We start from the raw sequence: 132,042 nt of genomic DNA on the forward strand, positions 1-132,042 counted from the left end.
TTTTTCTAGTTTCCTAAAGTGAAGGCTTATATTGATTTTAGGTCTTTTTTCTTTTCTATTATATGCATTCAATGCTATCAATTTTCCTTTAGGCACCACCTTTTTTTTTTCCTGAATTCTACAAATTTTGATAAGTTGTATTTTCATTTTTATTTTGTTCAAAATATTTAAAAATTTCTCTTGAGATTTCTTCTTTGGCCCATGTGTTATTTGGAAGTGAATTGTTTAATCTCCACATGTTTTGGGATTTTCCAGTTGTTGTTTTTTTCGTTGTTGTTATGGACTTCTATTTTAATCTCTCTGTGGCCTGAGAGCAATGTATGATTTCCATTTTTCCAAATGTATTAAGATGTGTCTTACAGCCCAGAAGGTGGATTATCTTGGTGAATGTTCCATATGAACTTGAGAAGAATGTGTATTCTGCTGTTACTGGGTGAAGTAGTCTATAGGTGTCAGCTGATTCGTGGTGGTGTGAATTTAGTAGTGTCCTGATTTTCTGCCTGTTGGATCTGTCCATTTCTGATAGGGGGATGTTCAAGTCTCCAATGATGATAGCAGATTTATCTATTTCTCATCATAGTTCTACCAGTCTTTGCCTTATGTATTTGAAGCTCTGTTGTTAGACACATATACGTTAAAGATTGTTATGTTTTCTTGGAGAATTGACCCCTTTGTCATTATATAATAATTTTGCTCTGTCTGAAATTAATATGGCAACCTCTGCTTTCTTTTAATTAATGTTAGCATGTTTTTTCTTTATCCATTTAATTTTAATCTTTATGTGTCTTTATACTTAAAGTAGGTTTTTTATAGATGACATAGTTGGGTTTTTTGTTTTGCTTTGTTTTTTTGAATAATAGTTCAATTTATTGTCATGGTTAGTCTGTGAATAAGACATGTATTTAGAGCAGATAGTTTTCAATCTGCCCTAACATGTGCCCACATATCTTTACCTGGAAAATGCAGCATTTCAAGCTTCAGTCAGAGTAGATTATTCCTTTTTCACTTTCACAACTTTTTTTTGCCGTTGCCGGAAGTCTTCTTGTCATTTGTTTCGAATTCTGTAGTCAGTGCATCTCTCACTGCTTTTGCACAGATCTGGGAGTTTCAAATGTAGCCGAGTTCAGTCTGTCACCAGTACACCATCATGATGTCTCAAGAGTGAGTGCCTCTGGCCAACTTGTAAGGACATATCTATGGGGAGCATCGTGGGCAGCCCAGCTACAGGAAGATCAGGCCTGAGCAGCAGAAAGGACAAGGCTCTGGACCTGCCAATCCTGCCACTTCTTGCCCTGGTCTACCTCTCTAATGGCCCCTGCTGTCCACCAAAAGCCAATAGGATCTTGTTTTTTGATCCATTCTGACAGTCTCTTGTGTTTTAATTGGTTCATTTAGACCATTAACATTCAAAATGTTTCTTGATATTGTTAGAATAACATTACCATATCTGTTACTCTTTTCTATTTGTTGCCCTTCTTCTTTGTTTCTGTTACTGCCTTCCACTCTTTTTCTGCCCTTTGTGGTTTAATTGAGGATTTCATTTTCTCTCCTTAGTACATAATCATACTTTTTTTTTAAAACTTTTTTTTAGTGGTTGCTCTAGATTTTGCAATATACATTTACAACCAATCCAAGCACATTTTCAAATAACACTATACTGTTTCATGGGTAGTGTGGGATCCTATGTGAGAAAATAATCCTAATTCTTCTTTCCTATCCCTTGTATCATTGTCATTCATTTCACTTATATATAAGCATTCAGAAGCACATATATACATAAGAAATATACATAAGCACACATAATTGAATACATCGTTATTGTTATTATTATTCTGAACAATGTGTTATCTCTTAGATCGATTAAGAGTAATAAAAATAAGCTTTTATTTTTATCTTCACTTATTCCTTGTCTCATGCTCTTTCTTTCCTTATGTATATCTGAGTTTCTGACATATATAATTTTCTTTCTCCCTAAAGAACTTCTTTGACTATCTCTAACAAGGCAGAGCTACTGACAAAACATTCCCTCAACTTCTGTTTGTCCAAGAAAGTCTTTGTTTCTCCTTCACTTTTGAAGGATAATTTCTCAGGATTTGGAATTCTAGGTTGGTGGGGTTTTTTCTTTCTCTCAACTCTTCAAATATCTCACTCTATTCTCTTCTTGCTTCCAGTCACTTTTTTTTTTTTTTTTTTTTAGGTTAAAGAAATATGCAACATCAACGACATATATAGCAACCTCATTTACTGGTCAGTGACATTAGTGACTTTTTGCTGAATAAGACCGTAGTTGTTAAATCCTGGAATACTACTTCCTCAAATTCTGTGTTCTATTCACAACATCGAAGCTACAGTCATGATATACTTTTAAGTTTAATCTGAATTATCACCTTTTCTTTATCATTTTCTTACATCCAGAAAACCAACATAACATTAAACCAGAGCTCTGATTCTGTCATTTGCCAGTAGGCTCCCACCCTGGCTGATTTCAAGCTACAAACATGCTGTCATTGAAAGTAATACAGAGCCCATATGATACCTGGTATTTTATTTCCACCATAGAGATACAATAGGTGTAAATGTCCTCAAGACCATAGATAATAAGAAAATGTTGTGAACTAATTAGGAAGTAATTCGTTTTGAGTTTTCCCCTTAGTTATTATTCCCTCATCTACAATTAAATAATATAGTAAATTCATATAAATCAAATTCTTAATAACGGTAATATTTATCAATCACCCAGCTTGTAAGATTCCTGAAAATTTAACAATCAGCTCTCAGTAGTTGGTACATGCTGGCTCCCACACCCCACCAGGTAGTATTTGGGAAGGATGCTTGGGTGTTAGATGAGGGAAGGAGAAAAGCAGTGAAGATAAAGGGTAAGTTCCCATATATCGCCAGGTCTTGTAACCTTAATTTCCTCAGGAAGGCCCATTGGAGAGTGCCTCAGATCTGTTAAAAAATGTTTTGTTTTTTTTAGATTTTTTTTTCATTTATTCATTTGAGAGAGGGAGAGACAGAGAGAGCACAAGCTGGGGGAGCAGCAGAGGGAGAAGCAGACGCCCTGTTGAGCCAGGAGCCAGATGTGGGGCTCAATTCTAGATGTGGAGATCATGACCTGAGCCAAAGACAGATGTTCAACCATCTGAGCCAACCAGGTATCCCTAAAATGGACTTTAAAAACAAGAAGCTGACCTCTCAAAATCTCTTCCTGAACACTGGTAAAAGTATCTTTCCAGTATTTTCCTTTTTACAGTTTAACTCGTGGAAAAGTATGTCTTTCTTCTGCCTACTTTAGTCCCTTCCCCTCTACAAAAAGTTAGACACAAGCTCTGAAATAAAGGTACCCCCTCAAACACAACCGAGAGCTCACTAAATTCTACCACACTGCACCATCTGGGAAGTTGGATTTCTGCCAGCTGATCTGCCCTTGCCTTCCCCATGTCTCTGGGGCTTTGACATCAGGACCGACTGCGTGTGGAGGGGTTCAATGAAGTTATGGAACAAATCAGACGTGAGACACAAGAACTCTTCAAAGTTTAGTCATCCAAGTTCAGCCTTGAACTAACTGACCCAGATCTGACAAGCCTTCTTTCCACTCTAAGAAGGGTTACCAGACAGAACTACCAGGGAAGGCTGGGGTTGGGAGGAGGGGGGTCAATTTCTGCTCAGGGCTGGGTTTGCTGAACTACTTTCCCGTCTTAGGCAGTCTGAGCATTTGACACGGACTTCTTGGGAACAGCAAAGTGATTTGAAGCCTAAAAGGAGATGAGCAATCTCCGACACTCAGGCAGAAAAAGTCCCAGTGATACAGGAAGCCATCTGGTTCCTGATGCATAACTAGGCGGCAGAGGCACCTCTGCCTGACACGGACCTCATTCCGTCGCGGCGTCTGCAAGCAGTTGTAGGGCTCCTCACGGGCTCCCTTCCCTCTCTTCGCCAGCTGATGGATCCCAAGAGGCTTCTCTCCTTGAACTTCCTGCTGTTTCTCTCCCTGGCTTTTGAGCTGAGCTGTGGAACAGGTGAGTGTTCATCTGTTTGAGGACGTGAGTCCCACCATTACCTGCCAGGAGTCAGCCAGACCATGGTTGGAGAAAAGTCACAGGGGCTGGGGGCTGTGGTTTGGCTGCCTCTCTCTCTCAGGGACTGGCTCTGAGTTCCTTCTGACTCTTTCAAAGAGGAAGGAATATTGTGGGTTCCTGGATGCCAAGGCTCAGCCCCACCAATCCTAGTTTCCAAGGAAACCAGGAGCCCTCAGCCAAAGGCACAGGTAACATTGCAGACCAGGGTCTCAGGATGGGACACTCTGGTCAAGGTTCTGGTTGAGTGGTTGTTTTTGCATCTGGCAAATACCCAGGCTAAGGGGCTGAGGTGGACCGATGGAGCTTGGGAGACTATGACTCCTACTTCCCTGCCCTTGAAGGGGATCCTCACACATGTGAGCAGCCCAGCCAGAACCACGGTCCAACAACAAGGAAGGGCTGTAGTGTAGAAGTGAAGTGAAAACCTCAGGCATCAGTTGAGATCAGACAGTGGCTCCAGTGTGGTCATGCTGGTGGCTACTTTCCTGGAAGAGAACCTCCCAAGGCAGTGAGATGGGGGAGAGGCCAGGATTTCTGGAAATGCAAATTGGGAACTCTCAAGGGTCTGGGGAGCTTTGGCAGTAGGGCCAGACACACAACACAGGGTTTGGGGCTGAGCTCTGCTCTTGTCTTTCTGGTTTGTGTCCCTCCTGGAGGTGAGCTGGGGTGCTCTGTAGTAGTATCAGGGCTATGAGAAAAGGTATTTGAGAAAGAAAAGCCATATAAGAAGTGGACTTTGGGCTCACTGGGAATGTTTCAGAGCCTGGAGGCTGGTTAGACTAGGGGAGGCAGCCCGCAGTGGAAGCGGTATTAAGGAAGGGGGGAAATCCTGAGGCTCTGGGTGTTTTGCACTTGGGGTTTTCAAGACCGCAAATCCATTAAGGACTTTTACAGGAAAAGTCCAGAGATACTCTATGGATGTCGGAGAGGCTGTGCATCGGATCTATCTTTTACTAGACTCCTAGATAAAGAGGACCTTTCTCGACCCCTATTTCCCTCAGAATCAGGCAGACCTAGAGCTCTTGCTTTCTGAGGTCTAGGGAAGGGGTGATTGAGCTCAAGGTTCAGAAAGCCAGACGGAACCACTTTAAGCCACCACAGAGAAAGCCAAACCATCCCAGATGCACTTCATATGTGGCTACCACTTGGGGATATTTCTTAGTGACTATCAGGAGTGATGGGGTTGAACAGTGGGTTGGACTTTTTAAATCTCTGTGTTTACTTGCCAGCTAGCCAGCCTGGCCCACGGTGCTCCCATGGCACCAGGTGCTGGCAGCTGCTCCGCTGGAGGCTTGGCGGTCCCTGGTCAGCAAGAAGCAGCCCAGCTCCGTGGGGTGTGTCTACCCAACCTGCAGGGCCTGTCTTCCTTGCATTCCGTTTTCTCTGAAACACGCACAAAATTTTTAGTGTTTTTATTTTTTAAATACACACTCTTTTGTGAAACCCCGATTAAACACAGATGGAAATGCTTTGCAAGTGGGACAGGTCAACCATGACAGTTACTCAACCAAGAAGTGCAATTCTTGTAAAATCAGGAGCCACTCTCTTTCTCATCTCTACTCAGCTTGCCTCTCAATTCCCTGTCAGAATTGTAGAATCAAAAGTCCACATGTCCCTTCCCCCAATAAAGCGAATTTTCCATTCCCTCAATGGCATTTAAAAAAAATAGACTTTATTTTTGGAGAAATTTTGGGTTCACAGCAAAAATGAGCAGAAGGTACCAAGATTTCCCCCACTCCCCCACATACATACTTCCCCATTATGAGCATCCCTCACCAGAGCGACGCGTCTCTTACAACTGATGAATTGCTCCAAGGGGATGTTGTATTCCTCCAGGTGGGTCCACCTCATTCACACACATGAAGGATAAGTGTGTGGGCTTCAGACTTGGCCCATCTTTGCTCACTGGGCCATTCTCTCCCAAGGTGCCGATCGAAGCTTCTCAAAAGATTTAATACTGGGATACTTTTTTCTCGAAAGATTTAATACTGGGCTATAAAGCCATCACCTTTGCATCTCCAGCACCAGACTGGAAACCATAATGTCAGGGCTGATTGGTTTTATCCATGGGTTGGTTGACTTTGGACAATCCCATTGAGTAACTATCTATTAAGGACCCCTGATGCGGCAGGCATTGTACGAGGGCTGGGGGAAACACAAGGAGCATCCACAGCCTCTGCCCAGGACCTGCCCCAGTATCTGGTATATCAGAGCCCTTCCACAAATAGATTGTTGAATGAATAATATTAATATGCAAAGCCTTGTTTGCTATATTCCAGGCACTGTTCTAAGTGCTATGTGTGTTCACTCAATTCTCACACCACCCCTAGGGGATATGTTATTATTGTTACCATTACAATTTTATAGAAGAAGGAATGAGAGCCACAGAGAAGTTTAGCAGTTTCTCTGTAGTCACACAGCCTGACTTCAGAGACCTCAGTAAATGAGCCTGGATAAACTTGTGTTTGGTGGGGGGTGGGAGGGATGTTAAAATTTGTCTCCAGGTCCCATGGTAAAAATTAGAATATGCTATCTGTAATTGGAGCATGTAAGTTGATTTTAATTGAATTGAAATGAAGTGTAGGAATCTTCAAAAGGTGAGAGAAGCTGATAAAACTATAGAAGGAAATACAGGGCACATGGAAGTATTTGATCTGGATAGGAACTCCTTTCATCACCTAAGTTTTCATTTAGTTTTTTTTGTTACCTAGTTAGTTTATTGCAAGAGTATCACACATACGTCTACTTAAAACTTCAGCAGTACAGAAGGGGATGCGATGGAGACAGGACAGCAGCTATCACCAGTTCCTTGTGTGTCTTCCCAAATATAGACACTGGATTTTTTGTAAGACTTGATGAGAAAGAGTATTCCTGATGAAGATATCAGTGTAGAGGTGAGGTGTTGCGAGGGTTCAGGGGGATGGCAAGTGGTCTGCTGAGCTTGAAGCCTGGGCTCCATAGCCAAGCGTTTTCCATCTGCTCCCCTGGCAAGCAGGGAGAAGGGTCACCATCACTTCCCAGACACACTGTACTTCTCAGGGACGTTAGAACGACGAAACAGAGTACATTCTGATTTTGGAGAGAAGGGTTCTGAGGTTCTGTGTTGCCATTTGCTCACTCATTCAGTTTTTCATTCTCTTGAGCAGCATGGTTTTACTGAGTTTCTACTGTGTTCCAGGTGGGTGTAAGGACTCTAAGTGGACAAGCAGACACAGTCGCTACTCAGAGAAGCTTATTCTTGAGTAAGGGTGACAGGCAAAGAATCAGAGTTAAAAGGGCAAGGAGTGATATGAAGGGGACATAGTAAGGCACTGGAGGCACAAAGCAGGGAGGCCTAGAGGAGGCTAGGGTTCAGAGGCAGAGACGGGACGGAAGGAGTTAGTCAGGGAAATAGAGGGCAGTAACCGGCAGTCAGCCCGGGGCATGCAGATGCAAGTCCTCTGACTCAGAAAGACTCAGTAGCATGAAGGAAGGGGGGTGGGGAAAGAATGGCTCTTGGGAGTGCAGGTAACAGAACAAACGTCTCTTCTGGGGCCTCGCTCTGCTGTAAGAAGTGTGAGGCCTGGTAAGACCTGCCCGCGTCCTCTCCCTGAAAGCTACGGCAAGATGGCGTGAGCCCCTGTGAGCGGGGCATGACCTGGCAGTGTAAGTGGGTGGTTCTCATTAGGTAGAATCCCATCTAGAGAAGGGTTGGCCACATGGGGCTCATTTCAGGAAAATATCCATGGGCCCATGTGAATCACTCTACTTTCTAAGTAGAATTAGCCTTGAAGAAAACGAGTTGGTGGTAATGGCTATGAACGTTTCCTCCAGACTCTTGAGCAAACAGGGTTGACTGAATCACGGCCCCGCTGGAAAAGTCGCATCAGGCCGTAGGATGTTTCAGGAGTGGGGACTCCACTTGAAGGGCTCTCTGAACCACTTTAAAGTTCCCACTTGTTTTCCACTTGTGCTTAGCTGGTACTGGTTTCTAGACCCAGCCACTCACACGCACTCAGTTGTGAGATCACCATTCTTCATGTGGGTTGCAGGGTGTGAGGGTTTCTTGCTGACCGAGTTTCGATCCCACTCCCCGTGCGTGAGTGTGCAGATACCACTCAGCCTGCCCTCTCATCTGTTCCTTCTTTTCTTTGTTCTCTTTCCCTTCCTATTTTATTTCATTGGTTTCTTTGGTGGTGGTGGTGGTGGTATGGGGACCCCTCCCGATGCCATATTATATCCTCCCTTCCCCTCACTTCTCTTCATCGTTATGAGTCTCCACCAATCTCACCCTAATTTCACCCAAGTGGACTGCCCATTATTTTCTCCCCATTTCTGGATCTCTAGCCTGATACTAGCTGGGCCCTTTATGGGCCTGTGTTGGGATTTCAGAGCATTTTGATATCAAGAACATCTGGACCAGTTTGTCCAGTTCTCCAAGAACCCACGTGAGCCACAAGTCAATGGTGTCCTTTCTAGGCAGTTGCACTACTCAAGCAGGTGATTTTGTTTTACTTCTCTGGCTTCCTTATCAACTAAAGCAATCTATGTTCTCTGAGTCATGGGCTCCATTTATGAGATTTAGCTTATGGGTAAGTTCAGTTACATATTGGGCAAAGCTAAATAAGAGAGATTTGAGTCAGGTAATATAGCTTTCTGCACTCATATTTTGAACAGATATTTATTAAAAGCCTACCATACACCAACTATTGTTGTAGGTCCTAGACACAAAATTACGAACAGAATGAAATTCTTCCTTTTGAAAAGTTTGCATCCTAGCCAGGGACACAAAAATAGAATAGAGTAATACACGATGTATCTTCAGACAGGGGTAAGTGTGGAATCAGAAGGGGCGCTTATTTTGTATAGGATGGTGAGAACAAGTTTCTCAGAGGAGATAACTTCTTGAGCAGAAATCTAAAATAAAGTGAGGGAGTGAGCTACCCAGATATATATAAAGAAAAAGATCTCCAGAGAATAGCAGAAGCAGAAGCTCTGATGTGGGAATGTTCTTGATGAGGTGTCTGAGCCAGTATGACCATAGTGCAGTGAGTGGAGAGAGAGGGCAGTAGAAGGGTCAGGGACGGGGTTACTCAGAGTCTTTGAAGCCATAACAAGGCCTCTGGCTATTTCTTCTATGGTTGCTAGAAATCCCTGGAAGTTTCAAAGCAGGAGAGAGACAAAATCTGGCATAGGTTTGAAAGATGAGTCGGTCTACTGTACAAATGCCAGAAGATTAGTTGGAAGCCAATGGCCGTGCCAGGCTGTGACGACAGTGGCAGAAATGAAGGAGGCTGGAGGTGTTAGGACTGCAGACATATCCTGAAGGTAGAGCCAACAGGAGTTGTTGATAGACTCGATATGGCATATGAGAGAAGGAAAGGAGTCAGGGATGATTCCAAACGTTTTGGTCTCAGAATCCGGGGGAGTTGTAATGTTGTTGGTGGGAGGGGCTATGGAGCCCAGAGTTCCTTTGCTAAGTTTGCAATGCCCTTTTGACCTCCAAATATGGATCCATGTGGGCAGTTTGGGTGCGAGGTCCATTTCTGCAGGCATTCCAGAAGCATGTTAACCCACACACCTGGATGAGCACGGCTGGGAGAGCAGGGCTCTGAGTACTGAGTCCCAGGATGCGCCCGTATTTAGAGATCTTTAAGAGCAGCAGGTTCCAGTCGGGGAGACTGAGAAGGAGTAGCCAGTGAAATAGGAGGGAAACCAGGAGAGTGGTATTCCAGGGGTTGAGCGAAGGCAGTGCTTCAAAGAGGCAGTGACGAACCATGTCAGGGGCTCCTGAGAAAGCAAGACGAGGATGGAGGATAGACTCGGTGCTACGGCGCACACAGTGACCTTGATGAGGATAATTCCAGTGAGCGGTAGGGAAGAGCGCCTGCTAACGTGGGTGCAGGAAAAATGAGTCAGGAAACAGAAACAGAAAATATAAACACACATTAAAGGACTTTGCAATAAGGGAGAAGAGAGAAATGAGGCAGCCGCGAGGGATGAAACTGGGGTCAGGGGAGGGGTTTGTACGAGGAGGGACGTTACAGGTTGGTATGTTGTGTGTTGATGGAAATAACCCACAACATTCTACACCAGTAATAAAGCTGATGGTGCAAAGCGTGGGGGCTATTGCAAGAGCAAAGGCCTGAGGTGGGTGAGTGCTCCATGACGGAAGAGGCTAACCTTAATGGGGGCATAGACCATCCAGCTGGGGCGGTAGGAAGTTCTCTTCTCGTTTCTTCTACATTTTCAGTTCAGTGAGAAGCAGAGTCATCAGCGGAGGCCATGGGTTTGAGGAGAGAGGAGGTGTTACATAGTCAGCAGTAGGATCCCTTACCCTGATCTGAGAGGGTGGGGTTTTGTGTGTGTGTGTGGTTTTGTGTTGTTGTGGTGGTGGTGGTTGTGGTTGTTGTTGTTGGCTCAGCTCTTTTGAAAAAGAGAAATAAAATAATTTCTCACCCTTGATATTAGGAACGATCTTATGGTCTTTTTGAGAGCAAGCGTTCCACAGTTTGAACACTGGGCTCACCACGCTCCTAGGTCCACGCCCCTCAGACTTTTTTTCTTTTTCTGAAATGATGCTCTGTAGCCTTGGTCTCCTAGGCTCGCGAGCTCAGAATCTGTTCCAGTTGCTCTCTGACCTTCATACTAGGTACCCAGCGGTGGTAAGAAGTCTGGTCAAGGAATGAGCAGACCTGGCTTCTAGTCCAGTTACTGGTTATGTGATTTCAGGGATGTCATTTAACTTCTCTATGTCTTAACTTCTCCATGCCTTTACTATAAATCTGAGTTGATAGAATTCTCTCCCAGATCAAAGAACCCCAGTGTCCTAATTAGTCTGTACCTCTCCTTTCTAAGCAATTTTAAGATGTCCATGGGGATTTTTCAAACATTAAGAATATAGTAGGATTGTTATGACCATTCCTATAGGCTACTAGGGACCTGGCAACCCCACGGAAAGCTTGAGAGGAAGAGCGAGCACCTTTAATCTGTCACTCCTGATGCACAGAGAGGATGAGATTCTCAAAGAGCTCTGCAATCACAGACTTTCTTCTTCCTCGCACAGGTGAGAGCTTGCTGAACTGCCCAGAGATACCTGGGCAGTTGGGAAGCAGTGTGCTGCTGCCCTTGGCATCCGGAGGCATAAATAAGAGCATGAACAAAAGCGTCCATGTCCTTGTCACCAGAGCAGAATCACCAGGAAACAGTGTCAAGAAGAAAATAGCTTCCCTGGATCTGCCCGAAGGGGGGTCTCCGCGCTATCTGGAAAATGGCTATACCTTTCATCTGGAAAACCTGAGTCTGGGGATCCTGGAAAGCAGGAAGGAAAATGAGGGCTGGTACTTCATGACCCTGGAGGAGAACTTTTCAGTTCGACACTTTTGTCTGCAGCTGAAGCTCTATGGTAATACTGGGGCTTCCACAGTCTGCACGGGGAGGGGGGGCACTTCCTTACCTAAGATTTGGGCATCTCTCAGAAGCAAGGGTATCCAAGGTTGGGCGCGACTTGAAAGATCACCTAGTCCGGGGTCTTTAAACTGTGCTTTAGGAAGGGGTTTCAGACATTCAAGTCTTTTTCATCCAAATCGCTCACTGATGGTAGTTGATTAGCACTAGTTAGCCCTACCCCATTTCTCAAAGACAAGGAACCCAGATGCCTATGGACTATGGGGCCTGTGGCCCCAAGAGTCTCAATTTGCAAATAAGACTTGGTTTGAAAATAAGTTTTTTTCCCCCCAATTTTTAAAATGTTTGAATACCACAGATTGAACCCAATCTCTTTTCTGTTGATAAGGACACTGAAATCCAGGGAGAAGTGGTTGGCTTGTGTTTTCACGAGTCCTCGTGGGTGGTTCCCCACATGGGGGCCCAGGAAGAGGAGAGCTGAATCAACCCATGCACTGCCCGCACACCCCATACGACCGTATCTACCTGGTGAAAAAGCACCTTTTTCTCATTGAAACAGAGGCTCTGGTTATAAGGTCACTTACTGCAGAGCTTAAACCAGAATCTAGGTCCATCTGAACCCAAGGCCAGTGCTTTTATGAGCCTCTTTAGCTGCCAGCCCTTCTGGAATGCACCCAGATTTTGTATCTCTTAGACCCAGAGACTCTTTGAATTTCCAGGAATCCTGACAACAGCCATGTGGGTTGTCCTGATTTCTCACAGAGAGACTTCCTTATATTTGAGCTGGTACAGAGAGCCCCACCTACCCAGCATTTCTTTGAAATACTCAGGTGCCTACAGGAAAGATGGCAATACCCCCCTCACTCTTCCCCTAGTCCCAGCATCCCCTTCCTCCACATAGTTTATGCAGACTCCCCTCAGCCCTCTGCCAGGTACAGAGAGTTCTGACTACTCCAATAGTGGCCCTAGGGTTGACACATCATGCATTTTCTAGAACAGTTCACTGCCTTTGTCACATCTTGTCACATAAACTCTTACCTTGGAAGACACAGTCTCTGCAACCATGATATTCTTCTCAAGTCCAAGAAAGAGGAGAGCCAGACAGCCTTAGGTTCTGATCTCAGCTTAAGTGATATTATATGAGACACTCCACCTCTCTGGGACTCCGTTTCCTCACCTGTAGAATGGGAGTACTTATAACTAAGGTTATAATTGTTGAGAAAGTTGTTGAGAAGATTAAAGACTATGATAAATGTAAAATTCCAGAATCATGCCCATCGTACAGTCGTTGTTGAATAAGTACCACTTGCTTACTTGCCTTGGCTATTTCATAGCTTAGAGTGAGATCTTCCTAGTCTCCTCTGCATACCCACACAGACACACACAGACACACATATACATCTATACACACACAGACACATAGACACACACTCAGACACATACCCACCTACCCACACACTCCAGGTAAAACCCCACCACTATGTCATTCTTTCAGGTCTAGAGGTAATACTTTAGCCAATGATAATTAAACCATGCAGATTAGTTTGCAGAAAATGCCACAGGTAAAAAACAGAAGATTGGGAGCATCACCAAGAACAAGTGGATTCCTTAACAATAGTGGTGGGAGGGAACCAGAAGATAAGTGATTTTTCCCTATTTTGTCCTGAGGTCATACTGGGAAAGAGTATAGTAGAGAGAGAGGGATTGGGGGGAGCCAGCAGATCGCCACAGCAAGTAAATCACACCGCACACCCACAGGGAGGGGAAAATAGCATTAGGCTGTATTTTCTTCTAACAAGAAGGTCAAGTTAGAATCCCAGGGGGTTCACTTTGGTGATGGCTTCCTTCCTCCCCCTCTTGACAGAGCAGGTCTCCACTCCGGAAATTAAGGTGTTGAACTTGACCCGGGGGAATGGGAACTGCAGCTTGACACTGGCCTGCGGCGTGGAGAAGGGGGACTATGTGGTTTACAACTGGAGCGAGGAAGTGGCTACTGACCCTCTGACCCCAGCCAACAACAGTACTCACCTCCTGCATCTCAACCTTGGCGCTCAGCATGTCAACAACGTCTACGTCTGCACTGTGAGCAACCCCATCAGCAGCCGCTCACGGACCTTCACCCCGAAGTCCCAGTGCAGACTGGAATCTTTCGGTGAGTGCCCTGGTGGGGGTGGGCGCGGCACATTGAGGATATGGGCTCAGTCCTCACCTGGATTAAATGATCTGCTCCCATAGCCATGGCCTCCACCTCGGTAAAACACTTTCCGTTTTCTCTATAGTTGATAAAAGCCTCCTCATGTGCATTCAGTGAATGTCCTCTGCTCATAACCACCAGGTTGGCATTGTGCTTGGTTCACCCTTGAGGACAACGATAAGAAATAATGGAGCCATACCCAGAGTGCAGGCCTCCCAGTTGTGATTCTTCCTCTCCCCTCCTGTCTTGACTCCAAGCCCCCAGGATAGCTGGGTGAGAGTGTAGGTGGCAGGTCCCGACTCCCTTGTCCATACTCCACTAATGGTGGGACAGGTCGGCAACATCAATAAGTACTGTTGACCACCCAGGCACAGAAATGGAGCAGGATGTGATACATGATCTCTGCATTCTAGCAACACGTTCTGAAGATAAAACTTGAAACATTTGCTCAATAATGAAAAGCAGGATATAATGAAGGGCCACATTTTATGGAATGGACTGTGACTCTCATAGCAAGACAGAAGGCCAGGGGAGTCAGCTCTTGGACGGAGACCTGGACTGTGAGGTTTGGGGATAATAACAAATCATATAGTACTCTGTTATTGGCCGAGCACTTTCTATGCTATGATCTCTTTTGATCCTCACAACAGCCATACAAGATACATGTTATCATCATCTTCACTGTACAGATGAGGAACTTGAAGGTCGTGGCATTTAAGTCCTGGCTCAAGTTTCTTCAAATTATAAGCAGTAGAATCAGCACCTGAACCTAGACCTTCTGACTGCTCATTCTCTGGGAAGAACATCATTATTCTGCTATCAGAAGGAACAGAAGGCTGATTAAGTAACCATCTGAGGTTGGGAGCAGGATAGACAGACCGCTGACTCTTTTCAATAACAGATCCTGTGTCCGTTCCTCAGGTGGGTTCAGGGACATAAGGACCTGGGTTCTAGGCTTCAAAGCATTACTTATGCCCTGACATTCTCCTTCCTGCATCCACTACAGGGAACAGGAATCCTTCCAAGGAGACTTCAGCCCAGTGTAGACCTGGTGTCCAATGGAGGAGGCTTTGTAGAGTTTCAGAAGGTGGCCTCCAGGAACTCTGACGCAATGCTGCTCTGTTTACTTACAAGGATAAGGTCACTTAACCTGTCTAAGACTTAGATTCTTTATCTAAAATAGTAATAACTGACAGATCTTAATGATTTACTAAGTGCCACTTAGGTAGCAACTCGTTTAATCCTTAGCAACCAAATAGTATGAGTATTACCAATTTATAGCTGAGGAGAGAAAGATATCAAAAAGGCACACATAGAGCAGGTAACAGAGCTGAGCTGGCTGACCCTGGAATCCTCATAGGGGCTAGTGGAAGAGATAATGCACAAAAATCATAGGGTTTTTTTTTCTTGGGGGCACAGTCTTCTGTGATTATAGCAACCGTCTTAGAGCAAAGAAAGGTCATCCAGTGTTTTACCCTGGCCTACCTCAAAAAAAGAACTCCCTTCATGCTTCTCAGTGTGGTTTAAGAAGAATTTAATTAGTGCATTCCAAAGTCTTGATAGGTCGTGAAGCTTCACCAGAGGCACTTGGCTCAGGACAGTCTAAAGAAATGTGGAGATGCTCTTACTTACCGAAGCTACATGAAGGACCAAGTACACACAGCATGACCAGATGTATTGAGTATGGAGCAGGCTCCTACAAGGCGTGAAGGGACATGAAGAATAGAAGCATGGTCCCATGATAAACCCCGTCAGGATCTCCTGCCAGTCGTTAGGAGAAAGCATCTGACATGAGGCAGCCTTTTCACTGTCTTGGGCCCCTGTTCCGTCGTCTGTAAAATGAAGAGGGTGACCTAGGGACGTACTGTCCAGAGTCCATATTCTATGATTCAGTTTGTACTACATGCATAAGAAGTGCTAACCAAAGGTTACAATGAGTATTAGCCTGCTGGGGCTGCTGGGTCAAAGCATCATAAATGGGGAGTCTGAAACACCCAAAACTTATGGTCTCACAGTCTGGAGGCCAGAAGTCCAAAATCAAGGTGTTGGCAGGGCTGGTTTTTTCTGAGGCTGTGAGGGAGGGGTCTGTGGAGGCCCCTCTCTGGGGCTGGCAGGTGGCTGTCTCCGGTCTCTTCACTCTGCCTTCCCTTGAAGCATATCTCTGTTCAAATTCCCCCTTCTTATAAGAACATGGATCATATTGAATTAGGGCCCCCCTCTAACTAGGGCAACTATAACAGAGTATGGCAGACTAGATGCTTGAATAACAGAAATTTATTTTCTCACAATTCTGGAGGCTGGAAGTCCAAGATCAAGTGTTGGCAGGGCTGGTTGGTTTTTGTTTTTTGTTTTTCCCCTTCCCCTGAGGCTTCTCTCTTTGGCTTGCAGAAGGCTGCCTTCTTGCTGTGTCTCTACATGGTCTGTCCTCTGTGCATACACATCCTGGTGCCTCCTTGTGTGTCCAGATTTCCTCTTCTTATAGGGACACTGTAAGATTGAATTAGGACCTACTCTAATGGCTTCATTTTAACTTAATCACATATTTTAAGATCCTATCTTCACATTCTGAGGTACTAAGGGTTAGGGCTTCAACATACGAATTTGGGAGGGATACAGTACAGCTCATAGCACCACCCTGCTGACATCATTTTAACTTGATTGCCTCTTTAGAGACCCTGCTTCCAAATAAGGTCACGTTCTGAGGACTTCAACGTATGAATTTTAGGAGGAACATAATTCAATCCATAACACAAATAGAGCTCCCTCCTCCCTGCCTGCAAGGACGAGAGACCACGGCACATCAGAAATCTCATAGCTGGTCTGTGGCATGTCATTCCCAGTACACCAGGTTGCCTAAAGACAGAAAGCAGAGTTTTATTAGTTTATTGATTTGTGTTTGAAGATGAATACTACTAACTCTTAAAATACTGTGCTTAGTTTGATAAAACTCTTACTGAGCTTCTCCCGCATTCCAACATTGTGGTAGGGGCTGAGTCCACCAAGACCAAAAAAGACAGGATCCTTGCCCTGAAGGAAAAAGATAGTTTCTGTAAATAACTGATCTGAAATTGTGTGGTGTGATGGGCAAAATGGAAGTAAAAAGAGGGAACAATGACGGACGCTATCTGGAGGAATCAGAGAGAACAGCACAGAGGATGTGACATAAACTGGACTTTGGAGAATAAACAGAAATTACCCAAGCAGGTAAAAGAAAGACATTCCAGGCAGAGGGGAAAGCAGAGGCAGCTGGGCCTTGTCCTGTATTATCCTATAGGCAGGAAGTAATAAAGCCTCTTAGGTAGAGGAGTAACATGATCAGCTTTGCTTTCAGAGAGAAAATTCAAGGGTGCAGACAATAGGTAGAGGCAGGGCAGAGGCAGAAGAAAGAGAAACTAGTTGTGGGGAAGAGCCCCCATTGCAGGGATCCATCAAGAGACGACAAGGCCTGGACCAAAGCGGTGACCATGAGTTTAGTGAAGACTTCATACAAGGGACTTTCCTGCCTTGGGATGAAGTGGTGGGGTCTGAGGGTTTATTAAGGGTCTCCTCGCCACGCCATTTTTCTAATGACACTTGCCCAGGCTCTCAGTCATAGATTGGTCCTTCTTCCAGCTGGCACGTCATTATTCTACAGTAAGAAAATTCTTCATGTCTCTTGCTATGAAGCATCTTTGTTGCAACGTCCAAGTCTTGGTTTCTACAGAGCGCCCTGGGGAGTCATGAGAAGCATGTTCATGTGGGTCAGTCGTGTATGACCTGCTGCCGTCCTTTTGACCATCTTCTGAAATAGTTGTATCTACGCCAGAATGAATAATACGAAACCTTAGGTAATTCAGCTGAAAGGGAATGCCCCTGGAAGCTCATCTTGAAAAGAGGGCCCTTTTCAGTAGATTAGCAGAAAGTTGGCTCAGCAAGTCTGGGTTAGCTCAGAGGAAGAGACAACTGACACCTACTAGTGAGTCCCAGGGGTTCCCCCTTTCTAACAAGGCCTTTCTAATAATGGGAGCACCCATTGATACAGAGTCACCTAGATGTTCCACGCACAGAGGCAAGGCCCTCTTCATGGTACTCCCAGTCCAGGAAGCAACACAAGAGTGGTAGGAGAATGGAGCCTGGTACCTCTTAGGAGCCTTGTCACAGGGCCACAGCTGCTGCGAGAGGAACTGAGATGACTAGTCCTTAGCTGGACAGCCATGTGGCTGGACAAGGTTTGCGCTGCCGCGGAAGCATCGGGGCAAACTATGCCACCGCCGGTAGCCTCTGCCCTACAGCATTGGGTGGGACAGGCAGGTGGAAGGGGCTTTCTGGGAACTGTGACCTCTGTGAAAGTGTGTGCTTGGATGGTCCCAGATCTTAAATTAGTGCATGGTTTGTGTGAGCATCCTTTCCCCGCCCCCAACTCTGAGTGGAAGCCATCATCAACAAGAAGGTGTTCTTTTTTGAAGATGGCTGGCTTCTTCAGGTAGTGCCTTGCAGACCGCCTTGCTGACAAAACCACATGAAAGGCAGGAAAGAGATCGGCATTCTCAGACCGTTATGGTCGCATCTCGGATCTCCTGGGAGCAAACTTTATTTGTTTCTCAGTCTTTTCTGTTTACTTCTTTATCTCCTTAAAGAATAAGTTTTGGGGACTTGAGGAGGAAGAGAAGTTTTTGTGTTTCTGTGGCAGTAGACTCTTAGAGAGAAAACAGGCCCTCCAGTATTTTTCTTGGAGGCATGGCTACTTGTCAAGTTGTCACGGTTTAAACCACAGCCAAGAGGACTTAGGACCAAAGAGTGGGGACTCCTCGTAAATGGCACTGGAGTTCGCAGTCCACCTCCTTGGTGCTTCTGGGAGGCTCCAGTGGGGGGAAAGGCCCCAATTTCATGCATAGGAATATTCAGATTGGGTTTCTTTGTGTGTGAACAATGGGGCCCATGGGCCCCAGGAGGACATTTCTCCGATTGCTGAGCAGCACCATTCTGAGAGTCCTCAGTGAGGAAGAAGAGGGAGAGCTGGAGTCTTCTGTCACAGGAAACGGTGGTTTGAAAATGGGAACACAGGTGGTGCTGAGGGCACAGGCACTCCCCTCTCTTCCTGGTTCCATTTCATTGTTATGAAGCATAGGCTAAGGAGGTCATCACTCATTCCCTTCCATTCCTGCTTTGAGCCTTTCAGAAGTGGCCCTGCATTCCTTCTGAGACCTCCTGATGCTCAGCGCTGTGATCCTTCTTAACCGAAGGACAGAGGATACAGGGTAGTCTTCCCCCCGGCTTTGTTCTGAGGCGTCTAATTTAATTTACCTTCCTTCATCATGTGTTTATTAAGTGCCGCCTAACCCTACCTCATATCAGGTGGGGGGGTGGCAGAGAAAATAAACCATAAGGAACAGGGTCTACCTTCAAGCATTTACAATCTAGGTGTGACTTCTATACCTTACTAGGTAGAAAAATATCATCATCTTAAGAAACGTCTACTAGAATTCTTCTTGCAAGGAACAGGGTACCTTACTTTAAATGTTAGAGGGCAGAAGGTGAGACCCTCCCCAAGGAATCCAGCCATGGGTTAGATGATTCTGTATGAGAAAGAGGACAGATGTGGCTTGTGCAGGTGTAGGAAGAGAAAAAGAGGGTCTGAGCCTGTCAGATTGTGGACACCTGCCCAGTTCACCATGGAATCTGCTCCCTGTGACCTTCCAGCTTTTCAGTAGCGGATTCATACCCATACATTCGTAGTGTCGGTGTTTGGCTCTTTTGTTTGGAAAGTGATGATGGCACTGCGCCTTGCACCCAGGATAGCCCGGACTATGGCAAGCAGAGCCGCGCAAGCAAAGACTTGGAGGACCGCAAGGAAGCTGTTACCAGAAATTGCAGGGATCGTGGGTAGCAAGCCTAACCCCAGCAAGCCATAAAGTACCATTTGGTCCATATTTATCCAATTTGTTAAGGGCATAGAGTTTCTGACATTCAGTTTCCATATGAACCTTCTTATCCCTAGATACTAGTACCAAACAGATGAGCCAGACCACCCGGACCCACTAGATCGGGAAACGAAGTCATAAGCAAACAAGATGGGGCTGCAGTGTCCCTGAACACCAGTGAGGGGCCTCTCTGGATGTGAGATCAGACCTATCTTCGATCCTTCCTGTACTGTGCGCCACGTCCTAAGACAGTCACAGAAGACATAGCGGTGCGGCCTCTGGCTTCTGAGGGGCTAGTGGCTAGGTGGGGGCGTTGAGGCTGGTGGAAGGAGCCGGCAATTTCTGCACCACATTTGTCCTCCAGGCATTGCTCTGGGCACGTCCCATCATTACTTCCTTGGCTCCCCCCCCCTTTTTTTTAGATTTTATTTATTTATTTGAGAGAGAAAGAGAGAGAGTAACAGAGAGCATGAGAGGGGAGAGGGTCAGAGGGAGAAGCAGCCTCCCCATCGAGCTGGGGCCCCGGTGTGGAACTTGATCCCGGGACTCCGGGAACATGACCTCAGCCAAACACAGTCATTTAACCAACTGAGCCACCCAGGCACCCACTTCCTTTGCTCTTTAGAAAGACTCTGTGATCTAAATATTGTTGGGCTCATTTTGCAATCAAGACGGAGGCCCCAGAGGTTATGAGCAGTCTGTCTGAGGTCACAGAGCTATCAAGTGGTGGGTTCAGAATCTGAATCCACCTATCTGGTTCCAAATGACCTGGCTGAAAATGGTCTACACAGCATCAGTACTGTCTCAAGTCAGGTTCTAAGGCACATGACGTAAACCAAGGTGCTGCAGAGTCCCAGGGCAAGGGAAGAATGAGTGCTGGAATGGTCAGGGGAAACTGACACAGAGTGGAGAGGGTTGGCCTGGGGGTCAGCACTGGACAGGCCTGGTGGGCAGCGGAGGGGTGAGGAAGGGGAGGGGGCACAGCACAGAGGACAAGAACGGGCAGGCGTTGTAGGGAGGACGTCGATGGCTCGGGCACCTCCCAGGGCTTTCCTTGTGGGGGTCCATCGCCATAGGCAAAAACCCAAATGTCGAGTCTACAGTTCTCATTCTGCTCAGTTCTGCCATCGGCTTCTCTGTGACTCTGGGGACACCTTTGAATCTCAGTTTCCTCAACAGAAAATTAGTGAGTAGGGTGAGAAAGCGCAAGAGCTCCTTTAACAATGAAAAGCCTCTGTGGAGGTATCACTTAAATCTTGAACAGATTCATACTACTTTGTGTCCAAAGACTAGGAGAAACATTAGGGTTTACGAACTATGTCTCAGGACAAAGGCCAGCTTGCCTCTCAGGTTCGGCCGACAGGCAGAAGCTGGGTATTTATGTCACAGGACAAGGGTAGCGGATGGCTTTCATCCTCCTGACTCCCTGGAAACGACAGAGGGCTGCGGCGCACTCATTTTTAGTCCATGTGAGTGGGTGAGCCTGTAGCTTTGGTCCACTCTGTGAATATCTTGAGTCTGCAAGGACTCTGTTCTTCTGTAAACCACCTATTCCTTTTAGCTTCTCCCTCAGAAACCCACCCCATGCTCCCCAACAAGCAGGCTGATTCCACAATCATCCTTATAAATGATCCTGACACATTAATGTTAACACCTGCTATCATGCTACAGTTGACCCTTGAACACACGGGTTTGAACTGGGCAGGTCCATTTATACACAGATTTTTGGGGACAAAGAAAGTACAGTAATGGAAATGTATTTTTTCTTCCTTGTGGCTCTTTAACATTTTCTTTTCTCTAGCGTACTTTATTGTAAGAATACTGTGTATAATCATATAACATACAAAATATGTGTTAATCAACTATGTTATCAGGAAGGTTTCTGGCTAATAGTAGGTTATTAACAGTTAAGTTTTAAGGAAATAAAAAGTTATATATGGGTTTTTAACTGTGTTAGGGGGCTCTGTTCTCCTAACCCCTGTGTCATTCAAGGGTCAACTGTAGTTAGATCCTTAATGCTATTACTTTACTTAGAATCCTGGTGCTTCAGGCTGACCTCACTGTTCATTACCCTGGGGTAACTCACCCCAAGCCCATAAGACTTGCTGACTCTCCAAGAAGTCTGTCTTCAGCATTCAGCCACGTTTCTACCCCCAGACCAAGCTCTAGTATGTGAAGGTCTCCGTGCCTGCTTCCTTTGCACAAAATCGGAGTAATGGGAGTAACTACCTTGTAGGATTATCAGGAGGATTAAAACCATTATCACACACAATGCACTAAAAATAAAATATGGGCCACTGAGGATGCTCCGGTAGTTGTCTGTTATTCACTCAGTGAGCTGAATGTCTTGTCTGCTGGGGCATTAGTTCTCATTCACTATTTTCCAAGGTACTGCTCCTGGCTTGGAAGGATTCGGTGAACTGGGTATAGGAGAGAAAGAAAAAAAAAAAAAAAGTGGCTCCATGACTTTGCGCCTGGCTGACTGCTACTCTAGGACCTGTATTAAGCACCAGAATCCAAGAGGAAAATATACATGCTTTTCTTCCGGTTCAGGCTCAGTGGTTTCAGTACAGTGATTTGCATGGGAGCACAATAATAGCACTATTATGTTTATTTTTAAAAAACAAAAGTCAGTTGTTCTTCCTCCCAGCATCACATGAGCATGGTGTGGGAGTGTGGGGACAGCAGATGGAAGTGGCATGTTCTCTCTACCAAAACGGATGCAGGACCGCCCAGAGACTTAGAACCAGGGAGACGGGCAAGAGATGTTGACCTGAGACAGACAAAGATGAGTCTGATTTGGGGTATGTGGTCATCCAGGTGCAAATCAAACGTTTGAATAGAAAATCCCCTATGGAAGCTAGGACAGTCCCATAGGCAGTTAGGAAAGTCAACACGGTGAGAGAAATTAGGATAAGAGAAGGGGCAGGAAATCATCAGTGGCCTGCAGCTGTTGTCTGAAACCATCAGAATGGATGTGTCCCCTGAGACAATACAGACAGAGAACATGGGGCTTGGTCTCCCCACTTCCGTGAAGGATGTTTTTAAACTTACAGTACTGTTGAGTTTGCCCTTTGACTTTTTTTTTTTTTTTTTTTTTTTTTTTCAGAATCAACACAATGGGGACTTTATGCTGGGCTGTTCATAGGGGGCATCGTTGGTGTCATCTTGGTTCTCGAGGTGGTAATATTGCTGTTGAGAAGAAGAGGTATGTGTCTGACAATAAAGAGATTCGTATCAGACTCTGCGGTAAATGGGGAACCTCTCCGCACAGGCAAAGATTTGCTTGCCCCATTCCGGCTCTCTGCCGGAAACACCTTTGCAATAACACTAAACGCACATACTTGGGACCTTGTTCAGTTCAGTCTAATTCGCTATGTCCTGAGCCCTAATTAGGCCTTGGGGTTGGAAAGAGGATTGAGCCGCAGGGGTTGGATGTGGGAGACACGACACAGGTCATTCACATTCACTAGCACTAGCACTGCATGGGGGAAGGTACAGGATGCTGAAGGGGTCCGGCAAGACAACCTGACAATGTTCACCAGACATAGAATCCAGGGGACCCTTGGATCTCGTTCAAGAAAAGTTATAATTACGGACCTAAAAAAAGATGTTACAATAAGATCTTTTCATCCAAGGGTTGAAACCTTTCTACAATCTCTTTTTATTCTTCTACTATCCTTTTGAGAATAGTAAGTTGTTTCTATGTGAGTTAGCAGTGGGGTAACGGAGGCACAGAGAAGCCACATGACTTGTGCAAATCACCCAGCTTGAGATAGGAGAACCAGAGCTGTAACTATGTCTCCCAAGAACCAGACCACGTGCCACCAGCAAGGCTCACATGTCCCTGGGAAGACCCACAGCAGAGGGAACACTCTTTACCAAGATTTTTGCACAAATTCTGACTCATCTTGGGAAACTGTACAAGTTGTGAGGTTGCTTAAGGCCAAACTAAAAAGTATGAAAGATCACCCGGGGTTGCTATTAAGGCCCAGTTCTCCCCTTGCAGTTTAAGTGCCTACAGGATATGTCTCCTGGCCTCTCCTCCAAGATGTCCCCTGATTCCACATCACAGGGCAATATGCTCGGCCACACTTACATCACCCACCCACACCAGAGTCAGAAGGTCCTGCCCCCAGGCTAGGACAGGTCCCTGGCCTGGGTGTCCCCTCTCAGGGTGAGGACAGGACTTGGTCCTTACACCACCAACCTGATGGCTGATCTTATTCTCAAGTAGATCAGTGTTCTCACGTGTAACCTTCTCAAAAAAGCCCTTACCACAGCACTCTCGCTGGGTTTGCTTGTGTAAGAAAGTCTAGATCACAGCACAGCTTACTTTTATCTCATTTCCTCCAACTAAGAGTTAGATGGGGAGGTGTGGGGGAAGGGTGATTCAGACAGAAACCGTGATAAGAGCCTAAGGCAGTGGGGGCAGGGCACCCACATTTGGCTTGGAAAATAAGGAAACAGTGAGATACCAGGATCAAGAAAACAGAGATTAACGCAGCCTTGCTAACCTATCGAGTGTGGGTGCGGGTACCCTAACTCACCCTCTTTCCTCAACCACATTCTGCCCTTCACATGGTTGTGCTCTGAAGGAAATGATGCCCTCCATCTCCACACAAGTCCCCGTCACCCTCCTCTGCACACATAGCCATTCTTGTCTCCAGCCGCCCTGTATTCCTTGTAAACCAGGAACATGAAAGCCTTGCCTCAAACCTGAGGGAAAACCTGTATTAACTGCTGTGCCCTCTGCAAGACTTTGCTCAAGAGGTTCTGTTGGCACCTTCTAACGCTGTCCCCTCCAAAGTGCTGCCTGGCTCCGAAGGTTTTCAGATGGTCTCCCTGGCAGTTTCATATCCAGAATACAGTCATTAAAACCTAGGGTTTGGCATCAGACAAACATACATTCAAATGCAGACTTTGCCCTGACAAGCTGTGTGACTTGGTGAATGAGCTCTTCTCTGCTAAATGGGGATAGTATTATGGACTACATGGTGTTGTGGGGACGCATGAGTCCATACACAGAAAGTACCCAATACAGTGGCGTCCATGGTTAGACGACGGGTCATGAACAGGTGTGTGATGGACGGGTGGATGGATGGACACATACACCCAAATCTTTTAATGGAGTGAAGGAACACATCAATGTTTAAGCCCTATGGCCAGCAGGGGGCGGCACTAGGAGCAGCTGGGAATAGTCGTTAGGGCAGACGTAAATACATGACGTCCTGTTAACAAAGGATAACCTTTCGTGCTCCAGGACACAGTCCTATGCACAGTCTACATCTTTTACGGTTGTGATAAGAGGTCATCAAGGGCCCCAGAAACAGAGGGGTGAGAAAGCCGAGTGAGGCAATGCACGATAAGCGGGAGAGTACAAAAGGATAATGAGCCCTATCTCAGAGAACTCAGAATCCTATTAGGAGACAAGATACGCACATTAAGCAGTAGAGATCAAAATAATTGGATGGCATTCCAATCGCATGTAACAAATGCAGGGAATTTACTATGTGCCAGGCACTGTTCTAACCATTTTACAAATAGTATCTCCTGTGATCACCACCGCAACCCTGGGGGGCAGATACTTCAGTCCCATTTCACAGATGGAGAAGTTGAAGCAGAGAGATGGAGTAACTAACCTAAGGTCATGTGACAAATATGGAGGTAGGGCCAGGTTGGGACTTGGACTTGGCATTCGTTCCTTTGGGATTGCTTGGGGAAGGTGGGTATGTGGAGGGGGGTATAGACCACACAGGTCCGAGCAGAGTTTGCGGGCAGGTCAGGCAGAGATAACCACTGTGGTTTCTTTTCCTCAGGTAAAGCAAATCAATACCAGCCAACAATGGAAGCAAAAAGCCTTACTATTTATGCCCAAGTCCAGAAATCAGGGGTAAGTTCTATATTTTTTTTTGTGGGTTGGGCCTGTCCTGTTTCCCATGGGATTCCTGGCCAGTCCACCTTGCAAAATGCATTAAATTTCAGTGCCAGATGGGACTATTTGTTACTTGAAATAGTGGAAATCACGGGGTAATCTTCTGGTCATTCTTGTCTTCATAAGGGAAAAATGAGGAAGCAAGAAGCACATGACATATGACTCCTCCAGCCCCGGCGTTCCAAATGTCTGTGGCTCTCTGTTACCAACCTCTCTCCTCTCTAGAGACAGGGGTGCAGGCTTGAGGGCAGAGGGAAGGTCCAGAAAGACTGCTGTCTGATGTGCTGGTCTGGAAGTGTAGGAGTTTGCAAAGCACCATGGAGACAGAGGACTTTGGCTGGGGAGATGGAAGGTGATATACAGGCGGAGAAGAAAGAAGGCAAAGCTTGACTGAAAGCGACTGGACCAGGGGAGAGGGATGAAAAACTAGCCATGGTGAAGCTGAGGAGCAGAGCTGTTAGAGGAAGAGGGAGGCTAAAGGAATATGGTTAGATGGGAAGATATTCCAGTTCTTCAGACACGAAGGCAATTCTAGGTAACGGCACAGGCCAGGATATGGCCATTCAGAAGACTCTAGGACAAATCTCTTATTTCTGCTGCCCCCTAGTGGCTTGGAGGATTTAATGCCTAAGCCATCACCACCTCTGAGAACCAAGCTCCATTTAAATACAGGAGTCCCAAGAGCGAACTCCACCTTTGCAATTACACATTTAGGTAACCAGTTTCAACTTTAGCATAGTGCCTTCCCTGTCTACTCTATCCCATGCTGTTCTTTTTACTGTAAACTATGACGTATATCCCAGCAGTGCACCAGGTATAAATGTCAACTCAATGAATTACCCTACCCTACCCTATCGTGTTATCTACTAAAGCAGATCTTCCCACCTTGTTTTTCTCCAACACTTTTCATCTTGTCCCTTTATACTTCTGTACATATTTCAGAATCATCTTTTCAAGTATCAGAAAAGGGAAAAATTCCTATTAAGATTGCATGGAATCTACAGATCTAGTTGAGGAGAAATTACCTCTTTCGGTACTGAGTACTCTAATACCATAGAAATACCACCCAGATCAAGGAACAGAACATTGACAGCAACCCCCACAAGACCTCCTGTGCCCACCCCTTCATCTCTATTCTATCTCTCCTCACCAGACATATCACTATCTTGACTTCTAAAAATATATTTTAGTGCATGCTATCTCTCTCTCTCTCTCTCTTTAACTTGATAAAAATAGGATTCTATAGTATTTTTTCTCTTGGGTCTGTTTTTCCCCCCCTCAATAGTACTTTCATGAGATTCGTATATCTTTGTGCTTGGATATAATGCATTCATTTTCACTACTTTATAGAACATCAGTGCATGAATATACTGGAGTTCGCTTATGTAGTTGACTATTGATGGACATTTAGGTTATTTCCAGTTTGAGACTATTATAAAAATTCAAACTATGAACATTCACATGTGTGTCTCTTGGTAGATACGTGCACTATTTTGTTGGGTATGTACCTAGAAGTAGAATTGTTGAATCACAGTGTGTGTATTCTCAAATTAGCTACATAAGGCCAAACTGCTTTTCAAAGTGAGCGCACCAATTTACTTTTAGGCCAGCTACACATTCTAATCAAAACTAGGTGTTATCAGCCTTTTAAATTTAGTCATTCTGTGGGATGTGTCTTTTTTTTTTTTTAAGATTTTATCTATTCATTTGATAGAGATCACAAGTAGGCAGAGAGGCAGGCAGAGAAAGAAGAAGGGAAGCAGGCTCCCCGCTGAGCAGAGAGCCCGATGTGGGGCTTGATCCTAGGACCCTGGGATCATGACTTGAGCCGAAGACAGAGGCTTTAAACCATTGAGCCACCCAGGTGCCCCGGGATGTGTCTTTTTATAGTTTTATTTTGCATTCCCCTAATTATTAAGGAAGTTGGACAATGCTTCTTTTATTTATTGGTCATCTTAATATCCTCTGTCTTCAAGTTCCTGTTCAATCTTTTGCCCATTTTCCTTTGGATTTCATGCTTTTAAGAAAAAAAAAAGATTTTATTTATTTATTTGACAGAGATCACAAGTAGGCAAAGAGACAGGCAGAGAGAGAGGAGGAAGCAGGCTCCCTGCTAAGCAGAGAGCTGACATGGGGCTCGATCCCAGGACCCTGAGATCACGACCTGAGCTGAAGGGCAGAGACTTGAACCCACTGAGCCACCGAGGCGCCCTGAATTTCAGGCTTTTTAAAAAGTGATTAGTATGAGTTCTTTAAGTATTTTTAGCTTTTTGGCAGTTACACTTTGTTTTCTTTTTTAATTAAAAAAATTTTTTTGGCAGTTACATTTTAGCAGAGACCTTCACCCATTCTGTGATTTGCCTTTGCAATTTGTCAGTGACACCTGATAAAGAAAGGTTCTTAACTGCAGTGTAGAGCAATTCAGTAATCTCTTCCTTTACAGATAATGCTTTTTGTGTCCTATTTGAGAAATCGTTCTGTACTCCTGGGTAATGAAGATGCCCTTTCATTTTCTAAAAGCTGTGTTGTTTATCTTCCACATTTATGTCTGTTATGTACCTGCAATGACTTTTGGAGTAGGGTGTGAGATGGGTCAGGTTTCATTTTTCTTCATATGGTTGTCCTATCAACCACATATTGAAAAGATACCCCTTGCCCCTGTCAGTGCTTCCTTCATCACAAACCAAGGGTCCGCATACGTGAGGATCTCTGTCTTGTTTGGTTCTCTGTCCTGCACCCTTTCCCTGTGTGTTTGCGCTTGTGCTGGTGCCACGCAGCCTTTACAAATCCATCGCAGATTACAGACTCATCACGAGTTTGATGTCCGGCAAAATGTCTTCTCATTTGTTCTTGTTTTTCATCAAGAGTTCTTGGCCATTTTCAGTCATTTGTATTTCATATATATTTCAGATTCAGTTTGTCAACTTCCACCTAAAAATCCTGCTGGCATTTTAATCAGAACTGCACTGATCACTTTGAGAAGACTATAATTACTTACAGTAATGAGCCTTTCCATTCACAGAAAAAGACATCTTTTCCTTCATGTCAGTCTTCTTAAATTCTCTAAATGATGTTTTATAGTTTTTTTGCATAAGAGGACTTGTCCATCATAATTTATTACTTGGAATTTGAGCATTTGAGATTTCTGGAATACTATCATCAACATTATCTTTTTAAAAATCTTGAGTTTCTATATGTTACTGATACATAGAAATACAATTAATTTTTGTATTTTAACCTTATATTTGCAACATTGCTAAACTCACTTATAAATTCTAGTCATTTATCTAGAGATGACTTGGATTCTCTCTGCACACAATCGTGTCATCTGTAAAAAGAAATTACAGTACATTTCTTCATTTTCAAGTCACATAACTTCTCTTCCTGTTTTTACTGGCTGAGATTCCCTACCCAGTGCTGAATGGAAGTGTTAAAAGAAGCATCCTTGGATGGTTCCAAACCCAAAAGGGAAACTTTCAACATCTGATCATCAAGTATGGTTTTTTGCTGAAGGCTTTTATAGCTACATTTTCACCTGACTGAGAACATTCTCTTCTATTCCTAGTTTGCCAAGGAATAGACGTCGAATTTTATCAACACTCTCTCTGCATCTGTTGATATAATCTTTTGGATTTTTTATATTGATCTTTTTTATTTATCCGCGGAACCACAGTGATCTACAAAGACTACACGGCATTCGCATTCCTGGAACAGAAATGATCTAGTCTGGCCCTTTTAAAATATTGCTGGGTCCTATTTTATTAATACTTGGTTGAGAGGATGCTGTTACTGACCGTTTGGTTTCCAAGTGCAACTGGCCTACAATTTTCCTCTCTTGTGATGCCCCAGTGAGGTTTTGAACCAAGATTATGCTAACCTGACAAAATGAGTAGAAGTGCAGGTTCATTTCCTAGTGCTACTATAACAAACATCTGCAGACAAGGAGACTTAAAGCTATAAAGTCATTCTCTAACAGTCGTGGAGGCCACAAGTCTGAGATAGAGGTGTGGGCAGGGCCATGCTCCCTCTGAAAGTGTTGCTTTGTCTCTCGCAGCGTCTGATGGTTCCAGGCACCCTTTGACACCCGTCGGCTGTAGCTACAGAACTTCTGCTTCCACCTCTACATACATTTCTTCTCCCCGTTTCTCTGGGTCTTCTCCCTTCCTGTCTCTTACAAGAACCCTTACAACCCTTACAAGAAATCTCTGGATTTAATCCAGTGGGACCTGAGTCTGAAATCCTTACCTTAATTACATCTGCAAAGACCCTCTTCCAAGTAAGGTCACATTTATAGATTCTGGATGGATCTATCTTTTGGGGATCACAGTTCAACCTCCTACAGGGTATATTTCCTTTGGGCAGGATTGATGTTATTTTTTCCCTTAAATATTTGGTAGGATTCATGGGTGAAGCTATCTGAGTCAGGGGTTCCTCTGAGGGAGGAATCTTTTAAATTACACTTTTATTATCCCATTCTCCTCCCTTTTGTTAATTAAGCAACCTTTTTTCCTGTTTTTTGGTTGCTAACCTGGAAATTACAAAATGCATCTTTGACTCACAAAGTCTAATATTTAGTCTCTTCCTGGACAATACGTCATCTTCCCTTTAACGTCACCCTCTGATTTGTGTACATTTTTTGGCCATTATTTTAATTTTATGTATGTTTTCAATGTGGGAGACATAGTTGTTATTGTTTTACACATCAATATGCGTTTACACTTGCCTAGGTTTTTATAGTTCTCTTTGTTCCAAGAGAACAAAGAGAAAAAGCTTTTTGCAAAGCTATATGTTATGATATAAAGACTAATAACGTGGACAATAATAAAATGTTAATGTTTCCCTTGCTCTTATTCATAATGGTGGTATTATAAAGACTAGGGTAACAGGGAAATTATGTAACACACATTTGCTGTCCGCTAGAGAACTCTCATAGGTCTTACCAGGACTGTTGCCTTGTACAGCTCTGGGGGACACTGCTTATGAAGAATATGTGAGAGTAACACCCCTGGGGCTGCTTGTAAGTCATGCTCCCTGGACCCATGCCCTAACTGAAGACACCGGCATAAAAAATGTACTAAGTTATTACAACTGTGTTTAAGAGAATTCCCTAAGTCCTGGTTAAAATCCTGGAGGGAGCACTAACCACGTGCTAACCATGTTGTGTTGAAGTGGAAAGACTATAAGTGGTTTTTTCCTCCTTTCCAAAACTTCTTAACTAAATATTAAAAGCATAAGTTATTAACTTCTCCCCTGGGCCCCTAAGTCAGGTCATACCAAAGTCCTTGCAGACAGGAAGACAGGCAGGGGTGGATAAAGGTCTCTTAATTAAACTGTTTCACGTTGTCTTCATCTATCTCATTATTAAGAGTACTTCTCCCTTAAATTCATTTTTTTTCTCCAAAATATGGCATCTATGAGCTGTATGGGATCTTGAAAGTCATCTATTTGAATCACTCAATTGCTGCTTGAGTTATCTTCTCATTATTACTTCCAAAGTGTTGGCTAGCTTCTTTTTACTAAAATACAGTCTGTGAACAAGCAGCATGAGCATCACCTGGGACCTTATTAGAGATGCAGAAGCTCAGGGCTTACCCCAAGTCTTCTGAAAGAGAACCAGCCTTCTAACAAGACAGCCAGGTAATGCATATGCACATTCAAGTGTGAGAAGCCCTAGTCTACCCCAGGCACTTCTGGTAATGGGGAGTTCTCTGCCTCCCAAGGCAATCCACTCCACGTCTGAGCATCTCTTAGTATTAGAAAGATCTTCAGTATGTTGAAACAAAATGTTTCTTCCAAATCCCAGTCTTGGCTTAAACCTGAAGGACTCTACAGAACAAATCTAATTCCTCTTGTTCAAGACAATCCAGCAAATATATAAAGAGATTCCCACCTTGAATCTTCTTTCCTCCCATCAACTTTTTCAATTCTATAATTCTGAGCTTCTTCATGTTAAAACCCATGTTTAGTTTCTGGTCTTGCTCTACATCCAGGAGAAGTGGGAGGCAGCACTATGCTAGACCAGAGTCCTGAAGTGTGTTGAAAGGATGACTTCCCCGAGATAAGTCTTGTTGCCTCTGTCTTACGGGGATGTGGTCTCAATTTACCCCTACATTGACTTCATCCTGGTATTATGGATTGTAAATCATTTAAAGTAACATCAACTGATTTTTTAAAAATGTGCCGGGCACTACTTTTGTGGGGAATGGGAAGAAATATGGGAATAGTCTGTTTGAAAAAACAACATGTAAATAAGTGAGAGTGTTTTAAATATCATACAGTTACATGCCAGACTTTAAATATCTGGGAATCCAGGTAGAGGAGAGGTCGTTACAAGTTGGGGTAAGCAAAGAAGAACAGCCTGATGAGAAGACCAGGCACTTAAAGCTGACGAGCCTCTGGGGACTCCTGGCTTTGATACTTCGTACACATGCACATAGGAGAGTACTAAGTCTTTCGGAGCCTTCGCTTGTCCATCTGTGACAATGGGATTTAAGGTGCAGAGTTGGCGGGAGACAAATTTGGCACCTGTGGAAACACTGTAAACACTCAGAAATGTATACTTACTACGAAGTTCCTCACTGGGGCAGGAGAGAGACGTCCCAGGAAACCATGTCAGAGTCCAGAATAGTGGGAGCGGCAGCGTGTGCTGGAATGAACTTGGTGTGTTGTAGGTGACAGGAGCCAGACAAATGTTAGGAAGATCCTGTTCCCTTCCACTGCGCTGGTGACAGCCACACCAGTTCCGGTGCACTGCGAGGAAGACTTAAAACATCTGGGGAGTGTTCTTGGTGCCGTGGGCTGCCTCTCGAGGCTGTGAGCTCCGCGATGCCACTTGGGGAGTCCAAGCAAAACCCTGGGAATCGAATTCTGGGGAATCTGCAGGAGCATTTCCACCTGAGAAGGAGGCTGGGCCCGTGGACTCGGAGGGGCTTTCTAGCTCCAAGTTTCTGGATCTTGTGTTTCTCCGTGGGCAGACTTGGATGGAAATGACTCTGCTCAGCTGATTTCCTCCTCTTTGCGTCTCTTCTAGTCTGTTCAGAAGAAAGCCGACCCCCTGCCGGCTCAGGACCCCTGCACCACCATTTACGTCGCTGCGTCAGAGCCTGTCCCAGACCCTGTCCAGGTGAGGCATCCCTCGGAGGCTCCTCTCCACAGGGAGGGAAGACGTGGAGGGAGGGGGTGGCGGGACCTGGGGAGAGCCACGATCCAACAGTCCTGAAGTGGAGAAGGCAGGCCCTAGCAAGTGGGTCACAGGGATCCTCCGTGGCCTCAGCTGTGGGACTTCCGGGAGCCCCTCCTGGCTGCTCACACGGGGACACAGCTCTCTGTTCGCTAGTGTTTCTCTGAGAGCTGTCCAAAAAGCTGTCATCAGAATCAGCTGGCATATTTGCTAAAAATAAAGATTTCTGGAGCTTTCTCCCAGGATTCTGTTCAGTCAGAATGTCCATGGTGAGCAACCAGGCATCTACACATTAAAAAGCAACCTCCCCAAGGAGTCCCAGAGCATGTTTACCTTTGCGATGTGCATCTTGATTCCAAGAGCTCCTGACTTCAGCTGCATAACAGCATCGCAGGACAGCTTTGTACAAAAGGCTCATGCGGGGGCTCCATCCAGCCCAGCCGCATCGGAGTCTGTAGGAGTGGAACGGTGCCTGGCATAAGCCCGAAGACAGTGTGGTGCGCGGCCAGGGTGGGTCCGGTTTCCGACAGCAACTGTTCCTTTTCCTAAAGGGACAGACGTAAATTCGGAGCTGCTATCTTGGCTCCAGTGGGGTTCTGTTAAATAAAGCATTTTAGAAGATAATTGAGGGTCAAAAGTCCACAGAAATGCCTACATGGACTCCTCCGCCTGAAAGCGCTTCCTGGACAGACGCCTGGGAATGCCTGGAGAGGATGCCCTGTCTGCATCTGGAGGTCTAGTCTCAGAGCACTGTCCTCTCCTATGGGGGAAGTAAACACGTGAATCCAACTTTAAAAAGCTTTAGGAAATAATGCAGATTTTTAGTGATGCTTTCTTCATCAAAAAACAGCCTGTTGTATTTCACATTTCACAGCAAAACCTCCTGAATTCCTCCATTCCCGTCTTTCTCTGACTCTTGAATCTACTCTACCTAGAAGACACCTTTGCCTGCAGTCCTGTCTCTCCCCCCTCCCTCTCTGCTCCAATTCTTCCTTCTCTCTTTGGGTCTCACTATCTCTTTCCAAAGCTCAGCGAATTAGGATTCTCTTGGCTTCCCCAATGGTGCCCCATGCCCAGTAGCAAAACAAATGGTTTTCCTTATAAGGCAAGGTCAGGGAAGAAAGCAAAGAGAAACATCTCCCGGGTCTCCCTGACTGACGGGGAGTGATGGGGTGCACACACCTGGACGGGATCTGGAGCCCTGGGGTGCGCCTCCCAGCAGGTCACTGCACCCCCTGAAATCTGAGACTCTTTCCCTTTACTCAGCAGCGCAGTTCCCATCTGTAGCCTGTGAAGGTGGTGCCTCTCCTCACAGACTTCTGTTTTGCCCCCAGGAATCAAATTCCATGACAGTCTATGCCAGTGTGACACTTCCTGAGAGCTGACACCACAGACTCAGCGAAGGGACTTTCTGAAGGAATCTGGAGGGACCACAATAAACACTGAACTTGGCTCCAGGTCCCAAGCTCCCCGTGACTCTCTGCACACCTGTACTCTTCTCAGATCAACTCCTCGGTGATGCTTTGTCCGCAGCCACCTGCGGGATGGACAAGGGACTGAGGCTTTCCGAGCCCTCAGCCTGCTCCTCAGGAAGAGAGAGCTGTAGGATCACTTGCCAGCTCTGCGGTGTAGCAGACGGAATGAGTAACGTGGGTCCAGGGAGCCCAGACCTCCCGGTTCTTGCTCCTTGCTGGGACTGGACAATAAGAGCCAAAGGCAGGAAGCTGGGACCTCCAGGACCTCTGACAGCTGACCCACCAGCCGCAACATCTGGAACATTTTACGTCTCGGCTGCCTGTGCTCGGTCCCGGGAGCTGAACCCGCTCCACACACACCTGACCAGGGCTCTGTGCCTCGCTCTCTCTCCGGACGGGCAGTGAAGGGTGAACTCCTCATCACAGGTGGAGCGCTCTCAGATTCTTCTATGAAAGAAGCTAATAGAGTCAGTATTTTATTTGTGAAACCCGGAAGCTGAAGGGTCAATAAACTGACAATGTGACTGTGAAGTCTTTGAGCTCTGAATAATGGAAACAAAATCACCCAAGATTCTTAAAAAATTCTAGAATATTTAAGTTTAATATTATATAACACATATACTTACATATGTAATATTTAAGGATTTAAGAATACGTAAAGGTATTCCGCTGAGGTTTAAAGGGATGTGACAAGTGTTTGGGGGCGCTGTTGCCGAGGAACGTGGCACCTTCAGGACTTGTCCCAGGCTGACCTTTTACTTCTACTTCTCAAAGTGATCTTTCAATCCCTACTTCTCTGTTTACTCGGTTGAACAGCGCCTGCGGAACGTCCGCTAAGATGCTCTCACCACGCTCGGAATCCGCTCACACCCATGGCCTCACCGTCCTCCGGGTCTTTACCGGGGCACCTGCCCTCCCGTTCTCACACAAAATGTAACCTGATCTAGAAAATTAACATATGGTGACCCAACAGCATCCGATAATTGCATGCTGGATAATTTAAATTGCAGGTTGCAGACAGAAAGAGCCTCTTTTGGCAAAGTCCTCTTTTTTCCCTATTCTCTGCTCTCAGGCAGGCCCGCTTCAAGGTAAGCTCTTGGTGAAACCTGTTAAGTCGGTTCTTGGAAGACCTTGGTGAACCCTGGTTCGGAAATCACCAGCCATGTCGCAGCCGTGTGAGGCCATCGACTTGCCAGCGCAAGGACGCCGGCCCCAGCTGCTTTAATGTCGTCTTCCTGGATCCAGACCCTGGCTCCTCCACCCCTACCCTGCCTCCTCTGGACCTGGAAACTCAGTGTCGCTGGCGCACTGTCTGCGCCAGAGTGGCCTCTCCCCGCGCCCCTTCATCTCCTGCTTTCTAGTTTCTAATTCGGACTCTGGGACTGAGTGGCCAGGGCGAGGTCACGCAATCACGTTCTGCCTCCAAGGGGGGCTGGGAATTGAATATCTGACAGGTTCCCCTTTCACATGGTTGGTGGGATCTGCCTTTTACAAGTTAGGGAATTCCACAAACACAAGCAAGTGAGACGGAAAGCTGAGCAGGCGAAAAACAAATCACTGTATGTCGTATAAACGTAGGCTCACAGTCTGTTCTCAGAAACCGAGGAAGCTACTAGCGAGGGTCTGTAAGCCTTCGGGTGATGAGCCCTCAGACCCTTACCACAGCTTGGCTTGTTCTAGCCCCTTAGTTCTCACGCTTGGCTTTTCCTTGTGGCCGAATTCTGCCCAATGGAAGGAAAGAAAGGAAGGAGGAGAGAGGAAGCTCTCCCCTCAAAATTCCCCAGCAGAGGCTCAAGACCTCACTGAGGAGGATGGCTGCGTCTTGTGGACTTTCAGACTGTCCTTCAAATGACGTTTGATGTCAGGTTCTGCAGCATCAGCTCCAGGGTCACGTGGGAAAGCACGCACCCCTCGGCTCACACCCTTTCCCCCCAAGACACTGCTGGTGGGGCCGGAGTGTTCCTTTTCCTCAGGCCTAAAAAATGAAACTGATACTATAGAGTCCAGCTTCCCCATGTTTCTTTTCTCATGTCTTCTTTTGATTGAGCATTTCTGAATTTTAGAGAACTCAAGAGGAACAGGCCGTTCCCGGTATTAAGGGGCTGGGCTCCAAAATGCAGCGGGGCGTAGTCCCTCCTGAGGACACGTCTCTGGTCCTACCAACCCATGTGATTGGTCAACGGGGCCTAGGCACGCTGGAGAAGCCCTGATGACAGTAAGCTACGTCTCTTCCTGAGTTTTTGTTTCTACCTCCTGGAAATGAATAAAATTTGGACAATCGATCAAGGAATTTGCCCTTTTGTCTTGTGTCACCTAGAAGTTTCCTAAGACGGCAATATGACAAAGACACGTCTCACTGCCTGGTGTCTTTGCAGCTGTGAAACCCAGAGGGTGGCTGATTGGGTCTGATAAGTTGTGACGTTGTCCCTTTCCTAGGGTGTGGGCAAGGGTTAGCTCTGTGCCCCCAAGTCACCGAAGTTGGGAGCCACTCTCCCCCAGAGAAGAGAGCTGTATATATGCCAATATTCCCAAGGTGATATAAATAGTAGAGTTTCCAGGGTACCTTTAAAATAAACACTGATGCCCAAACCCTACCTCCAACCCGAACGAAATCTGGGTGGACGTCTTCAGAACCAGGCCCCTAAAAGCAGCCCCGAGAGCCAGAGAGGGTTTTGTGACGCGCTCCCTGCGGCAGTCGCTAGAGGGAGACGGAGCGATGCGGTCCACCCCGCGCCCGCATCACCAGCGCCGCTTCTCCGTCGGGACCCGCAGGGCTGAGTCCCGACTCACGCAAGCGGCGGCTGGACTCTCATCAGCTCCGCCCCGACCGGCTGAGGAGAGCGGACATTCTAGCATTCCTAGATGCTCAGGAAGCAGCTGGGACGCGTGTCGAACTCTGACCCTGCAGCTCAGAATTTAAAAAAAAAAAAAAAAAATTGAACCAAGATAACATTTACTTTTACTGCAGTCACTCTCCCGACCTGAGAATAGGAGGAGGGGAGGGGGGAAAAGAGAAGCATGATTTATGTAAATATCTATGCAAATATTTATGCAAATATTCAACTCTCTAAATGTATGCAATTGTTCTGCACAATTTATACTCCTGCTGAGCACATTAGAGCCCCTCCTTTAGCCATTCCTCAATAGCACTTGGTATTAGCTGATTTTCTTGGCCAATCTAGTATGTGATGTAGCAGTTATTTTATTTTTCACTAAAATTATGTCCAATTTTTTGACATAAATTTATGTCTATTTGTAGACAAAATGTTTTGAAAATATTTTATGAAACTCTTTTTCCAGTTCACCATTATAATAAAAATCAATTTGTCATCCCATATATTAATATTTCAGAAAACCAAATAGTATTAATTAGGTAAGTGCCCTTTTAAATCTCAAACATCCTTTGGTTTGGATGATAAATTATTTGATTATTCTAGAAAGAGGAGAACAAGGAATTGACCCATAGAGTTCACAATGTGATCATTCCAGCCTACTGAGAGAAGTAAATGCTAATTCACTTTGTTAGGAGGTAGGGATATCAATACTAATTAATTCTTATTACTGGTGGAAAAATACAGACTTGTATATGTTTCTTTTTTTTTAATTTTATTTATTTATTTGACAGACAGAGATCACAAGTAGGCAGAGAGAGAGAGAGAGAGGAGGAAGCAGGCTCCACGCTGAGCAGAGAGCCTGATGCGGGGCTTGATCCCAGGACCTTGGGATCATGACCCGAGCTGAAGGCAGAGGCTTTAACCCACTGAGCCACCAGGCATCCCAACTTGTATATGTTTCTTAACATGTAATGTGTAATCATTAATAGAATGGATTGGTTTCCAGATGTAGGCCAGTCAATTAAGGCATTATGACATATTGGCGAGAGAAGGAACGAGGCCATAGGAAAAGTGGCTTCTGGCGGACCTGTTTGTGGGTGTAATGCCCCACCAAGAAGGAATCAGAAGGACACACCACAGTGAGCGGGCCCATGGGCATCATCATGAAAATGTCAAGGGGCCAGGTCAACTTGAATAAAAAGAAACATGGCCATCCTTCTGACAAATTCTAATTGTGTTTCAAGCAATTTTTGCTTCGTGAATGTAAATGCTATGCTGTTAGGTGCCTGCAAGTTTTATGAACACTACGTCCTTTAAGCAGATTGCGCCTCCCTTTTATCATGGTGCACGCTCTCACTCGAAGCACACCTACAATGTGCTTAGTGCACAGAGCTCACATGAAAAGGAAATTCAGGAATTATGTGGGAGGCTTGATGGCATCAGGTGTATCGACTGGTTGATAGAAGCTCCAGGACTAAGACTCACTAGATGACACACTAGTGATCCACCATTTTCCAAGGACAGGTGACACCAATTACATAAAATATCTAACAGTAATATTGAGAGTCTGACATTTGGGGATATTCGGTCAATCTGCAACCTTGCAACCAAAATTGAACACAGTGTAAATTGAGTTCCAGGTTCCCAGAGCGCTCTCTACTCAAGAAAACATGTAGGGAACTCCAAAATATGCTTAAATGTGTGTATGTATATTTTAAAATATATTCATATTTATATACATATTTAAAAATATATATATATATATATATATATATTCTGCCAAACAACTACTGTACCCAAAATAATGAGCACATCCATCACTGCTAAAAGTTATTTTGTGCCTTTTGTGATCCTACTCGCCTGTCCCCCAACCAGGTAAATTTGATGTGCTTTCTGTCCCTATAGATTAGTTTGCATTTTCTAAAATTTTTTCTAGCTGGAACTCAGAGTATACTTTGTATCTGGCTTCTTTCACTTGGCATGGTTATGCTGCGATTCCCGATTCCCGCATGCCGGCATTGCGCTAATAGACCACTCTGTTTCACTACTGAATGGTCTTCTCTTGTATCAATATAACACCATTCATTTATCCATTCACCTATTGATTGCATTTGGGTTTTTTCTAGTTCTTGGCTATACCAGATAAAGTTGCGACGAACATTCGGGTACAAGTCTTTGTATGGACACATCCTGTCATTTCTTTTTAGTAAATGTCTAGAAGTAGAAGAGCTGAATTATGTCGTAGGTAAAGTTAAACTTGTTAAGAAACTGTCAATGGTTTCTAAAGTGTTTGCAATATTGTCTTAGTCCATTCAGGCTGCTATGACAAAAGACTGTAAGCCAAGTGGCTTATAAGCAACAGAAATTTACCTGTCATGATTCTGGAGGTTAGAAAGTGCAAGGTCATGGTGTCAGCAGATTCAGTGCCAGCATGACCCAGTTCCTGGTTTGTTGATGGCTGTCTGCATGCTGTGTCTTCAGATGGTGGAAAGAAGAAGAGGCTCTCTGCACTTTTTTTTTTTAATATTTTTTATTTTTTAAAGATTTTTATTTATTTGACAGAGATCACAAGTAGGCAGAGAGGCAGGCAGAGAGAGAGGAGGAAGCAGGCTCCCTGCTGAGCAGAGAGCCGGATGCGGAGCTCGATCCCAGGACCCTGAGATCATGACCTGAGCCGAAGGCAGAGGCTTAACCCACTGAGCCACCCAGGCGCCCTGCTGCACCCTTTTTATAAGGGCATTAATCCCATTCAGGAAGGCTCCATTCTCATGATCAAACCACTTTCCAAAGCCCCCACCCCCTGATATCATCACATTGAGGGTTAGGTTTCAACATACGAATTTTAGAGGGACACAAACATTCAGTCTACAGAAATCATTTTAGGAACATATATACAGCAGTGTGTAAGAGTTCCAGTTCCTCCACAACCTTGCCAACATTTGCTTACAGGGACCCAGATTTCTCCCAAGAAACAAAACGAATTGGCTATCTCCCTGGGTAGCTAGAATGAGGTTTATTATAAGGAATTGGCTCATGATGTTGATGGAGCCTGAAGTCCTACAGTCTGCCGTCTGCAAGCCTGAGGACCTGGAGGGCTGGTGGTGTGACTTCCAGTCAGAGTCCAAAGGTCTGAGAACCCAGAGCATAGACTGTGTAATTCCCAGGCAAAGAGCAAAGACTGATGTCTCAGCCTGGGCAGTCAGGCACAGAGAGCCAATTCAACCTTCCTCTGATTTACTCAGTGCACCAGTTCAAATGCTAACCTCTTCTAGAAACACACTCACAACACACTCAGAAATAATGTTTTACCAACTATCTGGGTATTCTTCAGTTTGGTCGAGTTGACATATAAAAGTCACCAGCCCAGTGAGTCTTTTTAGTTTTATCTATTTTAAAGGATGTGTAGAAGTACCTTGTTGTGGCTCTAATTTGATTTCCTAATGGCTAATGATGTTGAGCATCTTTTCATATACCTGTTGGCCATCTGTATTGTCTTCTTTAGAAAAATGTTCATTCAGATCTTCTGCCCATTTTTTAATTGAATTTATTTTTGCTATGGAGTTGTATGAGTTCTTTATATATTTTGGATATCAGTACCTTATCAGATGTATAATTTGTAAATATTTTCTCCATTCAATCAGTTGCTTTTACATTTTGCTGATGGTTTCCTTTGCTGCACAGAAGCTTTTTAGTTTAATGTGGTCCCATTTGTTTTTGTTGCTTTTGATTTTGGTGCCAGATTAAAAAAAATAAATAACACCACCAAGACTTATGTCAAGAAGCTCACTGCCTTTGTTTTTTTCTGCACGTCTTATGGTTTCGGGTTTAATATTCAAATCTTTAATATATTTTGAGTTAGTCTGTCTCTGGTGTAAGATAGAGGTCTGTTTCAGTTTTTGCGTGAATATTCAGTTTTCAAAGCACCATTTATTGAAGAGACTGTCTTTCTCCATTGTAGATTCTTGGCTCCTTTGTTATAAGTTATGTGACCATATATGTGTAGGTTTATTTCCGATTTTATTTATTTGACCCCTCTCTCTTTTTTTTTTGATTGGCGAGAGTCTTTTCAGTTCTGTTTATCTTTTCAAAGAACCAACTCTTAGTTGATCTTCTTCTCTATTTTCTTTTTCATCCCTATTTCACTTATTTCTGTTCTAGACTATTATTTCCTTCCTTCTACTAACCTTAGGCATCACTTGTTCTTCTTTTTTGAGTTCTTTGGGGTAGAACGTTATTTATCTGCTTTTTTGAGGTAGACATTTATGGTTACGAACTTCCCTCTTAGAACTGCTTTTGCTGCATCCCACAAATTTTGGTATATTTCCATTTTAATTTTTCTCAAGATACCTTAACATTTTTGTTTTCTTCTTTGACCCATTGATTATTTAGCAGCATGTTATTTAATCTCCACATATTTGAGACTTTTCCAGTTTTCTTTGCATAATTTTTAGTTTCCTACCATTGGGATCAGAAAAGATGCTTGATACAAATTCGATTCTCTTCAATTTATTAAGACTTGTTTTGTGGCCTAACATATGACCTATCCTGGAAAATATTCCATGTGTACTTGGGAAGAATGTATGTTCTATTGTTTTGGGATGGAATGTTCTGTGTATCTGTCTGTTAAACTCCATTTGGTCTAATGGGTCATTTAAGGCTGATGTCTCCTAATCGTTTTCTGTCTGGATGGTCTATGCATTGATGTAAATGGGGCACTAGAGATCCCTATTATTGCCTTGTTGTCAGTTTCTCCCTTTTGTGTCTATTCACATTTGCTTTATGTTTTTATGTGCTCCTATGTTGGGTACATAAATATTTACAATGTTACATCCTCCTGTCAGATTGATCCCCTTATCATTATGTAATTGAGTGTACGTAACTTTAGATGTAAGGACACACACAGACTGAGGGGAAGGGATGGAAAAATATATTCCATACAAATGGAAACCAGAAGAAAGCTGAATTAGCTATACTTATATCTGACAAAATAGAATTTGAAACAAAGGATAATATGTATCCAAGGATAATACTTTTTATTCTGCTTTGCTTTATTTATTTTCTTGGGCATGTAACCCTTCCCTCTGCATGGCTGTTTGAGGGAGAAGATGATCATTAATATTTTCCCGAGAATGAAACTGAGCTGGAATAGGGTCACGGTGTTAGATTAAATTCATCTGTAATTAACCTAACCCGTTACTTCCTTCACCATCAGTGCCTTTTAGATCTTGCTACTGTTTGAGTGGGACAGTGTTGGGCTGTAGTTTCAGTATTTTTTGATCTGCTTTTATATTAAAACTCTAGAATCCAACTATTATGAAATCTGTGGTACCTTACAATGGGTCTCTGATTTCCAGTCCCTCCTCAGTGCCACTTTCTCAGCAAAATTCTGGAGGGGATGGGAATTGCTGGGCAAAATGATTTGGTTTTGCATCGGAGGCTTTCAAATTCCGTCCTTTCTTGCCAGTGCACATTGTCATTTAAGTTTCATCCAAACTTGTCCTTCTTCTCAAAGTCTCTGTCTATGGCAGGCTTGCTTTTCTGGCCTGGACCCCAGACCAGCCTCCTGCCCCAATTCTTGAGCTATTTAGGTCTTTGCTCAATTAGAAAGGGCACATTTTTTACTGGAATTCAATACATCAAGGGTTTTTTGCATGCACTACTCATTGTAGGTCCCATAGAAAAGTATGATTTTTGTTTTGTTTTTGTGTTATTATGAAATGGGAGGACTTGTTTTAAACTTTTTTTTTCTTATAGACTTTATTTATTTATTTGACAGAGAGAGATCACAAGTAGGCAGAGCAGCAGGCAGAGAGAGAAGGGGAAGCAGGCTCCCTGCTGAGCAGAGAGCCCGATGTGGGGCTGGATCCCAGGACCCTGGGATCATGACCTGAGCCGAAGGCAGAGGTTTTAACCCACTGAGCCACCCAGGTGCTCCATGTGAGGACTTTTTTTTATCTTTTTGCATTGTATTAAAAGAAGAGGTGTCAAAAATTAGTAACGTCTTGATAAAAACTTACTAGTTGGGTCTGGTGATCCAAGGCCAAAAGACAGACATATGACACTGGTCCCGGTTCAACAGGAGGTATGTCTTTGAGTAAGATACCAATCTAGAATTTCTGAAGACATAGACATGAGACCCAGCAACACTTGTAAATGGCCAGAGAGGATTGAACATTCCTAAAGAGAAAGAAAAAGGAAGAGAGAGAATACAAAGTTGGATTTTCAGCAGCTCTTGGCAACTTCATGTTCTTTCTTCTTTCTTCCTTCTCTGGGCAATGACTAGATGGTAGATGTGTGGTAATACACCCGTAGCAATTACATATTTCAGGAAGACATCTTGCTAGAAGGATGAAAGTAATATGGTTCAATCTTACGAAATGAATGAATTAATTTGGGAAATTTCATTTCTATTTCCAATGTTTCTTTGGTCCCGAACAGATGCCTATGTCGCCCATATACTACCTTTATGTAGATAAATGTATTCCTCTACTCAATTTTGAGCAAGTATACAAGAAGAATGATGAGCACGATAGTTTCATGAATGACTCTGGAGGCCCAGGAGCTGGCAAAGGACACTCTTCAGGGGGAAAACCTTTACACAGTCTTACTACCGTTAGGTCTCAGGGGCCATGTCCTCAGCTTCTTCCAGCACTTCCTGAAACAGCTGGGTTCAAATTTAAACTGCTTGGCTTACGGGCCCAAATATTTATTCACATCACCTCTGACACCCCCCCCCCATCCGTACAAGGCCCCTGTCATTCTTCTAACAGGGAGAGCAGGCCTCTACTAGAGAACGTTCCTATATTCCATGTAGTTTAATCATAATATAATTGTATTCATTATGTTATATAGCATACGCATACCCGTAATATGTAATTTATATAATCAATATAATCACACAATACAATTATGTATAGTAGAATTATACGTAATGTAATCATAGAACTGTAATGCCACAATGTGAGTCGCTACCATTTATCGGGCGCGTATATTGTCTCAACACATTCTTCTTATTCCCTGTCCCCTCACCTTTCACCTCATAATGCTAACTTGCTCTTCAAGCCTCAGCTGGGCTGTCAGTTCCTTCAGAGAGGCTTCCCCACACTCTCCGTGCCTGGGTTAGAGTCCCCTGCTGCTCTCCCAGTTCCCAGTATTTTTCTTCCTTGCAACGCTTAGCAGACATATGGGAATTGTCTATTTAATTGCAATTAAATTAAAAGCAAGAACATGAGCTCCATGAACGGAGAGGGAAGAGTCGTCCTGTTGCTCTGTCTCGTGTCCATTTGCAGACGAGTGCTTGGTGTGCAGAAGGCGGTCAACACATAGTTCCCGAATAAATAATTAATTAATGCTAAGCATTTTGTATTATATAATGGGAAAAAAATTATCATCGTAACACATAGACCAATGTTTCTCCAATCGGCTCGCTCACACTTCCTTTCTTAGTGGTTGCTATAAACTGAGCAGGGAAGCTTACTTGCAACAGGCTTTCTGTTGGAGGAACGTCTTCTTGTTCACCCAGGATTACAGTCTAGAAGGACATGGCTCAGCGCTACCTGTGGATCTTGCTCCTTTGCCTGCAAACCTGTGAGTTCTGACCCTTGTCGATGCTCTCCTAGTTTCCTGTTAAGATTTAGAAATTGCCTGTAAAGAAGACATTGAAATGCCCTCTTCGTGTACTTTAACCAGTACACCCTAGGTCTCAAAAAGTGTTCAACGGTCTGGGGAGAGACAGGATCCAAACCTAACTGTTTTTCAGCTTTCGAGTTTGTTTCTGAATTTGTCTGTGCCCAGTCTGCAAACCCTGTCCGGGATAGTCCGCACTTGGGAGGCCCACCCAGAAAGCCCAGCAAAAGAATGTATCATCTAAAACTATGAATAACTTAAAATTATTTCTTTTTGGGTGCATAGTTTTTGACAGGGATACGCCCTTCCAAATTATATTTCATTACTCTATCAGGTTAGAATAATGCTTACCTTCAATTATCGTTGTAAGATCTTCATCTCTCTAAGCCCCCTTTATTTTCAAAGCACATTCAGAGTTATTACTCTGCTTCTATTCTTCAGAAACTCTCCAAAGTAAATGAGGAAGAGACTGTTATCTCCATTTTCTAAGTAAGTTAGCTCTCAAAAAAGAAATGAACTTGAAATTTTGTTTTTCTTAGAGCTGAACAGTAAACTATAAGGACACATGGATATTGGTTGTTGTTAGTATGAAGAAAACTGTATAACATCAACACAGATCTAGGAGGGGTTTGTCTTTGCAGTTTCTTGCTAAATCCAAACAATTATATTCTCTATATAAAAGTTGACTATGCTTGACATTTATTTTTTTTTAGATTTTTATTTATTTATTTATAGTTGGTTCTTTTTAAGGTTTTATTTATTCATTTGACAGACACAGAGAATGCACAAGCAGGGGGAGTAACAGGCAGAGGGAAAGGGAGAAGCAGTCTCCCCACCGAGCCCGGAGCCTGATGTGGGGCTCGATCCCAGAGCCCCAAGATCATGACCAGAGCCAAAAGCAGACACTTCACTGATTGAGCCACCCAGGCACCGCTATGCTTGGCATTTCTAAATCTACTTATAGTCTCTCCTATCCATTCTGAAAAACTCTAGCAAATTCCTGGAATGTGTTAGAACACAGAGAATCTAGTGGGTTGGGATTTCCTAAAAAGGTAGAATCAATACACCTTTGTCTCTCTGGTTCCCTTGACTATTTAATTAATAGTCACATGTGACTATTTGATTAATTAAGTCTCATTAATTGGACTATTTAATTTGACTCATTAATAGTTGACTATTTAATTGACTTGACTATTTAATTAATAGTCACATGTGACTAATTAAGTCCCATGACTGTGACTCCTTTAATTTGAGGTTCATGGAGATTGCACCAACTATGCATGACAGCTTTCTGGATCTTGTGCTGACCACCCTGACGTGACGGACAAAAATGCAAGTAGAGGGGAAGAGAGTTGGACAGAAGCTAAGTGAAAATCTAAGGATGTCCCCAGTCTTCCAGAGAAGGGCTGGAGGGTGACATTTGATGCCCCTTAATTTGCAAAGCATTCTGCAACTTTTATGCCTATATTCTTACGTGAGCCACACTAAGACCATTGAAGTAAGCAAAAATAGATAATATTAATCCCATTATACACAGAAAACGTATGAACTAAGACTCACGTTAAACAGTTCACCTGAAGTTTCACAACCTGGTATGTGTAAGGCTGGAAATTCGTACAGTTCCTCGATGCCAAGGGTCGAGCTCTTCCTGCTCCCCCCATCCTGCCCTCCTCTCATTAGGTTTTCAGTTTCTTGATGCTCTGCAGAGTGCTAGCACATGCAGATCGAATGTGATTCCTATTAAAATACCAACGGCATTTTTTCCACCAAACTAGAACAAACAATCCTAAAATGTATATGGAGCCACAAAAGACTCCAAATAAACAAAGCAGTCTTAGAAAAGAAAAAGAAAACTGGAGACATCCCAATCCCAGATTTCAAGTTATACTACAAAGCTAGAGTGATCAAAACAGTATGGCACTGGCGCAAAAATAGACACATAGATCCGTGGAACAGAATAGAGCACCCAGAAATAAACCCAGGGTTATATGGCCAATTAATCTTCAACAAAGGAGGCAAGAATATGCAATGGGAAAAAGACTGTCTCTTCAACAAATGGTGTTGGGGAAACTGGACAGCTCTGTGCAAAACAATGGAACAGGACCATTTTCTTACACCATACACAAAAATAAACTCAAAATGGGTCAAAGACCTAAAAGCGAGACATGAAACCATAGAAACCCTAGAAGAGAGCAGAGGCAATAATTTGTCTATAACATTGGCCCTACCAACATTTTATTAGATGTGTCTCCTGAGACTAGGCAACAAAAAACAAAATAAACTATTGGGACTACATCAGAATAAAAGTCTTCTGCACAGTGAAGGAAAGAGTCCATAAAACTAAATGACAACCAACTGAATGGGAGAAGATATTTGCAAGAGACATATCCAATAGAATTCCTCTGAAATCACTGAGATAAGAGAAGTCTGGGTACTCAAACTCATGACTCTTCCACATTGGAAAAGTTTTCTCAAAGAACCAAGACTCACAGTCATATGCTCCAAATTCTGCTTTCTTATCCTGACTTGTGATTATGATTCTGACTGCCTCTGCAAGGGCCGAGCCACCCACCCTCTAGGGTGAAAGATGGAAGAATCCACCACTTTTTTTCCATGCCCATTCTATATGTTCTTTCTCACACTCTTTTAATTCTTCCTTTTCTCTATGCTTTTCTTACTTTGGTTTCTTCAACCCTTCACCTGGCTCCAGTTTCCTCTCCCCCAGCAATAATGGTAATAACCAACCAATTATGAAGCGATGATGACATGTTTGGCATTACTCTAAGTAGTCATATTTATTATTTACCTTACTCCTCACAATATCATATGACATGAGCACTACCAAGACCCCAGTTTAACAGATGAAACACAGAAAACTAGAGGTCAATTAGCCAAAAAGTGGAGAAAATAAGATTTGAATGCCAATGCCTTTAGACTTAACCACTGAACAAAGCTGCCTTTGCCTTTGCTGTCTTTGATGCTGAAATGGAATAAAAATACTGCCCCTGCTATCAATCATGATCACATTTTGAGATTTGTCACTGGATTTATTATTTATTTATTTATTTATTCCCATAAAGACAGGATTATTCAGAGAGAGAATGGGACTCGTGGGCAGGTCTTTGCCAATAATAGAAGCTTAAGAGGCCCCCAAAGCAGAATATCCAAGAAAAGGAGCATATCCAGATATAGTTCAAGTACCCCATCATATCAATATGATGTGGGTTGACTTGAATTAGCTTCTTCAAAATAAGCAAATGTGCAATATCAACAAGGTCTTGGTATCCTGTTGAATGTGTAGCACAGTAGAAGCATTCTGGAAGTTGATAATCAGAAGTCCAAGAGGTGAGTCGGCCCACGTGGATGTCTGTCCATTGATAGGTAAGTCCTGACCTGGGCGTTAGACACAGGATTTCATGGCTGGAAGGGTCCTGGTGAGATCCAATTTGCCACTAGTCCAAAGTCTTTGTAAAGAGGAGCCTTTGAGATAAAGATAAAGTCTTTGTTCTAGAAAGAGGTTTGAGAAGACTATTACCACAGATATTCAGAAAGGTCTCAAAAGCAGAAGCCCAGTTATAGAAATGGAAAAATACATTATGTATGGGGGAAACTGGATATCAAGACATGAGCTCAAAAATCCAGTTTCCAAATAGAGGGTAGGAAGGAGCATCAGTGTGCTAACACAAGACTTGTAGGAGGCAAGAGAGACACACCTCGTCAGCTTGGTGCATTGAAGCTTCTCTGGAGGTCAGCATGGTGATTGACCAAGTGGACAGCATGCCTTCAAAGGGGCTTCAAGATTCTGTGGTGGATATAGGCTGTTCAAGTGCTTCCTGAATCAAATCTTTCTTGTCTTGAACCTTGGAGAGGAATGAATCTGCAAGTTTGGGGTTACTAAACTCTCCTGTGGGGAAGCTGGAAAAGAAAGAGGTATGAGCAATCAGTTGGGAGACTGATGTTGGTGGCGCTATGTACCCATATTTTCTTTGTTATACTCAATTTTTGATTATATAACAGTAGAAGGAAATAGTAATAGAACAGTGGCTGGCCAGGATCCCATCTTGGTTTTGAGAACTTGTGTGTTTCTTTTTGTTTTGAAGAAACAGATTCAAGTCAACTCAGATCTCAAAAACGGTGATAAAAGTTGGGGCGCCTTGGTGGCTGAGTCAGTTAAATAGCCAACTGTTGATGTCGGCTCAGGGTCCTGGGATGGAGCCCCACACTGTGTTCTGCACTCAGCGGGGAATCTGCTTCAGGATGGTCTCTCTTATCTCTGCCCCTCTTCTCCAAATAAATAAATAAACCTTTAGGGGGGAAAAAAAAAAAAAGAAAGCAAAAAAATCTAGTAGATAATAGTGTACTATTGTGTGGGGTGGTGGGTTCCTTTTCTTAAAAACTCATGACAAAGGACTTTCCACCCTCATGGAGAACGACACAAAACTGGCTGCTCAACTCTTTGCTTCCTCTTTGCTCGTAACTCCCTTTCACTCAGTATAACGTGCTGTAACCCATTCTACCCTGAGGAGTGCAGGACGCAATCATCTCCATCCACCCTTCCGTGCCTGCCGCATCTGGGGAGGTTCTCCCCCCACTTACTGATCTCGGAAGCAGTGGGTGAAAGGAGCAGAGGAATGGTGAGCTAGTGTCCCCAAAGCCCAAGAAATGCTTACTTGAAGGATCCTAAGGAAGCTGGGGGCGGAGAGTGGTCAGGTGGCTGTAATTAGCAACACATTCTTCCTCATCTCTGCTCTGTACCAGCTCCCCGCTCTGGACTCCAGGGCTCTGACTCTCCTTTTTCCCCCAGAGTTGACTGGGGTATTATTTTCATCTCTCTAACCATGGGTCTTGTTTTATATAGCACACACGTACAAGTGCCTAGTAAACGCCAGGCATCATTCTAAGAAATTTATAAATATTAACACCTTTAACTCTTATAATACGTCTATGAGGTAAGTGCCACTATTAACTTCATTTTAAAACTGATAAAACTGAGCACAGAGAGGTTGCTAACTTTCCTAAGGTCTCAAGCTCATGCAGTTAGGTTCTTCTTCACTAAGTGAACCCAAACCACACCCTGAGGTGCCAGCCCTTTCTTGCCTTTACTTCTCCTCTAGTGTTGTCTTGTTCACCGCTCCCTTCTCTGGTCTGGTGTATGAAGTCGGGAAATCACAGTCACTGGGAGATGTGGTAAAAGTGGGTCACATCTTCCTCAACCTCTTCTTCCCCTTAGTCGATATCTTGTTGACTCCCTAGGATGTTCCTTACAGTAGCATTTCCTCAAAATTTTTACATGCATCAAAATAATAACAAGGACTACCATGTATATGTGCCAGGTGTTGTGTTAACTGCACAGCCTCATAATTGAATTTTAATAATTATCCGCATTTGAGAGGTGAGGAACCTGAGAATCAGAGAATTTCAATAATTTTCTCAAAATAGCACAGCTGGATTCAAATATACCTGGGTTCAACACGTGTGCTCCTCAACCTTCCGCTTCCTACCTCACCCCACGCTCATCCCTTCACTCTTAGCAGAGCTTCACCTTCTGCATTACTGAGCAGATACAGGTCCTCAAGCATGACTGTCTTCTATTTCATTCCCTCTACTCCAAAATATCCATTGTGTATTAAGCACCTCGAGATGCCCTCAGACATTCCTGTGGGGTGGGTATTATTACATCTCATCTTGTAGTAAAGTAAGACAAGGACCTCAGTAAATGTCAGGGGTTGAACTTGAGCATAGGCCCACCTGGCTCAAACCTGTGTTGCCTCACCTCAGAAAGCAGCCTTTCTTCTATCCCCAGCCCCAACAACACCTAAAAATACTCTGTCCTTCTGCTCATCATCTCTTTTTCCCCTTCCACCTCAGACAAGGCATGAACATCTTCTGATTGAAAACCTATGCCTTCCACTGCCTGCCTCCATCTTTTGTTCCATGACAAGCATTGGTGGTCTATGTTCCTGCACTGTTCTGGGTCTGGGGGTTGAAAGGTATAGACCCTGGACTCAAGTCACTCATGGTGTCTGGAAGCAGACATAGGGGTTCATGACCACCACATAACATCGCAAGTACCGTGAAGGAAAAACAGAGTTCCAGAGATCCCATGAGTAAGAGCACCTAACCTAGAAGTAGGGCTGATCAGGGAAATTTCTACATGGTCTTCTTCCCTACCACCTACCCCAACTAACCTCTTCCCTCTCTCTCTCAGGTAAAACTGGTATATAACAGTATTTAAGTTGCAGGTGTACAACACTATTATTTGACATCTGTATACCCTACAAAGTGATCGCCAACAAAAGTCTAGTTACTGTATATCACCATATGGTTGACCTTTACGCATTTTGCCCACCCACCCTCTAACCCCTTCTGGTAACCATCAATCTGTTCTCTGTATTTATGAGTTTGTTTTTGTAGTATTTGTTTGTTTGTTTGTATTCCAGATATGAGTGAAATCATACAGTATTTGTCTTCCTCTGATGTATTTCAATCAGCATAATAGCCTCAAAGCCCATCTGCTGCAAATGACAAGATTTCATTCTTCTTTATGGCTGAATAGTATTCCATTATATATACTATATTATAAATTATATATATACATATTCCTCTGTGTGTGTGTGTGTATACCATGTCCACTTATCCATTCATCTATTGATGAACAATTGGATTATTTCCTTATCTTGGCTATTGTAAATAATGTTGCAATGAACATAGGGATATATATACCTTTTTGAACTAGTGTTTTCATATTCTTCAGGTAATTACCCAGAATAGCTGGATCATATGGTAGTTTTAGTCTTAATTTTTTGAGGATTCTCTATACTATTTTCAATAGTGACTGCACCAATTTACATTCCCACCAGTGGTATAAGAGGGTTCCCTTTTCTTCACTTCTTCTTCAACACATATGATTGCCTTTTTGATAATAGTTGTTCCAGCAGGTATAAAATGATATCTTATTGTGGTTTTGATTTACTTTTTCCTGATGATTAGTGATATTGAACATCTTTTCATGTGTTTATGGCCATTTATATGTCTTCTTTGGAAAATAAGATCTTCTGACCATTTTTTAGTCAGGTCATTTGTTTTTTCATTGTTGAGTTGTATGAGTTCTTTTGTATATACCAGATACCAACTCCTTATCAAATATATGATTTGTAAATTCTTCTCCCATTCAGTGTGTTCCCTTTTTGTTTTGTGACGGTTTCTTTCACTGTGCAGAAGCTTTTTAATTTGATGTTGTCCCACTTGTTTATTTTTCCTTTTGTTTCCTTTCTCTTTAGTGTTGATCTACAAATACATCGCTCAGATTAATGTCATGGAACTTGCCACCTATGTTTTCTTCCAGGAGTTTTATGGTTTCAGGTCTTACATTCAAGTCATCAATCCATTTTGAGTTCATCTTTGTTTACAGTATGAAATAACGGCCTAGTTTCATTCTTTGGCATGTGGCTATCCAGTTTTTCTAGAACTATTTTTTGAAGAGACTGTCCTTTACCCATTAGATGTCCTTGGTTTCTCTGTCATAAATTAATTGTTCATAGATATGCAGGCAATCTCTTCTGTATTGAGACAAAAATAAAATAAATTAGTTTTGCCAGCTTCTCTAACTACCATTCTATTTCATCCCCTTTCTTTCACTGTCAGGAGTTTCCACTTACTTAGCACTTATCCTATTCTCAATCCTCTAGACTCTGGCCTCCACTGAAATCATCTCACTTGCACCATATTCTCATGGGTCACCAATAACCATCTAATGGACAAACCTAGGGTCCATTTTCAGTCTTTATTCCACTTGAACACTGGGAATCACTAAACATCTGTGACAATCTCCTTCTCGAGACTCTTTCTCATCTTGGGTCCCATGATCTTGTCCACTACTGGTGCCTCTCTTGCCACTTGTTCTATTTCGTTTCTTTTGATAATGCCTCCCTGTGACTGTTCACAAAGAAGCCTTGGGCTTTAGCCTTAAGCTTCCCGAATAACTCATCTCTCCCTCCGTCACCTCTTCTCTGCGGAGGGAGGATTCATAATCTACTTGGATTTCAGTTCAAAGGCAAGCGACAGTTTTCAAAAATGAGAATAGCCTAAAGAAGAAGAAGAAGAACTCCTGCCCATGTGAAGAAGTCTGGAGTCGGCGGTTCCATTGATTGAAGAGTTGACAAGGCAGTGAGAGATACATACTTTTTTCTGTCTTTCGGTTCCACCATTTTCAGTATTGGCTTCCTCTTCTCGATCCAAAATGTGTGTCTGAGATCTAGCTGTCATAGCATTTCAGCCTGCAAGAAGCAAGAAAGAAATGAAGAAAGCAAAGTAACCTCTTCTTAAAGACACAGTAGTCATATGCAACACTTTTGCTTTCATCCCATTGACCTGAATCTCGCCATATTACCAAAGTTAGCTAGCAAAGAGGTGGACAATGTAGTCTTTATCCTGGGTGACCATATGCCTTGCTAAAAATTGGGCATTCTCTTACCAAGAATAAAGGAGAGGACAAACATTGGAAAATAACCGACAGATTTGGCTGCAACCCCCAAGCAATATTTTCAGACCATTCTCTTTCCTTATCTTCCATCCTTGCAACTACTTACCAGGATGGTCCAACATAATCTTAAAATCAGTATTTCTTTTTTTACACTGGAGAGGGAGAGGAGAGAGAAAATCTTAAGCAGGCTCTGTGCCCAGCACAGATCCTGATGTGGAGCTCAATCTCACAACCCTGAGATCACGACCTGAGCCCCAAATCACAAGTTGGACCCCTAACCAGCTGAGCCACCTAGGCGCCCCTCAAATTCAATATTTCTAACACTAAACCTATTTTCTCCTTGGGACTTTTTTTCAGCATAATCTTAGCCAGTTTTCCAGTATCTATCAGTTTTCACTGACACAAAGTAGATGCTCAAAATATATTGTTGAACAACTGAATTCTATCAGGTTCCTCCTTACTCCCTCTCTTTCTTTATACTGTGTCTCAAATTCAGCACTTCCATTCCATTCATCTTATCATCATCCTCTGGTTCATGCCCAGATGCCTATAGAAGCTTCCAAAATGGTCTCTCAAGTCCAGTTTCTCTTTTTTTATTCTTCCTACACAACATTACTATATTACTATGACCCTAAAATATCATTTTAATCTTCATCCTCAAGAACTTCAATAGCTCCCCTCTGCCTGTGATATAGATCTCAAACTCAAGGCTGTCTCAGACCTAAACCAGATTTGTATCTCCACCTTATCTTTTTCTACTCTGTTATGCAAATCTATATTTATTCAACCCACATCCCATGTTCTCCTGCTTCTAAATTTTTACTCAGGACCTGAGGACCTGAGACACTCATCCTTTCCCTTTCTCTTCAGTAAAATTCTATTCACTCTTTCAAAATCCTCCTCAAATTCTACTTTCTTTAAGAAGTTTCCCCTAGGGGCGCCTAGGTGGCTAAGTGGGTTAAAGCCTCTGCCTTTGGCTCAGGTCATGATCCCAGGGTCCTTGGATGGAGCTCAGCAGGGAGCCTGCTTTCCTTCCTCTCTCTGCCTGCCTCTCTGCCTGCTTGTGATCTGTCTGTCAAATAAATAAATAAAATCTTTAAAAAAAAAAAAAAAGAAGTTTCCCCTAACCACTATAATTCAAAGTGATCTCTCCTTTCTTTGTATTTATACTGTAACTACTGTCTCTACCATTACATGAATTTACCATTTACTACCTCATTTTTCAAAGAAGAGTTATGTGTATGTGTGTGTATCTTATTTCCTAAGCAATTATGAAATTCCTAAAAAATGTCAGAGAACTGGTTTTGTCATAGACTTGCCTAGTCCATTATGTGTTAAGTCCTCAAGACATTTTTGTGCTACAAGTTCTCTCTGAAGATGGGTTTTCCTTAGGTCCCTTCCAATATTAATATAATGTTTACATTTATATTATATTACTGGATTTTATGGATTATATTACTCTTATGTTATATATTATTATATATAATTAACATAATATACAAATATAAAACATATAAACTAATACATAATATATATTATGTCATTAGTATATTATATATACCCTGCACCTACATTTTATTACAGCACTTGCATTATATTATAGCACCTAGAAAAATAAATATTGAGGTAGCTCAATATGGAGATTCTCTTTTAAAACCTGAAGTCTTAAGCATAAAGTCCATCAAGTGGAGTGGTACCTAAAACTATCTCTCTAGGCTTTACTTGAATTAGCCCTTAATAATGGCCCTTTATACATTCTTCAGTATGGTCCTGCTACCCCCAGCCCCGCCCCGGGCCATCATGGGGGTGGCCTAGGAAGCCTTCAAAGGCATGTAGTAGTTATGAGGATGATGAAGCAAATGATGAAGATGAGAGTCATTGTCATCATCAACTCCAGAAACAACTGACATGCATGGTGCCTTAATGGCTACAAGACATTCCACTCCTATTGTATGATTTTCTGGTTACTACTTAGGAAGAACAAACTTTATGGTTATTATTTCCATTCTATGGACGGAGCCACTGAGACTCAGAAAGGTTTTATAGCTTTATGAAGGTAGTCAGCTTCTAATCAGAAGTGCTATCACCCACACCTCCAGGCTCCTTGTCTTCCCAGCCACCTGACTCAGACCACAGTCAGAGGGTCTGGAGGTGACCAAGGCCGCATCTGGTGCATGGGTGATCCCTAGCCTTTCCTCAGCAAGCCCAGGATTCTCACCAACAATGCAAGCAGCAAGAGGGGCTGCAGGACTTTCCCCAGTCCGACCTACCTGCCAGTGCTCTCTCCCCTCGCCCTTTGATGCACCACTTCACTCCCTGAAAGACTTGCTACGGGGGATATGTCACAACAACACAAAACACACTCTGCCTTGTGGCCACCCAACTGCCATGAACCCTAAGAAGTTCTGTTTTCACAACTCGCCTACACACTTCCTGGGGCTTGAGGAGAGAACCCACATCCTCTTCACACATTTAACTTTTATCTACAGAACAGAATGGCAGTTAGGTGCCAGGGTCTGATTTTAAAAAGTTGCGCAAGACACAGGCTACCTGGCACCAGGATCAGCTGTGTAATTTGCAGAAGCCATGGCAACATGAAAATGGGCAGGGGAGGAGGGGTCCTTGTCCAAACAATAGTAAGTCTTTCAAGGTGGCACAGCAGCCTTAAAGCCACCTCAGAGTCCTGCCGAGCTCAAGGCTCTGTGCACCTGCCCAGGTGGCATGCCCATGTCTGAGAGGGACTCAGGCTGGCACACACCAAGGGCACCTCTACCACACCCCATAGCCCAATGGAACAGTTTATCTGGAGAGAATTAATGTTCAAGAAGCTGGATTTTTGTAAACTATGACTCTTGCCCTGAAGGCAGCCTTAGTCTCTCCTTTGGTTCCCCAGTGGTTTGTTTCTTTTGCTTTTACCATTTAGCACTCATCAGATTGTGTTATTTTTGACTTGCATACACATTTGTCTTATTCTCCAGGGTGTGAGCTCCTCAGCACTGCAGCCACATCCTATTCTTCCCTGAGTCTCTAGCATAGCATATGGCACATAGTTAGCACCTAATAAATGTTTGTAGGTGCAGGTCCTTAGTCTCTCCCTCCCCCAGGGTCCCGTTACATCTTCTTCTGTACTTAACCCACCCAACTAAGTCATCATGCATGACCTGGGATGGTCCTCCTAAGGCAAAATCTTGGTTGGTCTGAAAGGAAAGAGATTTTTATTAGCAATCTCTAGTCTCATTCAGGAGCTACTGGGCTAGAGGGCAAGGGCAGCCATTTTATAATTATATTGCCTTTCATTTTACAAACTAGGTATCAAGTCAGTTTATCTTCATAAGGTGAAAGAGGAGACGAGAGGAAAAATAAACTTCTCATTCCCCCCACTTTGGATTTTAAAAGCATTCATCCCTCAGCTTTTACTAGAAAGTAACAGGTCAAGTCTCCTTGTTATTGTCTCTCAAAGCACCATAATACTTACACAGTTGACCTTGAACAATGCAGGGGTTGAGGGTACTGACCCCTCATGCACTTGAAAATCCATGTATAACTTCAGGCTCCCCTAAAACTTCACTCACAGCCTACTCTGGACCAGAAGCCTTACTGATAATAGTCAGTTAACACATAATTTGTATGCTTTATTGTGTTACAGACCTCATTCTTACAATAAAGTAAACTAGAGAAAAGAAAATGTTATTAAGAAAATCATAAAGAAGAGAAAACACGTTGACAATATTGCATTGTATTTACAGGAAAATTTCATGTATAAGTGGACCCACGCAGTTCAAGTCTGTGTTGTTCAAGAGTCAACTATATATATCATATCTGTACATCTGTGATGATCTGCTCACTATTGATCTCTTCCTTTAACTGTGAAGTTCCAAAGAGCAGGAAATTTGTATCAATTTTCACTCACCTCTGTATCCCACAGCTCCTTCATTGCACTTAAAAGAGTACATGTTCAGCAAACATTTGTATTGGAAATTTGATTAATAATTACCTGCTGTAGTATCTGGGACAAGGCTGACCTTGAAAAATATTCATGCATTCATTCATAAATGTATGAATGAATAAATGAATTTTGCTTACATCAGAAGCTGCTCCAAGAGATTCTAGGCAACACGTAAGGGAATTCCATTTATTAATTCATTCCACAAATATTTATTAAGCAACCACTACATGTCATGGACTACTCTAGAGGCTGGAGATAGAGTAGGGAACAAAAAAGACCTCCCCAAATCACTAACTTGGGAAATACTTACTCGAGAACCTCCAAAGCACTATAGGCCTGTATCTTCCGGAAATAAAGGTATAAAAGTAGCTTTCTTTTTGCAAAGACCACAGCAGCCAGGCACTTGTTCCAGCTCTTCTGTCGCTTGGCAATATGATCTTGGGAAAGAAAGACCCTTAATTCTCAAACCTTCTGGAGGTATATGGTCTTTGTCCCCCCAATCTCGTAGAGCCTTCGGTCTGTAAGTCCAGGTAAATGTTTTTAATGAAATAGACCCCTTGAAATTCACTGGAAATTTCGTTGTTTTTTTTTTTTTTTAATGAGAATCCCTTAGAAAACTTAGCCATCATAACATATTATATGTAGAGTAGAATACCAAAAACAAAAAACGAAACGAAACAAAACAAAACCTAAAAAACAAACAAACAGAAAAACCCCACAAAAATACAAAAGAAAAACAAAAAACCCCTCCAGAGGTTGGATGAGCTGCATCTGGGCAGCTCTTCAGGGAGACTCAAGCCTGGGAGACAGGAGACTCTAAAAAGTGCAACAGGGAAACGGCAATGGTTTTCTATTTATGTCCCCAGGTCTGGGAGCAGACAGAAGTGACACAGATGTCGTCACATTGATTGGGATACTGGGGGAGTTGGTCACTTTCCCCTTAAATATCGAAAAATCACAGCAAGTTGTCAACATCGTTTGGAACTCTGAGACATCTGTTGCTTTCATAACGCCAGGAGATGCAGGAGCAGCACCCAAAGTTACTGTGACCCACCAAAATTATAATGACCGAATAAATGTCTCCTCTCAGAACTACAACCTGGAGATCAGTAATCTGAGGATGGAAGATTCCGGCATCTACAAAGCTGACATAAATACAAAGACCTTTGAAGGGGTGTTCACCACCACCAGGCGCTTCAACCTTCAGGTCTTCCGTAAGTAGTGCGAGGATAAAGGGCTTGATAAAGGGCTTGTTTTGTTTTGCAAATTTGCTATCTACAGAACGCCTTTATCTCTTTGTTGATGTCCCTAATTCTTTCTGTACCTGTAAATCCATACGTAAATACATCAATACCAATGAAGAGCTTGTGATTTCGCTTGTTTTTAGCAATGTAACCTTCAGTCAGCAGGTTATTCCATGTGTCTGGTTTTTCTTTTCTATAAAATGTGAATAATCAATCACTTCCCTTGGTCACTGAGAGGATCAAGTGAGATAGTGTATGGAAAGCACTTCTTTAAAAACAAAAACAAAAAACATTTTATTTTAAAATAAGTGTAGATGCATAGAGAGGTGTAAAAAGCCAGGCAGGGAGGGGCGTCTGGGTGGCTCAGTCGGTTAAGCGTCTGCTTTGGGCTCAGGTCAGGATCCTGGAGTCCCGGGATGGAGCCCCATGTCGGGCTCCTTGCTTAGTGGGGAATCTGCTTCTCCCTCTCTCTCTCCCCCTCAATCTGCTCATGCTCTCTCTCTGTCTCTCTCTCTCATACATAAATAAGATCTTTAAAAAAAAGAAGAGGTTCTGTGTGCACATTCTCCAGTCCCCCGAGCAGTGGCGGCATCTTGTGTAACTATAGGACAATATCAAAGCCAGGAAGCCAGCACAGGCATCCCTAGGAAGCTGATTCAGACGTCAGCAGGTGTACGGGGTCTCCTCTATGTGTAGGTGTACATGTAGCTTGCAGAGTTTACTCACCTGCGTGCGATCAAGGTCCTGAACCACAGCACCACTGCTGCAAGAGTCCCTCAGCCGTTCAGAGCCACCGTCTCCCTCCCCAGCTCCTGGAAGACCTTACTCCGTTCTTCACGCCCAACATTACGTTATTTCACACGTGTCACATATATGGACTCATGCATATGCATATGCTTTTGAGACTGGCTCTTCTCACGCAGCATAATTTCAGAGTCATCCTAATTACTGCAAGTATCAGTAGTTTTTATCTTTTTATGGCTGGATAGTATTCCATGGTGTAGACGGACCAGTCTGTTTAACCATTCACTGATGAGGGGATATTTTAGTTAGTTCCAGCTTGGGAGTATTACAAATAAAGCTGCTATGCACATTCATGTACAAGCTTCTGCATGAAATGACTTTTTGCTTCTCTAGGATAAATGCCCAAGAAGGAAAACACGTGGTAAATTCATTTTTTTATTTATTTGTTTAAAAATTTTTATTGTGATAAAAATATATGTAACACAACATTAAACACTTTAACCATTCTTTAAAAGATTTATTTATTTATTTTAGAGAGAGTACATGTGAGCAGGGGGTAGGGACAGAAAGAGAGGAAGAGAGAGAGAGAGAGAGAGAAGCAGACTTCCTGCTGAGCATAGAGCTCCCACATGGGGCTCAATCCTAGGACTCCATCATGACCCAAGCTGAAGTCAAGAGTGGAATGCTTCGCCAACTGAGCCACACAGGCGACCCTGCTTTCATCCCTTTATATGTTCAGTTTTCCCCACTCAATCTCTGGGAGGTGTTATACCATGTGCAGGTAGAGCAGACCACCGGAAAGTCTCAGAGAAAGCCAGATCACCTACCTAACACAATCTGTACCTTTGGGGGAGTTAGTGGAGAAGATAATGAGACAGAACTGACACTTACTGAACTCTGTGTGTCTGCCATTTTACCACCTAATTTTAAAAAAATATGTAGAGATCACATACATTTAGGCAACACATGCACAGAGTCGAAGACAATACACAGCGCATTGCAACTCTCCCTTCTCGGAGGCAGTCCCTGTTGCTGGCTTGTTTTGTCTTTCCCATAGATAATTAATATGTCTAGACAGATGATAGGCAGATGGACGGAGACGGGTATTCGGTGCTCTTTAAACACAACAGCTCATTTAGTCCTCACAACAAACAACCCTAGCAGGAAAAAATTCTATCAGTGCTTAAGGGGTGGAGCTAAACCTCAGTGAGGCTGCGTGTGTCCCCTTTCTGGAAAGCAGCAGAGCCTGGTCGGACCCAGGTCTGCAGGGGCTTCCCCACTCTCAGCCACAGCCCTGACCTTCTTCTCTGCCCAGTAGCCTGATGCAGGTAACATCTCTGTTCCTGCTGACAAGAATGAGACGGGATCCTATCTTTCTCACTATCCCCCACCTTGACACTCAGCAAAAGGCTTTCTCTAAAAATAAGTAAATATCAAGCAGAGACTTGAATATTCCTGTAAGTCCAGTTTCTAAAGAAAAGCGCATGCACGCACGCGCGTGCACACACACACACACACACACACACACACACACACACTTTGGCTGGTTTTTGCTGTAGATGTTCTGTATTGATCACTGTTGTAGCACATCAAGGTCACTCCAAACTTCTTTAGGAGTTTTTTCACAAGTCACCACTAATTCTGGTCTGGAGTAGATCCCTCCAAGAGACTCACAGGACCAGGGTTTCTGGTGCGGTTGGAATGAAAAACATTTATAGATTCTTCCTTACCCTATTCTACTTCCTTGCAGGCACAGACAACTTTAAAAATACTACATGAACCAGAAAGCCGCATGCCCCCTCCTTCTGAGCCCTCCCCACGTGGCTAGGATAGAGGGAACAAAGCCCAGCACAGCAGCCTGGCCAAGAATTAACTAAATTTACCAACTCGGAACATGGGCACTTTCTTATCTGCCAGTAAAGGGAAGAACTTCCCTTTCCTTCTGCCGGCCCCAGATAGCTCTTAACTTCAACCTAAATATAATTGCTCTTCCGTAATTGCTCAGCCTACCATTTGGACAGTTAACCTTTTGATTGCTTTTGTAAAAACATCTTTTAAAATGAACTTTTGAAGGGATTTTAACTTTTTACTGTGACACTTTAGAACAACACAAAACAACTCCATGAAAACACACCAGAAAACACAGCCAAAACATTTTTCGTAGAGATTTTCATGCAGCGGTGCACTGGTTCTTGATGGCATGGGTGACCCCAAGGGCATGCGGCACATGATTTCATAAATGGTTGTAAATATACACCGGTCTTTATTGTGTATCCCATAGAGCTAGCTATATGCACAGAACGTTTTCATTGAATTTGGCTGAACGTTTCTCCTTCCCAGGCTTCAGGTGTCGAAGAAGAAGCCAACGGGAATACTGGCAGATAGTTTTGTGAACTGAGCTAATAAGGAAAAAGTAACCCAACAAACATATACTTCAGACCTGACCTTTCAAACACTGGAAGAATATTTCCTAGTTTCTCTGGCACTCCTCACAATGTAATGGCCACAGACAGGAGGCAGACTGAAGTTTAATTGACTTTAACCATCTTTAATGTTCTTAAGGTTTCTTCATCTTTAATGTTTCTTCTTGTTTTCTCCAGTCTAGAGTGACAATCTGTAGACCAGTCAACCCAGCCCAAGTCTGAGCATTTGCCAATTTCTTTTATTTGAGGGGAGGGTAAAGGGGGACAGAGGGAGAAGGAGGGAATCCCAAGCAGGCTCCATGCCCAGTGCGGAGCCCACGGGAGGCTCCATCTCACGACCCTGAGATCAGGAACTGAACCAAAATCAAGAGTCGGACGCTTCACCGACAGAACCGCCCAAGCACCCCCTGATTTGTCCATTTCTGTGGTGTAAAGACTCCCACTATGTTTTAAAGCTTGCACAACTGGGAAGACTTTGTGTATCATTACACAAGACAGATCTGAGAGATGTAAATAACTTTTAAAGCGTAGGTAACAGCAAACTGGCCAAAAAAATAGAAGGCAGTGAATTTTGAGTCCGTATTAGCTTTTTTAAAACGTGATTTATTTTATTGTAAGTTGTTATCATTTCATTTTTCATGATGGCTGCACTTAACAACCCTCTTGAAAGAATTTCTGAGACACCAACAGCTGGCTCTCCTGAGAGAGGTTAGCTCCCGCTCAGCCCGGACACCTGTGTCTCCCTGTCCTAGGTCGGCTTGGGAAGCCACAAATCACGCAGAGTTTAATGACGTCTCTGAACAGCACCTGCTATGTCACCTTGACGTGCTCCGTGGAGAAGGAAGAAGGGAACGTCACGTACAGTTGGAGTCCTCTGGGGGAGACGGGGAATGTCATTCGGATCTCCCGGACCCCCGACAGCCAGGAGCTGACTTACACGTGCACAGCCCAGAACCCCATCAGCAACAGCTCGGACTCCATCTCTGCCCAGCAGCTCTGTGCAGGTGACCGGCGCCGTCCGGCTCCCCTGCAGTCTCCAAGACCCACTCGGAAGAGCGGCCTCAACTGGGCCTTGTTTCCTTGTTTCCCCGGGGGGGTGCCCCTCCCTTAGGCCAGGCCTGGTCCGCAGGGGCATCTCCTCCCAGGAGGGCCTGGAAAAGAGGCCAGAGCTGTCTGAGATAGGCCGGGTGTTTGCGGTGTTCTGAGGCAGCCCCTGCTTGGCCCTCTGACTGTTTCTAACGCTGACTTTGAATACCAGAAAGTCCAGTTTCCCTTGGAGCTGTGGCACTCCCCCGGCGGGCACCCCTTTTGACAGTGTCCCTGAGTGTGGCCAAGTCTCACTGTCTCTTCTGTTTCCAGACACTGCAACAGGTCTCCGTTCTCGCCACACCGGGCTGCTGAGCGGGCTGGCCGGGCTCTTTCTGTTTATACTCATCGTGCCTTTGGTGCTTTTGTTCCTTTTGCGCAAACGAGGAGAAGGTAGGATTTCTCCAGAAGGTAAAATGTGGAAATACACCTTCCTTCTTTCCGGGATGGGAGTCATCTATCCAAGGTGGGGTAGAGAGGTGCCTTGTTCTGGGGAGTCTGCCTTCCTCCAATCCGCACTCCCGCACCCTCTCCGGAGTGCTGACCCCTGGACGCCAGTGCTCTGAGTGGGCTCCGGAATCCGCTCCTGCTGCCATCAGTATCTGGTGGGCCCAGAACGTGGGTGTGAGTTCACTACTGCCACGGAGGAGCTGTGCTTCACGACTGTGTCTTTCCTTCTCTGGCTCAGTCTCTCACATGTAAAATGAGATTCGAACTATAGGGTATCCTGACTCACTTCCAATTCCTCCACATTTTGACTTTGGAGAGTCCCTGACGGACATGTACTAACTTTTCATTCCATGGACGTCACTAGATCCCTCTGGATCCCTCTGGATCCTTCTGTAATTGTGCCATTTGCAATGCAGAAAACCTAATCTTGGGCCCCCTCAAGGATCATTATGCCCTCCTATTCCTCCTCCCCCCACGATCTCCCCAAATCTTCCTTTCCCCCCAGTCACAGTAACAAGCCTGGGTGTAGAGAGCTCCACCTCTGTTTCCATGTTCCTGACTCTCCTTTGGGTCTGATTCCTCAGGTTCCTTCTTGAAGCCCTTCAGTAAGAACTCTGGTAAGTTCTCGGCCACGAGTTTCCACGGATGACAACTGAGAGTGATGAGTTCACGGCAGATGTGTTAGACTCAGCTTCTGTTTCGTGGAGGTCTGGGCCGAAGGTCCCAGCTTGACCATTTATCTGCTATGAGTGATCTGTCACCACAAGCCTCAGTTTTGTCAGTGGTAAAACAGACATACATACGTATTCACGGGATTAAATGGAATTACCCACATTAAGTACTTGGCCTAGAGCCTGGTGCATAGTAAGAACTCAGTAAATATCAGCACGATGCATACAACTGACCATCCAGCCTTGGCATGGAAGGAGGCTTTCCAGGGCAGAGAATTTAACTCAAATGCAAGCGATGGGGAGAAGTCCCGTAACCTGACTCAGGCCGTAGGTATCTTCAGGGTTCCTCCAAGAGACCTCTGTCTCCAATCCCTCACGGTCTCTTGGGAAGGAAGCAGTGCTACTTTTTTCATCTACCAATGAGATGACAGAGAGTGGCCCGGCTGACTCTCTTGGCGAGTCGGAGGTAGGGTCTGGGACAGGACTTGCCTCTGTGTGCCACTCAGCTCGCTGCTATTTGTGGATATGTTGGTGCCCTGAAACAGCTCTTTTTTTTTTTTTAAAGATTTTATTTATTTATCAGAGAGAGAGGGGGAGAGAGCGAGCACAGGCAGACAGAATGGCAGGCGGAGGCAGAGGGAGAAGCAGGCTCCCCGCTGAGCAAGGAGCCCGATGCGGGACCCGATCCCAGGACGCCGGGACCATGACCCGAGCCGAAGGCAGCTGCCTAACCAACTGAGCCACCCAGGCGTCCCTGAAACAGCTCTTTTTGACTTTGCCCTAAAATGTTGCATGTTAGGAGCAAAAAGAGGGGCACACTGGGACAGATGCCTTTACCAGCCCAGGAATTCTTTTTTTTTTTTTTTTTAAGATTTTATCTATTTATTTGACACAGAGAGAGAGAGATAATGGGGGGGAGTACAAGCAGGGGAGTGGGAGAGGGAGAAGCAGACTTCCTGCTTAGCAGGGAGCCCGATGCAGGACTTGATCCCGGGACACCTGAGATCATGACCTGAGTTGAAGGCAGATGCTTAACCGACTGAGCCACCCAGCTGCCTCAGCCCAGGAATTCTTTTTTTTAACATATAATGTATTATTTGCCCCAGGGGTACAGGTCTGTGAATCATCAGGCTTACACATTTCACAGCACTCGCCATAGCACATACCCTCCCCAATGTCCATCGCCCAGCCACCCTATTCCAACCCCCCACCCCCAGCAAGCCTCAGTTTGTTTCCTGAGATTAAGAGTCTTATGGTTTGTCTCCCTCCCTGGTCCCATCTTGTTTCATTTTTTCCTTCCCTACCCCCCAAGACCCTCTACTCTGCTCTCAAATTCCTCATAACAGAGAGATCATGTGATAATTGTCTTTCTCTGATGGACTTATTTTGCTTAGCCTAATACCCTCTCGTTCCTTCCACGTTGTTGCAAATGGCAAGATTTGGGGGTTTGATGGCTGCATAATATTCCACTGTGTGTGTGTGTGTGTGTGTGTGTGTGTGTGTGTACACCACATCTTCTTTATCCATTCATCTGTTGATAGACATCTAGGTTCTTTCCATAGTTTGGCTACTGTCAGCCCAGGAACTCCTCAGAGTAGGGACTTGTCTCTGTGGTCTTTGCCCCCCACGGAGCCCGGGGCACAGAGGAAGCCTCTCATCAGAGTTTTACCATGTGGCTCAATCGAGCAGACAACGAATGTCTGTAGAGTATCTGTTCTGTGCTTCTCCCTGGAGATAGTCACAGGAAGGTAGGGAGCAAAGGAGCCCGATACAGTGTGTAACTAGAGAGAATCAACCTCACGGAAAAACCAAGACCCTCACATGCGAGGACAGTGAGCCCAGGGGAGGCCGTCAGCTCCATGTGCCAGAGACGCCATGCGAGACCCTGCGGAGGGGGCTGCCTCTGACTGCCTGCCCGGGCCGGGAGAGCCTCGTCAGCCTCCTGTGGATTCTGGAGTAGAGCCCTGGGTGAGCCAGGCCTGAGCTCGGGCCTCCCACACCGCGTGAAATCCCGACAAGAGGGAGAGGCTGTCCCAGGACCCGAGCATCCGTCTCAAGGCGATGTTAGCCCTCTGACCTTTTAGGGCTTCGTTTCTTTACCTTAAAAAGAGAACCTCAGGGGACGCCTGGGTGGCTCAGTTGATTAAGCAGCTGCCTTCGGCTCAGGTCATGATCCCAGCATCCTGGGATCGAGTCCCACATCGGGCTCCTTGCTCGGCAGGGAGCCTGCTTCTCCCTCTGCCTCCGCCTGCCATTCTGTCTGCCTGTGCTCGCTCTCTCCCCCTCTCTCCCTCTGATAAATAAATAAAATCTTTAAAAAAAAAAAAGAAGAGAGAACCTCAGAAGAAGTCATCTCTAAAACCCATCCGCCTCTCACACGCTGTGTTTCTATGTTTCTTTGTGACGCAGATGCCGCCTCGAAGAAAACAATATACACCTACGTTATGGTGACCAGAGCTGCCCCCCCAGCAGAGGGCAGAATCTACGATGAAATCCCCCCGTCCAAGGTGAGCTAATGCCACTCACGGGTCCTCACACCACCCCCAGGGAAAGGGAGTCGGGGGCAGCAGGCAGGGATCCAGAGGGTCTAACCAAGCACCATCATGTCAGGGAAATGATGCCAGGAGTCCCCCTGTGGGGACAGGAACATGGCCAGTCGTCCCTACCCCTCCAGGGGTAGAGGCCGTCAGCTTCCACACGGGGGTCTGGTTCTGGGTGACGTGAGAGGCCTGACTAGGTAGGAGTGGGGTGCCCTCCACGAGGGACAAACAGCAGGGGGGCTGTTTAGGTGTGAGGTGAGGGCTGCTGGGTGGCCACCAACATGGGAACAGAACTGAGAAAGATTCCCTCCTTTTTTAAGATTTAGTTTATTTGAGAGAGAGCACCAACAGAGTGGAGAGGCAGAGGGAGAGGCTCCCCACTGAGCAGGGAGCCCGATGCGGGGCTTGATCCCAGGACCCTGAGATCATGACCTGAGCCGAAGGCGGACGCTTAATGACTGAGCCACCCAGGAGCCCCAAGAGAGGTCCCCTTGAACTTCGTGGTCTGGCGGCAACACCCCCTCCTCCCCCCTGCCCCGCACCTGCCTGTCCTGCCCTCATCTCCACCCTGAACCACTTTCCTCTGTGCTCCCAGGCCCTGGCCTGCTCCCCTGAAGTCGACAGGAGGGGAAGGGCAGCGGAGGTCCGCCTGGTCCAGCCAGCACTGAGCTTGTGCTGATGGGCGACTAGGTGTCCAGAGCCAAAATCTTCAGTGGGCAAGACCCAGCGTGAACCATGCAAACCCCTCCTCTTGGCTCCTGAGGGTTTTACCCAACTGCTACCCACTCCTCCCACCCCACACCCTGCCCTGGGCCTCTCGAGGCTGGATGGAACCAGAGCGGAGGCGGGGAGCGGAGGTGACCTGGTGGGAGTGGGAGCAGGGGGCAGCAGGCCAGGCAGAGGCGGGAAGGGGCCTCACGAGGTTTTGCCTGGGCCCCTCACTGAGGGGAAGACGGGTGTTTTACAGGAGCTCCCTGCCAACGAGGACCCAGTGAACAGGGTTTACGCCACACTGCAGATGGATAAGGTAAATCCTTTTGATTTTTTATCCCAGCCTGTCTGTTCCAGCCATTCTGCCGTGCCCTGTCCATCCGAGCAGGGGCCAGCTGGTTCTCCTGGTGCTTCTTTCTGTCCCTCTCAGGACTAACTGGTGAGGACCTTGGCCCACAGTGTTCCACCCCTGCACAGAACCTAGCTCCAGGTCTGTGGTCATCCAAAAGCTGGCTCACTTGGGGTGTTGAGCCTGCCTCTAAATGCAGGAGCCCCAGGGCCTCTGAACTGCGGGGTTCCAACTCTAGCCTCTCAAGCAGCTGGGGCCATGTGGGCTCACAGAATAAAATCAGACAACCAGGTGCCCCCCTCTGGACAGACACAGGCCCACATCAGGTGCCCAGCCTGGGGAAGTAGCTAGAACACAGGCTGAATTTCAGTTCCCACTTCCTCCGCCAGCTGACTTGCACAGTGTGCAACCTGCACCACAATTTGAAATGGAGCAGCGACACGCACAGTGCCCTGTGCCTCGATGTCCTGCTCTGAACTATGCATAGAGGGCAGGTGAGACTTTCTGTGTGGGGCACCACTCGCTGTCTGTGAGGATCCTCATTTCTGCTCCAGTCAGAAGGACAGCTTTGGGGTGTCTTGGGGAATCAAATGTTTTGTCAGTGTTCCTGTGTGATAGCTGAGCAAAATCATTGTGAAAGATAAACAGGAACCCGGGGGCCTGGGGGAAGGGAAAGTCGAGAGAACAGATGAAGAGCGGGAGAGGACATTAGGAAATGGGCCGCTGATGGGTGGGGAATGAGAATTAAGAGCTGGTTCGGTAGAGGGCATCTGTGAGCTGCAGAAGCAGGAGGCTTGCAAGAGAACTCGTGCTCGGGTGGTTGGGGTGTGGGGCTAAGCCCGTGTCCTGGAGCACAAGACAGAAGGGCCTTCGCTCCCTCCGTGCTCAGGACAGGCAAAGAGGGAGAAGGAGACCGAGGGACAACGGAGGGACAACGGACAGGCGAAGGGGAAGGAAGAAGGGAGGAGCAGGGCCGCAGGTGTGAGCCGGGATCTGCCGGTTGGGGAAGGACACAGGAGGAGACATTAGCGAGGACTCCACGGGAGGGATTCACCAGGGCGGCGCAGGTTGCGGCATCTCAAAGCACATCCTCTAGATGAGGTGGGTAGCAATTATTGATTGCTCATTAGGTGATTTGAGAAGAATTTTTTCCCTGTCCTGTCGGGTTCACTTTGCTTGGGAGTGGGGTGTGGGGAGGGCTCTAGGTCTGTCCGCATAACTAGAACAGAGGACATGGGTGGAGTCAGCTCCCTAGTACGTGGGGTGCTCTTGTGGGGGTTCAGCAGGAGCTGAGGCTCAGCCAGGAGCAAGGAAGGCGGGTGGATTGAGCCTGGTGTTGCCCAAGCCCGTAATCAAATCAATGCAAACACCCCCATTCCCTTCTGCTGCCCTTTCCCTGGGCTCCACTGCTGATTCCCCAAGCGCTTGCAAGTGGGCAACCGGAGCATCTCCCCGGGGCCCGGGCTGTCTCTCTGTCCTGGTACCGCCCGGGGCCGGGCTTCCCATGCAACATCTCTCAATTAACCTGCCGCTCCAACTCCCTCTTGTGCACAGATGGGGAAAACCAGCACTCAGGACGGCAAACCTCCTGGGATTTCAGCCTATGAAAATGTGGTCTAGGCTCCCGGGCAGCCTTCTCCCTGCGGACAGAGCTTCAGCCACCATCGACAGCCCAGCAGATGCCCCGGACCCAGACTTTCTTTGTGCATGTCTTACATGGAGACTGAAGCCATCACTTTTTGTGACTGGAGGTGATGACCCTTCCCAGCAACCCCCTATGTAAGAAAGACTGATACTTTGCACACCTGTGCTACGTGGTGGCACACCACCTGAGATGCTCTTATCACACTCAGTGTCTGCGAGGAGCCCTGATGCAGAGCCTCCAAACTCTACACAGCCCCAGCGACAAATGAGACAAAAGCACCCTTTCCCTGAGGCAGATGCAGCCCCTCCCAAGCACATGGCTTGACGAATGGAGTGTGGGCTGCATTTCAGCCTCTCTGTGCCCCTTTGCCCAGGAACTTTTGTGCAGGGGACAGCTGGCTGGACCAGCCCACCCGTGCATGACGGGGTCGCATAGGAAGCCATTGGTGGTGTGGCTCTCAGCTCTGTGGACACACTCTCCAAATGGAGCGTTGGAAAATGCTCTTTCCATAGGGACTAGACAGCTGGGGCATTTTTCTTCAGGCTCTACTTCAGAAGCCTCATAAGATTCTCATAAAAGAATCATGGACTTCACGCTCTGGTTAGATGTCCATGCCCCTCCTACCAGCGCTGAGGAGGAATCGCCCGCGGCTGAGCAGAACTTTCAAGTGATCATATGAAGAACTGTTTCCCGTATGTGTGAGCCCCCACGGCCAGCTAAATCCCAAATCCCCATCAACGATCCCAGGCTGGGCAGCAGAAATGAGCTGCATGTAGGTAGAAGGGAAGTGTTAGTCCCAGTGAATGGGTCCATAGCACCGTCTAGCCCTGACCACCATTAGCACTGTGTTGGGGGCTGCAAGACCCCCAAAGTATCAGATGAGCATAATGTCCGCTCTGGTCTAGCTGCTCTGTGCAAGGCAAGCATGGACACTCGTGTTCAATGCTGAATTACACGTTTCAGGGAGTGGCAGGAGCTAGCAAAATCAGGGAAAGCTTCCTGAAGGAGGTGGGGCTTAGAGGGTTGGAGGTGGGTTGAAACTGGGCTCTGGAGGAAGAGTAGGATTTGGCCATAAATGAAATGGACAGGTGGCATCCCACTGAGGAAAGCCCAAGAAAGAAGCGGAGGGTGGATCTGTGTGATGTGCTCAGGGCACTGTCCCGGATGCACGGGGCACACTCACCGTCCCTTATCTTTGACGGCAGAGCGCCTCTGCTTCAGTGTGTGCCCCCGGCCCCAGCCCTTTGCACACACATCAATGCTCAGCTCAAATGTCACCTCCTCTGTGAAGCTCTCCCTGGCATCATGGGTCAAATTAATTATGGCCTTTTTGCCCCCCTTTCCCCCACTTTGTCCTTATATCAATCACTGCAACTCATTTCCTTCTGCCTCACAGTACAGAGGCTACTTGCAATCCTCCATACTGTGCATGCTGCAGGGCAAGGTCCGTGACTTCAAACCCATCGAGACTGACCCTGAACGATGAGAGTTTTGTTCCCCTGTGCACCCACCACCAGCCAACGTCGTGCCCTGCACCAGGCTTGTGAGCAATAAATTCTTTGAATAGAATTGAAAATGACCAGCCAGCTCAAACAGAAGGTCTATGTTTCAAGCGCTGATAGACAGATGCATAGCGGAATCCCGTTACGGCAAGCCTTCAGTGTCAGAACGCAGACTTCAGCGTAAGGACACTTTGGAGGGAAAAGACTTTCAGAGTTAAGACCGGTGGAGACATCACTGGAAGCAATGAACCACATGTGAGTGAAAGGCAGTCACCCAGGGAGGAACACCAGGGAAGAAACAAAGAGACACATCATAAGGATGGAGAAGCTCCAAAGGGACACTGAACAGGCTGGGTTTCCCCTTAAAAGCGTGGCTCCTCACCTTCATGTGAGCTGAGGGACCACTCCTGAACATGGTCCTTCTCTAGCTTGCCCCTACTCCTTCCTGGTGTGCTCGCCCAGTCAGATTGCTAGTTTCCTACAGCCCCGATGGCAAGTGGAGAAGGAATAGAACCAGAGGCAAGTGTTCCTTGGGTCTTGCACGAGAACAAACCTGGAAGGGAACCAGTGCCCAGGAATTCTTCATGTGGCCTTTGGGACTTGGGACCACCAAGCTCCCATCTCTCACTTTCTTCCCTAGTCTTCTGATTTAATGAAGATATAAGCTACTCACCCCATCCCCTAAGGGCTTGCTTCTCAGATTCTCCTTCTGCAAAATGGATGTGTGTTCTTATGGACCACACCAAGATGGGTCAGTTTTTACGAAGTTTCATTGAAATTGCAATCTCGAGGGGGCAGGGCCCTCTAGTGGCAAGTACCGGTAAGGCAGCACAAGCCCGGCACCTGCAGGGGCACGTGAGCTTTCCACGGAGAACAGGGAACAGAGAACGGGAGGATCCGCGCAGCAAATGCCTCTCAGAAAAAGAAAGCGAAGCTGAATTAAAATGTGATGCTTTTTGAAAAGCTATAGAACGCTCTAAATTGCACAGCCCACAAGAGAGGAGCTTGTCTGGGCCACTCTGGAAACCAGGCAAAGGAAGGAAGGAGCCTGATTGGTCTGGTGGGTGTGGTGGGTTTTTTTTTTTTCTTTTTTTTTTTTAAAGATCTTATTATTTGAGAATGAGTGAGAGAGAGAGAGAAAGAGAGCGCATGGAGGGGGCTGGGGTGGGGGTGTGTGGGAGAAACAGACTCTCCGCTGAGAAGGGAGCCTACATGGGCCTCCATCCCAGGACCCTTAGATTATGACCTGAGCTGAAGGCAGGCACTTAACCCACTGAGCCACCCAGGAGCCCCTAAGGTACTAACAACAAAATACCAGCAAACCAAATTCAGCAGCGCATTAAAATGACTATATATCATGACCAATTTGGATTTCCTCGTGGGAGGCAAAGATGGTTCAACATTAAAAAAAAAAAAAGGAATGCAATAGAACAGATTAATAGAATGAAGGGTGGAAAAAAAAACCCATATGATCATCTCAACTGATGCAAAAAAAATGTTTGACCAAATTCAATACCCTTGTCATGATTAAAAATAGTGAACAGAATAGGAATACAAGGAAATTTCTTTCACATGTATTAGTTTGCCATAACAAGGTACAACAGGCTGGGTGGTTTAAATAAGAGAAATGTATTTACTCACAATCCGAGAGGCTAGAAGTCTGCAATTAAGATGTCAGCAAGGTCAGTTTATTGTGAGGCCTCGCTCACTGGCTTGCAGGTTGCTTTCTTCTCCCTGTGTCTTCCCACGGTCTCTCTGTGCATGTCTGTGTTCTAATCTCTTCTTCTTATAAAGACATCAAGCTTATCGAATTAGGGCCAACCCATATGACCTTATTTTAACTTAGTTACCTCTTTAAATACCTTATCTCTAAATACAGTCACATCCTGAGATACTGGGGGTTAGGACTTCAACATAAGATTTTGGAAAGACACATTTCAACCTATAACATTCTGCCTTCTGCATCCCCCCAAATCCATGTCCTTTTAACAAGTAAAATGTGTTTACTCTGTCCCAATAGCCCCAAAGTCTTAACCCATTCCAATATCAATTCTTAATCCAAAATCTCATTTAAATATCATCTAAATCAGGTAGGTGGGAATCTCAAGGTACGATTTATCCTGAGGGAATATTTAACTCCAGTCGTGAATCTGTAAAACTGGACAAGCTATGTGCTTTCCCAATATAATGGTGAGACAAGCAAAGGATAGAGACGCCCACTCCCAAGGGAGAAAGAGAAAAAAGGGGTCACATTTTTTGTTTTGTTTTTTTCATTTCCATACATAAGCGAAATCACATGGAGTTTGTCTTTCTCTGTCTAACTTATTTCATTTAGCATAACGCCCTCAAGGACCAATGATGTCGCTGTGATTTCCCTTATATGTGGAATCTAAAACACAACAAACAACCAAATTATGATGATAACAAACTTTCAAATTATGACAATACTCATGGATATAGATAACAAACTAGTGGTTGTTGGGGTTGGGGTGGGGGCATGAGGAGAGCGTGAAGTGGGAGAAGCTCAAAAGATAAAAACTTCCAGTTACAAAATAAAGAAGTCATGCGGATGTACTTAGGGAAACTGTAGTTAATAATACTGTATTGCATATTTGAAAGTTGCTAAGAATAAATCTTAAAAGTTCTCAACACAAGAAAAAAATTGTAGCCGTGTATGGTGACCAATGATAACTAGACTTGTTGTGGCAATTATTTCCCATTATATACTAATACGGAGTCATGTTGTATACCTGAAGCTAATATAATTATATAGAAAAAAGAAAAGGGGTCACAAGTCCCAAGCAAGTCTAAAACGTAGCAAGGCAGATTTTATTAGATTTTAAGACATGGGAGTAATCTTCTTTGGCTCTATGCTCTGCTCTTTGGTCCCCCTGGGTGGCCCTGCTTTCTGGGACAACGAGGTTCATCCTCTCCACCTTCACCAATGGTCCCACCCCTCTGTATCTGAAAGCAGTCCTGACCCCTGAGCTGTGCCCTAGGGCCCATAGTGGTAGTATCAGCTCTGCCTTTTTTCTCTTTTCTGGAAGGATAACACATTTTTGTCACTGGATAACTTCATTGGTCTGTCCTGTAGAATTCCAGAAATACCGTGGCCGTCCTTCATCTAGTCCTGTCTCTGTCTCCTTCAGTCCAAGCTGACAGCATTTCTGCTGGTACAAAATCCCCAAAAGCCTTGCCAGTCTCCCATGCAATTCACAGAGGTCTATGCCATTCAGAGAAGAGAGTCCTCCCCAGGTCATTCCTGGATAACTCCATGTTTATTCTTGGCTTCCACTGAAATGACTAATTGTATCCCTAAGTCACACACCTATAATTCAGCCCCATAATAGGCCATATATGAAAAAGTCACAGCTAATATTATACTCAAAGGTAAAAAACTAAAAGCTTTCGCCCTAAGATAAGGAAGAAATCAAGGATGTTAGTTTTTACCATTTCTATTCAACATAGTATTTGAAGTTCTAGCCAGAGCAATTAGGCAAGAAAAAGAAATAAAAGGTATCCAAATTGGAAAGGAAGAAGTGAAATGATCTCTGTTCATAGATGACATGATCTTATATATAGAAAACCCTAAAGATCGTACACACACACACACACACACACACACACACACACACACAACCCAGTAGAGGGTGCCTGGGTGGCTCAGTGGGTTAAAGCATCTGCCTTCAACTCAGATCATGATCTCAGGGTTCTGGAATTGAGCCCTGCTGAGCAGAGAGCCTGCTTCCGCCTGCTCTGCCTGCCTCTCTGCCTACTTGTGATCTCTGTCTGTCAAATAAATAAATAAAATCTTAATAAAAAAAACTACCAGGGGTGCCTGTGTGGCTCAGTGGGTTAAGCCTCTGCCTTCAGCTCAGGTCATGGTCTCAGGATCCTGGAATCAAGCCCCACGTTGGGCTCTCTGCTCAGCGGGGAGCCTGCTTCCCCCTCTCCCTCTGCCTGCCTCTCTGCCTACTTGTGATCTCTTTCTCTGTCAAATAAAGAAATCAAAATCTTAAAAAAAAAAAACTATTAGAGCTAATAAATGAGTTAAGCAAAATAGCAATACACAAAATGAACACACAAAACAGAGTTGTTTTCATACACTAACAATGAGCCATACAAATGGAATTGTGAAAACAATTCCACTTACAATAACATTAAAAAGAATTAAATACTTAGGAATAAAATTAACCAGGAGGTAAAAAATCTTAAACACAGAAAATTATAAAACATTACTAAGTGAAATTATAGAGAACTCCTACAATAACACAATAAAACCAAACAAACAAATTTTAGAAGGGGCAAAGGACTTCAATAGGTATTTCTCCAAAGAAGATAAACAAATGACCCATAAGCACATGAAAAGATGCTCAGCATCACTAATCATTAAAGAAATGCAAATCAAAACCACCAATGAGATGCTACTTAACATTGATGAGGATGACTATTATCAAAAAAACAAAATGACAAATGTTGCTATCAAATTTTTTGTTATCAAAAAAAAAAAAAAAAACGACAGATGTACAGAACCTGGAATGTTCACACATTGCTGGTACAAATGTAAAATGGTGCAGTCACAATGGGGAATCATTTAGTGGGTCCTCAAAAAGCTAACCACAGAATTTCATATGACCCAGCAATTCCAATCCTAGGTATCTATCCAAGGGAATCAAAAGCAGGGCCTCAAACAGATACATGTGCTCCAATGTTCATTGTAAAATTATTCACAATATGCAAAATGTGGAAACACTCCAGAGTCCACATATAGATGAATGAATAAAGAAAACGTGTTATATAAAAACAATGGAATATTATTTAGCCATAAAAAATAGAGTGAAATTCTGATACATCCTATAATATGGATATACCTTGAAAACATTATGCTATTAAAATAAAACAGAAACTAAAGGGCAAATATGGTATAATTCCACTTATAAGAGGTATCTAGAATTAGCAAAGTTAGAGAGAGAGAAAGTAGATTAGGTTACTAGAGGCTGAAGGAAAGGAGAAATAGGGATACCTTAGTTAACGGTTATAGAGAGTCTTTTGGGGATAATAAAACCTTCTCCACCCAATCCCACTGTGTGCTTTGGTAGGGGGTGGGTATCCAAACAAACAAGGAATTTTCCAGCACCAGTTGGGTATCCTATAATTCAACTGAATTCTGACACCATCTACCTGGAGATAACATCAGGTTCTACAAATTAAGTGTTTAGTCCCACAAGTCTGCCCTGCACCCCCATTCCAGATGCCAGTCACAAATGCAGGTTACCGTCAGCGCTTCTGGCCCATGGGCTATAGACTGAAAGTTCCTACAACACCTCCTTAGGTTCAATTACTTTGCTAGAGCAGCCCGCAGAATTCAAGGAAACTCTTCATTTACTAGATTACCAGTTTATTATAAAAGGGTGTAACTCAGGAACAGCCAAATGGAAGCGATGCACAGGTCAAGGTATGGGAAAGGGCAAGGAGCTTCCATGTCCTCTCTGAGGTCACCGTTCTCCCAAATCTCCACATGGTCACCAACCCTAGAGGCTCAGTCCTATGACCCTGAGATCATGACCTGAGCTGAAATCAAGAGACAGATGCTTAACTGACTGAGCCACCTAGGTGCCCCACTATAAACATAACGTTTATATGCACTTGGAAACCAAAAAATTCTCTGAACCCTCTTTTGTGTTTTCATGGAGATTTTGTTATGTAGGCATGACTGAAAAATTCACTGACCATTGGCAACTGATTCAACCCCCAGCCCCCTTCCCTCCCAGAAGGTCAGGAAGTGGAATTAAAATTTCCAACCCTCTAATCACATGGTTGGTTCCCCTGGCAACCAGCCTTCATCTTAAGGTGAAGTCCAAAAGCCACTCATTAACATAAATCCGGTTGTGATTGAAAAGGTTTGTTATGAACAAGACACCCATTTCTCTTTTAAGGCTCTGAAGAGATTTTTAGGAACTGAGGACAAGAGACCAAATATTATAACAAAAGATATTCCCATGAATATCAAAGCACTGAGGAAATTCCAAGGGTCATGGAAGCTGTGAGACAGAAACCCTGGACAAAGACCAAATATATATAAGAAATGAGTGACCAAATATATATTTCTCATGAATCACAGTATCACAGGTAATGAAATCATTTTGGAAGTAGATACGGGCATATCTCAGAGACATTGTAAGTGTACCTCCAAGAGCACTGCAATAAAGTAAATATCGCAATAAAGCAAGTCAAGTGAATTTTTTGGTTTCCAAGTGCATATAAACGTTATGTTTATAGTGGGGCACCTAGGTGGCTCAGTCAGTTAAGCGTCTGTCTCTTGATTTCAGCTCAGGTCATGATCTCAGGGTCATAGCACTGAGCCTTGAGTTGGGCTCCCTGTTCAGCGGGGAATCTGCTGGAGATTCTCTTTCTCCCACTCTCTCAGTCCCTCCCCCCGTTCACACACATGCACCCCCTCTTTCTCTCAAATAAATAAATAAATTTTTTTAAGTTACGTTTATACCAAATTGTAGTCTATTAAGTGTGCAATGGCAATATGTCTCAAAAACACACACCTTCATTTAAAAATACTTTGTAACAAAATAAAGAGCTCATAACACTCTATACCTCCCCCCCAAAAAATCAATCCAATTTAAAAATGAGATGAGGGGCGCCTCGGTGGCTCAGTGGATTAAAGCCTCTGCTTTCCGCTCAGATCATGATCTCAGGGTCCTGGGATCGAGTCCCGCATCGGGCTCTCTGCTCAGCGGGGAGCCTGCTTCCTCCTCTCTCTCTGCCTGCCTCTCTGCCTACTTGTGATCTCTGTCTGTCAAATAAATTAAAAATACATATATTAAAAATGAGATGAGAACCCAACTAGACATTTCTCTGAAGAAGACATACAGATAGCCATTGGACACATGAAGAGATGGTCAACATCACTAATTAGCAGGGAAAAGCAAATCAAAACCACAATAGATGTCGCCTCACATCAGTCAGAGTGGCTAGTATCAAAAAGACAAGAAATAGCAAGTATTGGTGAGGATGCGGAGAAAAGGGAACCCTCATGACTTGGTGGGAGTGTGGACTGGTGCAGCCACCATGGAAAACAGTTTGGAGTTCCTCAAAAAATTGAGAAGAGAACTACCATATGATCAGGATGTTCCACTTCTGGATATTGATCCAAAGGAAATGAAAACACTAATTTAACAAGATATATGCATTTCTACACTTATTGCAGAATTGCTTACTATATCCAGGATACAGAAGTGAGCATCCACTGACAGATGAATGGATAAAAACTACGAGAGATACAATGGACGATGACTCCACCACAGAGACGAAGGAAATCTTACCATTTGCAAGAACATGGATGACCAAGAGGGTGTTCGGCTCAGTGAAAGAAGTCAGGCAGGGAGGGACAAATACTAGATGATTTCACTTACACATGGACTCTAAAAAACAAACTAACAAACAAAAACAGGCTGATAAATACAGAGAACAAACTGGTGGTTGCCAGAGGGAAGGGGGTAGGGGCATGAGTGAAATAGGGGAAGGGACCAAGACATACAAACTTCCAGTTACAAAACAAGTCACGGGGGTGAAAAGTACAGCCCAAGAAATATCAGTGGGACGTCCGTGTGGCTCAGCCAGCAGAGCGTCCGACTCTGGATTTTGGCTCAGGTTATTGTCTCAACGTCGTGGGATCAAGCCCTGCCTCCGGCTCTGCACTCAGTGGGAAGTTCGCCTCTCTCCTTCTCACTGCTCCTTTCTCACTGTGCTCTCTCTCTCTCTCTCTCTCAAATACACTTTAAAAAGAAGAAATATCGTCAATAAATTGTGGTAACCTTGTACGATGACAGGCAGTAACTATACTTATAGTGGTGAGCATTTCAAAATGCCTATAAATGTTGAATCATTGTGTTTTACACCTGAAACTAATAATACTAGTTTGATTTTTTTAAAGATTATTTATTTATTTGAGGGGCACCTGGGTGACTCAGTGGGTTAAGCCTCTGCCTTCAGCTCAGATCATGATCTCAGGGTCCTGGGATCGAGCCCCGCATCGGGCTCTCTGCTCGGCAGGGAGCCTGCTTCCCCCTCTCTCTCTGCCTGCCTCTGCCTGCTTGTGATTTCTGTCTGTCAAATAAATAAATAAAATCTTTAAAAATTCCAGAGCTGGGGAGTGGCCAATAATGTCACTTACCAAATTCTAGGTAAGTGGGGAACAGGACTGCCATGGCTTACATCTGTGGGGAGTTCATGAGTGTGTCTTTCAAGCATGGGGGACATTTATACCCAGAGACAAATGACATCATTCCAGGTGCACTCTCTCTCATTCTCTCTCCTCCTTGACTCTCGTTATCTCTGCTCCTCTGTGAGTGGAGACCTAATTCTTTTCTCCTGCAAACACCCTTACGCCAGCATCTTTAAATCTGAGCAATGCAAATATGAAATCCTATCTCTTTATCTCTTAACACTAATGTATCAGATACAATAAGACTCTTAAGATGTTCTACTGCTAAAAAAGGCTGAGTTCTCAGAAAGTAGCAATCTTTTTTGCTGGTGGGGGATCTTGCCTCGATGTTGGGGACTGCTGACTGATCGGGGCAGTGGTGACTGAAGCTTGGGTGCGGTTGTGGGAATTTCTCAAAAGAAGACCATAATAAAGTTTGCCACAGGAATGGTTTCTCTGTATTAGGTGATGCCCTTTGATAACATTTTACCCAACTATGTCTACATCATATTCTAAACCCTTTGTTGCCATTTTGACAATCTTCACAGCACCCTCACCAGGCATAGAATCCATCTCCAAAAAAAAGGGTTTTTCCTCTGCTCATCCGGAAGGAGCAACCCCTCATTCGTTAAAAAGTTTTGCCAAGAGGGGCGCCTGGGTGGCTCAGCGGGTTAAAGCCTCTACCTTCGGCTCAGGTCATGATCCCAGGGTCCTGGGATCGAGCTCCACATCGGGCTCTCTGCTCGGCGGGGAGCCTGCTTCCTCCTCTCTCTCTGCCTGCCTCTCTGCCTACTTGTGATCTCTCTCTGTCAAATAAATAAATAAAATCTTTAAAAAAAAAAAAAGTTTTGCCAAGAGATTACAACCATTCAGTCCCATATTCAGGTCCCACTTCTGATTCTGATCCTCTTAACTGTTTCTACCAAATCTGAAGTTCAAGAAGTAACCTGAACATCCATGAGAGCTCAGTCGGTTAAGCATCTGCCTTCAGCTCAGGTCATGATCCCGGGGTCCTGAGATCGAGCCCCCGAGTAGGGCTCCCTGCTGAGCAGGGGGCCTGCTTCTCCCTCTGCCTCTCCCCCCTTTCATGCTCTCTCTCTCTCAAATAAATAAATAAAAATCTTAAAAAAATAGTGACATCAAAGAGCAATAATCACAGATCCGCATAAAAATATAATAATAAAAAATTTCGAAATATTGCGAGAAGTGCCAAAACGTGGCACAAAGCAATTAAGTGTTGGGAAAATGGCGCCAGTAGACTTGCTCGACCCAGGGTTCCTAAAAACTTCAACTTGTAAAAAGCAACATGTCTGCAACACTCCGTAAAGTGGAGTGCAATGAAACAAGGTATGATTGTGATGTTGGTGGTTACACAACACTGTGAGTGTAATTAACACCCCTGAATTGAACGGTTAAAACAGGAACTTTTTTTTTTTTTTAAATTTATTTCCAGCATAACAGTATTCATTATTTTTGCACCACACCCCGTACTCCATGCAATCCGTGCCCTCTATAATACCCACCACCTGGTACCCCAACCTCCCACGCCCCGTCCCTTCAAAACCCTCAGATTGTTTTTCAGAGTCCATAGTCTCTCATGGTTCACCTCCCCTTCCAATTTCCCCCAACTCCCTTCTCCACTCTAAGTCCCCATGTCCTCCATGCTATTTGTTATGCTCCACAAATAAGTGAAACCATATGATAATTGACTCTCTCTGCTTGACTTATTTCACTCAGCATAATCTCTTCCAGTCCCGTCCATGTTGCTACAAAAGTTGGGTATTCATCCTTTCTGATGGAGGCATAATACTCTATCCCCAGGGGTACAGGTCTGTGAATCACCAGGTTTACACACTTCACAGCACTCACCAAAGCACATACCCTCCCCAATGTCCATAATCCCACCCCCTTCTCCCAAACCCCCTCCCCCCAGCAACCCTCAGTTTGTTTTGTGAGATTAAGAGTCACTTATGGTTTGTCTCCCTCCCAATCCCATCTTGTTTCCTTTATTCTTCTCCTACCCACTTAAGCCCCCATGTTGCATCACCACTTCCTCATATCAAGGAACTTTTTTTTTTTGAGATTTTATTTATTCATTTGAGAGAGAGAGAAAGAGAATGAGCATGGCAGGGGTCGGGGGACAGGCAGACTCCCGACGTGGGGCTCGACCCCACGACCCGGAGATCGTGACCTGAGAGCCAAAGCCAGACACTCAACCATCTGAGCCACCCAGGTGTCCCTACAACACTAACTTTCAGCTTACAACCTCACCACATGTCACTTAGGCCATTTCATCACAATTTTTAAAAAAAAAAACCGAAAAATGAAAAAAGGATCTAGATGAAAAATGAAAATGCCAATTTACATTTCATTCTTCAGATCTTTGCCCTTTGCTCAGAAGAAAAAGTGAGTAGAGTAGCAATAAAATCAGGAATGCAGTATGCAGGAAGAGGGCTTACCACACCTCTCAGAGGAAGGGGAAGTCTTCGTGAGAACCAATTTCAATCTGTGAGAGAGCACTGAAGGGCAGGTGCCAGGCATCGGAGGCCACCAGCACCAGCCCCTGCCGCCGACAGCATGTTCTGGCTGCTCCCGCCCCTCGTGCTTGTCTTCTCCAGCCCAGGTAAATGCCGCAGCGGACTGGCATAGCCAAGGACGACTCCCGCGTTCTGTGCTGCTTGCTCAATCTGAATCACTTATGCGTATTGTGTGTCTGTCTGTCTGTCTGCTGTGGACCGGGGCGGGGTGGGGGGTAGGGCGGGGAGGTTCTCGGTGGTGCCCGAGAAAGTGCCACCTCCTCTCAACTTGGCACACTAAGTGCCCAAGTTCCTTCACCTGCATGGGGCTGTGAGGGGGTCTCTGCGGAGCACAGGAGGTGAGCTGTTTCTGAGACCAGACAATGTGGCGTTTACAACCATCATGTTCTGAAAGAAAGAGTACTGGGATCAGGAGAGTGAGTTCTCCTCCCAAATTAGCTGCTGTCTTGCTCTGGAACCTTAGGTAGATTACTGAGTGTGCCTGAACCTCACTGTCCTCATCAAAAAGACTGAAAACCTATGGCTCCGTGTAGCCAGAATTTCTGGGCATAATGAAGACCTAGAAATAGTCGTATTCGTTTCTGCTCACTGTAAAAAAAGACATCTCCCTTCCTCTGATGCAAATCAGGGTCTAGGCAGCCCAGCAGGACTGTACGTGCCACAGAGAAAGGAACAGGAGCTGGTCCTGTTGGAAAACATGAAGGGATTCTGTTCCAGGCCCTGGGCTAAGTGCTGCACACACAATATATGCATAAGCCCCAGGACAGGCCTGTGAGTTGGAACTGTATTGACCCACTTTGAGGAGCCAAGATGATTTAAATAACTTGTCCAAATTTCATTAGCCAGCAGGTGGCAAACTCTTGAAATAGTTGCAAAAGTTTTGAGAAATAGCGACAACCAAAAGACAGAAGTGAGAGCATCACACAGACGTAGAATGAACTGGAGTGACTGGCAGCAGGAGTGAGGGGAACGCGCTGGTTTTCCACGTTCTGGGGACGTACCATGATCAAAGCAGGCAAAACCTTCCCTCCTTGTGGAGTTCCCATTTGAGCAGGTGAAACGAATGAGTGAAATGGCATATTGCACAGAGATAAATGACAACTAAGTCGAGCAGAGAAAGAGGGTATGAAGTGCCGTGGAAGGGGCAGGGAAATTTCAGACAGAGTAACCAACGGTGGCGAAGTTGGGTGACAAAGGGGAGCGGAGGAGGAAGCCGCCATGGAGAAGGGGAGCCTAGGTCAGGACCTACTGATTTTAAGACATCACTATCCATGAGAAGATTTCCGAAGAGCAGCTGGAAATTGAGGACTAGGGGCTGGAGGCTTGGAAGTCTTGGCACCGAACTGATAAACAAAGCTAAGGAGAACGTTCAAGGAAGACAGAACCCTGGGCAGTGTGTGTAAGACGCAGAAAAGAGGGAGAATTGGTTTGTCTAGTCGAGAGCCGCTCCCTGGCCTGAGAGCAAAGCCCTGCATCTTTGCGGCACTTTTCCATCCTTGCAAAATTGAACCCACCCTAAAATGCAATATGCTGAGTGTCCTCGGGTTAAAATTCCCCTGCTCCTCCCCATTTCCATCAATACCTCTTGTAAAGACCCTGTGAAATAGATCCACGGAAGAGGAAAGCAGGCACAGGACCCTTAAGTAACTTACTCTGTGTCACATGGTTATGGGCTGGGGCGGCGCCGTGGGCCCTGTAGAGAAAGAAACACTTGTGAATGCACTTGCTGGTGTTCTGGAGCCCAGGAGAGGAGCGAAGGTTGCCAAGGTCGGACGTCAGGGAGCTCTGCTCCAGAGTCGGTGCTCAGAATCACCTGGCTGTGCTCCTCGGTTTACGTGCAGCTATAATGTATATAAAAGGTGACACTGGGAAGAAAATCAGCAGGTTGCCATGAAACAGAAAAACAGGGGTATCTACTTTGCGTGGGGCCAGAAGTGTGCAAAAGCCCGCTGCTGGGAAAAGTTTGAGGAAGGAAAAGAAATCTGCTGTGGCAAAGATCTGGCACAAATCAAGTCAATTTTGAAAAGACGTGTGAAGGAAGTTGACTCATACCATCAACCTACTTTCCAGTTGGTCAGACACTGTGACTTGCTATTTTTTTTTAAAGTTCACTGAAAAGATAAACCATGTTAGGAAATAATCCCAGTAGGTATAACTAAAATCGGGCATCTTTGTGCCCTCGAGAAAATGAATTTCACTCGTTTCTCCATTTTGTTCTTTCTAGATGAGAACTTACCAAACATTGATAGGCATACAGGTTCCTAGGGAGTCTCATAATACTGATTCTGAACGCAGACAAACACTCTGCATTTATATGAGGTTCTCTGGTAACCCCAGTGAGGCTCCGTGGGCCATACCTTGAGTAGCAAGGCTCTAGATTTCGTGGGACTTTAGTCATGTTGCGGCTGAAGGGAGGGAGAAATAAGGACTGAGTCTTTGCTTATGTTTGCCAGAAGCAGATACAGGTATGCGGATGCTCAGGAGAGAAGTGGTTGCTGGCGTAGGTAGAGCCAATACATGGGAGCTGGCCCTATGATTCTGAGGTCTCCTGAGTCCAAAACTTGAAGACTTTCCTGCTCAGAGATTACATCCGATGGCTCCCAGCCCTTGAGCAAGTTCTCTTACCAACCGTGCACAGCTGCCAGGAATTATCATTGCTCATTGTCATTGCTCACCACGGGCAAGGAGTTGTTTTGCATTTTGACATTACCCTCAAGGACAGCCGTGCCTTTCCAGCTCTCAGAGTCCGCCGTCTGTCCCCATGTGACCTCCAGCCTCCCAGGCTCCATCTAGCCTCAGCGGGGTCTCCGTCGGCAGGCAGCTTTTCTTTCTTTCTTCCATGAAGGTAAAATTCACAAAACATAAAATAACTCTCAGGTGTATAATTCAGTAGCACTTGGTGCGTTCACGGCGGTGTGCAACCTGCTTTACCATCCCAAAACACTGTAACACCTCGAAAGATGACTGCATGTCCATTAAGCAGTGATGTCCCGCTTGCCCCTTCCCCCAAGCCCCACGCCCCCCTGGCAAATACCAACTAGCTTTTTGTCTCTGTGGGTTTACCTGTACTGGACATTTCATATCAATGAAATAGTAAGATATGAGATCTTTCTGTCTGACTTCTTCCACGTCGTATAATGTTTACAAGGTTCATTCATATCGTACCATGTACCAGCCTTTCATTTCTTCTTATTGTTCAGTAACATTCCATTGTATACATGTAGCAGATTTTATTGACCCACTCATCTACAGAGATGAGCACTTGGGTGTTTCCACCTTTTGGCCCTTGTAAATGAGGATTTTCATGCAGGTATTTGCTTGAGCACCTGTTTTCAATTGTGATCCGATTCTGGATCATACGATAATTCTAGGATTAATCTGAGGAATCACTAAATAATTTTCTACAGTGGCTGGTCCGGTTTGTATTCCGACCAGCAGTATATGAGGGTTCTACTTTCTCCAGCCCTTACTAATTCTTTTTTTAAAAGATTTTATTTGTATATTTGAGAGAGGGAGAGAATGAGAGTGAGCGAGCAAGAGAGGGGGAAGGTCAGAAGGAGAAGCAGACTCCCAGGGGAGCAGGGAGTCCAATGCAGGACTCCATCCCGGGACTCCAGGATCATGATCTGAGCTGAAGGCAGTCGCTCAACCAGCTGAGCCACCCAGGCATCCTATCTTATGAATTCTTAAGAGCACTTACTTTCTGATGATGCTGATGGCGATGGTCACTGTCCTGGAGTTGGTATTCAAAAGGTTTCTTTTCCTGTTCCAGCAATTAATTAATTAGTTTCTAAAAGATAAAATTCACAGTTGGGCAGGAGCTTCTAGAAGTTTCCTGAGTCTGGGAGGTCTCACTGGTGACAAAATCCCTCCTCCAGCTTCTCATTCTTGAGGTGAATGGGACAAGGGATCGTCTTTTGAAGCTACTTCCTGCTGGATGCGGGCATCCTCTAGGGGCTCAGTGGAGGGGTAGAACCTCTTTCCAGCTAGTCTGAGATATGTGGGTCACTGGGCTCAGCTCTGAGCTCTTCATACCCTTGTGTTATCACCATCTGCAACTGTATGGCTTCCACATGCTCGGTCACAAACTGTACCAAACTGGTGGGTATGCAGGTCCAAGAAGTAATGAGTGGCAGGATTATTAGTGGCCGCAGGAAAGAGAGGAAATCTATGATACTGGGTTATGCCGTTTGATAGTTGGTCAGTCTTAACAGAGAGATCTTTCTCTGGTTGAAGGTATGCAGTCAAGACTCCTGATCAGAATTTTTTAATATTCACTTCTACTTCACCTGCAGGTACAACGTGACGTATTAGTTTCTACACAGATGCCCCCTCCTTCTGCTAACAAGAAGTTCAGAGCTGGTCTATTATCACACACTACATTAGCTAAGGAGTCAAGGACAATTTTTTTTTAAAGATTTTTATTTATTTATTTGACAGACAGAGATCACAAGTAGGCAGAGAGGCAGGCAGAGAGAGAGGAGGAAGCAGGCTCCCTGCTGAGCAGAGAGCCCGATGTGGGGCTCGATCCCAGGACCCTGGGATCATGACCTGAGCGGAAAGCAGAGGCTTTAACCCACTGAGCCACCCAGGTGCCCCAATCAAGGACAATTTTTAAATTCTTGAGGGCACTGCCTGTATTTCTAGCCAAAGTTTCTGTTGTGCCAATTCTTTAGGGTGGCTTCATGATATAAAACCTCCCAAGGGGCGGTTAATCTGATGGTCAGTCCAGTGCTGGCCAGAATCAGTCCCAGGGCTCTCTTTTCCCAGTGAAGGTTGAGTAGGATTATGGAAGGTCATTCACACGGGACTCACGAAGCCTACAGTACATTGTCCAGTGAGCTGGTCATCGTCAACAGACACATGAGCAACAGCGAGACGTGGGGAGATAAGAATCCCAACTGGAGATGTCCTTGGGAGCCGGTGGTGAGGTGACCCACAAATAAAAGCACATCCTGGATGCGCAGGCTCAGGGAGCTGCACTGAGTTAAACCAGTGAAGCAGTTCGGGGCCCCAGCTGGGGGACGCCCTTGCATGCAGGAGACAACAAAGTCCGCTCCACAAGACTGTGTAATGGCTTGGACCTGAGGCTGCCTTTCCAGGGGCCTGATTACATAAATAGGTCTGTCTCCAGCACCCCTTAGGCTTGGGCAGTCTTGTGCTTGCCTTCCATTGACTTTCCTATGTCCTTGTAGTGCTGTCGCAGCCCTTCGATGGCACCGATGAGCTTCTCTTGGACAGCAATCCTCAGTGACCTTGACAGTAAGAGGGGCTGTGGCTGTTTCAGGGGTACACCCACAAGCAGAGCTCTGGTGCTGAGGTGTGACCTCTCTTCTCCCAGTGTCATTAACAATGAGGGTAAGATTTACACAGAGAATTTCTCAATGGGAATGCCTCAGCCATACAACTAGGGAAGGAAATTTTTTATTTTCCTTTATTTTTAAAAATTTATGTATTTATTTGAAAAAGTGCAGCCATGAATGCGAGGGGCAGAAGGAGAGGAAGAGAAAATCTCAAGCAGTCTCCCCACTGAGCACAGAGCCTGACTCTGGGCTCAGTCCCACAACCCTGAGATCATGACCTGAGCTGAAACCAAGAGTCGGACGCTCAGCCCACTGAGTCACCCAGGTACCCCTGGAAGGAGAATTTTTAGAGGAATTCAGGGAGCCCATAAAAAACTTACATTAGTGCTCTCTTCGACAGCACATAGACTAAAACTGGAACGATACAGGGAAGATGAGCATGGCCCCTGCTCAAAGATGATGTGCAAATTCCTGAAGTGTTCCATATTTTATATGTTAATCAAAATCCAAATTTGCCTTGTAATTATGTGTTATTTCCTAAGCCCAAAATGTATGTATTAAGCATAAAACCTGTTATAACTTAAAAAAAAATTTCTAATGGCAGCATTAGGATAGAGTGGACCTTACATCCTTTTTAAAAATTTTTATTAAAAGATTTTATTTATTGGGGCGCCTAGGTGGCTCAGAGGGTTAAAGCCTCTGCCTTCGGCTCAGGTCATGGTCCCAGGGTGCTGGGATTGAGCCCCGCATCAGGCTCTCCTTGGTGGGGAGCCTGCTTCCTCCTCTCAATCTCTGCCTGCCTCTCTGCCTACTTGTGATCTCTCTCTGTCGAATAAATAAATAAAATCTTTAAAAAAAAGATTTTATTTATTTATTCGACAGAGAGAGACACAGTGAGAGAGGGAACACAGCAGGGAGAGTGGGAGAGGGAGAAGCAAGATTCTTCCTGAGCAGGGAGCCCAATTTGGGGCTCGATCCCAGGACCCTGGGATCATGGCCTGAGCTGAAGGCCGATGCTTAACGACTGAGCCACCCAAGCTCCCACTACATCCTTTTTTTTAGAGTAGATTTTTTTTTTCCTGATTTTTACCCTTCAGAACATACTACTAGCAAACAGGACATTTTTTTAAAATCTTTTTTTATTAATTTTTTAATTCTTTTATAAACGTATAATGTATTTTTATCCCCAGGGGTACAGGTCTGTGAATCGCCAGGCTTACACATTTCATAGCACTCACCATAGCACATACCCTCCCCAATGTCCATAACGCTACCACTGTCTCCCAACCCCCCTCCCCCCAACAATCCTCAGCCTGTTTTGTGAAATTGAGTCTTTTATGCTTTGTCTCCCTCCTGATCCCATCTTCTTTCATTTTTTCTTTTCCGACCCCCCAAGCTCCCATGTTGCATCTCCACTTCCTCATATCAGGGAGATCATATGATAGTTGTCTTTCTCTGATTGACTTATTTTGCTAAGAATAACACCTTCTAGTTCCATCCACATCATCACAAATGGCAAGGTTTCATTTCTTTTGATGGCTGCGTAGTATTCCATCATATATATATATATATATATATCTCACATCTTCTTTATCCATTCATCTGTTGATGGACATCTAGGTTCTTTCCATAGTTTGGCTACTGTAGACATTGATGCTATAAACATTTGGGTGCACGTGCCCCTTCAGAGCACTACATTAGTGTCTTTAAGGTAAATACCCAGTAGTGCAATCGCTGGGTCATAGGGTAGCTCTATTTTCAACTTTTTGAGGAACCTCCACGCTGTTTTCCAGAGTGGTTGCACCAGCTTGCATTCCCACCAACAGTGTAGGAGGGTTCCCCTTTCTCCGCATCCTCCCCAGCATCTGTCATTTCTTGACTTGTTAATTTTAGCCATTCTGACTGGTGTGAGGTGGTATCTTATTGTGGTTTTGATTTGTATTTCCCTGATGCCGAGTGATGTGGAGCATTTTTTCATGTGTCTATTGGCCATCTGGATGTTTTCTTTGCAGAAATGTCTGTTCATGTCCACTGCCCATTTCTTGATTGGATTATTTGTTCTTTGGGTGTTGAGTTTATTAAGCTCTTTATAGATTCTGGACACCAGCCCTTTATCTGATATGTCATTTGCAAATATCTTCTTCCATTCTATCAGTTGTCTTTTGGTTTTGTTAACTGTTTCCTTTGCTGTACAAAAGCTTTAATCTTAATGAAATCCCAATAGTTCATTTTTGCCCTTGCTTCCCTTGCCTTTGGCTATATTCCTAGGAAGAAGTTGTTGCGGCTGAGGTCAAAGAGGTTGCTGCCCAAACAGGACATTTTCAGAATAGATTCAGTAACATTTTATTAAAGGACTTGTGTGCTAAGTACTGTGTATATTCCTATGTTAGGTGGTCCCCTCTAACAATTTAATGTTAAAAGTTTTGGTCTCGGATGTCCTGATTTCCACTCTCTTGGTGTGCTTGGAAAAAGTATACACACACACACGTATGCTAATATATACACACACACACACACACACACACACACACACACACACACATATATATATATATATATGGTTTTTCAGGACTTTTTTAAAAAAAACATATTGAAGCCTTAAAAAAAAAAGATATTCACACATTCTCAATGTATGGTAAAACAGACAGAAGTAACATCTCGAGGTCCAGAGTGGAGCTGTACTCCCCAGGCGCCCGCCTCACTCTCAGCCAGCTTCTGACGCCACCCAGGTCCCCTGCACAGGACACTTGGAAAACACTGGTCAGGAACATTCCTTATTCTCCTTAGCCAGATAGCAGTACCGCTGTCCCCGGTGTCAAACTGATCTGGTCTTCATCATTTTGTATTCTGGTTTCAACCGGAATCATCCCAAATTGCATCTTATTTTTCATTCCAGTTTCCCAATAAATTCTTTTTACTCATTCTTAATCAGGCTCATCAGTAGACGCTGTTATTTGTAAGAACAGTGATTCCAGCAAGTGAGGAGAACTGATGCCCTTTTTGCCGTTCTGAATAAAAGCATTTACAATTTCTAAATTATTATTTTGTAAAATTCTTACAGCCTCACTATTTCACCTCATCACAGGTGGATTTAATATTGTTTTGTGTAAAAACAGTCCTTTCCTCATTGTGTCATCAGTTCTTAAAATGCATTACAGAAAAATAACCAAGTTGACTTTCACACCTTATGTAATCACTGGTGTTACAAACACAAACTGGAGAGAGAGCGTCCTAGAAAGACATACTCTTTCTCACATATGCCCTTACTGAGAAAATAATATACCAATGAGCATGGCCATGTCAACTTGTGCTTCAAACTGAAATTTTTAAGATCATAAAATTACTAAGTCAGATCAGGGATTTACAACCGTGGTTTCGGTAAGCCTTAGGCAGCCTTTCCACAGTAAATTCTGGGCCCTATTGGTGTTTATTCTCCATTTGACATATATTGCCTTTTCATTTTATCCATTTCCTGGAAAACCATCTTCAGTAAATTTTCCCTAGTCTCTTTAGGCGTGCGGCTGGTAGTCATGGGAACGAGACATAAGGGAGGCCAGAAGTTGGGTTGAGATCGGACGAGACTACTTTGCACTTTAATGAAGTCATACTTGATAATAAGTGTATAAGTTACTAATATATGAATTGGTGTTAAATGTATCTTCCATTTGAATTCCCATTGGGTAAAGTTATTTCTTGAAGTGACAAAAATTACATTCGGGTCCCTCTGGACTGGATGGTACAGAAGCCGTCCAGTTTCAGTCTGTGGGCACTGGTGACAAATCCAACAGCTTTTAGTTTAGCTCCTTCTGCTACGAGTTTACTTAGTTTCCCTTGGGAGTTCCAATCTCAAGGTGCCCTAGTGTGTCTGTAGCCTGAGATGTTCCTAGAACCTCTATGACAATAAACAATATCAGGAAAGTGTTCACACTAAGATCTTAAGGGATAAAACATGGTACCCGGCCTCTGGAGCCTGGTGAGCAGGGCCAAGAGGATTGAAAACCATCCATTTTCACCATGTATTAGCAATGAGCGGCTGCATGTCTTACTGAGCAGTCATAGGGGAAATGGGTTAAGCTCTCAAAGGCAGCAAAGCTGCACAGCAGTTAGCACAGTGTGGACTGAAATCACTGTAGTTCAGTTCTGAGCGTCCTGCCCACTGGGGTTTTACTTTTCTGCATGTCCCTGGAACAGAAGTCTCAGACCAGAGAGTGGCTCACGGGTGTGCTTGTTGTCATCTGTTGCTTGGAGCACCTGGTCTCTTGAGTGCCGGTGACCTTTCCACTCCAGAGTCGGAGATCGAAGGCACCACTCCTTTTCGTTTTACAGGGGAATGCATGGCCAACAGCACTAGGTGGGTCCCCGTGCTTATTGGGTGTGCTTAATCCCGGAGTGACCCACTTTTCCAAGTTTGGAGGTACACCCAGTGCCAGGTTGGTCGGGTGAACCCTGATTTCAGTAGGTAGGTGAAGGGGAAAGTCCCAAGGATTGTGTTGGAGATTAATTGGAGGCTTAATTATTAATTATTATTATAAATTATGATAAATTATTAATGCTATTAATTATATATTTAATGGGCAGAGAAACCTCTGGGCTTGGTGGTGAGGAGGAGTGAGAGACCTTAGGAAAGAGCTTCCCGTAAGTTGTTTTGAATGGGCCTGATTTTGGTTTACCCTTTGGGGCAGCTCTTACCTTGGTGGGAGCTATCAGTAATAATTTTAAACAGTTTTGCTGTGTTTCTGGACACAACTTCACTGGATCTTTCCCAAGGGGTTCTTTTAGTTTCCCCTGACTTTCTAGAGGACTGAGGTCTCCAGGCACAGAGTACAGCCTCCATTTGATGTCCAAAGCTCTGGCTACTCCAGAAATAACCTTTGAGATGAAAGCCGACCCATTATCGCTTATTTGTCTGACAGTAGACACACTGGTTTGCTATTCTTTTAATAACCTTTCTCATCCCCGGAATGTCGGTAATCTTTGCTAAAGCTTACATAGGCATAAAGCTTCTTGGCCGTAAGGAGTTGGATCACGTGCACTCTTAGGACCCCACCCCCACCCCATACAGTTTGCCAGGTGCCCGGACTTTCCCACTGCTCTTTTGTCAGCCAGTCTCTGATTATCAGGGACTACAGGGAGCCCATTTTTGCTGCCTCTTTTGTTTCATCACAGGAGTAGGTTGGGATGGACTGATCAAGTGGCAAGGGAGGGATTAACGGCCTCAGCAAATTCTCCCCTGACCTAGGCCTTTCCATGCCTGTGTCAGCCAAACAACCTCCCTGTATCACTTCTGAATTTCCTTCCTGGTGGCCCTTACCTTTGGTGGCTTGTGCCCTGCTTCTAACAGCCTGTTTGGATTTCTTTGTATCTGATTTCTTTATTTCCAGCATTTAAGAACCCTCTTTCTTTCCATATGGCTCCATGAGCGTCAGTTACAGAGAAGGTGTATTTAGAATCAGTGTGAATAGGTAGCACTCGATCTTGACCCAATTCTAAAGCTCTGCTTAGCACAATCACGTCTGCCCGGGGCCAGCCTCTGAGCCTCCACGAGAGTGTTGAGGGACACAACCACACAACATGCCTGTCCTGCCCATTCTCTATGAAACCGCCACCGTCTACAAACCAGCCTTCCTGGGCACTGGACAGAGCTCCACTTTGGAGATCTCTGGGACTAGGGCATACTTGATCCTTTACTTCTGGGCGACTGTGGGGTGTACGTGGATGAAGATCAGGAAGTAGGGTGGCTGGGTTGGAAGTGTGACCTGGTTTCAGCTGTCACCGAGGGGGGCTTCTAGCAGCATGGCCATCGCAGTAGTCTCCGTTAGGACAACCCCAGAGGCCTCTCGGCTTCCAAGAGACCAGAGGCCGGGTGTGGGGTCCAGACTAATAGGCTGACTTGTTTTTCTCTGCCTCTTTGATCAAAAGGCATGTGGCCGCCACAGCCCTCAGGCAGGGAGTCCGACCGCTGGCCACCACGTCCAGCTGTTTAGAGAAATAATACTGTTCTCTCCAGGTGCCCCAGCATTTGGGTTAACACCCCCATAGCCACTTCTTGTTACCACTTCTTCTTATTACCCTTCTGAAAGAGGGGCTTTAAGTCTAGTGAAATCTTGATCCCAGGCTTTATCCCGCTCAGACAGGTTGGTCTCATGTCCCTGAAGCTGACCATAAAGGCGTTTCACGGTTAGCCCAAAGTTAGGAACACAGATGGGCAAAACCCAGCCATTCCCCAAATCCCACAACATTGCTTGCGGGTTCTTGGTGGAGCTGCCGGACATACTGCTTTTTCTCTCTTGAGGAAAACCTTGTTGCCACCCGCTCCGCCGCCTTAGAAATAATGAGCCCCAAGCATTTTATAGTTTCTTTAGAAATTTGAGCTTTTTCTTTTGATACCTTATACCCCTTGCTAAACAGGACATTTAACATGAATATACTTATTTTTGTCAGAATATCTTGAGTGAGGCTGGCTATTGGAATACATCCATGCATGGTCTGAGAGCTCTCTTCTAGAGTTAACTCGTTTAAAGCTTGTTCTAGGATTTTTACAGAGATAGTGGGGGAATTTTTTTAAATCCCCGAGATAAACCAGTCCAGCAGTATTGTTTTCTTGGGGGTGGGGGGCGAGGTCTTCCCACTCAAAGCAAATAATTCTTGGGATTCAGAATCTAGTGGGAAGTAGAAAAAGGCCTTCTTTAAATCTAACACAGTGTAATATGCATTATCACTTGGCAAATTGGCCGATAGGGTATATAGATCAGGTATTGCAGGATATAAGTCTTGAATAGACTCATCAACAGCTTGGAGACCTTGAACAAATCTGTTCCTTGGTCCCTGGCTTTCTTTCTTTCTTTCTTTCTTTTTTTAAGATTTTATTTATTTATTTTTCAGAAAGAGAGAGAGAGAAAGCACACAAGCAGGCAGAGAGGCAGGCAGAGGCGGAGAGAAAAGCAGGCTCCCTGCTGAGTAAGGAGCCCAATGCAGGACTCAATCCCAGGACCCTGGGATCGTGACCTGAGCCGAAGGCAGCGGCTTAACTCACTGAGCCACCCAGGCGTCCCTGGTTCCTGGCTTTTTAACAGGTAAACTGCGGTATTGCGTGGGGATCTACATGGCCTAATCAACGTTTGCTTTGAGAATCTATTACCCAGAACTTCCCTTGTATAGCTTCTGGCTTTGACGGGTGTTGCCTTACCCCTGGCCAATGATCGATCTGTCTTCTTTTATTTTTCAAGATTTTATTTATTTATATAAAAGAAAGAGAGAGAAAGAGCACAAGCAGTGGAAAAGGCAGAGGGAGAAGCAAGTTCCCTGCTGAGCAGGGAGCCCTATGTGGGACTTGATCCCAGGACTTTGGGATCCTGACCTGAGCTGAAGGCAGATGCTCAACTGACTGAACCACCCAGGTGCCCAATCAATCTGTTTCAATTCCATCATCACGAGTGTGGCACTGTGGGCACATCTCACTCATCCTTGTGCCCAGACCTCTGGGTTAACCTGGCTTAAAACAGTCTGTGCAGTCTTCTCTCCTGCAGACGCTAGCAGACCACGTGGTAGAGCTGTGGCTTTAGCTCCCTGGGACCTGGACACTTGGATCTCTCTCCTGTCCTGCTCCTAACTGAGTAAGGCTCTCAATTAGGATAAAATGTCTCCTCCTAAAAGAGGAATAGGACGTTCTGGTGCATAAAGAAAAGAGTGTTTGAGTCATCTTGACCCTATGCTGCTGGTCAGAGTCTTCAGAAATCTTTCAGTTTCTCCTCCTCCCGAGACTCCTTTTATACTACATTTTGTGTTAGAAAAGCTACTCTTTTGGGTGCTCAACACAGAGAAACTGGCTCCAGTATTGGGCAAAAATTCAACCCACTCTCCTCCCCACTGAGAGGGTCACTCAGGGCTCCTCATGGGAAGGGAGGATCTGGTTATTTGAAGCTGGCCAGGGAGCCCCATGGCCCCGTCTCCTCCCATCTTTACTGAGCGGCAGCTGGGGTGATTCCGTTTTGCCCATCCTCCTTTTGGGGGTGGAGTGAGCACTTCTGTCTCCATTGCCCTTCCTATTTACAGGAGGCCCCCTGACCGTAACCCAACTCTGTCAGCCGCCTCTTGATCCCACGGGTAGGGCGCAGGTTGGCAGAGGGACCGGGGACAGTCACCCACAATGTCTTCCTTCCTGACCCTGGGTTACCTCAAGTGGCCTGGAGCACCACCGTCAGAAGGCAGCTCACTTTTCAGCTTTCTGGACCGCTCTCCCGCTAACTCCCCCCACCCCGCCCGCATCCGCATTGAACACCCCAAAGGCTGCTTCTGCTAGCTGAGCGGAGTCAGTTTTGGGACCTATGGTCAGTTTTTAAAGTTTTCTACAGATTTCTGGAGTGCTTTTGAGATATGAAATAGGTATTAAGGACCACTTTGGCTACCTTGTGCCTTGAGGGCCCAATTTGTAGGTTATCTCAGACTAATTCTGGAGCCTGAGAAGGCTGGTGGGTTTGCATTTTTTCCCTGGTGAATCTCCCTCAGTTTGGATGATTTATAGGTCTACCCACTTCTTGCATATATTTCAAAAGCAGGCTCCAGAAAAGCCATATAAATCCTCTCTCCCATCTAAGGAGTCAGGATCCCACTGGGGGACAACTCCTGGCACTCCCTCTTCACTCTCTCTGGGACCACGACCCAGGCCGATAGTCCCTTTCAGCCCCTTCTCTGGCTTTTGTCACTCCCACAGACTGTTCTTCTGGCTTTAGGAGGATGGTTAGTAAAGCTTGGATGTCCGCCCAGACGGGGCTGTGCATAGAAAATATGCAGCCAATTCATGAATTCAACTAGATGAGCTCGTAGTCCCCAGGTGTGTCTTCCAGTCGCACAGGTGTGATGTTGAAAAGAGGACATTAATGAGACGCCTGTGACCATTAGGAACCTGTCCAAATGGAATATTCTGGAAGTGGGTCCTTAATCTAGTAGTCCTATCTAGTAAGGGAGGAGATATCAGGACCTGCTTGGGGGGGGCAGTTAATGGGAAACCAGGGGTTGGCACTAACGGGGTTGGCAGAACTAGGTGTCACTAAGGATCTGGGTACCAGGGAAATGAGGCAGAGGTTTATTACGACTTCATGGCTGACTTGGAAATGTAGAAGGGATTTGAGGCTAACTGTTTCTAGCTTTTATGTCCTCTGACTTAAAGAACTAGTTCTTCATCAGATTTAATATGGGAAGTATTTTTGAGGTTTTAGGTTCCACCTTAATCTTACAAATTTTACATTTCCTTTGTAAACCTTCATTTCAATATAGTGGCATAAAGCATTGAACCTAAAGGCTCCCTTCCCATTTTCTTACCTTTCTACAAAATACTTTTAATTGCAATGTGTTATTGAAATTTAAAGTTCCATTCCCTGGTCATTTTTCTCAGTCCTCTACAGTATGTTGTGGTCAGGCTATGTTGCAAAAGGAGATCACTTGCTTTTAAGTCCAGGGGGAGTATCCAAACACCTTCCAGTCCTGGAGGCTACAGTCCACAGTCTTTCCCTCAGAATGGAACTTGTCCCACGTTCTGGGAATTTTCCTTAGAGTCTCCCTCTAACCTACAAAGGTAACTTACAGTGAGTAGTGGTGATGCGAATGCCACGCCATCTTGCTCACAGAATATTTAAGACTCCAGTGGCTTGTCCTTAAGAGAAAAGCTAGAGAAAGAAAGGTGCCCCAGTGGCTTCTTAAAAGATGTTGGGAGACTGCCAAGAAGTCTGAGATTTCTATCTTATCAGTTAGTAAAAAGGGAAATACACCAGAGAACAGGGGACCTCTACTTACAGATTGCCGGTAAAGAAAGAGAAAGGAAGGACAAGGTACACAAAGGCCAAGCCCCAGGGGAGTGAGCCAGTCAGCAATGGTCTATTGACTAAAAGCATATGACACAGATATTAGGTCAGCCAGGGCAAAGATGTCTGGAAATCTCCCAGACTCTAAGCCCCGGATATCAGAACATAGTATCCAGGGTCCTTGACAAAGGGACCAACCAAATTTAGCCTGTGGACTGGTCTTTAAAGAAAAGCTCTGGTTTCACCAGGCTGGAACGTCCAAGCCTCTTGAAGAGCCAGGTGATACCAGCTTCCTGTCTTTCCCGATTTACCCAGACTTTGTGAGGTGATTCTAATTTACCCAGCTTATGCCAGCAGAGATCATTTTGAATAAACACACTCAGTGTGGCCACTGGATTTCAGGGGCGGTCCCAACATTGGTGGCAGTTATAAGCACCGAGGAGGGATAGCCCCTTGAGGAATCCAAGCCCGGCCCGTCCCCAGGAGCTTGAATGGGTTAGCCCAGGGCGAGATGCCACTGTCCTCTGCTCTGTGCATCAGAAACCAGGGAACTAGAGGGCAGAACCACCGAAGGACAAGAATCCATCTGGGTCATCAGACTTTGTTACTGGCCCCATGTGGGTCAGCCCCAAGGTGAGTTATAGAGAGAGACTACACTAGCTGGAGATGCCTTATGAAGTCTTCTTTATTTGCAGCAAATAAAGAGAACATGGAGAATCTCCAAAGTCGTGACTCCCCAGACAGGAGCAAGCAGCCTCCTTCTTTCCTTTCTTTTAACGTGATCTTTTAAAATTCCAGTATAATTAACGTACAGTGCTATATTCGTTCCCGGTGTATAATGTAGCGTTTCAGCAATCGCACACATCACTCAGTGTGCATCAGGATAAGTGTATTCTTAATCCCCTTCACCTACGTTACCCCTCCCCCCAACCTACCTCCCCTTGGGTAACCAGCAGTGTGTTCTCTAGGGTTAGGAGTCTGCTTTTCGGTTTGTCTCTTTTTTGATTCGTTTTCCTCTTTAAATTCCACATGTGAGTGAGACCATACGGTATTTATATTTCTCTGCCTGACCCATTTCACTTAGCATTATACCCTCTAGATCCATCTCTGTTGTTGCAGATGGTAAGATTTCATTCTTTTTTACAGCTGAATAATACTCCATTGTGTGCATACGCCACATCTGAATCCCTTCATCTGTGGATGGACACTTGGGTTGCTTCTGTGTCATGGCTATGGTGAATAATGCTGCAATAACAGATAGAGTGGTGCCTATATCTTTTAGACTTAGTATTTTTATTTTCTCTATGTAAATATCCAGTAGTGAGATGACTGGGTCATATGATAATTTTATTTTTAATTTTCTGAGGAACTGAAATATCCATACTGTTTTCCACAGCGGGTACACCAGTTTGCATTCCCACCAATAGAGCAGGAGAGCTCCTTTTTCTCCACAATCTTAGCAACACTTGTTTCTCGCGCCTTTGATTTTAGCCCTTCTGACAAATGTGAGGTGGTATCTCATTGTGGTTTTGATTTGCATTTACCTGATGGCGAGTGACGTTGAGCACTTTTTCATGTGTCTGTTGGCCATTTGGATGTCTTCTCTGGAGAAATGTCTGTTCATGTCTTTTGCCCATTTAAAAATTGGATTATTTGTTTTGGGGCTGTTGAGTTGTATAAGTTCTTTATAGATTTTGGATACTAATCTTTTATCAGATATGTCATTTGCAAATATCTTCTCCCATTCAATAGGTTGTCGTTTTGTTTTGTTGATGGTGTCCTTCACTGTGCAAAAGCTTTTTGTTTTGGTATAGCCCCAATCATTTAATTTTACTTGCCAAAGGAGACATACTTAGAAAAATATTTCTATGGCTGGTGTCAAAGACATTACTGCTTTTGTTTTCTTCTAGGAATTTTATGATGTCAGGTCTCACATTTAGGTCTTTAATCCATTTGGGGTTTATTTTTGTGTATGGTATAATAAGAAAGTGGTCCAGTGTCATTGTTTTGCATGTAACTGTCCAGTTTTCCCAACATCACTTTTTGAAGAAACTGTCTTTTCCCCATTGTATATTCTTACTTCCTTTGTTGAATATTAACTGACCATATAACCTGGTTTTATTTCTGGGCTCTCTATTCTGTTCCATTGATCTCTGTGTCTGTTTTGGGCCCGTGTCATACTGTTTTGATTGCTACAACTTTGTACTGTATCTTGAAATCTGGAATTGTGATTCTCCAGCTTTGCTCTTCTTTTTCAGAATTGCTTTGGCTCTTCAGGGATTTTTGTGGTTCCATACAAATTTTAGGATTTTTTGTTCTAGTTCTATGAAAAATGCTGTTGGCATTTTGACAGCAATTGCATTAAATTTGTAGATAAGCAGAATCCTCTCATTGGGGTCTGGGATGAATATTCCGGGGGAGTTGCTCCTCATCACACGTCATGGGCAGACATAGAGTTGCACACGCATACTCAGAAAACATGCCTATACATACAGTGCATGTTACGCTCACGAGGCTTATGCTCCCCCAGGGCAGGTATTTTTAAAACTGTGGTGAATCCGAGTTAACCGTTGGGCGCTTTATGAATCATCTGCCCAGGCCTGCCCTGGGGGCGGGGCGCAGAAGGGATCCTACTCAAAACGTTTCTTTTCCTGTTCCAACAATTCTTTAGCTAGTTTCTAAAAGACACAATTGATAGCTAGGCAGAAGCTTTGAAGATTTTTCTGAGTTGTGGGGTTCACTGGGGACAAAATCACCTGGGCCCTGAAGAATCTTCTCTCCTTGTGTCCAAAGCCTCACAGAAGGGTTTTGGGACATTTTTTCTAGAATTTCTGTGCTTCACCTTCCCCAAGCAAAGTGCCTCCAGCCTTTTTCTTTATTTGTAGACCTCCAGGGACCACTATCTTCCCTTCCTCCACCTTCTCCCACTTTGTCTCTTCTGCTGTTATGGACTCCTTTCTCATTACCTTGTACCCAAGCAAACTCTCCACAAATATAAGCAGAGGCGAACAGATATTTGAGCTCATCCTTGAAGCAATAACTAGGAACTCACCAGGTGGAAAAGGCGAAGAAGGACATTTCAGACAAAAGGAATAACAGAGCAGAGAAAGAGCAGGGAGGGCGTTCTTGGAAGAATCACAAATAATTAAGCTCTGGGAACCTCTTGTTTTTATTCAAACCCTGCCACGATGTTATCTCCCCTGTGAAGTGTTCCCTGACAACCCCAACTCTCCCAGCCCCTGATGCTCACTTCTTTGCCCCACAGAGCACGGCATTTATTGAGCTAGAAAGTGTGCTATGTGCTAGGGATAGAGAGAATAAGCACAATCCCTATTCTCAAGATTCTGGAAAAGAGAGGAAAACCATTTCATAATAACAACAAAAAGAAAGAAGGATTTGGTACTGAGTGTACCCAGTACCAGGCAGTGCAGAGGTCAGCCCAGCCTAGCTCAGGGGCTAGCTCACTGCACCAAAACTACTCCCTTACCTACCGGGCTCCTCTTCCACATAGTAAGCCCAGAAGACCAACATTTTCTATTCACATTTCCAATCTTTAGCCCCATAAAAGGAATCTAATACATATCGTCTGAATGCCATGATTTTTAAGGCTTCATTCACTGAGTTACCATAGAACTAAGCAAATAGTAGAAGAATGTCTTGTTAAATGCATAATTGCGATCAATTTTTTAAAAAGGAGATTTCAAGGAATATGCTAGGCAGAGAGGCAACAGTTCCTGGGGAGTCCTCGGGCCCCAGGGTACTCCCAAACTCCTTACAAATACTCATTGAATGAGTCATCTGTACCTACAACGTGCCAAATATTGTTCCAGAGTGATCACAACAATGAAAAACACACAAAAATCTTTGCTCTCATAGACCTTATATTCTAGTGGAAGGGAGAGAGAAATTTTTTAAAAATGAAAATTACAAAGTATGCTAAATGGTAAGCATTATGGAGAAAATAAATTCAAGGGCAGCTGAATGTATAAGGGTGGGAATGCAAGCTGGTGCAGCCGCTCTGGAAAAACAGCATGGAGGTTCCTCGAAAATGTTAAAAATAGAGCTACCCTACAAACCAGCAATTCCACTACTGGGCATTTACCCCTAAACATAGTGATTCGAAGGGACACAGCACCCCAATGTTTCTAGCAGCAATGTCCACAATAGTCAAAGTATGGAAAGAGCCCAGATGTCCTTTGACAGATGAATGGATAAAGAAGATGTGATATATATGTGCAGTGGAATGTTACTCAGCCATCAAAAACAATGACATCTTGCCATTTGCAGTGATATGGATAGAACTAGAAGGTATTATCCTAAGGGAAATAAGTCACTTAGAGAAAGACAAATACCACATGATTTCACTCATATGTGGAATTTAAGAAACAAAGCAGATGAATATAGCAGGAAGAAAGGAGAAATAAAATCAGATGAAAACAGAGTGGGTGACAAAACATTAGAGAGTTAACTCTGAGAAACAAACTGAGGGTCACTGGAGGGCAGGTGGGTGGGGGGAATAGGCGTTAAGAAAGGGGCACTCGATGTTATGAGCATTGGGTGTTATATGCAGTCTATGAATCATAAATTCTACCCCTGAAACCAATGATACAGTGTATGGTAATGAAACTGAATTTAAATATCAAGAAAGGGCAGCTGGTGATGAGGGAAGAGTGGTCCTCTTTGGAAGGGAATGTGTGCATTAAATACCTTTTTGAGGTGAAAAAGTGAGCCCCATGCACCCCTGGGGGGAGGGCTTCCAGACGGGGGGAACTGCACATGTGTGAGCCCTAGTCTATTCAAGGATAGCCAGGCCCGTAGAGTTGGAGCAAAGTGAACCAGTCTGGGGAGAGGGATAGGAAGTTAGTTCGGAGAGATAAAAATGAGCAAATTATTTTGGTCCTTGTAGGCCATTGTAACTCTTTTGGTTTGATTTTGTTGTTGTTGTTGTTCTAACATTTTTAACTGAAATATAGCACACAGTGACTCCTTCCATAGTTTGGCTATTATGGACGTTGCTGCTATAAACACTGGGGTGCAGCTACCCCTTCTGATCACTATGTTTGTATCCTTTGGGTAAATATCTACTGCTGGGTCATAGGGTAGCTCTATTTTCAACTTTCTGAGGACCCTCCATACTATTTTCCAGAGTGGCCGCACCAGCTTGTGTTCCCACCAACAGTGTAGGAGGGTTCCCCTTTCTCCGCATCCTCGCCAACACCTGTCGTTTCCTGACTGGTTAATTTTAGCCTTTCAGACTGGTGTGAGGTGGTATCTCACTGTGCTTTTGATTTGCATTTCCCTGATGGCAAGTCACGTTGAGTATTTTTTCATGTGTCTGTTGGCCATTTGGATGTCTTCTTTGGAGAAATGTCTATTCACATCTTCTGCCCATTTCTTGACTAGATTATTTGGTTTTTTGGGGGGTGTTGAGTTTGTTAAGTTCTTTATAGATCTTGGATACTAGCCCTTTATCAGATAAGACACTTGCAAATATCTTTTCTCATTCTGTGGGATGCCTTTTAGTTTTATCAACTGTTTCCTTTGCCGGGCAACTATCTTGATGAAGTCCTAGTAGTTCATTTTTGCTTTCATTTCCCTTGCCTTTGGAGACGTGTCTACTAAAAAGCTGCTGCAGCTGAGGTCAAAGAGGTTGCTGCCTATGTTCTCCTCTAGGATTTTGATGGATTCTTGTCTCACATTTAGGTCTTTCGTTCATTTTGAGTTTATTTTTGTGTGTGGTGTGAAAAAATGGTCCAATTTCATTCTCCTACAAGATACCCATCAACAGATGAGTGGATAAATATGTGAGTATAGATATATATGTATATCTCACAACGGAATATTACTCAGCCTTCCAAAACGATGAATTCTTGCCATTTGCAATGACGTGGATAGAACTAGAGGATATTATGTTAAGGGAAATAAGTCAATCAGAGAAAAACGATTATATGACTTCACGCATATGTGGAATTTAAGAAACAAAGCAGAGGGACACAGGGGAAGGGAACGAAAAATAAAATAAGACAAAATCAGAGAGGGAGACAAACCATAAGAAACCCTTAACTCTAGGAAACAAACTGAGGGTTGCTGAGGGGAGGTGGGGGAGGTGCTGGGGTAACTGGGTGATGGGCATTAAGGAGGGCACTTGATGTAATGAGCATTGAGTCTTAAATGCAGCTGGTGAATCACGATACCTCTGAAACTAGTAAGACATTATGTGTTAATTAATTGAATTTAGATTTAAAAAAAAATTAAAAGAAATATAACACACTGTGAGAAAACTATACAAATCCTAAGTGTGAACTCAATGAAATGTCATAAAATGAATAAATCTGTGTACGAAGTCACAGGTCAAGAAATAGAACGTTAGCAGCAGCCCAGAATTCCCTGTCTACGCTCCCTTCTACCTGCTTTCTCCTTCCTCCTCAAAGGGGACCACTGTCCTGACTTCTAGCAGCAGATTTGTTTTGCCCGGTTTTAAACTTTCAATAAATGGAATCAATAATAAAAATAAAAGCAAAATAAATCTTTGCTCGAGATTTTGCTTGTGATACTCACCCATGTGGTTACTAGAGGGTAGAAGGGCTAAGACAACTGACACGAGCACATTGAGCTCCTGACGGGAAAGATGTGGTGAAGAGGGGGCCGTGTGTCTGCGCCCAGCTTCCACAGGACGGTCCGGGAAGGAGAGAGGAAGCGAGAGCTCACCCAGAGGCTGAGTGTCAGGATCGCAAGAGCTAGCTCCTCCTTGCTCAGATCTTCTCCTGAAAAGGAAGAGATCTAGAGAGGCTTGGGTCATGGTTGTAGTTAATTCTTCACTGATTCACTCAAATATTTCCAGATCCTACTTCATGTCGGGCACAGTGCTGAGATACAAGGATAATTCAGGCATGGTCAGTTAGACAAATGAGTTAGTTGGACGACAAAATGGTGTGGGGAGGACTTAGTATTCGCAAAGCATGCTAAGGAAGCATCTTTAAGAATCGTTGTGACTATTTCACCTTTTTTGCTCAAACATTAATGGCTCTGAGATAAGCACATGAGAATATGGCCTTTATCTCTTCCTTTGAAATTATATTTATTACTTTTTTTAAAAAATGGTTTATTTATTTATTTTAGCTTGTGTGTGTGTGTATGTGTGTGTGGGTTTGTGTGTGTATGTATGAATGTGTGTGAGCAGTGGGAGAGCCAGAAGCAGAGGGAGAGAATCTTCAAGCAGACCGCCCCAAGTACACGGAGCCCGATGTGGGGTTCGATCGCCACACCCTAAGATCATGACCTGAGCCAAAATCAACAGTCAGACACTTGACCAACTGAACCACCCAGGAGCTTCTTATATATATTACTTTGATCTTTATCAGTTTTATCTCCTCAATTACACTATAATCTTTTTGAGACTAGAAAAGGTATCTTCTGGTATCATAAAAAGAGCACAAAGTCGTGCAGTCAGAATAGTTAGGTTTGAATTCTGACTCATATTCTTTATCTGGACAACTCACTGGGGAAATGAGTTAAACTCTTCATGCCTCAGTTCCTTTATCTATAAATGGGGATAGTAATATCCATCCGACCTGCCTCCCAGAATTGTACCAGCATCAAAGGAAATAATGGATAAGAAGAGCTGTAAATTCTCATGATCAGTCCTCTAAGCCCCACAAACATACTACGTTGAGCAGAGTAGGTAATCGGTAAGGGTTGAGCTTTTGTTAAACGTCATCAGCAAAGACTGGTGGTTTCTAGAGCCCATGCCAGGGCGTAGATGAAGTTCCGTGTCCCCGTCCACCTCATGCCCAGAGAACTGAGAAGCTGGAGTCAGATATCGTGGTCATGACCCAGGAGTGACCGGCTCGTGTGGGAGGGTGGAGCGGGCCAGAACCATCTGGGCCAACTGCCCATGATCCACACATTTTGTTGGGGGTAGAACCTCTGTGATTGTCCGTTTCAGCACTTCTCCTAACCCCTGTCTGTCTACCTCCCATCTCTGGTCTTGGGTATCAGAAGGCTCTCGCAGATGGGTAGAGTTAGGGGAAAGGGTGTGGGGAGCGGGGGTAGGCCGAGGGGGATGGTCATAGCCGTTTCCCTTCTGTGCTTACAGGGAACACAGCTTCGCAAGACAGCTCGAAGCCCCTGACAGTGAATGGGGTCTTGGGGGAGGCGGTAACTCTTTCCCTGAAGCCTCCTGTGCCGACGGGTATTCAGTCCACCACCTGGCTTCACAATGGAAACTCCATCGCCTTCATATTGCCGAAAGCTGCCTCGGATCTGAACTTCTTCGTGACAGATCCAGAATGGAAAGATCGACTGCAGCTGGCAGAGAACTACTCCCTACGACTCAGCAACCTGACTGGGGCAGACGCAGGACGTTACTGTGCCCAGATGACCATTCAGACCTCTAAAGAGTTCTCCTGTTACACTCTGCAGGTCTTCAGTGAGTCAAAGCGTGGGGTTTAATTGTGTATGGGCTGAAAGATACTACGGAGGTCAGATCCTATGTGACCACAGGGACGCACTGTAGCCTAGTGGTAAAAGGCATGGCTTTGTGGTCAAACTGAGGTCTGGCAGAAAAGCAAGCCCACCAGTTCGTGGCAGAGTGGAGAACTCCTGGCTTCAGATGCCATCACTCTCGCTCACACCGTAAAACAGTTCCTCTTGACCAGCACGTCTCCGGAAGTAGCAGAAGTGAAGTCACTATGACTCTCTTATTTTGTGCATTACTTGTATCTCTAGTATATTCTTCACAACAGCGCCATGAGGCAGGTGCCACCCTTAGGCCTGAGGCCTCGAGTCAGTGCCAGCAACCTGCCGGCAGTCATGGAGACAGTGCCTGACATGATGCCTCCCTTTACACGAAGGCCGCTCTGACCCCGCAGAGTTATCAGTGTAGAGAATAGTGCCCTATAAAGATGAGGGGATAATAAGAAAGATATTTTCTATCAAGGTTGTTTAACTTTTTTTTTTTTAAGATTTTTATTTATTTATTTATTAGTCAGAGAGAGAAAGAGCACAAGCGGTGGGAGCAGAAGGCAGAGGGAGAAGCAGACTCTCCACTTAGCAAGGAACCCGATGTGGGACTTGATCCCAGAATGCTTTGATCATGACCTGAGCTGAAGGGAGATGCTTAATCAACTGAGCCACTCAGGCATCTCAAGGTTATTTAATTTCTAACAATATTTCCCCCAGATGGCTCAGGTCCTCAAATAAAGTTATAAAAACTATGAGACAACTTATGAATCAGATTGGGGTGGGGGAAAACCTCCTTTTGGCAATCAATGCTGTTCAGAGATGTCATGAATGGCTTTAAGACAGTAACTTGGTGGGGATGTTGTACAGGAGATCCAAGCATTCAGTTGGCAACTTTAAAGGCCACCAAGATTATATAATTCTTATCTCCTCCAGAATCCATGGTATCTAAAATTCACCCAGAGTCCTTTGTGTTAAGATATGGAATCCAAAAAAAGCACTTTAGTTAAAATAAAATGTCACCACAAATAGGTTACAGGTGAACCTTTAGAATCCCCCAAATGGATTTACCATTTTAGATTGGTCAAAGTCGTGTCCCTAAAAGAATAGGACGCAGAACATGTAAATATGACGAAAAAGAGAGATTGTCTAGAAAGGTCTGCAAGAGGAATTCCAACCAAAGGGGCAAAATCACTCTGGGACAGTGTACTAGTTTTTTGAGGCTGCCAAAACAAAACGCCACAAATCTGGTGGCTTAAAACAACAGAAATTTTATTCTCTCACAATTCCAGAGGCCTTACATGCAAAATCAAGGTGTGGGCAGGGCCACACCTTCCCTCTGGAGGCCCTAGAGGGCAATCCATTCTTTGCTTCTTCCAGCTTCTGGGTGTTGTTGGCATTCCTTGGTGTTTGTTGGTCTGTGACAGCATCACGCCAGTCTCTGCATCCTCCTTTCCCTGTGTGATCTCCTCTTCTGTCTCAAATATCTCTGTTTTCCACTTACAAGGACCCTTGTCATTGGATTTAGGGCCCCTCCAGATAATCCAGAATCATCTCCTCATCTCACTTAATTACATCTGCAAAGACCCTTTTCCAAAGAAGATTTTGGGAATTAGGACAGGGGGATATCTTTGGCCAAGGGATAGGGAAGGGAGGGTGTCATCATTCAACCCACTACAAGCAGAATCACTCAGGGTGACCAGGATCATCAAGGCAGAGCTAGGACCCTGGAGAGAAGAGAGACATCCAGTTAAAAATCTGAGAATAGACCCCATATTGAGCTCCACTATACTTGTTGAGACAATGTTCTTCTGCCATTCTTCAGAAGACCAAGCGTGACTTCCTCTGCAATAACCATACTCCCCACGTTCAATGTCAATCCTTTCTCAGAGCCTCTTGGCATCAGGAGTGCCAGGGAACAGGGGTGATTTCTAAATGGGGTGATCATAACAGGCCTCTGAGTAAATAGCTTTTGAGCCAAGACCTGTTGGAGGTGAAAAAGTGAGCCATGTAGATGTTTGGATGAAGAGCCATCTAGCATAGGCATTCCCTGTGCCCAGCATGCTCAAAGAACACTAAGGAGGGCCAACACCAAGGAGCAGAGCGAGGGGAGAGTAACAGGAAACAAGATCACTAAAGAAATAGGGGCCATGTCTGCGAAGACTCTGAGAACCATCACAGATACTTTGCCTTCTACTCTGTGAGGCTGAGGACCATCAGAGCATTTTGAAGAGCAGTAATATGATTTGGCTTACTTGTTTAATGTATCCCTTTGACTGCTCTCTTAAGAATAGGCTCCAGGGGACAGCAGTAGAAGCCAACTACCAATTAGGCCACTGTGACAAGCCAAGCAAGAGTTGCCGGTGCTTTGCGCCAGGGTGGTAGCCGTGGAGGTAAGGAGAAGAGGCTGGACTCTGGATATATTTAGGAGGTAAAGCCACAAGGATGTCCTGATATGGTATCAGAGGAAGGGGTGAATCAGCTCCGGGGTTTTTGGCAACTGAAAAGGTGATTACCAACAAGGGTGCTGAAGGCTACGGACTGAGCAGGCTTGGGAGAGAAAAACCGGAATGCTTTTGAGCATGCTGGGTTTGAGACACACATTATATCCAAGTGGAAATGCCATGTGGACAATTTTATATTCATTAATTGGAAAAAGGTAACAAGATAGATTGAGGTCAGCCGCGGACACAAGTTGAGGGAAATGTGGCATTCATGCCACGTATTTGCCATTGCTGTGCTAGGCACAGTCTCAATTAATCCTCATAATTCCCTAAGGAGTTGGTATTATTGCCCAGTTTTACAGATAAGGAAACCGAGGTTCGGAGAGATTAAAAACGTATCCGTGGTCGTGTAACCAGTAAGCGACAAAGCCATGAGTCTAACCTAGGTCTTCCTAACTCCAAATCCGACACTTGCCATTACACAAAATCTCCTTCCTCTAGAAGTATGTCCCACCTCCTGCTCCATTAACAAAGCTTGGAGCATCCTTCAATCTCTTCCTACCAGATCCGGTGGGGGCAGGGGGCTCATTAAGTTCTCCTCTGGGTCACCATTACCCTCCGGCCAAGTCCATGTCGGTGCTTTTCTGTACTTTCCCATTTCCCTGTTGATTCACAGCTACTGACATGTTAATAGCCAATATTTTCTGGCCTCTGCTCTCAGAAATTTCCACAGCAGATGTTCTCTCACGTGTCTGAATGTACTTCTTGCTCCCTAGAGTTGCTCGCTCGTTCAGTTTCACTCCTTTCCCTGGTTTCTCGATTCTCAACATTTCCCTTTGTGACTTGCTGGTGTTCCACACCAGAGTCTCTGCCATCGTGGGAGCCAGCACCGATACAATGAGTCCGGGATTCCTGCAGATTTGTGAGAAATACAGTTCCACAAGGACGTTAAGCTTTTATTTCCCATCCCAACTGGGGAAGGGAATTGTGATGGTTGAGGAAACAGGGTTCTTGAGTCTGGTCTCCTGGCTTCTGCCCTGGCTCAAGTACAGTCAACCCTCAGCAGAATTCCCAAATGTCTTTACATGAGGCTATGTGCAAGGCTAGAAAGGACTCCAGGAATAAACTGGGCCCAGAAAGTAAATCAAGCAGCCCAAATCATCTAACTAGTTGGTGGCTGCCCTGGTGTGTCTCTTCCCGCTTCTCCCTCTAGCTGCTCTGTCTCGTGTGGAAGCCCTTCATCATTTGGTCACCCCAGACCTTGGTGTCATCAATTAAGCAATAGAAGCCGACTGACTTACAGAGTACACAGACCATAACTTGGAGTGTTGAGTGGAATGCAGAATCATTCCGTGGCGGGAAGGATATTTTTCACAGAAGGCTGAAGCAAGCCATTTGTTCTTAGTTCGGGTCTTCTCTCTGCTCGCAGGACGGCTGAGGAACGTACAAACTGCCAGTCACACTTGGCTGTCTGAGACTGGGACCTGTGAGATCCACCTGACCTGCTTTGTGGAGAACTCAAAGGACACCTTCGTAAGGTGGCAGGTTGTAGGAAACACATCTGTAAATGAAGCAAACCTCTCCATCTCCTGGGACTCCAGGAATTCCGGGGAACAGGAGTTCACCTGCATAGCTGAGAATCCTGTCAGCAACATATCCCTCTCTGTCTCCACACAGAGACTCTGCGAAGGTAACAGTCTGTCTCCGGTGCCTCTGGGAGCTTTGAGCAGCTGTGGGGTGGGGTGTGTCCCCCCTGCCCAAGGTGAGTCCCCAGAACAGTGGCCCAGTGGGAGGCAGCCAACACTGCTGGGAGAGTTCAGACAATCCTGCCGCTCTGTGCCTCTCACCACCTCCAGAGGCCTCGCCTTCCTCCCTCCCGCCCCCAGCCCCACCTCCAGCTCTCTCAAAGCCCAGGAGCAAGGTCCTGGGGAGTCAGAACTGCTCCCCACTCTGGCTCTAGCAGGCTCCTGTCCTGTCTGCCACAAGGACTCCCACTCTCAGAAAATCTACCCAGAGCCAGAGCCTAGCCAGCCCCCAAAAGGGGGCCTAAAAGAGGCTCAGCAGAGGCTCTGAGGAAAACACTCCCTGTGTCTCAAATGCACCTTCCTTTTTCCTTTTTCAGGTGTTTTGAGTACGAAAAATCAGCCTGATGCCAAGTGGATTGTAACTGTGGTTGTGGTTATTTTGATGTGCACAGCCATCACTGTGGGGTTATTTGTTTGGAAAAAAAAAGATTGTTTGTGGAGGACAGGTAAAAGGAGGGAGGCTCGTCCACTGGGACAACCCCTGGGATGCGACCAAACACCTGTTAAGTTTCTAAGGGGAGTGGGTCCTACTGGCAAATGCCCAACCAAGCTTCAAGGTCTAGCTGCACTTCCCCTGCAGCCCACCTCCCCCACATCCTCTAGAGAGACACCTGTGGGCATGGGGTAGGGTGTGGGAGCCTCTCTCACTACACTCACAAATTTCAATTTACCTGATTTTATTTTTCAGGCATCTTTCATTTCTCTACTCCACAAACCCAGAGTCCTGGTGAGCTTGCAGAATCTTAGCTCCCAATCATAGAACAGATGGGGAGAGCCTAATGGAGGAGGGAAAGGGCTAGTCAGAGGGCTGCATAATGAGAGAGGAGGGAGTCGGAATGTCATTATTGAGATGGACCAGATGGTGCAAAAGGATATGACCTGTAACTACGTGTGTCTCTCCCCTCTGGGACCTAAAGGACCCCTTACAAGCATGCAAACCAGTCACTCACTCAGTTTCTTCAAGTGGGATTAGGGTCATTCCCCGCCCTGCTGATGAGAAACCAGGTGCCAGTGAAATGTTCATGGCCTGTCCATTATCAACCAACAAGCCTAGGGCAGGGACAAGGTTAGAGCATCAAAGGTCCAAAGACAAACTGCTTGACCCATCACTCTTTCAGCCAAGGTTTGAACACTGAGTAGATGCAGTCTAAAGAGAAAGTATGATATAGAGTCAGGAACACAGGTTCTGGCTTCAGATTGGCTGTGAGTCTCATTTCCTGGCTGAGAGATATGACACTGTGTGTAGAGGACAAACATGAGGTTCACAGTCAGAAGGCAGGCAGCACTTTCTGTTCCATCACTTCCTGTTGGACTTTGTACCAAGTTAATTGAACTTTCTGAGCCTCCAGTTTCTATAATAGAATATAATATAAATAATAGAATATAATACAGTCCTCTAGAGTATAATCCTCTAGAGTATAATCACTTACAATATAATCTGAGAAGTTTAACAATATTATATATGTGACCTAATCTGGCTCCATTAAAGGAGCCAAGGAGGTTCTCTAGCCCTTGTATAGGCAGTGCTATTTGGTCCAGGAGCTCCCTGGCCCAGTGCAAACCCAGAGGTAGACTCCAAAGCTTTAGGGTACCTCCAGAGCACATTCCTCTAAGAGATAAGGTCAGGAATAGAACACATGGCTTAGAAGGTTCTGATTCAACCCAGAACTTCAAAGACTGTCAAAAATGAATGAACCCTAGGGAAGGGCATTGCCTTGAGCAACTGCCTCTTTAGAGCCAAAAAGTGCCCTGGTGTAGGCAAAGGTCCCAGGAGAGCAGGACACTGACTGCACCTTCCTATGTTAACAGCAGAGACCATAAGGAACATAGACTATGTCTCCGTCTCTCCAGGGAATACCGTGTACGCTCATGTCACACATCCAAACAGGGTGAGTCTTTTCAGCTTTATACTCCATCATTGCCATGATTTTTACAGCCTTTATTCACAAACTTGTCACCACAATCATCTGACTAATCCAATGACGCACACCGTGAAGGAGAGGAGAGGCAGTGGCAGGAGCCATGGCATTGTATGTGGGACGTAGCTAGCCCCCAGGGCTCAGCCCCATGGTGTGTTTGCTTATACCCTGCTTCACATGGTCCTCTAACTGCTGATGCATCAGTAAGTCTTGTCCCTTTTCAGCTTAATTACAAGCTACCTGAAGTGAAAATTACGTCTTCCTCTCTCTTCCCGGAGCACAATGCATAGTAAATACTTGCTGAATGGATCAGAGTTCACTTAAGTCTGAGAGTTTCCAGAGCAGACAATTCGGTCGCAGGGGATTTCTCACCCTGGATGCAGTGGAAATAGGGGAACTCAGAAACAGTCTCTCAAGAGAGGAAGTGGGACAAGGATTTGCAACAGTAGAAGACGGTAAGGCATGAGCAGGCTTCAACCCTCTCCCCCCGCTGCAACATAACAGATGACCTTGGTCAGCCACCAGAAACTCTCCCGCCACACATCAGCAATTTCCCACCCCCCACCCAAGTGAAGCACCTGGAGGTGAACATTTCTGAATAATACCATACGTCTTCTGGAAAGTAAGCCAAGATACCTCAGCATTTGCCAACTCATGGGAGCAATGGTCCAGCTAGAAGTCTTAGATTCCCCAAGTGAGTGTCAAATGTCACACAGCCCCTCACCGTTACTTGCAAGGTAGGCCCCTTGAAGACAGGTAACAAGAAGGGGTACTCTCGCTTATTCAGACATTCCTTTCAAGGTCATCCTGAAGACAAGATGAATCGCCCTCAACAAACCAATACATGAATCTCCAGCAAATTTTCTAACTTTTTCTTTAGCAATAATTATACTTTGGAGTGTCCCAGAGGTTTTAATAAATATCTTAAATATTCCTTAATTAGTTTTAAATGTCAAAACGTGTGAGCACAGGCACTTCTGCTGTTACTGCTGTGTTCGTATTCCAAGCAGAACCATTCTTCGGACTGGGGATTCCTCCTACTTTTCTGTTCCCCGGGCTTGAGGAGAACCCAATGGCATGAGGACAAGGCAATTCGAGTCAAGGGACACACTAGGGCAGGCAATACCTCCAGTTGAGCAAAGATCTAAGACAAAAGACCCAATATTTTTGTACACCTCAGCTATAGAATCCGTTCTTAAAATGGAGGAAGGAGAGCAGAGTTGGAGGCAGGAAAGAATCCTTCCTTTTGTTCACACCACCTACCAACAAGGTCACCCTTCTGCGCCTTTCTGGCTCTTGAGCTACTGGTTTGCTGGGCTGTTGTGCATCTGTGTGGGCCTCAGGAAGTGTCAGTAAACTTCTCAGGTTGGAGAGCTCATGGTGTTTGGTCTCCAGCTCCTCTGGCCACACAGTCTCTAGCCTTTTCCTCCTGAAGAACTTCAACATCATGCCTCTATATCACATTGTCTTCCCTCGGAATGCATCTGTGCATGAACATCTCTTCGTCTGTGTGAGACAAATGTGTGTGGTTATTTTTTGCAGCAAATAAATAGCCCAACACCTGTGAAAAGCAGTGATTTCTCCACCATTTACTCCACAGTTCATCAGTCCAAAGAGGTAAGCCCATGATTGCCCCCTGTTCTCACATCTTACCTCTCTCCCAGACTTGTAAGTTTACAGTCAAAGTACAAGTAAAGGGGTCATTCTATAAATGCAAGAATACCAGCAGGATATAGAAAGCCTCAGGACATCACCAAAACATATCCAGGAAGTTATCGTGTATTTCAGGATCTCCAACCATAAGTAGGTTTTCAACGTACCTGAATTTAATGAGTTTTTTTAATTCAAATTTTGATTTAACTTTGCCTTAGCTATCAATATCCTTATCCGCCAGTTAGTGTTCTCCAGACCTTCTCTGCAGCCATGAGAGGTAGCCTGGGAGGCTCTGGTCTCTACTAACCTACTTCATTTTCCTTTTTTCCATTAGAGTAAACCTATTTCTTCCAGGACAACTGCCCTCAACAATGTCATTTAAGTTGTTGAGAGGTCTCAAAAGGAACTCAGCTTCTTCTCAGACTCAGAGTGACACAGCTTTTCCCGATCCCATCGGGGAGATCACAGCTTGGTTTCTGCCTGGCAACAGAATTTGAATATTTAGGATTATCCCTTCCAGTTCCTCGGACTAGAACCTGCTCAAGTACGTCAAACATCTTGGGAATAACGTCATTTCCAGCGTGTGATCCAAATAACATGTTCTAATCTGCTCCAGGCCAAAACATGCTTCTGTGAACAAGCCTGGACATTGACTTTCTCTTTGGGAACTGACAGAGTTGTGTTTGACAGAGATTTATAATTCAAAGACAACCTCTCCTCTCTTTTTAGAAAGCTGGATTGTGATTCACTGGGAGGGAGTACAGTGGATTTGTTATGTATGTTGTCTCTGGAACTGGCTGGGCCTATTTCCAAACCCTCACATGTGGTTTATAGACATACCTCCTGGGACATGTTCTGCAACCTCATGAGCTCTGGTCTCCTAGACTGAAAAATGGGGATCAGCCTGTTACTCAAACCAGGAACCAGAGTTAGCCTTGACTTCAGCTGTTCCATCACCAGGCCCAAATATGTACTGTAGATGGACCCAGTTCTCTCCAAACCTTATCCACCACCCTGTATTAACCCATGATCATCTCCAACATGAAATGTGACAGTAAGCTCATTTCAAATTTCCTCAGTTTTTGCTCTTATCTCCCTCTGATCCATTCTCTACAAGACAGCTGGAGAAATATTTTTAATATAAACCAGATCCTTCACTTGTCTGCTTAAAATTGGCCTTGCAAGGCTTCCCAGGCACTCAGAAAGAAACCGAGTCTCCGTAGCTCTGGATGGCTTGGCCCACCTGCAGCCTTAGCCATCACGCCTCCCTCCCTGCCCTGCTCTGATTTGGCTTCTCTGATTCTCTTTCAGCCCCTCCATCAGAGGAGAGAGTTTCCTCACATCTGCCTCAAGACCCTTTCTGCCTGCCTCCTTACTCTACAGGTCTCAATATATACATGTTACCCTCCAAGAAAGACCTTCAGGCCACTGGACCTAACCCTAAACCCTGTTATGCTGCCACACCTTATGTGTCATTTATCATATGCCATTAAATATTTATTTTTATTTAAGGACTATTTCTCCTACTCTACTGTACCCTTTCCAGGAAGGGACCATGATGATTTTATCTCTGTATCCAGAGCCTCTGGCACATAGAAAATGTTCAACAGATACTTTTTAATAAGTAAATGAATGTGTGGTAGAGTTTTGTGAGAATTAAAGGCGAGCTACCTGCAGCTCCCTGTGTTGGGGCTTAGCACACGGAACAGCTCGGTGAGTGTGAGCATCTCTTCTGCTGCTGTTGTTTCCGTTATGAAACTGCATCCCTCCTGAGCTGACAGAACCTTCTCGCAAACTCCCAGCACAAGAGAGGAGATAGGATACATCCTCTGTGTCCTGGTTCCACATCATTTCCTACCTTTTCCCTCTGATCAGACTTTAAAATTTCATTCTTTCATCTCTAGGGAAGAATTTTCTAATTTTTTGTGTGAGTTTGAAATTTTTTTTTAGATTTTATTTATTTATTTGACACAGAGAGACAGAGCGAGAGAGGGAGCATAAGCAGGGGCAGTGGGAGAGGGAGAAGCAGGCTCCCCGCTGAGCAGGGAGCTTGATGCGGAGCTGGGATCCCAGGACCCTGAGATCATGAACTGAGCCAAAGGCAGATGCCCAAGAACTGAGCCACTCAGGCACCCCAAGTTGGAGATCTTTAAACAAATTATTTTTCAACACTTTATTGAGGTAGGATCGACACACAAAAAGCTGTCCATACTTAATGCACACAACCTGATGAGTTTGGAGATAAGAATACATTCGTGAAACCATGACCACAACCTGTACAATAAACATATCTGGCACCACAAGAAGTTTCCTCTAATCTCTTTAATTTTCAGTTTTTTATGTGATAAGAACACTTAACATAAGACCTCTCCGAGTAGCAAATTTTTAGGTGTACAGTACGATATTGTTCATTATAGGCTCAGCGAGGCACAGTGCCTCTCTGGGACTTACTCTTCATGCAGGACTGAAATTGTACACCCTCTCTCCCTACTCTGCAGAACCAGACTAAGGGCTGAGTCACTGGTCCATCTTCCCCGGAGTAGTACTCAGCATCGCAGGATAACGGGTACAAGCTCCATTATTCTCCTTCCCTGCTGAGGGAGCAGTCGTGGGGGGCTGGGGGCGGGGGAGGTTGTGCGCTTTCTCCCAATCCTGCAGAGCCAACCAGCTGCTGGCATCCCTGCTGACTGCTGCAAGCTGGGTGCTGTTTATCGGGTCATGCATGGTGGGGTGGGGCGTGCCCAATGGGGTGACCTCTGCAAGGGCCAACACAGGCCAGCTGCTGGGCTCCACCATTGGGCCAGCTGATGGGCAGGAGATTCACATGTCAGTCACCATGAGCCCCATCCCCTTTTCTTTATTCTTAACTGCCCCTCCATGAGGCAGAAATGCAAATTCCCAGGCCCGTTTGGAAAGGCTGGGAAACCGGCACACTAGCTTCACTTTCTGTGTCTCCTGTGAGAGGAACCACAGACTGAGGGAGTCTCTCCAAGCACTGGGCTGTGCCAGCCTGGGGACTGGCGGATGTCCGTAAAGTGAGACTGTTCTCACCCTTTGCAACATGGCTGTTCTCCGATTTGGGGTTCCACTGGTTCCTAGGACCTCTCAACGAGACCCTGGAACTCTAGTAAAAGTGTATTTGTCCATGAATAGCTCTTCCATTGGTATTCCTGTGGGAGGGCAAGGCTGGGGCCCTCTTATCCCACCATCTAGCTGACGTCACTCTGCTACATCTTTCCTTGGTGTGTCTTTTTCTGATCACAAAAACAAATAATCCTCATCATAAATAATTCAAACATTCCACAAGCAAAAATCCCCTACAATCCCCAAGATAAATACCACAAATGGTTTCCTATTAAAGAACAACTTTTTTTTTTTTTACCAGAATGAACTATTTTTTAGATTGTCTATTTTTTTTTTTTCTTAAGAATTTCTCTCAAGGGGCCTGTGGCTGGCTCAGTAGGTGGAGCCTGTGACTCCTGATCTCAGGGTTATGGCTTCAAGCCCCATCTTGGGTATGGAGATTACTTAAATTTTTTCTTAAATCTTTTTTTTATAGAGTTTTTATTTATTTATATTAGAGAGAAATAGTGTGTGAGCCGGGGAGGAGCCGAGGGCGAGGGAGGAGGAGACAATTTCCAGCAGACTACTTGCTGAGCACAGAGCCCAGGCAAGGCTCAATCCCAGACTCCAAGAGACCATGACTTGAGGCAAAACCAAGAATCAGTCATTTAACTGACTGAGCCATGCAGGTGCCCCAACATTTTAAAAATTCTTTAAAAAAAAAAAAAAAGAATATCTCTTAAACAATATCCCAATGTTAGAACCTGTCGTTGTCCTACATTTGTTTTTGCTTTTGATTAATTTTTATCAGTTTTATCCACAAATAGTTTAAAGTCAAATAGTGCTTTAAAATGTGTATAACAAGGGGGCTTCTTGGTGGCTCAATTGGTTAAGTGTCTGCCTTCAGCTTGGGTCATGATCCCAGAGTCCTGGGATCAAGCCCCTCATGGGGGTCCCTGATCAGTAAGGAGTCTGCTTGCCCCCTCCTCATGCCTCCCTTGTGCACACTTTCTCTCAAATAAGTAATATCTTTAAAAAAATAAAATGTCTTTAACAACTAACTACAGTGTCTTGTTTCATACTCGCCTCTCAGATGCGCGCACCACCTTTGTCTACTGACTTCTTACCTGTTTACATTCATTCTAAACTCCATCCTCCTAATATAAAGACGTCTCAGTTTTGGCCAAATACATATTCAAATGCTTTCATCATTACGACCATGTAAAATATTGTTGGTTACTGAGCCAAGAAGTGACTATGATTACATTTCTCCTCTTGCACAGTTTTTAGTTTTTCTTGGAGTTAATTGTCTCACTTCCCTCTTTGCTCTGTTTTCATGAAACATCTAGATTCCCATGCCCTCCGTTAGCTCTGTAAAAGCGATTCTCAATATAATTCTCCACCTAGTTAAATCTGTTAAATAACTTATTAGCTTTATGTTCTTCTAGAGGCATCCCTCCCGGAGCATCTGACCTCCTACTCCAGCCTGAGCTGGTTATTTTCTATGCCTGATGCACAGCCATTGTCTTGGGAACTCCCTTTGCTATCACCTTCATTAAAATGTTTATCTGTCTCCTCTGTGAGATATTCCAACTTTTGTATCTATGAGTTCCTTTATATATTTCTGAATCATTTAAATAACTATAGTAATAGTGTATTTTTTGTGATTTTAAATGAATAAAATTCTTCTTAAAATTTAAATGCATTTTTAAAGTTAAATGCAAAATTTTAAACAGGCCAGGACTATTGGGGAGAGCCCATGTGATGGAAACTATGTGATGGAGACCAGCTTTTAAGATTCAGTGGAAAAGATTCAGTGGGAAAGGGTGAGCAAGCTTGAATAGGGAATGGCCAAAACAGTGGTTGCAAACAATAGATGAGCCAAACAAAACTCACCAAAGTTAAATTAATCTCACATACTGGCCATCAACTATATGCTCAGTCAGTGGAATAGGAAAGGGCGGAGAAAATTTGATCAGGAAGAAGGAAGAACTTCTAGGAACAGAGTCGTGGAGGCATCAAGGAAAGAGAAGTTTACTGCCATGCCCTACAAGATGGCGTCAAGCTCAGAGGAAATCTCTTTGGGTAAAATTGTGCCTTCTACACTGAGAGGATCAACCAACAAAAAGGAAGACTTCTGAAGGCAGAGGGGAAGAAGGAATAATCTGTGAAATCAGGGCAGGCAGAGAAATGTTTTCAACATCTAGGATGCCAGAGAATTGAAGATCAAGTCATGGAAGGGATACTAATCTATCTAGAGCAGGAAATCTACAAGAACCCACCCTGAGCCCGGACAGCCCTGGACAGGATCACTACTAAAATGGGAACTAGAAATGTGTCCATAAATATCTAAGAAGTGAGTGAGAAAAAAGTTTTAAGAAAAACTAAGCTAACACTTCACCATAGACCAGGTAATAAAATATAGACTTCTTAATTCTTACATTTCCTTAAATCTTTAAACATCTTCCATATTTATTATCAGTGTCACACTCTCTTCTGTTGGCTTCTGTGAAACCATGTTGTCCCGAGTTTTCTTCTTCTTTACCAGCTGCTTCTCAGTTTCCTTCTGAACTTCTTTCTCCTCTGCAGGACCAGTAAAGACTGGACTTAAGCTTCAAACCTGGGCCCCTTTCACTTCTCCATCTCTATGTTCTTACATGATATCAACCATTTCCATCGCCTTAATGTGATTTATATGCTAATGGTTCCCAAATTTAAATCTTTAGCCTGTCCTGCTGGCTTACATCACTTCTTGGCATCTCCACTTAGATGTCTAACACACATATCAAATTTAGAATGCTGAAAAAGAAAAAGAAAAAAAAAAAACCTTTGGATTTTGCTCTCCAAGGCTCTTCTACTACTCTTTCCCATATCAATAAATGGAACCATTGTTAATGAGAAACCTCCTTTACAGGCCTGAAGACCACCCAACGTTCACCATATAATTAATCATTTTTTTCCCTTTCTTGTGGGAAACAAAAGGAGTTAGCCAACTGTAAGTAATCTATTGTTATGAAGGTAAACACATTAAGACCTGGATGCCCCATTCCCAAGACATAGAAAATGCATTTTGCAGCCAGTGAAGAAAACATTCTATGCCTACAAAATTCCTATAAAGCTAAAACAAAAACCTTGCTTTGTCCAGAAAATAAGCTTGTTCTTCAATGTTTTCCTTGCAGAATGGAGGAAACTGCACCACCATTAAACTGCTTTGATTGAGGGAAGGAGACTGTGGTTGGCTGTTCTGGGAGAGTCATGAAAGAGAAGTCCTGTCCCCTTTTAAGCAGCCCAGTCCAACCCCTGGCAGTCCCAAACCTTTGGCATGACCTGCAAGACCCCTACTTACATCTCCATTCCTTCCACAGCACCCCAGTCACATTTTCATTTCACTCGGAAGAGTGCAAACTCTGCTTCTGTGCCTTTGCATATGCAGTTCCCTCTGTGATAGGTTCTACACACACACGCACGCACACACGCACACACACGCACACACACACAGGCCAGCCCAGCTCCTGGTCATCCTTCAGGACTCAGCTTCTATATCATTTCTCTAGAGAAGCCTTCTCTGACAAATTGACCCTCACTATTCCTGAACTGTGGTTTTATAGCTCCCTCTGTCTCTCCAAACACTTACACAAATTGTAATTTAATAAGCATTTATGTAATTTTATGTCTGATATATCTACCATACTGCATTCTGAGTTTCAAGAGAATAGTGACTGTGTCCCCAGAACCTCACATGGTACCTAGTCTATCAAAGTAGACGTTCAACACCTATGGGTTGAATAAAGGAGCACAACAAATCAGAAGTAATTTGGTAGATGGGGAATTTAAAGACTGGAGGAAGGACCAGGGTACAGAATGAGTGACATTAAGATTGTTAGAATACAACCAGTGTATGTGAATGCTGGGAACACAAGAGGGGATTCCTGGTATAAAGAGAGACAGCTCTTCAGTGGAATCACACCAGGATGGCAAACCCCAAACTGTCTCATCACAATGGCCTCTGGAGTCTGAAATATGAAATTACCCCTCTTCCTTACATGTCCCCTATACTCACTGATGTTTCCTCCCTCCTTCACTCATTTGAAGTCATCCAGACCCTTAGTCCCTATCTGAATAGCTTTCACTGCCTGTCCACACATCAATAAAGTCATTATTAACACTCTGTGCTCTCTTCCTTTGCTTTCCATTTTGCTGAGTCAGCATCCAATCCAAAGGATTGCCCCGTCCCATCCTAATTTCCCAGTGCAACTTACGACATCCATAGGAGAAAGCCAATGACCAATGGACACACCACAAGACCACGCAATTTCTCGTTGGACCTTTGCTAATCCAAACCCCTTCACCCTTTCTATATTTTCAGTAATCACCTATACAGTGGTTCTCAGCCTTGACTGCTCATCCAAACCACAAGAGGAGCTTGTAAACCCACCAATGTAGGATCTGACATCCAAAGATACTGATCTAATTATTCTAGGCTGGGATTCAGGCGCAGCCTTTCTGAACTCCCTCACTGACTCCGAGGGAGTAGACTCGGTCTACGTACTGGCAGAAACATTCTTTTGCACACATAGACTACACGGTGTGGTCTTTGAGAGGAGACTGATCTTCTTGGCGAGGTAATGTGTTGATCTTCAGGTACTTTAACAGAACATCGATGGCATGCTTGCAGACTCGAGAGACCAAGCTGGAGATGAAGCTTCCCCAGCTCTTCCCCATTCCTATCCACAGGCTGCTGCCCACCTGCTGCCTCCCTCAGAGTTAGCACATAAGGGTGGAGGGGAAAACAATCAGAGTCAGTGAATGGCTGGGAAAAGGGGTTTGGGATCGATGATGGAGGTGTTGTGGGGCTGGGGAGTCAGTAATGAAGTGAGGAATGAGGAAAGTATTCCGTTGGCATACTTTCTTAAGTCCTAAACCAGAAATCACAAACTGGCAGCTGAAGATGAAGATCCTATCTACAGATATCTGGCCCCACAGTGCTTTAATTTTGTTGTTATTACCCTGTGCTCACTACAAGTGTAGCTGCCATCTGTCACAGACAACGCTATTACAACACCATCGACTAGCTTCCTATGCTGTGCCTTTCCTCCCCATGACTTATTCATTCCACAACTGAAGCCCTATATCTCCCAGTCCCCTTCACCTTAATTTTTTATAGAGGAACATGAAAAATTGAGACAATTTATCTCGAGATACCCACTTCTCACTTTTCTTTAAAAATGGTTTCCAGATCCCTGACCATACTAGGAGCACATTTCTACAGGGCAGCAATATCTGGTGCTAAGGGACATTTGTCCTATTCTAAATGGGGCTCACACTCTACACTTCATCCCTGGCCTGGCCCACCCACCTCACTGATTTATTTGATATGCCTGATATCTATAAAGATTTAAGCTTCCAACCTCTAGATTAAGCCATGAAGATTTGCCCCACTCCATACTGGTCCAAGAAGCAGATTAGTAAGTCAGGCAAAAGGCCTGACCTCCCTTCCTCATTCCCATCTACCCCTAAACCAATAGTTGGATCCTGTGCGGCTTTAGAGCATTTCTCCAAAGCTTTTAGTCAAGAACCACGGAGCCCCCATCCGGGTCCAATGTATATGTTTCTTGGAGGAAGATTGCCACTGATGGAGGCAGAGCAGAGAGAAGGCAACCCTGCTCCAGAGTTCCTGGGCAGACCTTTTATGCTGAATTTCACTGTGATGACAATGGGCTGAGAAATGACTTCTCAAGTTGAGACGGGGGAAGTCTGAACTCCTGATTCTCCTCTTCCCAGATGTTGCCTGAAGACACTTTCTGTGCGAAAGAAGGAAGAGGCCATTGTCATTGACCTCTACCAGACCACTAAAAGGAATGACTTATGTCCCCAGTTTTCACTTCTTCACACCTCGTCGTACCACTCTTCTGAAGCCTCCTTCTTAAAAGCATCAGTATGCCGGTGCCTTCTGGGGCATTTGACATTACAGAGTCCTCTCCACTCCAAAAGTTTCCCACTTCTTAGTTCTCAGTACGTTGTGCCAGCCTAGCCCTCTCCTCTCTCTTTCTGGTCCTTCTTCCCTTTCTTTGGCTTGGCTTCTCTTAGGATTCTTTTCTCATAAATAGATTTGTTTTGCATGATTCTGCTGACTGGATGTCCCATAATCACCTTAAACTCTGCCCTTTTCTCTCTCTTTTTACTCATTTCCATGGACTATATATCATTAATACTTCTAGTGACTCAAAGGAGAAACTCCCTACAAAAGACCCTCCTGGGATATGATAACAATCCAAGTCATAGGGTGAGTTCACAGCAATTTAAGACAAAGGGGAAGGTAACTTAAGTTTTTAACTTCTTACAACAGAGATTTTCAAGAAAGGAAGGGACAGGAGCCTGCTTATGACAGAGGGCAGAACGTGCAGTTTGAAGAGACCTAGTCAGTGTCACAGGCTTATATTTAGAAAACAAAATGCACCTCTTCAACAGTTAATCCTATGAATAATTGCATTTATTAAGCAGTTGACATTTAGCTATTCATTAATTTGGTAAACATTTAACTGCTCCCTGAGTGCTAGGTACTAGGTATTAACATTTAAAAAGATAGACAGGGCCTCAATCCTCAGGAATCATGGGGATAACGGACACTATACAAATATGCAACAGATCTGGGTGGGTAAACACAAATAAATACAAAATTACCTCTGTGGTAAGTGCTATATGAGTCCTTCAGAGGTACAGGCAATGTTGAACCTGCCAGGCTCTACGACCTCAGGGCTTTATACTTGCCACTCTCAGTTCACATCTCTCTCCCCATATCCTTGTGTGGCCAGTTTCTTCTCACCAATCATATCAAAGATTTCTCTGATTTTCCTACCTAAAATTTCTCCCAGCCTCCCTACCCCCACTCATTCTGTCCTGTACCCTTTGTTTTCTCATACCACAGATCACTATTGAAAAATACATTATTTATTTCTATACAGGTTTCTTGCCTAGCTCCCCAATTAGAGTCTAAGTTCTGTGATGGTATGGATTTTGTCCTTTTTCTTCACTGTATTCTTAGCACTCAAAATAGTGTGTGAGACGAAGGGTGCCTGAGTGGCTCAGTCATTAAGCGTCTGCCTCAGCTCAGGTCAATGCTGGGATTGAGCCCCGCATTGTGGACTCCCTACTCGGTGGGAAGTCTGTTTCTACCTCTCCCACTCTCCCTGCTTGTGCTCCCTCTCTCACTGTGACTCTCTCTATCAAATAAATAAATAAAATCTTTTTAAAAAATAGTATGTGAAAAGAAATAGATACTCTAAACTTTTGGTAAACTGATGAAGGAACAATTATAGAATAACGAGGAGAAGCCTACCCAGACAAAGGGATCAAGGAGGCTTCTCTGAGTTAGTGACTTCTAAAAAAAATTTACAAATAATAATCTGAGACCAAAACTTCTTATCTGGTGTGGATACACATGCACACACACACACACACACACACACACACACACACACCAGTTCTCAACCTAGAACATTCCCTCTCCTGAATCTCAGGATGACTTGTCAAGGCAGTGGGCTGGCATTCAACACCCATCCCAGCTTCCTTCTATGGGTCTTCCTGTGCTATAGAAAGAGAACATCTAATAAACTACATATCCTAGACCTCTATGAAGTTGGGCAGTACCTTTCTGTTTTTCCTCACCGACTTTTTGTTGCACAGATATAGGTTTGAAGGAAGCAAAGTGTCAGACTTAATCAGTGTTGACATTCAGATATAAGACTCAGAGCTTGGAAATGGAATTCACAGAAATCAGTGACTTGACTATATATGGGAGATGAGGATGAGACATATGACCATGATGAGTCAAATATATCGATGATTGGCTGAAATTCAAAAATGAAGAGAAGGAAGCTTGGAGAAGATAATTAACATGGTCTTGAATGAATTTAAGCCACCTGAAGGACATCCAAATTCTCTGCACTGATCATCAGAAATAGAAGACTAGAGGGATGCCTGGGTGGCTCAGTTGGTTAAGCAGCTGCCTTCAGCTCAGGTCATGATCCCAGCGTCCTGGGATGGAGCCCCACATTGGGCTCCTTGCTCAGCAGGGAGCCTACTTCTCCCTCTGCCTCTGCCTGACTGTGCTCGCTCTCTCGCTCTCCCTCTCTCTGACAAATAAATAAATTAAATCTTTAAAAAAAAAAAAGAAGAAGAAGAAATAGAAGACTAGAGCAGGAGAGCCCATTTGGGGCTGGAGCTACAGATCTGGAAACCACATGCATTTGGGTGGCAGCTGAAGCCATTAGATTGGTGGGATCACCCAGTGAGAAGAGAAAAGAACATGTAGGGAGCCCTGGGTAACTGAGAAGTTACCCATGAGAAAGAAAATCCAAGAAAAAACAACAAAGAGAGTTGACAGAGAGGTAAGAGAACCAGCAGATCTAGAATCACAACAGTTCAAGATAAAAGAGGTTCAAGGAAGTGGAAATGATGACAAATTCTGCAGAAAACTTAAGTAAAAAGTTTGCTAAGCAGGAGATCATGCATGACCATACAATGAACAGTTTTAGCTTTGAATCTCATGCTATAAGACTGTAACACCACCAGACTTTCCTGTTAGAGTCGCATGCATTCCTCGGGTCATTGTCCTCCAACTCCTTGAGTTTAACTCCCGGCTGGCTAACTTGTACGCTCTTCGACACTGCTCCTTTTGAACTTCTATCCATGCACATGGTCCTTCCATTAACCTTGTTTTTCAGATCCCTGACCTCCTGTCCTCCAATGACCTTGTCTTCCACTCCTTTCACTTGATTAGCTTTTCAGTTGGTCCATCCTGGTCTTCTCCTCTGTCTTTCTGTCTCTTCCTTACTGCTCCTTGGCTTGCTTCCTCTTGTGATTCCTGTCCCATAACCTGATTTGTTTCTCTAGATTCTGCTGATTAGCCATCTTCTGTAGTCATACCTAGTACCAAAAGCTATAATCTTTCTGTAATCTTAGTTTCAAGCATTCTACTCTTCTAATCTCACCTTCTATCTTTCTATTTCACTCCTTCTTTAGCCCCAGCTCCAATAATCCTTTCATTTCCATGCCCCAGCCAATAGTCCATTGATCCAACTACCTTTCACTGTCCCTCCTGCCCCTCATGACATCACTTTCCTCCTTACCCAGTTTAATAACTACAGTAAGTCATTGTCATCACTCCCTCTCACACACCCTCAAGTCCCTTGTTCCATTTTGAGTCGTATCACCTGGCAAATAAATAAATAAAAATTCAATACTGCTTAATTCCAACTTGGGCTTATTCATGCCTGAATTTGTACAACTATCTGGAAAAAGAGTATACAACCATGCTATGATTAGTCTCACTTAAATTTATGATTCCTAACTTCAATGCTACCAAGCAATTATACTTTATTTCTATCATTCATTCTCTCACTCTCTTAAACAACTACGAGTTGAGGGCAGAGAAGTCATAAGGGGCACCACCTTTCAATACTTAAATTAAGAATGTCTTAACTTAACTTAAGAATGTCTTCATTCTAGACACAAAGAAATGGAAAAATGTTCCATGCTCCTGGACTGGAAGAATAAATATTGTGAAAATGTCTATGCTACCTAAAGCAATCTACACATTTAATGCAATTCCTATCAAAGTACCATCCATCTTTTTCAAAGAAATGGAACAAATAATGCTAAAATTTATATGGAACCAGAAAAGACCTCGAATAGCCAAAGGGATATTGAAAAAGAAAGACAACGTTGGTGGCATCACAATTCCGGACTTCAAGCTCTATTACAAAGCTGTCGTCATCAAGACAGCATGGTACTGGCACAAAAACAGACACATAGATCAATGGAACAGAATAGAGAGCCCAGAAATAGACCCTCAACTCTATGGTCAACTAATCTTCGACAAAGCAGGAAAGAATGTCCAATGGAAAAAAGACAGCCTCTTCAATAAATGGTGCTGGGAAAATTGGACAGCCACATGCAGAAAAATGAAATTGGACCATTTCCTTACACCACACACAAAAATAGACTCAAAATGGATGAAGGACCTCAATGTGCGAAAGGAATCCATCAAAATCCTTGAGGAGAACACAGGCAGCAACCTCTTTGACCTCAACCGCAGCAACATCTTCCTAGGAACAACGCAAAAGGCAAGGGAAGCAAGGGCAAAAATGAACTATTGGGATTTCATCAAGATCAAAAGCTTTTGCACAGCAAAGGAAACAGTTAACAAAATCAAAAGACAACTGACAGAATGGGAGAAGATATTTGCAAATGACATATCAGATAAAGGACTAGTGTCCAGAATCTATAAAGAACTTAGCAAACTCAACACCCAAAGAACAAATAATCCAATCAAGAAATGGGCAGAGGACATGAACAGACATTTCTGCAAAGAAGACATCCAGATGGCCAACAGACACATGAAAAAGTGCTCCATATCACTCGGCATCAGGGAAATACAAATCAAAACCACAATGAGATATCACCTCACACCAGTCAGAATGGCTAAAATAAACAAGTCAGGAAATGACAGATGCTGGCGAGGATGCGGAGAAAGGGGAACCCTCCTACACTGTTGGTGGGAATGCAAGCTGGTGCAGCCACTCTGGAAAACAGCATGGAGGTTCCTCAAAATGTTGAAAATAGAACTGCCCTATGACCCAGCAATTGCACTATTGGGTATTTACCCTAAGGATACAAACGTAGTGATCCAAAGGGGCACATGCACCCGAATGTTTATAGCAGCAATGTCCACAATAGCCAAACTATGGAAAGAACCTAGATGTCCATCAACAGATGAATGGATCAAGAAGATGTGGTATATATACACAATGGAATACTATGCAGCCATCAAAAGAAATGAAATCTTGCCATTTGCGACAACATGGATGGAACTAGAGCGTATCATGCTCTTAGAACACAAATATTTTCTATTTATTCTCATTCTGTTGATGATCTCATGTATCCTCATAAGTTTAACATCTACCCACAGGATAATGACTGACAGATGCATATCTCCAGTCCCTTTGACAACTAAACTCCATCCTTTATCCAGCTGTCTCAAGACTTCTACACTTGAATGTCTTCTAACCATCATCTCATGTTTAATTGGTACAAACCCAATCTCCTAATCTTTCCTCCAACCAGCTTTTCTCATAGTACTCCCCAGCTCAGTAAACTGCAACTCCATCCTTCTAGTTTCTAAGGACAAAAATCTGTGAGTCCTTATTTCTCAAACCCCCATCCCATCTGTCATCATATACTATTGGTTCTCTCTTTTAAATAGATCCGTAACAGCTCCTTCACTGTGACTTCCCCGATCCAGATCACCATCATCTCTCTCTCAGCTAAATTACCGCAATAGCCTCCCCACCAGGTGGGCCTTCTTCCTATCTTGCTCTTTTCAATCTACTGTCAACAGAGTGATCTTTTTAAATCTTCAGTCAGAATGTATCACTCCTCAGCTCAAACCTCTCCAATAGCTTTTTAGTTCACTCACAGTAGACGTTAGGGTCATTAAAATGGCCCAACAGGCCTGATGTGGCTTGATTCTCCTATCTTCCACTACGTCTCTGACCTCAATTCCTACTAAATTTTCCCCTCACTCTCAGCTGCAGTCACACTGGCTTTCTGGCCATTCTTGAAACATGCCAAACCTTCCTACCTCAGACTTGACCCTTGTCTATTTCCACTCTTTGGAATGATATTCTTCCAGATATTTCCATGGCTTACTTTCTCACCTCCTTCTGGTTTTGCTCAAATGTCATTTTCTGGAGAGAAAGATTTGGGAACCATTTGCATTTGGGCAACAGCTGAAGCCACGGTATTGATACGGTCACATAAAATGTGTGTCTATAGTGGGAGGAGAAGATGGTCACCTACAGAGCCCTGAGTAATACCATGGTGGGAGAGAATACCAACAGAAGAACAAAAAAGGAATTAACCGAGAACTAGAAAAACAAAAAACAACAACAAAAAAAAAAAACCAGAAAACCCTAGTGTTGCAAAATTCAAGGAAAGGGAGAGACACAGGAAATAGGAGACATGTAAATGAATTCTGCAGAAAACTTAAGTAATTATATAAATGTGGCCGTTAGGAAGTCATCAGGGACCTCAGCAAGGCCAGTTTCCTTGACAGGGTGGGTCGAAGCTACTAAGCAAGGGGTTGAGAAATATCTGGAAAATATAGAAGTAGAGATTGAAATTGGAGAGATTACTATTTTGAGAATCTTGGTTCAGTAGAGAAAGAGATTAGATGGTAGCTAAGGGGTAAATGAAGGTACATGAGAAGGAAAGTCTTATTCCTTTGGAAGAAAAAAGCTCGAGTTTATTTATAGACAAAAAGGAGAAGTGAAAGATCCAGTAGAGGGTAATTGACACACGAAAGTCCTGCAAAGAGGATTCAGTAGCATCCCACAAATATTTATGGTGGGCCCACTACCAAGTGATATCAAGTGTTGAGAATCAACGAATGAAAGAAATATAGTGTAGCATAATGCATGTGGGCAAGGTTAAAACCACAACCACAGATTCTGATTTTAAAGCCAAAAGGAATAAAGGAAGGAGGAAAGGATTGGTTACAGAAAATTGAAGGACTTCATATTTTTATGGCCTCTATTTTCTTAGCAAGCAAGAGACTGTAATCTGTTGATGGTGAAAGGAATATGAGAATGGGACATAAAGAAGATATTTCAGTTAAAGATTTGTAATAATAATTAAAGGGAATAGGAGGGAAATCTAATAAAACCAAAATTAAAAAGAACCATCAAACGGCTCTGGGACACCTCGGTGGCTCAGTTGGTTGGGAGTCTGCCTTCAGCTCAGGTCAGGATCCCAGGTTGAAGTCCCACATCAGGCTCCCTGCTCAGTGGGGAACCTGCTTCTTCCTCTGCCTCTGCCTCTCCCCCTGCTTGTACATGCACGATCTCTCTCTCTCTCTCTCAAAATAAATTAAAAAAAATCTTTTTTTTAAAAATAGCTGTAAATACCTACATGATTTTAAATGCTGTTAATTCATAGAGGTTTTGGGGCACCTGGGTGGCTCAGTGGGTTAAGCCTCTGCCTTCGGCTCAGGTCATGATCTCAGAGTCCTGGGATCGAGCCCCGCGTCGGGCTCTCTGCTCAGCAGGGAGCCTGCTTCCTCCTCTCTCTCTGCCTGCCTCTCTGCCTGCTTGTGATCTCTGTCTGTCAAATAAATAAATAAAATCTTTAAAAAAAAAAAATTCATAGAGGTTTTATTCTCTGCAATTATGTGATTTCTATTCACTAAACTTCAACACTCAGGTACAGAATGACTTGCAGAACTCACTGATGGCTGGTGGCTTCCAGGGCAAGGAAAGAGGTCACGTGTAGTGGTAAGATCCTGAAAACAATCAGCTTGGGTTTGACTATTTCCAATTCGTCTTTTCTTTGCTTGCCTCTAATAGTGAGATGGTAAAAGGTAAACACTTACTTCCCCAGCAACCCTGCAGCTAGGGGAAGCCATGCAGCGATGAGACATAAGCATAAGTCTACAAATAATGCCCTTCTGTTTCTCTTTTCTAGTGTTTACAGCTCAGTCATGATGCTTGGAGAAGCAGCAGCCACTTGGTGACCTTGAGGCCGCAAGTAGGTGGATAAAGTCACACAGTAAGGACGTCAGAGCAGAAAGGGAGAAAGAACATGCATTCCTGACTGTGTTCGGCGCTGTTGTTATCAGCTCTGGACTGACTTGCCTCAGGTTTCTTGTTTTTGTGTTTTCTGGTGGTTTGCAACCAAATGTGTTCATACCTGAAACAGAGCTCCGGGCTACGTAAATATGTTAGTCACGATGCTTTTGGGTGTAAAAAGCAAAAATGTTAGGTAAATGTAGAAGCTTCTTTTGTATCCCATGTGTGGGATACAAAATAGACCCAGCTACAATGCAGTTTTTGACTTGACAGATCCTCTACCTCAATGAAGTCTGTCTCAAAATGTCTCCAGATCATCTCTGTACTGCAAAATAAAACCAAACCGGGGCGGGGGGGGGGGGGGGGGTAATTATAAAGTAATTTAAGGGAAAATACGTGGCAGAGGATTTACTGACTCATATGGAAGAAAACATCCAAGAGATAAAATTGGCTTCAGGTCCAGCAGGATCCATAGTTCAAATAATATCACTAGAAAAATTCTCTCTCTTTATTCATTCCCAAATCTCTCCAAGTTTCCAGCAGCTCTGTTTTTACATATTCTTTGGAACTCATGGCCCCATAGGCTGACCCTGACCCTTTCTCTTACAGTGTACATATCAACCCCCAACAAGGATTGCTTGGATGGCCTGGGTCAGGGGCCCACACCTATGGTGGAGGGTTAAGCCACAAGACCCAACTGCCCTACCACTTCCACATGGAATGCAAGAAGAGTTCCCGGGTGGTCCAACATTCGGCATACAGAGAAACAATAGGCAGATGCTGCTGGGAAAACAAATTGAGGCTAGGAAGGAGACAAATAAACTGGGAGAAATGAGTGGGTTATTGAACTGGAAATTTTTTTTTTAAGATTTTATTTATTTATTTGACGGGCAGAGATCACAAGTAGGCAAAGAGGCAGGCAGAGAGAGGAAGGGAAGCAGTCTCATCGCCGAGCAGAGAGCCCGACTTGGGGCCCGATCCCAGGACCCTGGGATTATGACCTGAGCCAAAGGCAGAGGCTTCAACCTACTGAGCCACCCAGGCGCCCCTGAACTGGAAATATTGATGAGGTTTATAATTTCTATTGAGAAATGATGCAAGACATGGAAGGATAAAAATTTGTGGTCAAGCAGTAGGATACAGTAATTCAGTATTTCAGACAGGCAGAACATTCTAGATAATTGGCAAGGTCTAGTTTGTACATGTAGATGAAGGTGGTAAAAATAAAGATCTGAGTCGAGAAGATTAAGGTACTAGGTCAAGATTATCAAGGATATATCTTCAAGGCCTTAAACTAGTAAGATATTTATGATACCTGTGTTAATTACCTATGGCTATGTAACAAGTTACCCTTAGAAACCACCATTCTACTTTCTGTTTCCTTGATTTCAATGATCTCAGATACTTCTTGTAAGTGGAATCATACAATATTTATTCTCTTGTGACTGGTTTACTTTACTCAGCAAAATATCCTCAAAGCTCCTCCATGTGGTAGCATGTGACAGAATTTCCTTCCTTTCTGAGGCTGAATATCTACTGAGTTTTTAATTACAGCAATTATATGCCTTATTTCTGGAAGCTAAATTTTGTAAAATCTTGTTTTTTGTTTTTATGTTTTTAATAATTTTAAGCATAAATATTTTACTTTCTAGAAAATTATGCCAACCTATTATTTTAAGTGGTTGAGGGCTCAATTTTTCCTTTTTTAAATATGCTGCCTTTTTAAACACTCTTGTGTGCTTTGAATTCCCCATCAAGGGAAAAACAGGAAGTTGTTCGATGGGTATATTTTCAATTTTGCAAGATGAAAAAGTTCTAAAGATCTGTTACACAACAATATGCATATAGTTAACGCTACTGAATTGTATATTTAAAAGTGGTGAAACGGGTACATTTCACATTGTGTCTTTACCACATTTAAAAATTTTTAAACTAAAAAAAAACTCAATAAACACACCCACCAAGATAAAGTTGATATGCTTTTCTATTCTTCTCACTGAGAGCAATGTAAAACCCTAGACATTATATATGGAACAAACATAAGAAGATGCTGAAGGTGGAGAGAAGAAGACAAACAGGCCACGGAACTCAAGACCCAAGGAAAGGCTCAGTGCTGAGTTTCCTAGATTCTGTTTTTGCTTCATATATCCTAAACTTGGAGCTGAAGAAGTCAGTAGTCTAAAAATGCCAGTGGTTGTAGACAACTTATACCTGGAAACCACCAACACATGGGTAAATTTTTAAAGGCATGAGACCAAATGTGGTCCCATGAAGAGTTAATACAGAGTGAGCAGAGGAAATGTAAAACAGACGGTTGCCTCTGGAAGAGGAAGACCTAATAAAGGAATCTGACGAGGAATGGTCAGAGGAGGAGGGATGGAAACCGCTTATGTGCCAGGCATCAGGCTCATATTGTAGACAAACAATCTCATTTAATACTCACAACTGCTCTATGGTTTAGGCACTATTATTATTTCTACTTTACAGATAAAGAAATTGAGGCTTCAGGCCACTTTGTCACCAGTGTGACCCCTGACCTACAAAGTACCACCAAACACAAGTCTGTGTGTCTACCGCTCCTTCACTTGTTGAAATTACTTTCTAGGCCCAAGGTGGGCCACCCTGCCTACAGTGCCATGGCAGCAAGCTGAAACAGACAATGCTCACACCCTGTAAAGGCTCTGCTTGACCAGAAACACAGTATGTCCAGTCAGCCAAGCCCCATCCCCCAGGCCACCCATGGGCTCTGTGTCTGCTTTCTTGCTCTTCATTCTTTGTCCTAGAAAAGTGTCCTGCCTCCTGCCCCATTTAGCAGT

The 132,042-nt window shown here is 44.4% G+C and overlaps 3 protein-coding genes, 2 long non-coding RNA genes, 1 other non-coding gene and 1 pseudogene across 16 annotated transcripts; 4 read left to right on the top strand and 3 right to left on the bottom strand.

The window, feature by feature from the left end:
* Positions 1-991: 991 nt before the first annotated feature.
* Positions 992-1,149, bottom strand: LOC116576123 (annotated as a pseudogene).
* Positions 1,150-3,598: 2,449 nt separating this feature from the next.
* Positions 3,599-36,435, top strand: SLAMF1 (signaling lymphocytic activation molecule family member 1). Of its 5 annotated transcripts, XM_032318619.1 has the most exons (8): positions 3,932-4,019; positions 9,207-9,386; positions 11,125-11,463; positions 13,330-13,617; positions 22,669-22,833; positions 25,379-25,452; positions 32,525-32,617; positions 34,009-36,435. In XM_032318619.1, the coding sequence occupies exons 3-8, from the start codon at positions 11,214-11,216 to the stop codon at positions 34,057-34,059; spliced, it is 921 nt and encodes a 306-aa protein (XP_032174510.1). In that variant the 5' UTR covers positions 3,932-4,019; positions 9,207-9,386; positions 11,125-11,213; the 3' UTR covers positions 34,060-36,435. The 5 variants fall into 5 exon arrangements, with proteins under 5 accessions (XP_032174509.1, XP_032174506.1, XP_032174511.1 ...); XM_032318615.1 differs by lacking the exon at positions 9,207-9,386 and having other exon boundaries at positions 3,603-4,019; XM_032318617.1 differs by lacking the exon at positions 9,207-9,386 and having other exon boundaries at positions 3,611-4,019; positions 22,669-22,767.
* Positions 36,436-44,396: 7,961 nt separating this feature from the next.
* CD84 (CD84 molecule) lies at positions 44,397-70,469 on the top strand. Of its 2 annotated transcripts, XM_032318447.1 has the most exons (8): positions 44,400-44,570; positions 57,904-58,251; positions 62,201-62,452; positions 62,808-62,927; positions 63,569-63,601; positions 66,065-66,162; positions 67,163-67,222; positions 68,810-70,469. In XM_032318447.1, exons 1-8 carry the CDS (start codon positions 44,525-44,527, stop codon positions 68,873-68,875), a joined length of 1,023 nt encoding a protein of 340 aa, XP_032174338.1. In that variant the 5' UTR covers positions 44,400-44,524; the 3' UTR covers positions 68,876-70,469. The 2 variants fall into 2 exon arrangements, with proteins under 2 accessions (XP_032174339.1, XP_032174338.1); XM_032318448.1 differs by lacking the exons at positions 63,569-63,601; positions 66,065-66,162; positions 67,163-67,222; positions 68,810-70,469 and adding an exon at positions 63,490-63,562 and having other exon boundaries at positions 44,397-44,570; positions 62,808-62,945.
* LOC116576326 lies at positions 52,026-59,121 on the bottom strand. The gene is made up of 4 exons (XR_004280109.1): positions 59,008-59,121; positions 57,348-57,474; positions 52,791-52,885; positions 52,026-52,168 (listed from the first exon to the last, which is right to left on the bottom strand). It is a non-coding gene; the product is annotated as an uncharacterized LOC116576326 (long non-coding RNA).
* Positions 70,470-81,112: 10,643 nt separating the features above from the next.
* On the top strand, positions 81,113-114,182 carry SLAMF6 (SLAM family member 6). Of its 6 annotated transcripts, none has more exons than XM_032318681.1 (8): positions 81,113-81,243; positions 104,353-104,685; positions 108,591-108,851; positions 109,284-109,412; positions 109,655-109,693; positions 110,776-110,855; positions 112,428-112,502; positions 113,850-114,182. In XM_032318681.1, exons 1-8 carry the CDS (start codon positions 81,198-81,200, stop codon positions 114,132-114,134), a joined length of 1,248 nt encoding a protein of 415 aa, XP_032174572.1. In that variant the 5' UTR covers positions 81,113-81,197; the 3' UTR covers positions 114,135-114,182. The 6 variants fall into 6 exon arrangements, with proteins under 6 accessions (XP_032174572.1, XP_032174576.1, XP_032174574.1 ...); XM_032318685.1 differs by having other exon boundaries at positions 112,893-113,940; XM_032318684.1 differs by having other exon boundaries at positions 81,114-81,243; positions 112,873-113,940.
* LOC116576863 lies at positions 86,845-86,951 on the top strand. Its single transcript, XR_004280322.1, has one exon. It is a non-coding gene; the product is annotated as a U6 spliceosomal RNA (small nuclear RNA).
* Positions 105,969-108,597, bottom strand: LOC116576464. Its single transcript, XR_004280170.1, has 2 exons — positions 108,463-108,597; positions 105,969-108,073 (listed from the first exon to the last, which is right to left on the bottom strand). It is a non-coding gene; the product is annotated as an uncharacterized LOC116576464 (long non-coding RNA).
* Positions 114,183-132,042: the final 17,860 nt, after the last annotated feature.

Source organism: Mustela erminea, chromosome 17 (assembly GCF_009829155.1).
Source record: "Mustela erminea isolate mMusErm1 chromosome 17, mMusErm1.Pri, whole genome shotgun sequence".
Taxonomy (NCBI): Eukaryota; Metazoa; Chordata; class Mammalia; order Carnivora; family Mustelidae; genus Mustela; species Mustela erminea.

What these genes read in the sequence shown, in the direction of transcription:
- CD84 (XM_032318447.1), top strand. Translation starts at nt 44,525, where the DNA reads ATGGCTCAGCGCTACCTGTGGATCTTGCTCCTTTGCCTGCAAACCT. An exon ending in TGCCCAGCAGCTCTGTGCAG is followed by an intron (nt 62,453 to 62,807) that starts GTGACCGGCGCC and finishes TTCTGTTTCCAG; the next exon opens with ACACTGCAACAGGTCTCCGT. An exon ending in TTTGCGCAAACGAGGAGAAG is followed by an intron (nt 62,928 to 63,568) that starts GTAGGATTTCTC and finishes CTGATTCCTCAG; the next exon opens with GTTCCTTCTTGAAGCCCTTC.
- SLAMF6 (XM_032318681.1), top strand. Translation starts at nt 81,198, where the DNA reads ATGTTCTGGCTGCTCCCGCCCCTCGTGCTTGTCTTCTCCAGCCCAG. An exon ending in AGATTGTTTGTGGAGGACAG is followed by an intron (nt 109,413 to 109,654) that starts GTAAAAGGAGGG and finishes TTTATTTTTCAG; the next exon opens with GCATCTTTCATTTCTCTACT. An exon ending in CAGTTCATCAGTCCAAAGAG is followed by an intron (nt 112,503 to 113,849) that starts GTAAGCCCATGA and finishes ATTCTCTTTCAG; the next exon opens with CCCCTCCATCAGAGGAGAGA.
- SLAMF1 (XM_032318615.1), top strand. Translation starts at nt 3,944, where the DNA reads ATGGATCCCAAGAGGCTTCTCTCCTTGAACTTCCTGCTGTTTCTCTCC. An exon ending in TGAGCTGAGCTGTGGAACAG is followed by an intron (nt 4,020 to 11,124) that starts GTGAGTGTTCAT and finishes TTCCTCGCACAG; the next exon opens with GTGAGAGCTTGCTGAACTGC. An exon ending in TGGGGAACCTCTCCGCACAG is followed by an intron (nt 22,834 to 25,378) that starts GCAAAGATTTGC and finishes TCTTTTCCTCAG; the next exon opens with GTAAAGCAAATCAATACCAG.